At 47.4% G+C, this 144179-nt stretch overlaps 2 protein-coding genes across 8 annotated transcripts; one reads left to right on the top strand and one right to left on the bottom strand.

Annotated features, from left to right (window-relative positions):
* Nucleotides 1–4619: 4619 nt before the first annotated feature.
* On the top strand, nucleotides 4620–51600 carry SLC41A3 (solute carrier family 41 member 3). 7 transcript variants are annotated; one of them, XM_032784326.2, is made up of 13 exons: nucleotides 4620–4745; nucleotides 7150–7322; nucleotides 10139–10288; nucleotides 10606–10922; nucleotides 32165–32272; nucleotides 33735–33806; nucleotides 34749–34893; nucleotides 38418–38564; nucleotides 41624–41768; nucleotides 42363–42442; nucleotides 45956–46090; nucleotides 47067–47215; nucleotides 48894–51600. In XM_032784326.2, exons 4-13 carry the CDS (start codon nucleotides 10632–10634, stop codon nucleotides 49077–49079), a joined length of 1458 nt encoding a protein of 485 aa, XP_032640217.1. In that variant the 5' UTR covers nucleotides 4620–4745; nucleotides 7150–7322; nucleotides 10139–10288; nucleotides 10606–10631; the 3' UTR covers nucleotides 49080–51600. The 7 variants fall into 7 exon arrangements, with proteins under 7 accessions (XP_032640217.1, XP_032640216.1, XP_032640222.1 ...); XM_032784325.2 differs by lacking the exon at nucleotides 7150–7322; XM_032784324.2 differs by lacking the exons at nucleotides 4620–4745; nucleotides 7150–7322 and adding an exon at nucleotides 7632–7826.
* Nucleotides 51601–65758: 14158 nt separating this feature from the next.
* Nucleotides 65759–139993, bottom strand: CHST13 (carbohydrate sulfotransferase 13). Its single transcript, XM_032784333.2, has 3 exons — nucleotides 139819–139993; nucleotides 76109–76191; nucleotides 65759–68192 (listed from the first exon to the last, which is right to left on the bottom strand). Exons 1-3 carry the CDS (start codon nucleotides 139910–139912, stop codon nucleotides 67347–67349), a joined length of 1023 nt encoding a protein of 340 aa, XP_032640224.1. The 5' UTR covers nucleotides 139913–139993; the 3' UTR covers nucleotides 65759–67346.
* Nucleotides 139994–144179: the final 4186 nt, after the last annotated feature.

Raw genomic sequence — 144179 nt, 5'->3', positions numbered from 1 at the left:
ACAATATTGACAGGATTTTTTAACTAATATTCATGGAGCTTATCATCCTGTATTGGGCCTTAACTGTGTTAAAATTAATTTACAAATCTAAAGTAAAATCAGAAATGAGAAGTATAAAGCAATAAGCCAGATATATGTTGCTGCACATTCATGTGGCCTATGATGCCAATAATGATAAATATTTAAGTGCCTTGCTCACTGCAGTGTATTTTGTTTTTTTGCAATTTTTGGTGGGAGGGAGAATTTTCCAAGGGTACGTCTAGAAAAGTGAGCCAGCCAGCATGCCAGCTCCATTCAGTCACTAATACAAGTTAAGCAGGTGGAGCTGCCACATTGCTCTGAAGACAGCATACCTACATAATCCACATTTACCCGCTTCCTGTTTTGACCTTATTGGTGACTCAGACACAAACCTCAGTCTACACTTTCTCTGCAAACTTGGCTGTTCCTAGGGCTGTCCTTCAGGACGACCTCTGGCCCAGTCTCAAGTTCCATCTGTTCTAGTCCACATGCTAGTCATGATTTAGCAATAATTCCACTACTCCTTCTTGTAGGACTCAAGTACTGGATAACAAGATACCTCAACAGATGACCCTACACAGAGTCCTAGGGTCTGATACACCATTAAATACTGGGAACCTACTCAGTGATGGGTCTGGCCCTTTCTCTAATGAACCCTGATCAACCAAACAGCTCGCTAAGATGCAGACAGGGTTACCCAGATAAAAGCTTCCTTTCCAACTCTTCCAGTTTCTATGGTATATACAGAGTCCATTTCATAATCTCTCTTTCTTGTGAAAGTGACAGTGAGGTGACAAAACTTGTTGATGACGTACCGCCATTTGAGTCAGTCAAAAACAGAGACGGCTGTAAGGAACTTCAGAGCAGAGCTGGTGGAAAACTTTCCGCTGAAAAGCTTTACACTGGAAAATGCTGAAATGACAGAATTGAAACATTCCATGGAAATACAGGATCATAGAATTTAAGGCCAGATCATCTAGTCCAACTTCTTGTATATCACAGACCATCAACACCACCCAGCACCCATACACTAAACCCAACAACTGAAATTAGACCAAAGTATTACAGCCCACAGGAGACTAAACTATTATGTGCCACAGGCAGAGGACAGGAGAGCCCAAGGTGCACCAGTGCCCAAGGCCCCCATAAAGGCAGGGAAATAAGTGAGATATACCCAGATAATCCAGGCAAGTGACCCACACTCAAATGCTGCAGAGGAAGGGAAGAAAAAAAACCCCAAGGTCACTGCCAATCTGACCTGGGGAAAAATTCCTTCCCAACCCCACATATGGATATCAGTTAGACCCTGAGCATGTGAGCAAGAACCAGCCAACCAAGCACCTGAGACAGAAAAAGCTCAGTAACACTTCAAAGCCATAGCCTCCCTCATCCAATGTCCCATCATCATCTATACCCATCCCTGATGCTTCAGAAGAAGGCAATTTTAAAAAATGTTGATTTTATTGAAATTCTCACAGAAAGCAGGTAGGTTTCCTGCCAGCTCACTCAGCCACCTCCCCGGGCTCTTTCTCTTTAAACCTTTCAGAAGAATGAAAGGGTCCTCACACCTCCCAGGGTCTGCCTTCGCTGCAGAATTAACGTAAGCTCTGATTCGGGTGTTCCCCTAACCTCTCTCCTATCCACTCACAAACCTCACACTCGAGTTCCTGGTGCTTTAAACCCAGACTGGCTGGTGTGAGTGGGGTTAGATCTTAGATTCTGCTTTCACTTGGGCTGGTAACCCGCCCACTTCCCAGTGAGGATACAGGCTAATTACTTAAGTGCTGATAGTCCTCCAGTATGTTCCCACAAATTCCCCTGTGCTCCCAGAAGGACAGACCAATTCTCCCAAAATTCACTGGGAAAGAATCATAGCACAGCTCATCTTAGTGCAGCATAAAGAACCACAGGCTAGGCCCCCAGAAGTCCTAGTGACATACATGAGGAAGTGAGGCCCCAGTAACTCAGGTGTGGTTTTGTAGTGGCTGCTCAGATGCAAGCTAGGCTAACCTGGGTGCTCAGACCCAGGTGCTGATCACCTGAGTTAATTCTGCAGTGAAGACATATCTTATCTAAGTGCCTTTTGAGGTATCGCTTAAGTAGACTCCAGCTAGCTAGCTAACGCTGGCTTCACTTTTACTGCCTAGGGCAAAAGAGATTAATCAGAGAAATGTTTTTGATAATACGGGACCCTGAAGTGATCTTGGGAAGAAAATTATTTCACAGCAGAGCCGAAGGGGCCTCCTTTGTCAGGGTGGGAAATAATATAGAACAGAATAGAGGAAAGGGCTGATAGCTTCCTCCCCTCCTGGCCAAAGTAATAGCTGCCAGGAAAATTACTTTCCAGGAGAGGAGCAAAAGTGGAATATTATGAATGGGGGAATAAAGAGCTTATTAAGCACTAAGTGAAGGCTCTGTGGAGGGAGCAGGGAGAATAGAAAAGGTCAGAGAAGAGAGATGCTATGGGGTAGAATCCTAGCTGGAAACAATCCTCAAACTCCTTCATAACTCTCAAGGCTGCTACCCACACTCTGGTAGGATTATGGAAAAGCAGCATGCAGTAATTCTAGGTTGGTGGGGACAGAGAACAACTTCGCACAAATTGGCCTGCTATCTTTGCACAATTAGATGAACACTGCCCAGGCTCTGCTATGAGCAAATGATGTGCCATTCTTTCTGGAGAGCAGCTAGAACTCTGATTGCTCTCGCTCCCACAAGAGCCAGTCCAATAGATACGCTGTGCTGGATTGTGATAAACGCAGGGTTTCTATGACACTAAGTTTCAATCCAACCACTACCAGCCATTTTACATGAACCATGATATTCTTGGTCATGTGGGAGCTAGGAGGATGAACTTGGTTCTATCCCAAATGACTTCCTTTATTACCCTCCAAATGAGAGGCATCGGAGAGCAGGGCCACCCAGAGAATTCAAGGGGTCTGGGGTCTTCGGTGGCGGGTTCTGGAGCAGAAGGACCTCCAGCCGCTGAAGACCCGGAGCAGAAGAAGCTCCGGGGGCCCGGGCCCCGTGAGAGTTTTCCGGGGCCCCCAGAGTGAGTGAAGGACCCCGCTCCAGGCGCCCCGAAAAACTCTTGTGGAGGCCCCTACGGGGCCCGGGGAAAATTGCCCCACTTGCCCCCCCTTCTGGGCGGCCCTGTCGGAGAGGAGGCATAGACTGGAGGGAAGTTCCAATGCCTCCTGAAGGCATCCGAAACCACCTCTCTCACTTGTCTCTGTATCTGCTCCAGAATTTTTTGTGTTTTCAGTTTTCCATAGAAACTGATACCCAGTGTACCCTGCTTGTACTCTATCCTCTGAGAGTTTACTTACTGAGATCCTTGCATATATCAGTTTTCTGCTTAACCTTCAGGTTTTATTTCAGCTTGATGGAACTCCCTCTACTTGACCAGAAAGGTCTCCTTCAGCAGGGGTCTGCTCTTCGCTCCTTGATGATCTCTGTATACCAGCACAGCAGTGTTGTCTGCATTTAGAAGAATGCGCTGACTGTGGCAATGACTTTTTGAGACTGATCAGTGCAAGATGGACTGTTGTGAGCTCTAGCAGGCTGATGTGAAAAGCCTCTCTGAAACAGTCCATCTTTCTTGCTTTGGCTGCTTACATGCTCTCCTCCAACATGGCAAACTGGAGTCAATCACCTAGAGTCTTTCTAGGTCCTGCAGGGCATCTCTTTCAATGGGAAAACCTCTTGGATGCATAAACTGCCTTTGATATTATTAGCTGAAGGGTGTTGCTGATCAGCACACAAAAGACCTTGAAGAAGATGGTGCAGCAGTATGACAGCTCTGCTTATACTGCTCAGATTCCAGAGAGTCATAATTGGCAAATGCTTCTCTTCCCCAAGACCCACATTATAGACTCCTGTAGGAATCTATGTTGCCCGTTCCCCTTTTCAACATATACAAGAAACTCATTGGAGAGGTGGTGATATCATTGGCTCCTGATATCCAGCTCTGCACCTCTTTGTCGTCAGCTGCAGTCAACACCATCACACAGATGTCTGACTTTGGCACCTATAAAGTCCTCTGCCCGCCATCAAACAATATATTTCTTGTCCTTATGCACAGAATCTAAACTATCACACACAACTCCCTTACACAGAACACTAGTCTCCTATAGTATTGATTCATAATACTGTTGTAGCATTTCTGGAAGCTTACATGATTTGCACCAGTACCATGGAACACTGGAGTATTGATTTAATCTATGTGCTGAAACCAGTTCTGACTTTCCTAATAGTGAAACTTCTCAAGACACTTCCCACTTGCTCTGTAGATTCTTTAGGTTCAGCTGTAAATTGATAGCATAATAAAAGCTACGAATCTTAAAATGTCTTGTCAAGGCCACTATTTTTAACTGGCACTTCATCCCTCAGCCTTCCCCTGAGGAAAAAAAAACTCTTCTGACCACTGTAAGGGAGGCATCATTTATGAAGAAGATAAGACACACAATAATGCTCGGTGTGCTGAAATTTAAGCCTGATCATTTTAGAAATGACGTTCAGAAGTAATGCATGGTCCCAGCACAGAAGCAGCTGCAGGGTTTTGTTACTGTCACTTGCAAAGGCTCACAGAACTCAAGTTTATCCTGCTCAAACCATGGGCTCCCAGGCCAGGAGACACCATTCTGTCCTTATGAAACTTTTAGCATAACAACCTAATCTCCAGGACGGACTTTGTTCAGATACAACACAGTTCTGGCATTGAGGTAATGATTCTAAATTCTGAATTTTTTTGAAAATTTAAACTGCATGTTTCAATCAGTTTGCATGAGTGCAATGATTAAACATGCTTAATGGGATTTGCGTGCTTATATGCCAGGAGTAGTAAAAATATATCTCTAGCACATTGACTCTAGAGAGGGTTGAAACAAATATCAAGGAGAGAAAACCTGCTCTCACTGAAGTCAATGAAGTCGGGATTTCATCCAGGAAACTTTAAACATGAGGGATGTAAATACTTTTAAAAATGAGGAAATTTCTTTCTCCCCTTCACAACTGCAGCCTCTCATTCACTCAGGCCAGTGCTGAAAGTTTTAGCTTCTAACAGCATTTATTATAGAATCATGGAATTGTGGGAGAGAAAAGTTCTGTTAGATCCCATCTAGTTCTCCACCAAAGGGCTAAGCTACGTGATTGCTGCCTTCAGTATATTTTCCAGTGCTTTGTCCAGTCTAGTTTTAAATGCAAATGTGGCTTTGATTACTTCCTTTGAGAAGACTTTCACGATGTGATAGATCTCACTGTCGGAAAGTTTTTCTTGATATCCAACTGTTTTACTGTCCTAAGGAAAAAAAATTCCCTTTGAAGTAACAGACTGAAGAAATGTTCTTGGATGAAAGAAACTTCAGCAACTGCCACGTTCCATTTTTGATTGTACTTGGCCAAAGTCTATGTTTAATGGAGATTTTCTACTATCTATTTTTATTATCTATCTTAGGTACTTATATGATCCTCATTACCATAGTATCTGAGCAGCTCACAAAAGGCTATATTATCCTCACAGCACTCCTGTGAGGTAGGGAAGTGCTATTATCCTCATGCGACAGATAGAGAACTGAGTCACAGAGAGACTTGTCGTTCTTATTATGCTTATCAATTTGCAGCTGAGCTTCAGGAATCGACAGAGCACGTGGGTAGTCTCTTGAGAAGTGTTATTGGCGAGGAAAGACAGGCCTGGGTCCAACTCGTAAATGACTGGTGTGTGTGTGTGTGTGTGAACGTACTAGCACTTATATTAAAAGGTAACTAGGTAAACACTGTGTCTTGCTGTTTTGTAAATTATTGTCATTATTTTGCTGAGTTTTCCCATTTTGTGGATGGCTTTCTGGGGAGCTGGGAATTTGTGGTGAGTCTTTTAACCCTTACATGTTTCTCCATTTTTGTCTTATGCCTCTGTTTCCTTTGAAACTCATTCTGCATCCCTTACTCACCTCACGTAGGACTTTTTCATGCACATACATCTTTTTATGTTTAACTTTTTATTTTTCTTTTTGTCTTTATCTCTCATTAAAAAGGCCAGCAACAAGCATTTTGGGGGCAGGTTCACAGCAAAAAGGCCATAATATTTTTAACCCTTTCCAGTCCCTGATATACAGGGAAAAACCCCTTTTCCTTCAAATCCTCCTTAAAACTCACTTCTGGGAACACACTGTTAATCTGTCAAAAAGCTGTTGCACACCTATTGTAACCAATACAAATACTAACTGTGCTTTAAGCTGCAGAGCTTCTACAGATCAGTTAGTGTACCCTTTGCCTGGATTGTTTTGTCTGTGTAAACCCTAACCCTGCAAGTCAGTCTGTGAGTGGACCCTCTGCATCTGCACAGGCCTCTATTAACTTCAGGGAGGCATTGAAGGGTTCAGGGATCTACTGAACAACTTGCAGGATGAGTCTCTTCAACTGTAAATTCTTGAGGCAAGAATCATATCTCCTCCTCTGCGTTTTGTACAGGGCCTAGCACACTGTTAGTGATTAACAAACAATTAATAATAGCTGCCATACCAGAGCAGAAAAATAGATCATTTAGTCTGCTGTTCTCTCACCAACAGTGGCCAAGACAGAATGCTTCAAAGTAAGATAAAGCCCTCTCTTTTGTGATGCACCTAATAATGCTGATATATCAGAAGCAAAATCTCCTGGTGTGAGCGTAAGATTTTGAAAAAGAGAACTCCTGAGTCTTAATCATAGTTCTGAGGATGGACTCAGTCTATGGTTTTGAGTTACAATTAAGGCAAACATTTAAAGGCAATTTTTTTCAAATGTAGATGCCTAAAGGTAGGTACCAAACTCCACATTTAGATCAGGTCTACACTACAGACTTACATCAATATAACTATCTTGCTCAGGGTTGTGAAAAATCTACACTCCTGAGCAACATAGTTATACTGACCTAACCCTTGGTGTAAACAGCGCTATGTCAGTGGCAGTGTTGACATAGCTACTGCCTCTCCTGGAGATCGATTAACTACACTGACAGAAAAATCTCCGGAAGCCCTCTATCACCTAAATGAAAGCACCCTGACTTTGAAGTGCTGGGCACCTGCAGGTCCTATTGATATTAGTGGAAGTTAAGGGTACTGCATAACTGAAAAATAGGGTCTCTCTTTTCAGGTGTCCAGGCATGGTTTTTGGAGCGCTGACATTTATTCACCCAGCTTTGCGGGGACAGGGCCAGAGGCTGTGCACTGCAGACAAGGCATGCAGTAACGCCCGGCTGGGAGCTGCATTGCAGACAGTGGAAGAGGGGTCTGGGGACGATGTGCACTGCAGGGTAGCAGCAGTCAGTGAGGAAGTTGCAGAGCCGGCTGCAGAAGTTCGGGGTGGGGGCTCGTACTGGCTTGCAGACGCTACCCGTGCCATGGCTTGCCTTTATGGCTGCAGGCGGGCCAGCGGCACCACCGCAGCTTGCATCAGTTGTGGCAAACCAGAGACTATAATTGCAACGTGCAAGCTGCATGCAGGCCTGCCGGCAGCAGCGCTGAGACCGGGCCTCCCTTGCCCCGTGCTTGTCAGTCACCGGCCGCCGCTCGGCAGGGGAGGGACAGGCCTTTCGCAGCGGCTGCCGCTTTCTTTTCCGCTCTCCCCGCCGCGGCGCTTCCGGCTGTAACGCGCCCTTCGGCCGACGGCAGAGCCCGGGCTCCAGCTCCCGCCGCTGCTGCGAGCCCGGCTCCAGGATGTGGCGCCCTCGCCTCCTTCATTTGCATATTGTGCAGCTGCGCAATGCCCGCCTCTTGGCGGGGCGAGAGCTAGGTAGAGGCCTGCCCTGGTAGGGGAGGACAAAGAGCCTGGTGAGTGCCTGAAACTGGGGGGTGGGGCGTGCTGGGTCAGGGTGCTCCCTCCCCCAGCCGCTTGCTCCCGCGCACTGGAACTAGGGGTGCTGGCTCCCACACCCCCTGGCTTGAAGTGGTTTCCACCATATCCAGGGTTTACAGTTTAGTTCAATTGATCTCAGCACCCTCACTGTACAAGTTGTTCCAGTGTCCTGGCTCCAGCTGTTTTCCACAGCTGTATTTTCTATCCCTTAGCTGTGTGTACCCTCCTCCCACACTGTTTTCTCTGGGCTATAATGCTTTGGGCCAGTGGTTCTCAACCTATTTACCGTTGTGGGCCACGTACAATACTATCTGTATGGACCTGAGGATGTCAAATGGTCTGCAGCTGTGTGCTGACTGGGCCACAGGTTAAAAAACACTGCTTCGGTCTAATCTGATTTGATGGGTTCAGCGTGGGTTCTGGGCAGTGTTGGTGGCCACGGGGGATCAGACTAGAGTAGTCCCCAAACTGGGGGAGAAACATCTAGGGTGTGTGGCGGGGTCTGGATCAGCTCCCATGGGGGATGGGGAGGGAGCGCTACCCAGTCCTGCTCAGTCCTCAGCTCTGCTCCGGCCCCCAGCCCCAACCCCCAGCCTCAGTTCAAGCCCCCACGCCTGGTCCCTGCCCCCAGCCACAGCCCCGCTCCTGGCCATGGCTCTGCCCCTGGCCCGGGAGTTTAGGGGGGAAGCACGGACACATTCCATTACTGGTAAGGGGAAGTATGAGAGGAAAAGTTTGGGCACCACTGGACTAGATGGTCTGGTCTTCCACGGCATCTGGTCTTACACTCTGTGACTCTCCAGATGTTTGCTAAGCTGAGAGGAGAGTTGAGTGCTACCTGGACTAGAGGAATTGAGGGTTAGGATGCATCTGTCTGAGGCCTGCCTCTCACGCATTCGATCCACAGCTCTCTGAACTGCAGATCGCGAAACATCCGCCAGCCAGTGACAAGGTACTAGATCAGACCAGTGGGATTGGGAGTCAATTCTCTGTAGCCTCTGTAATGAGCCTGCCAACATGGGGGCCAGTTAGTGCCAATTGTGACATGGCCACGTGACCAAGGAGTAGGCTGAGACCACTCTATTTCATAGAGCCACCAAATAAATGTGACATTGCACTATTATCTGCTACTAATATGGCACCGTGGTTAGGCATGGTCGATGCTTTGCAGACAGATATGACCTTGAGCAGGGCTGTCCTTAGGTATACGCAGCTGTATTGGGCACCCTAAAATTGGGGCACCAAATTGCCCCAAATTTCACAGTGCCCTAGGCAGCTGCATGCTGAATACATGGAAGCCCTGGCGACCAGCCCTATCCGTCAGCTGGCCCTCCCGCAAGGGGCAGGGCCGTCCCTAGGGGGTTGTGGGGCCCCAGACAACTCCCTCCACCCTGCCTCTTACCCTTCCCTCCCCCCCGCCTCTGGCCTGCCCCAACCCCGCACTCACTGGCAGTGGCAGGAAGCAGAGCAACCCGGCCTCAGCCCACTCTACTCCTCCAGCTCCCATCCGCAGTGCTCTGCTTCCCATCGCCGGTGAGTGCGGGGAAAGGATCAACCCCTCCCCCTGCACTCACCAGCGGCGGGAAGCAGAGAGACGTGGCCCCAGCCTGCTCCGCTTCCCTTGCTCCGGCCCCCGCCATGTCGCTCAGGTTGGGGAAAGGACTGCCCCGGGCTCTCACCGGCGGCGGGAAGCAGAGCGCTGCGGCTGGGAGAGTAGAGCGGGTTGGGGCTAAGCTGCTCCGCTTCCTGCCACTTCTCCCAAGCCTCCTCCCCCCAGCCACACAGCTGGGGCTGGGGCGAGGGAAACAGAGCGGGCTGCTAATCCCTGTGCCACTCTGGGCCTGTGGGGCCCCCAAAAGTGGCCCCCACAGCTCCTGCCTCCCAGACCCTGGAGGGGAGGGAGAAGCTGCAGAGGGGCTGCATAGGGCACCCAGATGTCTAGGGATGACCCTGACCTTGAGGTCCTCATATTTGTATGTGTTAGGATAGGTGTGAAAGAATGGTATAATGGAGACCTGATACGTGGTCAAATAAAAATCAGCTAATCAGCTGGTGAGTGACTCCGTGCTGTAATATACGTTTGTACTGTACTGCCCCCCAGAGCTGGCGCTAGGTATAATCAGACTAAACAATTGCTTAGGGTCCTGAGCAGGTCAAGGGCCCCCATATTAATTATTAGTATATATTGTAGGGGGGACCTCAAAATACTCCTGCTTAGGGCCCCCAGTGGGCTAGCATTGGCACTGCTGCCCCCTACTGGATATAATATGTCTGTTTCCTATACCAGGTAAGGTCCTGAGCCTACAAATGGCTGAGTCTACCTCTGAGTCCCCCTCTCATAATCATTGGGGAAACTCACGGAGTGTGGGGAGCAGGCACATCCATGGCCACAGCACTGGATTGCAGTCTCCTTGGCGAGTACCTGGCCTTTTACTGAGTGAGTGCTGGAATGCATGGCTGCAGGTGTGGCATAACCCCATGCCAGTGCGGGGACATGGGATTATGGAGAGGAAAACCAGTGGCCTGGAATGAGAGGCAAAATGAAAGTCTAAGGACTGATACTTGGATCAACTAATAACCTGTGCCACTGCTTGGAGGAGGAGGTGGCATTTTGCCCTAAAGCTGATGGGAAGGAGGTAACTGGGGTTGAATACAAAGGGCTCCTCTCAAAAAAAAACAAACAAAAAAAAACCTAATGAGATTCTCCCTTTTATCACCTCTCACTTTGGCCTGTTTCTTGCCTTGCATCTTTAGAAAGCCATTGATTTGCGAGGATCAAGATGAAAGAGGAGGAACCTCGGCAGCGTAGGAAGGAAGGCAGGATGAAAAATGGAGAGCGATCCAAGCACAAAGCAAAGAGCAAGGGTAAACACAAAGACAGCAGACTTGGCAGCTGGGAAGCAGAGAATGTCCCTTTGGTCTCACAGCAGAAGCAGCCAGCCGAGGGGAAAGGGCCCATGGCAAAGCTGCAGGACGAATCAGCCATTGCAATTGGCCTGCAGGTGCTCCTGCCGTACCTGTTAGCAGGGCTTGGCATGGTCTTGGCTGGGATGGTTTTGGACTATGTTCAGGTAAGGGTAAAAAGCTCTTCTGTATGAGTGTGTGTGGTGTGCTGTTACCAGGCTTCAGAGGTCCTGCCTTTTCTCCCTTCCTGGATATGCACAAGTGAAAGGGTTACAGCAGGTTGGGTGGATATGGGAGAGAAGATCTCCCTTCATTTTGGATGTTCATTTCCTTTCCCACCCCCAGATTTAAACCAGCATTACACAGCTACTTCTGCAGAGTGCTCTGGCTATCTCTAGGTGAGGCCTGTCAAATGTCTTCTTCTGCAGCTCTGTTGGAGACTAAAAGCATCACTATGGTGCTTTCAAGCCCCAGAGCTCCCTAGTGCTGTTCTTAGTGCGAGATGCAACCTGCTGAGCACCAAGTTGCTCTTCCTGTTTGGCTTTCTAATGAATGACTTGGGTTGCTTTCCAGCCTGTGTAACATGTTTTCTGTGATAGGCATTACTTAAAGTCTAAGTTCTGATTAGGTTAGAACTGATTGTAGGCAATTTACATTTAGAGTTACAATTCACGTCCATAGTACAATTAAGAGGTCACAATGTGTTGTTACTAATGAGTAATGCTTTTTCAGCTTTGCATTCCTATTTTTCCTCCCTGTGTATTTGACTAGCAAGCTATCAGGTCAGTGTGCCCCTCCGTTATCTGATATGGTGACACTGAAAGCCCCGGGCTGGTATTGACAACTTTAAAAAAGTTGGAGTTATTTCTCTTCACCCCCTCGATTACTCTTGTGGCATAAGGAGATCAGCTAGGACCTATAGAAGCAAAGGAACTTGCCTCTTAAGACTGGCACGGTATCCTTAATTCACCAGTTGATACCAGATACTGCAGCACATGTTATTTACTCTTGTGAGAACCCTCCTAGAACGGAAGATGCTATGTGTCAGTAGCTCAGCAGAGGACCTCTTAATTTAGAATGTCCTTCCTGATCCTGGTTTTGTCTCCCCCTTAATGGATTTTTAACATATAGGGGGTTTGGTTTGGTTTTTAATTTTTAATCTCTCTATTTTGATTTTTTTTCCTTTTTTATTAATAACTGATGTTTGATATAAATTACCTTTTTATCTAATGTTCACACAACCGCTTTACAAATCATATATACAGTGGTGGGTGAAGTGTTTCCTGAAAAGCGGTCACTTCTGGGGAAGCACGTGCCAGTTGTTAAACAGTTGCACAGCAAGGTCACTCTGTAGTTTAGAACAGGGAAGTGAAATTACAGACAATTAATTACATAATACCCTTCCCTCTCATGCCAAGTTCCTAACCAGTCAGGGAAGAAATCAGCCCAGTGCAAGCTCACTTGTGGAAAGATAAGTGCTCCAGCTGCTAGCACTTGGAGTCCCTCTCCCTCCTCCCCACGGACAGACTCACTGCTGCTTGGATTCTTCTTCCCTTTTCTGCCTCCCCACCAGCCTAACCTATCCCAAACCACCTGTTGCTGCTTCTGCTGAATGAATAGGAACTCAGCATTTCCCTGGTGCTCCTGTCTGGCCTTCTTCCCTGTTCACCCATGGTCTTCCTGCTCCCAGCCCACCTGCATGTAAATGCTCCCTCCTCTCCTTTTTGTTGCTGCTCAAATAGAGAGAGAGTAGTACATTACAAATGAAATTGAAATGATTTGCCCCAGCTGGCAGTGAACTAGCAGTATCAGTACTGTTCTTATTCCTGGACCCCATTGGTACTTAACAGCCCTGCCCTCCAGTGATCTGAACATGGAGGACAGGAAGGTGCCCAGCCACAGTGGTATTAACAACACTGTTGGGGGACAGCTTGTGCTACCACATTCTGCCACCACGATAAGTTGCATCCAAACAAAATGTGTTTAAAATCTCGTTCTTTGGCATTTTGTGTCTTTCCCTGTGTTCCTCTTAGTGCTTCTGATTTTCTTTTGAAAGTTATTCATTAGAAGCCCTGGTCAGAGGTAAGAGCCCCACTGTGCTAGGTGCTGTCTAGGCATATAACCAGAAATAGTTTTCTGCTCCCAAAGAACTTTAGTGTAAACAAAATATTGCCTTGTGGGACAGTTTGTGGTGGAAGGGGTGAGGCTCTGGATATATGACTCTCTATCAGAGGTTCCTTAAGTGTACAATAAAAAAAGCCGGTGTGCAAACATGGGCCGCCTAAGTTAACTATGTTTTCTGCCTGGCGATTTGCCAGTTGAATGCTTTTCATTGTGTTTGCTTAGTAATGGAGCGTGACAGAGAGTGATAAACTCATTCACCCCAGCTTGCTGAAGCTTTAATATAGGAGATACTAGCTATTATGTCACTTTATGGCACCTGGGTCTTTCAGACAATCTGATACTTTCCTTATACTAACGCTTTTGCATATGAACGAGTGATTCACAATGTACAGTGACTTTTTAGGACGTGTATATTGATTATCTGCATCATGCATGCAAACCCCTGAAATCCTGAGGTTTCTGCCTAGAACCAGTCCTGCATTCATTACTCAGTTGACCTCAGACTTCTGCGTGGAACCAGAGCTTCATCTTATTACCTTGAAGTTGTTGGTGGGAAGAAGCAGACTGGGTCATAAAACCCATTTTGTAGGCACTGGAGAGAGCTTTTCTGTTCAGTCTCCCCTGTTCCCATCCCTTTGAGCTCTCCTCCAGCAGGGAGGATTGAAATGACTGCCCTTCTTTGCTTCCTGACAGCCACCATATGCTGCTATTGATGGAGTCCCAAATCTCACTGGCTTTGAGGATACTGCCTCCCTGCATTGCTCCTGGTCATCATCTCTGGGAACAGCAAAGGACTGAATCAAGAATCTGGAGCCAGGGCTCTTGCTTTGTGGCCTGTAACACTTACCTGGAGATCCTTGTGCAGCCAAACCCTATAGACTTGATAATTGTGTGTGTATGTGTGTTCGTGTGAATTTAGGGCTGGGGAAGGTATCTACACTCCCAGCCAGTGTGCTTAGCGCTGGGGACAAATACTAGTTCAGAGTCCGTGGCCCATGTGTCCTTAAATCTCCTTGCTGAGAATGCCTGTTCAGAGGCCAGCTAATGCCAAATATAGTAATGAGGGTTTTTCAATGTTGATTTTGAATGCTAGGAACTGGACTGAGACAAGCAAACTCTTTGCATTGGTCACCAAACAACTAGCAATTTCTATCACTACTGACTGTCTGGATTTAAACCAGCAACTGATCAGTGAAAGGCTCAGTATCCAATTTCTAATACCTCAGGCTGTCCAAACTCCCTTTCATTACAAATAACTTATATAGAACCTTTTGACTCCAAGACCCTAACATGTCATCCAAATTATTACAGAGAAAGATGAGTATAAAGTGAAGATTTAAAAAAGCAGACTTTTTAAATTGAAATCAGATTATTTAAATTAAATTGTATTTTTAAAAAAACGTTTAAAAATAATTTTGAAATTTAAATATTATCTATTAAAATCATTTAAATTAAATACAAAAAAGTACATTCAATAGCACATATTTGGTGCCAACTTTGAAAGAAAGAACGCCACTGAATTGGTGGCAGCCACTCACTAAGCACCTGGGAGTAGAGTTGTTACGTATTTAAGCCAGCTTTTGACTGCAGAGAGAATATTTTCTTCTTTTCAGTTTATTCAACTAGTTCAGTTCAGTGACTAGTTCATTCAAAATTAAGAAGCCAATTAGGAATTGAAAAAGCAGGAAAGCTTGTTGTTTTCTCTTCCAATTTATGAATAGAAACTAGGTGTTAGAGGATGAGATCTACTAGTTCTAAAATCTTGAAAGACACAGCGATCAGAAATAAATCGGTTCAATTCACTAACTGCAGATAATACTTCATTTAATAAACAGATTAGTTTTAAATGCAAAATATATTTTAATAAACTTTTTGGTATGCTTTTTCCCCTTGTGTTTCCAGCACATTTATTTAATTAAAACAAGTAAAATGCAGTTTTTTAGCATTTTGATTGAATTTGCATTTCCATCCAAATAGGACTTGACACAAATCACAAGTAAAATAAAGTTAATCACCAGACAGTGAATAAGAAATGAATCATTTGCCATTGTCAAAAATTATAAAAATGAAGAATCTGAATAATTGTACGTTAAGCTATATAATGTGTACAGCTATAGTGTACCCTCCTGGTTAGTAGAAAGAAGCACCAAATTTAGAGTGAAGGCTATATTTAATTGCAAATCAACATGGTTTAATAGTTATCAACCTGTGAGAATCAACTTTTCTTCAGGAAAATAACTGAAAAGTACAAATTCAAAACATGATTAAAATTGATGATTTAAATCAAGGTTTCCTATTTTGCTGATTTAAATTAATCCATCCTGTCACAGAGGATCCCTGACAAAACTCCTTCCAAGATCCATTAACGCCCTCCCCCCCCACCCCAAGTTTGGATAAGTTTGGATCTGGATTTGAGCTTTACAGTTTAGGCCCATCTCTACAAAGAATGATACAAATTTACTAGCATAAATGGGCACAACCACACTGAAGTCAATGGGCATATGCCAGTGACTTTGGCCATGTATCTTTAAGCAGGAAGCACTGAGGTGAAGCCACCTGTGGGGTGGAACGCAAGAGCTATTCAGCAGCATACAGCAATGCTGCACCAAGCTTTAGGACAGGAAGTGAAAGAGCATATAGTAACTACTGGAAACTTTTCCCTTCTTTCCCCATGGTCTAGTGAGATTATAGAGCTGCCTTAAATAAGCTCCTGCTGTGACTTTTATCTTGGTCTTTGCAAGGTAGCTGAAAGTTGACGTGATGACAGCAGATAAGGGTATTCATCTTTGAAGCTCATTGGTTGGTTCTGTGGAATTTTTTTAAGTCAGTCATTCAGAGATACAGCTGACATAAGCTGATTATTCCTTCCTGAGCTTGTACATCACAGACGAGACTGGAGAGGGGGGGGCCAAAAAAGGGGTCAGGCGGGGCAAACATTCTCTCACAGCCAGTGCAGATTTGCTGCCTTTCCCAATGGGAGCTGGGTAATAGCCGGGGTTGTAACAGGCGTGGACTCCTGCTCTCAGCGACCTTGAGGGAAACCAAATGAAAACCTGGATATTAATTGCCCCACCCCTTAGCCTTGGAACGGTGAGAAAAGTTCAATGCCCCACATGGTGGGGCTACTTCAGCACCAGCTTATATATTAAACCATTGTATCAAAGGCAAGCCATGTTCTGCGAAGAAATGTAACCAGAGGAGAAAGGACACTTGTGCCTTTGAGAACACTGAGAGATTCCTGTGTGGCCTGTCACTCTTTGCGCAGGGACTCTTATGCCATAGCCTGAGGAGCAGGTCTTTCTGGTTTTTGCTGAGCTGGGGGAAGCTGGAGCAGGGGTGGGATCATCAGTATTTATCCACAAACATCTCAGCAATCTTCGTTTCTTCTCTTTTAAATTCTTCTGGATGTAATATGGAGAAAGAGCTTCCATGAGGCTCCTCGCAGTCTGAGCTCAACCACGTCAAGCTGATTTTGGAAGATAAGCTTGCTTGGTTCTTTGGAAGGGAGAAGGAGAAGAGGAAACTAAAGGACTGTGGCTTCACTGCTAGGTTGGGGAGAAGCATCTTCAAACTGTGGAGCAAGCAGCTGGGCATGTGATGCGTGTGAATTCCTGGCTTTTTTTTTGTGCTCTGCCTGTTTGAATATGGGTTAACGGCATTTGATCATGGTGGTCACTCAGCTACAACTGGAGCTGTGCTTCCATGGGAAAAAACTGAGAGGTTTCACCTGCAAGCTGACCAGGTCGGCTAATGGATTTCTCCCAGAGACGTCCTTCTCCATTGCCTCCCAGATCTTCGTGCCATTCCTCTTGGCTGGTTTGGGCATGGTGGCTGCTGGCCTGTTGATGGATCTTGTTCAAGTACGTATGTGTGATTAAGCAGCTTGGTAGCAAGGGGCTGGTTTGCCTGAGTGACCTTGCAATATACATTTGTAATTTGTATGTCTAGTAAGCATGATTGCCATCGGATCCTGCCCAAGCTAAAGAGCATCCTCTTTGTGTCAATATCTAGGAACCACTCTTCTTAAGTCAGGGTGTTTGGCTTTGTATTTAGGGATGGACGGCTGGACAGACAGTACCCTAGGTACAGTAGACGAAGAGTTCCTCCCATTCTGTGTCCAGCCACACACTTTGGGGCAACTTGTATGAAACTGCACCAGGCCACATTACTGGGATCAAACAAATGCTGCAGCATATTCACCTATTGTACAATATTCATTCTGTCCCCCGGGAGATCACCAATGAGAGAGTTCCAGGTTAGAGCTGTGGTTCACATGTTCACGTTTGGAAGCAAGATTATCATTTCAGTTCTTCAGTACTAGGGGTTATTTTCATTGATTATTCTTCAATCTTGAAGGCACTCAGCTATCTTGGTGATAGGCACAGAATAAGAAATAACCAGACTAGAATCTAAACGTGTCTGGGCCAGATTCTCATCCCATTTTCTTGGGTGTAAATTCATCATAACTCCCTCTAACTTCAGTGGAGTTATGCTGGATTTACACTGCTGTGCCCGGGATCAGAATCTGGCCCATCTAGCTTTCCTTTATACTGGTGGCACAAATAGAAACTCAACATTTGATCTTGTTTGGGTACATTATGTGGGTGGATTTGCAAATCAAGATGTTGGTACAACTTCCACTGCTTTCCGACTGTGTCCCACTGTTATCTACGATGCTCAAAAGCAAGCTGGAGTTCATAGGATTCTCTGGCACTTGTACCCCAGCAGGAGCTAAGTATGGGTACTGCTTTATTTTGGGGGTGAGGGGTCTTGCTCTGTCATTTGGCCAAGGAAAATAATGGTGCAAAGAATGAATTGATTCAAGGGAATATGATGTGAGGAGCAGCAAAGGCAGAATGACTAACTGCTGCTGTACTGTGCCTAACAACCTGCCTGTGCTCAGCTCTAAGGCACAGACCTACCTTTTAGTCTTAGAGGAGCTCCTCTCCTTAACCGTCTCTCCTGTTCTATGTAATACTTAGAACTTGTCTGCAGCCTTATCTTTCAGAGCAGGATACAGACATTAAAATACTAATCCTCACCAAGCCCTTGTCAAGTAGGTAAATTGTAGGCTTTGTCTACGCTAGAAAATTGTCGGTTTAACTACGTTGGTCAGGGGTGTGAAAAATCCACACCCCTGATTGATGCATTTAAGCCAAACTAAGTCCATATATAAGCACTAGGGAAAATTCTTCTGCTGAACTACTTATCACCGCTCAAGGAGGTGGATTATGTGCACCGACAGGATAGCTTCTCCTGTCAGCGTAGGGAGTCTCTAAACAGAAGTGCTGCAGCTGAGCTGCTTCAGCATTTTAAGTGTAAACGTTCCCTTAACGTAGAATGTATCCTTTGGATTTGCTGGAAAGCAGGGCCATGTTCAAGAACATTGCTGTACCTTTCTCTAGGTAGAAAACATGAGACACGTATTTGAGGTACACATTCCAACATATTGTACATGTGATATAAATACCAGACTCTGTATTTAATATGTACTTAATTTACTTTACACATTAGGGTCTTGGAAACTTGCACAGGATGGTGTCGTGCATTAAGCAAAATAATGGGGGAACGTTTCTAAGTTAATAGGAAAAGGAACCATTGGACAGTGGAATTGACTCCCAGAGGAGGTGATTAAGGCATCATTGCTGCTAAGAATCAAAAATATTAGAGGAGACTGTTTCTGCAATAGATTGTTTTGGGTCAGAAATACTGCATTCAGAAATCATGAGTTGGACCCTAAACCATCATTAGATGACTTAAAAATCATGAGATTTCAAAAAATAATATGTTTGGGGTACTTTTTATTTGTGTTCTGGTCTTTGAGCCGGCAAGATTCATGTTTTCTAGCTTTTCTCCATAATCATGAGGACTAAATTTACTTCCTTTTTAAACAGGCTGAGATTTTGATGTATTCATGTAACACCAAGAGCTGTGGTCTTAAAGAAAATACCTCAAGACTTGCCATGAAATTGTGAGAGTTGATAACATTGAGATTCACGGACCCCAGTGGCCCTTTCTAGCTCTCATAAGTCTGACTCTGTGCCCCGCCCTTTAGCAAGAGACAGTCTGACATTCAGAAATCTGTTTTAAAGGATTTCCAGTTACTGCAACAAAGTACTTTCGAGCATCCCCTTATTTACCCTTGTTCGAGAGATGTGAACACACACAGACATTACCACCTCGATAATGGAAGTGGATGGTGTGTAGTGAGTGTATGTGACTTTACTTACACTGCTTTTGTTTTGCCAAAGAACAGCGGAGTGGCTCTGTGCTGGAAGCTGGGACTGGTTATATATAATTTTCAGGGCCCTACCTTGCTGTAAAGGGGCATGCAAAGGCATGTGCCTCCTTCTCTGGTCCTAGTGCCAAAAAACTGAGAGGTAAGTTGCCACTCCACTCCATGGATTATAAGTTTGCAGGGAACCCCCAAAAGCACAGGGGTTGCTTAACAGGGTGCATTCACACAGCAAGCGGTGGCTTGTGGCAGCAAGTCTCAGAGCCGCATCTAGTGTTACAGGGCTAAAAACAGCTGTGTAGACTTTGCAGTTCAGGCTGTGAAGCCTACCCCGCCCCTTGGCTTCGGAGCCCGTGCCTGACTGTGACACAGCTACTTTTAGTGCCATAGCATGAGCCCAAGACTGTAGACCTGGACTCTGAGACTTGCTGTTGCGAGCTGCCCCTTGCTGTGTAGACGTACCCAGGGAGTCTTGCCACTGATTGCGGTGGAGTAAGGATTTCACTGCCAATATTTTGCAAGCTGTGAATGAGTGAGGGGAAGAAGGAAGGCAGGTGGAAAGTAAATGCCTCCGTATTGTGGCTGCAAGCACCTCCGATTTATTTGGCTTCCTACAGAAGCCATGGGGATGGGAACTGCACCAAGCGATGCTTTCTATTTTTGGCTGCTCTTCAAGATAACTCCTTTATTCCACTTTGCAAGCTTAGCCAGGGAGAGAGGCCACACTGTTTCTTCTGAGCATCAGCTGATCCATGGTGATAACAGGTTGGGAGAGGAAGTTGCCAGATGCACTCCATGGGTCTTTTGAGATGATAGAAAAGCAGATACAGTCAAATGAACAGCTCCCAAATCAGAGGCTAATACACCAGCAAAAAAACTATAGTAAAAGCAACTGCTTTTTGAACAGCATCCCTTTTGCTTTACCAGGTTACCAGCTAAGTAATAGCAGCAGGACAGAGGAATTAAAACGTGTAGGCAAGGGAGAAATGAACTGTTCTCAGCTTGAATTTGAAATCGACTGTAGAGTCAATGAGACCTGTTTTGTACTCTGTCACTCCATTGTACATTTCCTGGAATTGTGCACCTGCTTATTTCAGGGCTGAAGTTGGCACAATGACGGGTTCCGAACGTTAAATGATAGCACATCTGAGATGTATGCAAATTAATCTATTTATACTTTAATTTAAACAGATAGAATTTGTACTGAGGGCCAAATCGTCAGCTGTGCTTGACACAACTAGAGGGGCTGGGAAGGTGGAGGTAAGTCAGCTTTATCCATCCCCAGTGAGTAGCCTCAAGGCTGCTCTAGGATGCCCTGACTGATAGCAGCCCCCTCAGAATCTGTTCTTTTCTCTGGGGATAACCAGAATGGCTTAGTGCTCTAGTCATGCCCATGATGTGCTCCCTGAACTGTGGCTGGAGTATGGCTTAGAACTGCTCTGGCTAGATACTTTCACCTACCCCACAGGAAAAGACGGTTACTCACCTTTGTAACTGTTGTTCTTCGAGATGTGTTGCTCATATCCATTCCAGTTAGGTGTGTGCGCGCCGCGTGCACGTTCGTCGGAAGATTTTTACCCTAGCAACACTCGGTGGGTCGGCAGGGCGCCCCCTGGAGTGGCGCCGCTATGGTGCCGGATATATACCCCTGCCGAGACCAGCTGACCCTTCAGTGCCTTTCTTGCCGCTACTCGACACGGACAGCGGGGAAGGAGGGCGGGTGTGGCATGGATCTGAGCCAACAACTATCTGAAAGAACAACAGTCACAAAGGTGAGTAACGCGTCTTTCTCTCTTGCGAGTGCTTTGCTCATATCGCATTCCCCAGGACGAGTTAGTGTGATTCCCAGCCTTATGTAGGCGGTGGAAGTTCGGGAGTGGAATATGCCAGAAGATGCAAACTGCCTGAGCCACAGAGCTGCGAGTATACCACGTTGGCTGTTGAACCAGGAGCATAATGCGATAGCACAGGGATGAACCGAGGACACAATGGAGTCTGCCGCGATAGATCTTCGTGGGTAGGTACACGAGTTAAGTAAGGCGGCAGATGAAGCCCTGAGCCCTGTGTAGAACGCATGGTGAGTGGCTTGGGGGAAATGTGAGCCAAATCATAACAAGTGCGCGGGTGCACGGCAGCACCCAAGATGAGAATTCCTCTGAGAGGAAACAAGTAGGTCTTTTCTTCGGCCGCTACTGGCGACCGAAGAGTTTGGGCGAGTTACAAAACGGTTTTTTGTCCGCTCGAACATAAAATGCGAGCGCCCACAGACGTTCCAGGGAGTGCAATGTGTTGTCCCATCGCGTTTGAGTGTGGTGAACATGAAAAGGCGAAAACCACCTTAGGGAGGAAAGCCAGTGTAGTTCTAACTGCAAACCTGGTTTTTGTGAACAGAATGTATGCAAACCACCATAAGAAGCCCTGAGCTCGAAGACTCGTCTGGCCGACGTTAACGGCTTACTAGAGAAGCTGTCTTCCAAGACAGGTCTATAACAGCGAGCAGGTCGCTAACAGGGTCGAAATGAAAGAGACATAAGTCTGGTTAAGACCCAGTTGAGTCCCAGGTTGGGGCTGGGCGTCGTTACGCTAAGGGTTGTATGCGCTGCAAGCCCTGGAGGAACCGTCAAAACCATAAGAGTATGAGAACACAGAAACAACACCCCTTAGCCTGGAAGGTAAGGTAGAAGATGGCTGCCGAAGTGTTACCCTTGGCGATGACACCGGCTAGGCCTGCACTGTTGCCCTGCAGACCCCCTAGTCGAAGTATAGAGCAGGACCCATGGACAGCCGATGAGCATGTCAAACGCTGGGAAGGCACATAATGTGAGGCGTATGGCCCTTGACACATGGCATAGCGACACAGCGTCACGAGGATCGGTAACCTGGAGAGACCACACCATCACTGTTCGAAGGATCACAGCACACCTCGGTCCAATGTCGATGTCTCGTGGTACAGCCGATGCTATGGCTGCCATATGTGGGAAGGCAAATGCTCCCACTAGCTGGCAACAGTCAACGTCGAGCCATGACATCCAGGCGAGGCGTCGACGGCACTCAAGGAGAGAGTGGGAAAGGCACGAGACTCGCAGTCATAAGCACGAGGAGCGAGAAAAGTATGCCTACACGAGACATTTTCGGAGTGTAAGAGTATGCAACACGTGTCTGCAGAAGGACGGATCGGCCCCTGACATTAGGAGGAGACGCATTAGTCCTGCAAGTGAGCAGCTCTCGTATTAATGTAGGACCATGTCCGTTGTGCCTATGCTGTAAAACACGAGACCGCAGCACTTGAACTCGTCAATGACTGACTGTCAAACCCAGTTACTGAGGTGAGCTTACCTGAGTCTCAGAGATTGACGTACCCGTCAGCTCAGGGATGTGAGGGCTGAAAGGTACGATATCAGAGCGGCATGCCTTACGTCAACACAGGGAGGGAGTTAGCTCAACCCTTATGTGTAGGAGCCTCAGAGTGCTCGAGGAGCGGGTCTGATCTCTCCGCTGACATTGGAACTAATCCTGATTACTCCTAGAGCCACGGTAACGGCTCAATTTGGAGCCAAACCTGGAGAAGAACGACGGGTACGGAAGCCTGCCACGTAGCATGAATTTGCGCAACTCACAACTGGGCAGGCTGTACGACGACGCGGATGTGGAACACCGGGAGCAACCCATGACAGAGAGATCAATGCCAAGGTTCGTCGGGATAACTCGTTATGGCGAGACCTACAGGATGAATCGGTGCCAAATCGCCTGATCACTTGTTGGCTGTGGTAAGCAGATCCGGCTAGCTAACGGAGTGGCAGTGACGCTCTTCCTAGGAGTCTAACACTCTGCACTGGGAATTGCATAAGTGGAATGATATATCCACTCACATGCTGGATCACAGGCGCAATAAACACATGACTGAGATAGGTCCCTGAGCATGCCACACGCTGGAGAAAATGACGAGCGGTCGTGGAGTTACCTCAGAGACCATTCTCAGACATCGTCCAGGATGCAGAAAATGCCACATCCAAGGTCTGTGCGAGGTACAAAAGCAAGAGTGAACGCAGACTACGAGCACACTTCACAGGTTCATATGCACTGACGTAGCGTTATTCATAGAATGCGATAGGTAAGGTACAGGCGTTAAGTTGTCTTTACAGTGATCATAAAGGGTATGAGACCGATAGGGACCATGTCCCTACAGGACCAAATGTCAGTAGAACTGGATTCGTTTACCCAGTCTAGGGGCAAGGAATTTGTATACTTCGGGTCTTGTGTTCTTAGCTACTGAGGACGTCAAGATAGCTTCTTCTAATTCTGCTCCTAATATTCTTCTACAACACTGTGAGATACACCTATGGAAGTCCTGCAGAAGTAATTCACGCTATGAATCCGTCTTTGAGGTGACAGATTACCTGAAAGAGTTAGATTTGTTGTGCTGTGGAAGTACTAGATTGGGAACGGATTCTTTTAGGATCGGCAGAAGGCTCTGTAAGTGAACTCTTATATTTTCTGGTGACAGTAAGCGAGTGTCAAGCCACAAGTGGATAGGGAGCATCCATGAGAGTTGTGCTTAGCGCGAAGATGCAATTGCTATCTGATCCATCGTTCTTTCTTTTTCTATAAAGTTTTCTACGTAACCAATTGTGAAGCACCGACTTCGAGCGCATAAGCGTGAAGAGGAAAAAAAGGTATAAAGCTTGCAGGCTGTAGGCGCTATTTTCCTATCTTAGCAGCGGCAGTCATGGAACCCTCCGGCAGCACTACAGGGATAAGAGACGAAGCCATATGCTCTCACGTTCTCTGGTGAAAGTATATCAAGAGGTTTTTCCCTCAGTTCTGCGAGTCAAGAATCGGGCGACGCAATACTAGAGCATGTGGCTTGTCACAGCATGAATATCCGGGTATTTGCGTTCTTGGAGATTGTCCACAGGGATAGCAGAAAAGCTCGCGTTTCTTGAAGGTCACCACAGGGTTAGCCTCGTGGCGAGGGCAAGCTTCTAGAGTAAGGAGGGGGAAGGGGTTTTTTCTCCTAGCTTTTAGCATCCAATGCAGACATGGGAATGATGGGTGTCCTCTGACCAAGGGAGGGTTGGGACCACAGAGGGAGAAAGGGGATTCACCGGCCCATAAGACTGTACTTGCCTGATCTGGTGGAGGAGAATATCCTACAGCTGGTAGTGGAGCCAATTGGGGAGTTTTCGAGAAAAGCATGAAGCCCCAAACTAAAATACGAGGAGTCGAAACGAGCCAGGTTTGGGAAGGACTCCGTAACATACGGTGCGACACTAGAGCGTGAAGCACATGGTCTTAGGACGCGGTATCGACGGCTAGCATGGTACCAAGCATGATCGAAGCCAAAGGGACCTTTCTTCTTCTTTTTCGTATACACAGTTAGGACCGTCAAAACTGAAAGTACCGATGTTGCTCCTAAGAAGTAGTGAGCGGACGTATCTTCCCTGTGTGGATGCGGAGATGGCAATGTGAGAAGTACGCAAGAGTAAATTCCTTTTTTTTTCCCCCCCCCCATTTAATCCCGGAAAAAAGGTATGGCCATAGGCATCCTGCCAGGATCTAATGGTACATGAGCCCATAATCGAGTTCCCAGGGATAACTGCCATGTGTGAAAACTTCGAACTCTTATAACACATAACTCGGATATGAGATCGTTCGTATGGGTCTAGAGGATAAGGTCCGAGATCCCTGCCGAGTACAATGTAAGGGGATTACGGAAAAAGAAAAGATAAGTGTCGCTGTTCATCCATCAGCGTGTGCCACCTCGTGTAAGAGGAATTGCGCCCCACTGAGAAGGAGTCCTGAAGAGAGGAACAGGGTTGGGAAAACAAAGTGGAGGTGGTACTCACCTCTCCACCATGTGGTAGGGAACAGCGAACTGAGTTAACTGGGACATCACATGCAAGAGGCAGTAGGCCATGGATCCCGCTTGTAACCAGTAAATCGCAAGCTCTCCTCGACGTCACCTTTGTAAGAGTTCTAGTCTGGTGCCTAGGTTCACGAGAGTTGGGTACTTTGTGTGGTCTGGGACGGAAAGTAGCCATGCAGTAGGGGATCGTCTTACTGTAGGCGTTCCACGCCCAGAGAGAGTACATTAGGAACCGGACCGGAGTCGTTTGAGCTTACCACTTCATGTGGCTTGAGCAGCCAGTGGTGTCAGGAAATTTCCCCGCAAAGACGGCCTTATACCAGACGAAATGGGTAAGTCCGTGAAAGGATCTCGTGTACAGGTTTGAATGACACAAGAAATGCCGCAGAGAGATGGCCTCCTCATGGTACGAGTGCCCCTGGAGAGAGAGTCTCTGGCCTGCCTTGGGCGGCCTATACTCTCCAAGAAGGGTCACTTGAATTCTATGAGATAGAGGGAACACTTGCATGGAGAAGCTCTCAATTAACTTATACCACCGTAATTCAGAGTAGTCTATGCGTACACATTTACGGCTTAAGAACTAGGGCTTATTGGATTTGCACCGCAGAGACTAATTATGAGGCGCGCTTGCACAGAATGCAGCCGTGCCGGCACGAGTAGGGTCATCTTGCCTAGCTCCCTAGTTCGATTTCGGCGCTAAGGCTGCCTGTTGGCCATGCCATTCCCCACTTTTTCTCAACCAAACTGAGATGACTAGTGAGCTATGGAGAGGAATGGACAGAGACTCCAGACAAGAGCTATTAGTAATCCTCCATAAGCATGCAGGTCCACTCGCATTTCGTACACTGGATGGCCCACGATATAAGAGCATGGTGCGTAGCCCCTCGCTAAGTTGGGGCAACTTGCCCGATGATAATGGTGGCCATGCATACGCGAGGCGAGCAAACCACGCAATATAAGCCCTCAGTTCCGCGCCGACTCTCTGCCTGCCCTAGAGGTCCCCAACATTGGAGTGTCTAAACTTTGTCCAATATTGAGGTCCCTGATGGGCTCTCTCAATTGTTGGGTATGAGTCAACAACTGAGATCGTCGGTCCAATCTAGCATGATAAGCAGCTTTGTATCCGCCCCGGTTTGCTGTGGCAGACTAACACTTGATTGCGCGCCTCCTTGCAATCCTTAAAGTAATGACGCAACAATATGGCACTGTGCTGGGACCAGACTCAATGGAGCCATGAGTCTGAGCCCTTCTAGCCAGAATCCTTGCACCGAACTCGGCACCTGGGCGAACCGTGCCAGCTCCGGTACCCTACCCTGCTGCCCAAAGAGGTAGAGGCAGGGAAAGGTCGTCCAGAAAGTGTAACACACTGAGCAACGAAATCCGGACCTGAGACGCAGATGAAGCTGTGTTTCCTGTGCTCACAGAATGGGAGGGAGGGTCAGATACAAGACTACTCGAGGTCTGGAACGAATGTAGGAGGCGTATCTTGCTAGCGGAGGCTCACAGTAGCCCATACGGTGAGATAGCTACGGGCATAAGATCAAGAGGACGGTGGCCAATAAGATATGAGAGAGCACAAACTTATCGAGGCTTCGGTGCACACTGCAGAGTGTGGACGAACCGACGACTGTGCGGTTCGGAGTGGTGCGCATCCACGCGGTGCAGGAGCGAGGTGGACAGAATCAGCATCGAGAGCGCACTTTGTAGGAGTGCCCGCCCGGCGACGTGGTGAAGCGCCCGACCGAGGTACCGTGTGGGCGCTCAAAGCGGGTGACCCTGATCATCGGGAATTCATGAACGGTGCCATCCGGCCACCTCATGCTAAGCGCTGAGCCAGAGATGGCATTCAAGTCGAATACCCATAAAAGCAGTAGTGGGCTTCGCCAACAGAAAAAATATTATTACCCAACGACCAAACACGACATGGCAGCCGCTATTGCGCGGGGTTCAGGCAGAAAACACTCTGTCCAGCGGGCAAATCTAGAAAGAATCCCACCGCTCGTGGGAAAATGTCTCACGAGCGACTGATGAGGGATACAGTTCACACTCGACCCACTCAAGCATAGACGTACGTCGGGGAGACTGTCACGGCACACCGGATCTCTCGAGGCCTATTGTGGTGACAGGAGATTACCGACGGTATCAGACTAGTCGCCGATCGCTCAGAGGTAGTCGGTGCCCTCCTGCACATCTGCTTCTGTATCTACCCATTTACCTGTTAACAACATATTAGCTATCAATGTAATGTAAACTTTGCAGACAAATTGGAGGGACCGGGCGATCGCGGGCTCGGAGACAAGAGAGCTCTCTGTATAGCGATGCTGGTGATGTTGCGCACGAATGGACGCTGACGGTCGCCAGTGCCTCAGCAGGTTCGTGTCCGGGCGATCCGCTTAACAGCTCTCGTCTCGTCGTGCTTCGCATGGTAATGGAAAAGGCAGGGGCTCGACACGGTGTGCGCCGGGGGAGCCAGACTGATTCCGGCCCTGTATGGCCGGATCGATTTTTCGTGCACTGACGTGTTTGCGTGCCGCGGCAGTGTCGTAGCCGGGCCATATCCAACTTTATGAGCTTCCCTGGCTGCAGTGTGTTTGTTGCGGGGGGTTTTGGGGGGGGTCAAACGGGGGTGGTAACCGCAGGCAGGAGCTCAACCACGCGCATCCCGGGGAGCGCCAGGCACGGATTCTATTGGCCCTTGCGATCCTGGATCCTTCGCCGGCGTTGTCGGTTGCTGCGCATGGTGTCTGGCTTGCCGGCGATCCGCATTAGACGATTTATCACTGGCTGCGGTGTCGTTGGCACGGAAGCAGAGGAGCAGGAGCTCAACATGTGTGCATTGCCAGGAGCGCAGCACTTGTGTCTGTTCGGCCTGCGCGGACCGATCGACGTCGCCGGCCGGTGTCTGGGCTGCCGCAGGGTGTCTGGGTGCTCTCGTGTATCTACTTATTCTTCGACTACTGCTTGCGTGCGGTGCTGTGTGGCACGAAGCAACAGGAAGCAGGAGGCTCAACCACGGCGAATGTTTGAGGCAGTATGGCACTGAATCAACGGCCCGGCCGGGACCGGCGATTATCTCTGTTCTCTCATGTGTCGTGCTGGCATTGTTGGTTCAGGCGATCTGACTGAAATGAGCTCTCTGGCGCTTATTGCACAGAGCGCACAGGAGGTTTTTTTTAGCTCTACCACGGCGCGTGCGGGGCGTGTCACTGGCTACTGCAGGAATGAGTCGTGGGCTTCCGCAACCTCAGAGAGAGGAGCCGGTGCGAGTCGACTTCGGTGCCAGTAATGGCCGGTGCCGGAGGGTCCGGTGTCCGAGAGGCATTCTGTCCTCCGAGTAGCCATGGCTCGGTGCAGAAGGAGGGGGAAATGACATTGCCGCTTCCGTTGTTCCGGCTAAAACGCCTGCAAGGTGGCGGCACTTAGCTGTGAATATGTCAGTCCCCCGAGGCACCGTAAACGGCATCGTGTTGGATCTCCAGTCAGCCAAACGGTCTTGAGTGTCAAGCACGAGTCTAAAAACCTGAGCGTATGTGGGCTCCGGCACTGGTTGCGAGAAGGCCTCCCCGAACCCTGCTAACTATTAAACTAAACTATGTAGTAAAGAAAAAAACGCAATAAGTATATACAAATAAAAGATTATAACTAATATACACAAGAAACTACGAGTAGCTTAGGGAGCGGAGAGGTCAGCTAAGCTGCGCTCCACTGTTCCAACGACCGACACGGGCGGTAAGAAGGAACTGAAGGGCGGCTGGGTCGGCAGGGGTATATATCCGGCACCATAGCAGCGCCACTCCAGGGGGCGCCCTGCTGACCCACCGAGTGTTGCTAGGGTAAAAATCTTCTGACGAACGTGCATGCGACGCGCGCACACACCTAACTGGAATGGATATGAGCAAGCACTCGAAGAAGAATTCCCAGTTCAACTTGTTGAACTGGCTTCCAGATAGCTTTGCACTGCTAAAGAAGCACAAACCTTGCAGACCACAGGTCGGTATCTGGCCCACTATGTTCCATTAATGTGAGGAATCAAGTTTGATCCAGGAGGATTACATTTCAAGCATGAAAATTCAGGAATAAAGCTTCCGTTTCATCCTCAATGAGATGCTGTCCAGATTATAGCCATATGCGTGAAGTATTTTTCATCTTTTGCTGCTTGTAGTACGTGAGATTGTTAGCACTGACGGGGATTTTTATAAAATTATTTGCTTTATGCAATGTATTATGTTTAAGTTTTTCTGCTTGGATTAGTTTGGACAGTGAAATGCGGGAGGTCAGTTTTATTTTGGGTTTTTCGTGAGTTTCACTTCCTAGTTTCGTGACATTAACACAGTGTAGGTTTGCGATACTGCAGGGCATGTTCATGTTCCTCCTAAACCTGTTTTCACTTCACTTGGAGTTGATGAGGAGGGAGGAATCATGAAGATGTTACTATTCTTAGACTCGTTCCTGAAGTCTTTATTCAGGCATCTCCCTTCCCCTCCTCCACACACACACACGCTTGGGCTGCAGTCCTGACCTGCTGCACCCATCTGTTGTTCCAGACCAGCTGCCCAATCCGGCTCTGCTAATGCACCTCAGTCCTGACCTGCTGCACCACCGAGTATTCCAGCACAGCACAGGCCAGCTCATTTCAGTTTTGATCTGTCCCCAGTGCAGATGTGAAGGGCCCCTGCCCTACTTTTGGTCCTGTACCCCTTTGTAACGCCACAGAATCTAGCTGGAGTATTTCACCTGGGAAGCTGTCGTCGCTGAGGACTGTTCCTCTATATCAGTGGTTTTTGATCTTTTTTCATTTGCGGACCCCTAAAAAATTTCAAGTGGAGGTGCAAACCCCTTTGGAAATCTTAGACATAGTCTGTGGATGCCCAGGGGTCTGCAGACCACAGGTTGAAAACCACTGCTCTGTGTTAAAACTGGCTTCGATCTTTGTGTTTCATTCAGTTTAGATTGTAAACTCTTTGTTCAGGTTATACAGCAACCTGCACAAGGGGGGCTAGCCCAGGATGGGGCTCCAGGCACTGCTGCAGTACAAATAATAATCATTAATACTGCCCTTGGATTCCTGGCACGTTACCAACAAGACTCTCTAATGGGGGGGAAATGAAGTGACTTGAATATTGTTTTCCTTTTTTCCATTTTTAATTAATTGTCCATGGACCCACAAAGTAATTCATATAAAAGATACAATATGTAAAACGAAGATTGCCAATCATACAAGGCACTCCATTAACTTAGCCTGCTGTGGCTTGAAGCCTGCAAGATCCATATAGGAATCTGAAGAATACAGTAGAAACTCAAGAACGTATTGGTATGACAAAACCATGCTCCTTAAAGTTGGCCTGCAAAAGAAATTAAACTCCTATGTTTCTGTCCTTTTTTGGCTTCTTTTTATGTATAAAACCTGGAAACTTGGTGGGGAGGAGGGTGGCGGGAGGTAAAGTTGTTCCTGTTTTTTTTTGTGTGTGTTTGTTTGTTTTTACAGTAAGAAGATCAAGTCTGGTCGTCTTGTTTTTTCTGGAAGACTCACTGAAAGGATCAAATGTGTACTGGAGGGAAGCTTTCTTAGCCCTTAAAGATTCAAACATCCCTCCACCTCTTTAAATAACAAAGATTTCTTTTTTTCCCAAATGTGTTCCAAGTGTTTGAGTTAGATATTGACAAAATCAAACAAAAGTTAAAGACTTTCAGTTACTATGACTAGTACGCCTTTCCCCTCTCATGTTAGCTCTGAACATCCTGAAGCTTATTTTTCCAGGTCATCACTGCAGAAGAATCAGAAGCAATGTTTTGCCCACCACTTTCTCACTTGTGGGTGTTTATTAAATTAGGTCTATCTGTGGTTTGATTTTTCTAAGATGCTGAACACCTGCAGCACCCAGTGTCTTCAGCTGGATTAACGTCTGCTGAGATGCCAGGCCACCGATGTCCATACAATGGTGTCAGTGGGAGATACATTCACTTATGCCAGGAGTAAATTTGATCCTTGTATTCCTTACTGGCTCCACTGGGCAACAGTGCACTTGGAAGCGACGTTAGGAGGCACTTCAATAGTCCACCTCACAGTTTATCCCAGAATCAAATGTTCCACAGTTATTGACAAGGGGTCTGCCTGCAGCGCTGGGATCAGTTTCAGAATAGCTCTGCAGACTTCAGAAACTTCTGATAAGCTTGTCTGGTGTGTCATTTCTTTCTGCTAGGATCTCCTCTGGGTATAGCATGACTCCTTACCACCTGAATATACAGTAGTTCAGTGCATGGCCAGACGTTATCTTTGAAGGTACCATGCAGTATATTCAAATAAGTCACACAGTATTTCTCCATTAGTCACTGAAGCCACAGTAGAATCTCAGAGTTATGAACACCTCGGGAATGGAGGCTTTTCATAACTCTGAACAAAACAAAACGTTCTGGTTACTGAATATTGACTTAATACAGCTTTGAAACTTTACTGTGCAGAAGAAAAATACTGCTTTCTCTTTTAATTTTTTTAGTACTTTATGTTTAACAGAGTACTGTATCTGCTTCTTTCTTTCTTTCTTGTCTCTGCTACTGCCTGATTGCATACTTCTGATTACAAATGCAGTGTATGGTTGACTGGTCAATTCAAAACACTGGCGTTCGTAACTCTGAGGATCTACTGTACTTGAGATTTCAGATCACATAGAACATCACAGTTTGAAACATCAGTTTCATGTAACTCAACTCCAAGGCAATCATCGGAATATAGGGATTGCCATACTGGATTAGACCTGCAGTCCATCGAGTTCAGTATCCAGAAACCCAGAGTGGGAAGATGCTTCCAGAAAGGTGTCATACTAATTCCTAATAGATAGAGATTGTCTTAAACTCTAAGGCACAAGTATTTTTTATACCCTGTTCAAAATCTCTCTTTGTTTTGACTGTTGTGACACTGGATGATAGTAGGTACTACATAAATATGAGATATTATTAATGACTATCTGCCCAAGAGATCCGAGAACACTTGTAAACTCAAAAATTGTTTCACCCACTGTCAAATTAGAGCTGCCTCTGGGGTTGAAGCATGCCAGTTGTTCACAGTGCATGTCCTATGTTTTAGGACGGGAAGTGGAGGGGAGGGGAACCCATATCTGATCAAAACAAGAAGTAGGCAGAATGGTGTTAGATGAGGTTGACGTTCTTCATGTTGCCTTCCTTTTTAGCACTGGGATGTGTTTCGGACAATTACAGAAGTTTTTATCTTGGTTCCTGCCCTGGTTGGCTTGAAGGGAAACCTTGAAATGACCCTGGCATCCAGACTCTCTACTGCTGTGAGTGTTAAGCTTGGGGCGGGAGGGGGGGCGCAGAGTTGAGCAGGAAGGAATCCTTTGACCGATAGGATTCTACTTTTGTTCGTGTGTGTGTGTGTGTGTGTGTGTGTGTGTGTGTGAGTGAGTGACCGACCAAGAAAGAGAAACAAAGACCTCATCCTCTTCTCTGTGTATGTGTGTGTGAAACAGAGACCCTTCCCTGCTAAGCTGAAACAAGGTGTTTCAGGTATGAGCGAGTGTTAAATAAGGTTCGTGCCCTGATTCTGGAGCTGGTTGGCTCTTAAAGGATGATTCATCCATATGTGTCCAGTTGCCAGTGTTGGAGGATGTTGCAAAAATTGAGAGACAAAAGAGAACATTGGCTGTACGCAAAGTGGCTACCAGTGGTGAGCTGTGAGCTGCATTACTGAGATGTCCCTCACTATGGCTGCTGACTGTTATGGATACTGAAGCTTTTCTTCCCATCCCTGGTAGTGAGCTGTCCCAGCAGACCAGCATGTGGATGTTCCTAAGTCTCTCCCCCCCCCCCCCGACTTCTTGGGACCTTCAGTAGCTTCTGCAACTCATGGCATGATCTAGCCCCTCTGGCAGCAGCGTAACCTGTCCTTTGGGAGCTCTTTTGTTGCTTTAGGGGATGCCTCTGAGACAGGTCAGGCCACAAAACTGCTTGTAAGGAATAAATACTAAAAAATGGCCCAGCTGTGCTCTGAATCTGACATGAGTTGAACTGGAATCTGAGTAGCCTGAAAATGGAAGAGACTATTTGGCATCTATAGCCGGTTCCTTCCATGAGTCCTATTCTGAAGGGTGTTTTTTTCCCTTGTGGGAAGAAGGCGGAGTTTGTTTGTTTTTTTTATTGTGTCATTTCTCTTCAGTTTGCACAGCACAGTCACCCCAGTGGTTTCCATTAGCAGCACCCATAGAGATGGTCCCAGACAGTTATGGGCTCTGTCAAAGGCCACAGTCAGCCTCCGGTATCTGGAAGAAGTGACTAAACTATGGGGCTTTTCTGAACGTATTCCCGTCCCTTGGCAGCCCTGGGCTCCTGACGCTGTACATTAGCGTTTAAAGGCAGGCGCCTGAGCTGCGAGCCTGGAATTTGCACGCTTATCTGTAGCGCCTGCAGAGCTTGCACTGGGATGTTGGGACTAGGTGGGCATGCACGCGTGGGATCGGCTCCTGCAGACACGGTGCACGCTGCTCAGGTACCTGCCTTTGAAAGTCTGGCCCAGCATGTCTGCTGATATTCTACCCCCACTGCGAGAGACAAGAGCTGAACTCTGGTGCCCTTCAGAGGCTAGGGCAGGGGGATTCTCATTAATGAGAAAGGGGGAAGTGAGGAAGACTGGGGACACTGGTTAGCATCTGTCATCACGCTGTCTCCTGGAGGGTCCCCGTGAAACCCTCTTGCTGCCAGTGCCACAGGAGCATCAGGACTTTCACTTTCTCTCTTGATTTCCAGGCTAACACTGGACAGATGGATGATACCCAGGAACAATGGAAAATGGCCACCTGCAATTTAGCCCTGATTCAGGTTAGCATCTCCAGCTGGAGCTAGAAAAGGCTCCTTTCTTTTGCTAAACTGCCCTCTCAGGCTGTTCAATCTCGGGAATTCGTACTGAGGGTGTAGTGTGGAGCTCACGTCTCCTGCCAGCTGTGTCAGAAATTTATTGTTAGTGGCACAGAATCTGTCCCTGTGAAAAACCTATTGATTCTAGGAGTGATGTGTTGAAATCCAGCAGTTAACCTAGAGGTTGCATGTGGTGGTATCAGGGGATGTGCTTCTGTGCTGGTGGCATTTGTACTACACCATGCCTCTGCAACCCTTCCTCATCTCCTCTCACAGTGATCAGCGGCACTTCTGCAGATGGGGATTCCACATTTTGGTGAGCCAGGATATCCCACAGCTGATGGGTAAACACCTCCTGCTGTATTGACATCTGGACTTTTCAGGCCTCTGTAAGGGTTTGAAATGCTTGGCTGGGATTTCTGAATCTGCATCCCATGGAGCCTTTACAGGAGGGCCCCTGAATATTGTAACAAATCTGGGGTCAACTATCACTTCATAATTATGCTGCCTACCCAAAACTTCATTGCAACAGCAGGGACAGAACTTGGAGCCTCCTGCTTCAAAAGCACAGGCTCTTTTTACTTAATCTAAAGGAGAATCTCCATTAACAATATAAGGCATGTGACACACCGTGGATCCAGTAGAGGGCAATGGAGCACATCCACTCTAACCAGCTCATTACATTCTCTAGTGAGTGTTCTGATGGAATTGGAATTTTCTCTTAGAGGAAGTCAGCTAGAGTTTGGCTTTCAGGAGTGCAGTTTCCTGAATGAGGGGTGGAATGATCCCCATGTCTTGTTAGTGCCATGCTGTTGGTGATGAATGAGATCGCAGTCTCCTGTGTATGTGTTTGGGGTCACTGACCCAACATGGAACACTGCCTACCAGCTGATTTTTGCCCAACAGGTACAGGCCACTGTAGTGGGGCTGCTGGCTGCCATAGCTGCTGTCATCCTGGGAGCGATCTCAAAGGGGCACGTGGAGCTGAATCAGGCTGCAGTGCTCTGTGCGAGCAGCGTGACTACAGCATTCATAGCTGCACTCTCCCTAGGTGAGTCTCGTTAACCCCACCACTCCTGGTAACTTGGGACATGAGAAACCACCCTTTCCATGCACACCTGCTCTCCATGAACTGTTTTCTCCTTTCCCATCTGGGACAATGTTCAGTAACTGACATGAAATGATTTTGGGGTCTTGGTGGAACTTCCAGTGGACAGGTAGCCACATCCCCAAAACATTACTGGATTATTGAAATCACCACCACAAACTGACACCTAGGGTGGCCAAGGACTGTTAGGGGACGAGGCATGCTGGTGTGATGGGGGAAGCTTGCCCTGCTTCATCCACGCTGTACCTGTGCTGTGGAGAGAAGACTTCAGTCTCCAGGAAAAGTCCAAAAACCTCCTCCTCAGCCTCCTCCTGGCACTGGCCAAGGTGGTGCCATCGGTCAGTCCAAGAGAAGGACGTTTGATGTGAGGGTTCGCTGTGACTTTGGGGCCTTTTTTGGGTTCCTCATTCATGCACACATCTGCGCAGAATTCTCATAGGTGGTGTCTACTGACTCCTTGAATGCCTTCTTGGAGCTGCAGGTGTTGTCTCTGCTCCTCCTCTCCATATCCCTTAAAATTCCAGTGCCTGTGTCCTGCACCCTGTCCCTGTTCATTCATTTTTGTCCCCCATGATCTGTTGATTTCTGGGTTCTGTGGCCTCTGCTGCATCCAAAGTGTGGGCCATTCATTTGCTCTGCCCCCAGTGCCAGTCCTCAGATATCTGGCACCATCCATCCACTCTAAACTCGCACACTCTTTTTTTTTTTTTAAAGAAAGGAAAGAAATTCATTGTGTTCCCAGTGCTCTGAAAGTTCAGACACTCCTCCCCCACTGGAATTCTCTTCAGACCAGTTAGGGCTCACTCCCACTGCAGGGCAGCACCAAGGGGGTGCTCTACGTTAAAAGCACCATCCTTCAGAGGAGTCCCTTCCTGTCTCTCCTTGGTGGCCAATCATATATCATTTTGAAGACCCCAGGGAAGATCTCTGAGCAGATCCAAAGCCCAGCGTTCCAGCCAATCAGTAATGCAATTCACTGATGGATATGTAAAAGTGGCCATCCAAAAGCTCTGGGTGCTCCATCCTGCAATAAGACAACCTGTAACACTCGGGACTGAGTGTGAGTGATGACTGAGTGCAGAGTGGGTGTTGTAATCACCTTGCTGCCAGGACGTGTGGTAAAATTGGTACCACACAGTGCAAAATGCCCTGGGTTCTCTGAAGTATAAAGAGTACTGCACGCATACACACTGCTCTTTCACAGCATCTCTCTCACATACACTTCTCTCTAGAGCATGCCGATCTAGGGAAACGTGGTATGCTTTTGACAAGTGATGGGGAATGGCTGTCAGAGCTGTCCCTTTCCTCATGGAAGGTCATGGGTAGATTAGTAGGATCGAGTGTTTAAAGCCTGGGGCTGGGAGTCAGCACTCTTGAGTTCTATTCCTGGCTGCATCTCTGACTCACTTTTTGAACTTGGACAAATCACTTCACGGCTCTATCTTCATGGCCCTCTCTGTGAGATGAAGATAATCAGAGCTGAGTTCTTGGCAGCCCATTCCACAGTGATGATATTGTAAGGAGGGTCTGTTTAAAGGGAAGAGTAGGAATTCACATGTCTGCCACAAGAGGGCACCATGACATCCTTATTAGTGAGTGAGTGGGCAGCAATGTGTTGTGTATCTAGGTTTACCAACCCTCCAGGATTGTCCTGGAGACTCCAGGAATTAAAGATTAGTTTTTAATTAATTAAAGATGATGTCATGTGATGAAACCTCCAGGAATATGTCCAACTAAAATTGGCAACCCTATGCAGCAGCCCTGCACACATAGTCTTCTAAGAAAAAGAGGACAAGTCCAAGATTACGGATGTACCTAGGCCAGAGTCTAAGAACGGTGGAGGTGCTTGTACTGAGGAGCACTAGACAATATCTCAGAAGTTTTTAAAAAACCTCACAGCTTTTATTAACCTCTGTTTCTCCCAAAGATCTGACTGGATGTAAAAAGAAAGGACTTTGCTGACATACCTTCAGCTAATGTTAGGGTCTTTCCTAGCTACGGTGACAAGTCACTGTTGTTCGCTTAAGGAAGCAGGTCATGTTTGTACGTGGAGCCAGGTGATTTGTTGTCATGGGGGCGAGGGGGAAGGCGTAGTGTGTGTGCTTTTTGGGGGGAGCATTGTGTGCGTGTATTAGAGGGGAGGGGCTAGCGCATGCATGTGTGTGAGCTGTTCTCTGGAGGTTTGGTGTTTGGAAGAGTGGAGTATGTTCCAGGCATGTGTGGAGACTCAGCACTCACAGGCCTTTATGAGCAGACACAGGTTTCTGAGCCAGAGTGTGTTATCTTTTCCTGGCCTGCGTCCTCAGCGCCATGCCATCAGTGGTCAGCATGGTGCCTGGAGGCAGTGGCAGAGGGCAGAATGCCATGGGAGGCACTCAGGACATTTCATCTGGGCTTGTTTTAGGGCTACTGCCCTAAACAGTCACAAAGCACTGGAGTCAGGCTGGTAGATGTGTCTGTCAGTTGACTTGCCCACGGATAAGAGTTTTGACTGATCTCTGCCAAGGTCTCATTTTCTCAGGTAAAGCGAAATGAGCTATTGTTGCTGCTGTGACTCTCCAAGGCGTTTTGCTGCACTCTGTTCTGGTTTGGGCTGCTAGAGCAGGGTGCTCTCTTGTTCTCTCAGTCTGTAACTCACCTGGCCTTTGGCGTTTAGCCTTGGTCTCACCAGCTTATATTAATAAGCCAAAATTCCACCCTCACTAACCAGCCTGACACTGTACCCTAGATCCTGAATTTTGCTTAACACACCTCAGGATGGGGATGTGTACATGGCTAGGAGCTGCTTTTATACCCCCTTGATCCTGAAGCTGCCCAGCTTCCAGGCCCATTGTAAATTAGAGCAGCCCAGAGAGCTGTGGTCCCCAAGTGACTGTTCTGGCAGCCAGGGATCGCTGGGGGAAATGGTTACCCAGCAAAGACCCTTATGCTGGGGACATGGAGCTTGGTTATGACCTGCAGTGGCAGCCCCATGCCACTTGGGGATTTAAAAGCAAGTAAAAAAAAAATCTGAATAATATTGAATACTGTTCTGGAAAATGCCTTTGTGCTGTGGAATCTAGATGTGATCCCAGAGAAAGGCTTCTGCTGCCTGGTCTTGAGTACTCACTGTGTGCATATCTATTAATGTGCTTTGTTCCCGGTCCCACTTCAAGCCAATAGAGACTCTCTGACAGGGATGAAAGCATCTACATTTGGGCCATTCAGTGGTATCTGCACTGAGCTGTGGTGTTTGCTTTGCTGTGTATGGGCCCGTGGAAGAGCCGTGTTCTTCAGTACAATGAGAACACTGGGCCCATTTCCTGAGGGTGACCAAACTCCACTTGGTGCAGCATCCAAGTATGGACAAAGCCACCAGGGGCCATCCCGGAACCAGGGCAGCCCTTGGCACAGTGTGGAGCAGTGGTGCCAGCACCAAAAACAGCATCATCCTCTGAGTCTGAACCCCGGGTCTGTGTCTCCCCTAGGTCTGGTGATGATTGGCGTGATCATCGGTGCGAGGAAGGTGGGGATAAACCCAGACAACGTCGCCACTCCCATAGCAGCTAGCCTTGGAGATTTGATAACCCTTTCTCTGCTAGCAGGAATCAGCAGCACCCTCTTTAAATATATAGGTAAGGTACATAGCAGAGGCCCTGCGGCTCTGCTCTCAGGGAAGCCTCCTGATAGGGAGTGCTGTTCAGTTGGAGGAGGGAAGCGTCCACATTCCTGGGAATGTTAAAGCTAGACTGGACACAGCATTACAACAGGGAGTGGTCTCGTAGGCCATGGAGGTAGAGATGGAAAAGGCTTTGTAGGTAAGTCCTATAACTGTCCAGTTTATTATAAGGGTTTGGGGACCATTCAGTGGATAATGTGGTTAGAGCAGAAGACTGGGATTCTGTCACTAACTCACTGCAACACTGGCCAAGTCACTTATGCTCTCGTTTGCCTTTGCACCCCCACGTATAAATGGGAATAATAATGCCCCCCACCTCATAAAATTATTGTGAGGCTTAGCTGATGTCTCAGATCCTGGGGGAGCACAAAGCATTATTATCATCTTGCAATGGGGAAGAGAGTATATTCTCCAAAGAGACCCACTCTAGGTTGGTGCTATGACTGCTGTGTTAGCCATGCCCTGGGGGTATGTCTACACAGCAGCAGACGCCCGTGGCTGATCCATGCCTGCCAACTCGGGCTCACGGAGCTCGGGCTGCGTAGCCTTTTCACTACTGTGTAAACGTCTGGTTTGCCCAGGCTCTAGGACCCTGCAAGGTGGGAGGGAGTCTACACAGCAATGAAACAGCCCCACAGCCTGAGCCCTGCAAGCCTGAGTCGGCTGGCCCAGGCTAGCCACAGGTTTTTCTTTGCTGTGCAGACACAATCCTAGAGGCGACAAATTGGCTAAAAAACTTGGCACCTGAACTACTTCTCCTCTATGAGCCTGGAAAATGCACAGTACGTTTTTAGAGCAAGGGAGAAATATGATTTATGCTTTAATTGATGTTTGAAAATTGCTAAGCAAAGTACCATGGGCCTGACCTAGAAAGAGAAAAGGTTCAGAGTTGTGTGTGTTTTGTTTTTTTTTAATCTGTTGAGGATCTTTTAAAAAATAAAAAGTTGGTAACAACTAAACCCAAAGTTTCACTGAAAACTGAGAGCAGAAATGGTGAGTGAGACAGCTGTTTCCTATTACAATAACTTATTCCACGTGCCTGCAAACAGGGGAACAATTGAATCCATATCCCAGAGAGAAAGAGGCTGGGGAAGGTCCAATAGTCATTTCGTTCTAGTTCTCCTATACTTCAGAAATGTATTCATTCAGTGTGCAGGTTCCCAAGATGCTGTGGCATCTGCCTACACAAAACGGGCGTGGCCTTCAGCATCTCCATCGCCAGTAATATCTCTCAGGGACTGCATTATGGAATAAGGTGATAGCATATACCATAGTGTACAAATACAGTAATGAGCAGCCATTAATTTAGGGGACTATCATTGCAGCCAAGTAGTTTGGCTGGAGAGGGCATAAATTCTGGTGGAGTTTTATTCAGCCGTGCTCTGGCAGGGGATTGGTTACATTGCGTCAGTCACTAATGTGACATCACCCGATTGGTGGGTTTTCATAATTCCCAGGTTTCCAAAGTCTTCTGTATTTCAGTGGAGGTGAGAGGGAAGTGGAACAGGGCATGTGACCCTGCCTTGGTCACAGGAAAAGATATTCCTCTTAAGGATATTGATGAATCCTAGAAGGCCCAAAATGTTACATGCCTTTGATAGTTACATTTTCCTCCTGAGGTATAATGCTCTCGTTCCAGTAGAGTATTTTATAATCTTAAAATCAACGTGTCTCCTTCCAGTTCTAAAAACTTCGGGGCTGATTACACCATCCTTCTTCGCACTGAGTAGTATTTCACTCAACAAGTAATAAGCAGTGGACTGCTTGCCGAGTAAGATACTGCTCCTGAGGAAGGGTGACAGAACTGGTTCCAAAGGCCTGACACTCAGATTCTAAAGGGAATCGTTACAGTGGGCATTGGATTGTACGTTATAGATGTGAACAGCCTGTATGTGTGGGGTTTAAAAATAAGCTAATTGCCAAATGCCCAAAAGAGCAAGGGGATATTGAGCATCTGACTCAGCTGGGTGTCCCATCATGCATCTTTGCTTCCTGCCCTGGCTGGCTTGAGGGGGTGCTGTGCACTGTTAAACAGCTGCCATTTGCACCCCAGAAGAGGCTGCATATCAGGGATGGGTGAAGTGCACAATGGTAAGTACCTCCCTGTGGAAAAAAGCTTTCATAATGATAAAATATTACTCTATGAGAGTTAATGCTCCTATCTTACCTTTCTAACCTAAGGCCTTGACAATATTTTTGGAAAAATGCACGTATCAAGCTTGCTTTATATCTCGGAATACCTGCAAAAATTGTGTTGCAGCAGGCTCAGCTTTGGACTTAATCAGAGAGCAGATGGAGAGCCCTGTAGACAAATTATTATCATATCAAAAGGCCTGGCACAATTTCCATCGCTTGAAGGTGTTTCTGGTGCTGAGTCATGTTTGTTTTCTTGTAGGGCAGCATTTTTTAAGTACCATTTGCTTCTGAAGATCGTTTCAAGGTTATGCTGCTGCCAAAGGGAAATGTAGCTAATAGAAATGCATGTAAACCAGCAAATAAAAACCTGCTCCTCAGCTGTCTGATGTGTGGAGAATCAGAAAACAGCAGTTGACCAACTAGTCTACTGCCCTGGCACCAACACTAGCCAGTGCCAGATGGTTCAGAGGAAGGGGTGAGATGCCCCCTCATATCTATTTATGGCATAACTTGCCCAGAGGAATAGTTTCTTCTTAGCCCCAGTGAGTTAGTGGTTGACTTATCCCTGAAATAAAAGGGTTTATATCCCATATACATTTCTATCCAATCTAATGAAACAGCATGGACATCCTGATTCATTTTGCTATCTAACTTGATTCAAATCCTCCTAATCTCCTGGTCTCTGTACTGTCCTGTGCTGGTGAGTTTCACAGGTGAATTATGGACGGTGGGGGAAAACATGAAGACTTCAGTTCCAAGCACTGCTTCCTTTCTTTTAGTCAGTCAGAATGTAATGGTGGTGTCCAGTCAGATTTTACAATCTTTTGGAGCTGGAGACATGTAAATCGCATATAACTTTGAATTTCTTTCCCGTGCCAGATGTGAAATACCTTTCACCTCTGATCTGCGCTGTGTTTGTTATCATGATTCCTCTTTGGGTTGCTGTTGCCAAGCAAAGTCTGTCTATTGCTGAAGTCCTGAAGTCTGGATGGCAGCCGGTGATTGTTGCAATGAGCATCAGCAGGTAAACCTAGGAGCCACCCTTCCCACTCTCCACCCTGTGAAGATCTTTCTTTCTCTTTCAGGGATTACAGTCAACCTAATCGAAGGTCCAGGACAGTGTCCCCCAAAAAAGAAAAATTCTGCCTGTCTGAGATTCCAGTGATAATTTATAGTGACATGGTTTTAAATTCTCTGGTCTCCAGACCTGTCATTGTTAGAGGCACTTTGCTAGACCAATGTCTTCCATAAAACAAACACATCTGCTGCATAGTCAAATGCAGCCTGTATAAGTGTCATTGTTGGTATTTTGGTAGCATTTAGGAATGCCAGTCATGGCTCAGGACCCCATTATGTTAGGTGCTGTACTAACACAGAACAAAAAGAACAGGAGTACTTGTGTCACCTTAGAGACTAACAAATTTATTTGAGCATAAGCTTTCGTGGGCTACAGCCCACTTCTTTGCCACAAGTACTCCTATTCTTTTTGCGGATACAGACTAACACGGCTGCTACTCTGAGAACAAAAAGGAAAGTTAGTCCTTGTCTCAGTCTCTGTATTCCGCATCTGGTAACAGATGATCGGTAATAAGCTTTCATTTTGTGTCATTTTTAACAGCATTGGTGGGCTGATCTTGGACAAAACTGTAACTGACCCGAACTTTGAAGGCATGGCGGTTTTTACACCTGTGATTAATGGTAGGTTGAGAATGGGTTATGTTTTTGTCCTTTCACCCCCAGAGGGCTGGGTTCACATGCCAGCTCGTGTTACCAGAGAACATGGTGGTCTCATCTGGGTTTTTCTTTATCCATATCACACATTGCAGCACAATTGGCAGTTTCAGGCTATGTCTGCAGTGCAGTCAGAGGTGTGATTGCAGCTTGTGTAGGCATAACCAGACTAGCTGTAATCATGCTAGTGTGGCTCAAAATAGCAGTGAAGACTCAGTGGCATGGCCTGTACAAGCCCAGAACCCTGGGTATATACTCACACTCCTAGCCTGCACTGGGGTCTGTGCCAGTCACTCCTATTTTGAGCCATGCTAGCTAGGTTAAAACTAGTGCGAGTATGCCAAACTGAGCTGCAGTCATACCTCTGATTGCAGTGTAGACATGCCCTCAGACTGGGAGAGGCTCTGGAGTGGAATAACAGGAGGTGCTGCAGGTCAGGACTGCAGGTGTGACTGAGGTGGCAGAGCTATGGGGAGGAAGCCTGCATAACCCCAGCCTATGACATCTGGGGGTTGCTGTTAGTCTGTCTACACCACAATTAGACACCTGCGACTGGCCATGGCAGCTGACTTGGGCTCTTGGGGTTCGACTAAGGGGCTGTTTGCAATGTAGACATTTGGGCTCAGGTTGGAGTCCAGGCTCTGGGTCCCTGTGAGGTGGGAAGGTCCCAGGGCTTGGGCTGCAGCCTTAGCCCGAATGTCTACACTGCAATTAAACAGCCCCTTAGCCCAAGCCTCGCGAGCCTGAATCAGCTGGCACAAGGGCAGCTGTGGGTTTTTAATTGCACTGTGTACATACCCTGAGTTTCATAAGCATTAAATCACTGCAAAAATATCACAATAAATCCCATTTCCTTCCAATCTCAAATCGACATTCTGAGCTGTGCAATCAGTCCAAGCTTCTGATACACATTGATGATCAAGATTAGCCCACTGTGGAAACAACCTGGGCTTTTGGATTGATACAATGTTTAGTGCAAGTCAGGCTCTTTCTAGAGGAAACCAACATTCATTAAGAAATTACAATGTTGTTCCATCTGCAAAGCATTTTGTCATCTAGCACCTCTTTAAGCTGTGGTGATTCTAACACCCACAAGATGTCTTGCTAAACCTGTCTATCTGCAGTGTAAGCCCAGGGTTCGAACTTAGGCTCAAGCCTAACCCCCCTTCTGACTACACACAAATTGCACTGACCCAGGGCCCAAGACCTCACGAGGGTGGCGGGTCCAAGCCTGAGTCAAGCTGGGACCCAGGGTTCAAACCCTGTTGCTTTGCAGTGCAGATGCTGCCCCACTGGACTTGTGCTCTGGGAGTCCACCAAAAGTATTCCACTGTCCCATGGGCCAACTTTCTTTGTCCTTTGGACAGTCAAGTTTGGTGGACAATCAGCTTTTCCCACACTACACAAAGAGCTAGAGCGGCTGTCTTTTGGGAGGGTGCTGGGAAGTCTGGAAGCTTGTCTACACTTACTTGGGAATCAACGCTGTGGTGATCGATGCAACGGTGGTCGATTTTAGTGGATCTAGTAAAGATAGGGTGACCAGACAGCAAATGTGAAAAATCGGGACGGGGTGGGGGGTAATAGGAGCCCATATAAGAAAAAGACCCAAAAATCGGGACTGTCCCTATAAAATCAGGACATCTGGTCACCCTAAGTAAAGACCCACTAAATTGACTGCAGATCACTCTTCCGTTGACTCCTGTACTCTACCAGAACGAGAAGAGTACACTATGTCGACGGTTAATGTGGACCCCGTGGTAAGTAGATTTAAGCTACGTGAACTTGAGTTATGCTACTAACTTAACTCAAATTGTGTAGCTTAGATCCACTTTCTCACATAGTGTAGACAAGGCCTGGGATATGGGTGGTTGGACTCAGGGCTGCATAATGCAGTGTAGATGTTGGAGCTCCAGACTGGGATCCAGGGTTCAGCAGTTCCTAACCTGGGGTTACAAATGAGTGTAGACATTCAAAACCTAGAATAACAAACCCAAGGTCTGCTAACTTAGGTTCCATTAACCCTGATCTTACTTTGTAGCGTAGATGCACCCTTTATGACAAACCTTTTCCAGTGCTGTCAGCCAAAAAGCTATACTAGGAAATCAAATCCGAGCCATTCCACTGATCAGAGTTCATAAAAGCTAACACAGACTGCTAATTCAGAGATAAAATGTAATGTCCCAAAATCATCTGCAGAATGAAGCATGCTGCTGTTTTTGTGCATTCCTTGTTTGCATGGGCAAAGATGCCCATGAACAGTTTGAGCATTCCCTTTCAGGGAGTCGGATTGCAAATATCACCCTTTCGGTCATATTATTGTTGGATCAAGTCCTGAAGACTTTACTTGGTTTTAATTCTGGCAAATTTCACCTTTCACCTTGTGGAACTCCTTGCTGGAGGAGGTTGTGAAGGCTAGGCCTATAATAGGGTTTAAAAGAGAACTGGATAAATTCATGGAGGTTTAGTCCATTAATGACTATTAGACCGGATGAGTAAGGAAGGGTGTCCCTAGCCTCTGTTTGTCAGAGGGTGTAGATGGACGGCAGGAGAGAGATCACTTGATCATTACCTGTTAGGTTCACTCCCTCTGGGGCACCTGGCATTGGCCACTGTCGGTAGACAGGATACTGGGCTAGATGGACCTTTGGTCTGACCCAGTACGGCCATTCTTATGTTCTTATGTTCAGAGAGAGAGTGCATAAGAAAAGAAACAAGTTAAAGGCTGCAGAATTTAGCTCATTATTATTTTATCCAGTGCATCACATTCCCTCCACCACACACGTGTACGTATAGACCCATAGGCAATGCAGGATTGCTCCCTAGAATATAGTCACTGGTCTAATGGAGAATGTAGCTGCTATTTCATATTTGCCAGAATTAAACAATTGGGAAGGAACTAATTGCCTTTTAATTAACCAACATGGTGAGGGCTGATTCATTCTCATCTGATGCTTTCTCACTTAATAAGTGTGTCGGGTGCCTCTATATGAACAGGATGATCACTGTCTGTTTCACTTGTGATTTAAACAATAAAGTTTCTCTAGCTGAGTCCCTCCGAGAAGCAGAAGTGAGAGCAGCAGCTGCCCGCCTTTGCACTGGCTGTTTGCACCAGGTGTTTCCCAGAGATCAGTTCATGCTGGCTGAACTTGCATCATCGCTGGAGATCATGCAACGTTCTACTTGTCATAGCAAGCAGAAGGTCCAGGGGAGATGTTTTATATAAAACCACCAAAATGAGACATTCATCTGAACTTTCCTCTTGCTGTGATTTTTGTGAGTGTTCCTAGCATGTGAATAAAACAGCACCACAATGACACATGGGTTTGGTTGATCTTTCCTTAACCACCACGTCCACTGCGCATCTGAGCAGATGCAGATTGGCCAACCTTCTGCTAAGTCCCTAGAGACCAATGTATCATGTGTGCTTCTTGCTGCCACTAGGGGAGAGGCTTATGGGATTGTTGCATTTTGCACTTGCAGGTGTTGGTGGGAATCTGGTAGCCATCCAAGCCAGCCGCATCTCCACGTTCCTGCACTTCTGGAGTATGCCTGGAGTCCTGCCCTACAAGATGAGGCAGAACTGGCCCAGTCCATGCACTACGTTCTTCATGTCAGGTAGACAATGAACTCCAGGTGTGCACATCACAAAACCCATCATCCCAACGAGAGCAGTTTTTGTCATCCTGGCTGGCTAAGGACCGAATGGGTTGTGGAGAGTGAGCTCCTGTTTCTTCCGTAGAGTGGAACCTCCAGGGCAGGGTTGAGGTACCTTGGCAAGAGGCAGGTTGAGGGAAGCTTGTTCCTATTGCCTGTGCTGTACTTGCTCCATGAATGGACCGGGAACATTGGTCTCCAGAGTATCTGTCACTGGCAACAGATCATTTGAAAAGAAACTTCAAATTCACTCTCATGGAGAGTGACCCATTGTAACTGAGGCCGTCCAAGATGCCCCAGTGCATGAATTAGTTGCAGACTGTAGCACACAGTGGGGCCGATTCTGATATCGCTGATGCTGGGAAAATCAGGGCAATGGAGATAGACTGGCACAAGCAAAGCGAATCTGGTCTGTTACTCTTAGATGAGTTGCTTTTCCCCTGGAAGTTTGTGCACTGATGATAGGGCAGAGCCAGAGCTAGGAAAGTGGATCACAGTGATTCATAGCAGGAGCTGAGTGGGGACCGGAGCTGCATAGGACATCTGAATGGAACAGCTATGGGAAGCTAAGCAAGAGGATCAAGAGAGAATCACTGAGCTGAGTATGTACGTAGAACGTGGTTTTATTATGAGGTTAATGCCAGAAAAAGCTGCTGGGGGCAGTCCCCAGAAATACTTCATATGGTGATAGGAGTGGGATCAAGAAGGATGAATAAAACAACTGATAGTTACTCATAATCCCTAATGTTATATTAAGGGGCTGAGTATCATTCAGAAATGAGTTGTCAACAGTCCATGTCTCTCTCCTACTCCCCTGGCAGTGGTATTTAACATCCACAGATATGTCTGTGGTCATTGAAAGATGTACAGCTTTATGCTGCTTTCCCCCTCAAGCAGTAACCACTCTGGTTTATTTTAATACATATGTTCTCTGCAGGGGTGAATTCCAAGTCAGCCCGTGTCCTGTTCCTGCTGGTTATCCCTGGACACCTGGTGTTCCTGTACACCATTCGCCTCCTGCAGGGTGGGCACACAGCCATCACCTTCACGTTTGTGATGTTTTATCTGACTGCTGCTTTGCTGCAGGTAATAAAAAGAGCCCGGCTGAGCTGAGGGTGAATCTGTCAGCCAGCAATGAAAATCCCAGTCGCTGTCCCTTAGTCCCTGTCATCTCCCACTGCCATCCTCACCCAGTCTCCATAATCCCAGGAATTATTAGTGGCAGGAGCATCCCTGTGCCAGATGTTGGATACGTCATACAGGCTCATGTAGTTCTTTGTCCCACTGCAGCAGTAATATTATATATTTAGTGGACAAATAACTATCTCTAGTTTGCTCCCCCTCTCCCCCATTATTGCTGGTCATCACAGCCAAAGGCAAGTGAGCAAGTTTTGTGCTAGGCTGGTTAAATATCCATGATAATTCGACAAGGCTGATTTCACATGCCAAAGTGGAAATCTGTGGAGTGGGGGAACTGGACTTTGTGGGTCAGAGCTACATTCAGCAAGGTGAAAACCCAGCACCAAGATGCCTGAGATGGCGAGAGATCCCACATTCAAAAATAACAGCCGCACGTAAAGCTCAGGCCACCAGTTCGATCAGTTCTGCCTTTGCCCCTTTATGCTTTCACTGTTCTGCCTTCCCCACCCCCACACTCCATTGTCCTCCTCACAGACACGGCGCTGTCACTTACACTCACTGATGCTCTTGGTTCATTCACGCTTTCAAATGAGCCATTCTACAAGTTCATTAGCTTGCAGGGTAAAAGATTTTGTTCCTCTTTTTGCTTCCTTTTACAATCAGGCTTGCAGCTGTGTGTGAATTCTTTGCACAGTTGGCTTGGCCTTGCCATCCTTAGCCTGTGTTTATATGACCCGCAACTCTGGCACCACAGTTGAAATTGTTTTTAAAAAAAAAAAAAAAAAAAGAAGGGTGCATATTCTGCATATGCACCATCGCAAAACCACTCCCACAGTCAGAGCCAAATATGAAAATACATGTAATACATTACAGCACCAGTAACAGAACCTGAGCAACATCATGGCTGATTTCTAGGGGACCCAGCAGAGAAGAAACACTAGGCTTGTGCTCTTTTTAGTTGCATTATGATCTATGAAGTCTAGGAAATGGTGCGGGCGGAGGGGAGTTGTGCTTGGTATTTTTTCTGCTTGGTTTATTCTCTTTAGAAATACGCAGTCTTGTGGTCCCTGATGTGCTGAGATGTCCCTTGGAGGGCTGAGAGATACGGAGTGGGAGAACTCTCACGATATTGAATTGAATTAAAAAGGCAGTCTTTAATCTTTAACACAAGTTTTTCCTCCAGCTGGTTATCAGGATCTTGAGTTAAATGTGAATGAAAAACAGAAAAAATCACACAGATTTTTAAGTAGTCTAGATAAAATATCACTTCTCTTTTCAATGGCTCAAAGTTCACTTGCTTTGTATCTTCAATGTGATAAAAACCTACTAGTTCTCCAGTTGACCAGGGAGACTGCCAAGAAAAATGAGGTAAACAAGACCTGAATCGCTAATAGAAAAGAGAAGCATAAAACCTCTGCCTACAGAAGTTACCTTCTAGGGGCTGGCTGATTGTTTTTCCCTAAAATTTTTTAGGCCCAATCCTGCTCATGGTTACGTCTCCCATTGTCTTAATTAGGGGCAGGCACTCCATCCCTCCATCACAATAACTGTATTCTTGCAATAGGTACCATATTCCTGATGCATGCCTGTCACTGACAGCTAGGTCTGTCTTCTCTCTGGGCAGGTGGGAATCCTGCTGTACATGGCTGATCTAATTGTGCGACTGGTATGGAGGAAGGCCCTGGATCCAGACAACTTCTCCATCCCCTACCTCACTGCCCTGGGCGACCTCCTGGGCACGGGATTCCTGGCACTTTGCTTCCGCTTGGTTTGGCTCGTCAATGGGACTGAGATGAAACTGGGAAACTAACAGAACGTCTGCTGCAGCATTGGCCCATTGCTGCTCCACCAAGCAAGTCATTCAGTATGGTGCTTTGACATGGTCCAACACGGTTGTTAGAGACTATGTCTCAGACTAAGTCTTTAAACTGAATGAGTCTGCTATCCTTGCCCTCCCCTATTGACCACTGCAGTGCCTTACAGCTGTCGAATTCAGATCAAAAGAAGCAGCATCCGTCTGGACTTACTCAGGTTTGAAAGCAACCTAGACATCCTAAAACAGTATACTCTGTCCATGTGTGCATCTAGAAAATCAGGGGTTAAGGAACACAGGTCATATCTTGGGAAATCTGCATTTTGATTGGCTTAAAAATGTATGATTGTAACCACCTGGTAAGTGGGAGAGTAATGCACACCCCATTGAAGTCAATGGAAGTCTTTCCATTGTCTTCAGTTAATCTTTAGATCAGATCCTAGATGAGGATGTTGCAATGTCTCTGATCAGGAATTAGAGCCCAAGTAATATTTTCTTGCCTCCTCCCTCCCCAACACATTCCCGGGGAGGGAGAATCAATAAGGGCCTTAAAATTCTCTCTCCATAATTTCTGTATTCAGGGTCTCAAAAAGCATGTTCCCCATTAGATTGCAATGCACTGAAAAATCATCCAGGGCAGGGCCTGCCTAAACAAGCATCTCTAACTGACAAGGTGGATTGTTCTTTGTTGACAGTTTAAGGAACATCTGTTCAGTAGTTTTTATGGTTTATTGAAACACACAAATAAAATGTAAAACCTTTCGTAGTTTGGAGCGGGTTATTGCCATTATTTTGTTGCTGCTAATCACTGTTATTGGCACTGGACTAAGGAACTATTAGATCACTAGCACCTAGACCTGCACGGTATGGACCCTTCACAGCTTGGGCCACATTTCAGCTAGGATACATAATCCAGCCACCCCTTTAAAAAAACACCATATAGCATAGAAACGTAGGACAGGGTGGGACCCTTAGAGGCCTGTAGTCCAGCCCCCCATGCTGAGGCAGGACTAAGTAAACCTAGACCATTCCTGGCAGATATTTGTCCAACCTATTTTAAAAGCGTCCAATAGGTCACACTGTTGACAGTGGTTGATTTCTGTAGAAATCTTTGGTTGGTCATGTTCCCCAGCCCTAGGAGAGGAAGCATGGAACAGTGGTTGAGGGCACTAGCTTTGTGAGTCTAAAAACCACAGTTCAGTTCCTTACTCTGCTACAGCGCTCCTCTGTGACCTTAGGCAAATTATGTAGGGCCAGATTTGTAAAGAAATGTAGGCACCCAAAGATGCAGGTAGGCAGCCAAGGGGATTTTCAGAAGTGCGTAGGTGCTTTGTCTGCGAGACGTTTAACAGATGCAGCAGCTGGAGAGATTGCAAACTGGAGTTTCAGTGGCTTAAAGATTGAATTGAACCCTAAACTTCTGGTCTGGCTTTTGAGCACCCTCAAGTTTTAGACTGAGATTTTTCAAAGGAGCTTATGAGAATTAGACAGCCAGCACCATTGAATATGAAAAGATTTGGGTGCCTAACTCTGTTAGGCCCTGTTGCACATGCCAGCCTTAGTGCTGCCTGGATCTTCCTATGACAGACCATTATAAAGAAAGCTATTTGCAAAATTCAGATTCCAGTTTAGCTTGTGAACACCCCTAAAATCCTGGGCAGTTCAGCTCTGCGGTACTGCTTGAGGCCGTGTTCTGTCTGAAAACATAGCTCCAGTGACCCTTTTTCCATTCACAACTGTTAAGTGCTGCAGCCCAGGCTGAATGGAGCGTTAGCTTCCTGGATGGTTGCATTTCAGCATTCACGTCACCTTGTCCTCTAATCACAGCCCTTTATGCATTATCTAACCATCTGCCGCCTGTGTGAAGTCAGCACAATTCAGTTTCAACCACGAGCGGACGTGTGGTAATTGCAGCAGCGTAGACAGGAAGACGGGTTACTTGCATTCAGATTGAAACATCATCATGAGCAATTACAGATGTGTGGGGAAGGGGGCGCCGTGCAGTCTAGGATTTGCAGATCTGAAGCCTATAACCAATTTTTTTTAAGAAGTGACTGTGATGCTGGCTTGAGAGCCCCTACAGAACAAAGTCCTCCCGCCACAGAACAGATACGGCATGGGCAGCAGCAGGGCAAACTTCCTGTGCAGACTTTCTAAGGACTCCTTTGTCTTTGCTATCTTCCCTACGAGGGGGGGGTCTAAGTGGCAAGCTTCCTCCTAGTGTATTAGCACAGTCCAACAGGGGCATAAAAGAACCTACAGGTGGGATCCTAATGAGAAATCTTTCCCTCTTTTCAGAAGAGCACTGAAGAGGTGGTTGCTCCCGTCATCCAACCCTACAGCAGTTTTTCCTACAGTCACCTGGAGAAATTCACGCTGGAGGAAAGGGCCAGCACAAGCCTAATGCACCCTTATTTGGTACTGGCCCTCTGCACGGGTTTGAATTTTACCCATAGTGACTGTGGGCCAGTCACTCTCCTGATTTAAGATTCCCAGTAAATGACACGTGGTTGCTCTTAGAATTAATTTTTTTTTAATAAACAATATTTCTTAATGACCAGCTTCTTCTGGTTGTAAATATTGACAGTGTCCTTGGGCTGGAACATGTAATCAGTCCCAGCTGTGTGCTATTTATGTAAAAAGGGCATGATTGTCAAGCAAATGTTATACCTTTTAGCTGATGTGTTTTTGTGCAGGAGGGTTTGGCAATCCCAGATGTGTCTCAGTGGTTGAGGCCATATGCCTGGCACATAAATGGCACTGACAGAGGGGCTGCTCGCTAAGGTCTGGCTGTATTGAAACGCTTGCTGTTTGGCCAAGCAGCAAAATAATTGTGTTGCTGTATTGGAAGGAACAGAGTTAGGACTTAAAAGTGGTTCTTTTCTATCCTCCAGAGATATGATATAACACAGTGGTTTTCAAACTGCAGGATGCCAAAGTGGGTTGTTACCCCATTTTAACGGAGTCGCCAGGGCCAGCGTTGGACTCAGTGGGGCCTAGGGCTGAAGCCGAAGTCCAAGGGCTGAAGCCCAGGGCAGCAGGGCTCTGGTTCTGGCTCTGCTCCTCCACGCCCCCGTCTGGAGTCATTTAGTCATTTTTATTGTCAGAAAGGGCAATGAAGTTTGAGAACCGCTGAAAACAGGAGAAAATGGTTTCTGTACAAGGGGCTTTTTAAAGTGCATATTAAAGGGACATTTATTTGTCTTCTAACCCTGTTCTCTCTCGATTGATTGATTGATATATCAGACCTTATTGCAAAGGAGCTTCCATAACAAGCTTCCTTAAGCTTTAGTGCTAAGGCAGCAGTAAGTAGGGTGATGTGCATGTGACCAAATTTGAAAAAGGGCCTCAATGCAGGGAAAATACAAGCAAGTCCCTTTGTGATATAGACCTGATCTTGGTGCTAAATTCTTAACTCATTTCTGGGATTTATTGCTGCCAGAGGTCCTGATTCTCTGTATCTTGCTCTTCGCGTTGTCAGTCATATCTGTGCAAAGTGGATTTTCTACCATTCTGCGGTGATGGTGTTTTTTGCACTTGCTTTGCAGAGATATTCTAATACAAAGCTTAGTGCAGTGGGGAAACAAACCCCAAAAATGCAGACCTGCAACTGTTCCAGGCATAAAAATCCTCTTGGCTTAAGTGGAAGTTCTTTGCCTAGAGCACTGGGACTTCTGGGTCCCAGAACTATGAGTAACTCCATGAAAAGCCACGTGAGCCTGTATTTAGATGTATCTAGTATCCAATTTTAAAAGGAGAAAGGGGCAGAGTCCACTTTTCTCTCAATTTTTAAGCCTTTCTTGTAAGAACAGTGAAAAACATGGATTGCTTCGGGCAGGGATAGAATGAGCTTTTTCCAATAAAGGAATGTGAAAGTCACTTGTCTCTTAGAGTATGTCTTCACTACTGGCCGGATCGTCAGGCAGCGATCGATCCAGCAGGGGTCGATTTATCACCTCCCAGTTCACTTTAGAGAGTCGTTCTTGCCATGATAGCAGCGTTTTTAAACCGACCAAAACTCAGCACTAAGAACTGTTCAAACCTTCAGCCATTACTAACAGTAATAATGATAGTTAGCCCATCACTCAGCCTCTAAACCCCACCTCTGGAAGCTAAGCATATAGTTGGCTGAGTGAAGAGAAGCTCTACATTCAACCTGAATCACATTTCTTCACCTGGCTGTCTGGATGTAAGGTTTGTCTGGTTGCCTCTGAGTCCCATTTCCAAGCAATTCCAAAGTTTCAGCAACTGGGCCAGGCACCTATGGGCTGAACCCAAGCAAACTTGATGAAAATCAGAAAAACCCATGGCACTTTGAAAGTTCCTCCTTGCTCTCCCTGCTGAGCGCTTCTTAGCAGCTCTGGGGTGCAGTCTCAAGCCTTCTCTACACTACGGTTTTGCTGGCAAAAGGCAGCTTTTGCCGACAGAACAATGGAGGTGCAAAATTCTGCTGTTTGCAGACAAAATAAAACCACCTCGCTGAGAGGCATAGGGTTATTTGCGGGAACTTAAAGTAACAATGTGTTAATGTAGATGTGTTCGTTATGTAGCCATAACTGGCCTACCCCACTATCCCACAATGCCCACCATGACCACATTGCTCCCTGTTTTGAATGCTGCTGCCCTGCATTCCAGCTACACAGGCACATGCCTAGGGTTGCCAGGTGTCTGGTTTTTGACGGGAACGCCCAGTCGAAAAGGGACCTGGCAGCTGCATTCAGCACTGCCAACCGGGCCCTTAAAAGTCCGGTCAGTGGTGCAGCGGCCACCAGGGCAAAGGCAGGCTCCCTGCCTGCCCTAACGCCATGCACACCCCGGAAGCAGTCGCTAGGTCCTTGCAGCCCCTAGGCACAAGGGCAGCCAGGGATGCACTGCGCACTGCCCCCACGCTGAGTGCTGGCTCTGCAACTCCCATTGGCCAGGAACCATAACCAATGGGAGCTGTAGGGGTGGTGCCTGTGGTGTGAGGGCAGCACACAGAGCCTCCCTGGCCACCCATCCACCTAGGGGCTGCAGGGACCTGGGGGGCCTCCTCCTTCACTCTACATGCCTCCTTCATCCATGGCCCCACCCTATAGCCTGAACATCTAGCCGGAGTCCACCTCCCGCTGCCTCAGCCCAGAGCCCTCTCCCGCAACCCAAGCCCCTAGCCCAGAGCCCGTTCATCCCTGTGCCCCCCATCCCCTACCCCAGAACTCCATCCTGCACCCAAACTCCCTCCCAGAGCCTGCACCCTCCAACCTCCTGCCGTAGCCTTGAGCCCCATCCCACACTCCAAACCCCTTGGTCCCAGCCTGGAGCTTCCCCCAAACCACTCAGCCCCTCCCCCGATCCTGCATCCCTGCTAGAGCCCTAACCCCCTTCTGCACCCCAAATGCCTCATCCTCAGCTCCACACTCTGACCACCCCCATGCCCCCAGCCAGGACCTGCATTCCCAACCCACAGCCCCAAGCCCAGATTTCCCCCCCCCAACCCCCTGCCAATTCCTCATCCTTGCCCCCCCACACCGAGCCCACCCCCCACACACCTGGAGCACTCATCCCTTGCCCTAGCTCACTGACGATGAGGGTGGGGGAGTGCACGCATGATGGAGGAAGGGGGGGGGATGGCGTGAGCAGGGATGAGGCCTCAGCGAAGGGGCAGGGGGCGGGTCAGAGGTGTTCGGTTCTCTGCAATTAGAAAGTTGGTAACACTATTCCCCCCCCCCCATACACCTCCCCACAGCCCCAAGATTGGCGATACCAGGGTTTTGCCAGGGAGTGAGTGTGCCTCCAGGCCAGGGCCCGAGCGTGGGTCCATGGGCTGAGGCTTCCCCTGCCCCTCCCTGCACTTCTGGGGGGGACCGTGGTTGGGGTGCTGGGGCATCTCCTGCTCACCCAGCCCATCTGCTGTGAATAGAGTTGGGTGCTGGGGGTTTCTCCTGCTGCCCCACAGCTTCTGCCAGGAATGGAGGGGGGGGGGGTGCAGTTGGTCTCCTGCTCCCCGCCTCATGCCATTCCGCAGCTTCTGCCAGGCTTCTTCCAGGGGGTGGGGTGGGAGCAGGGGTCTTCCCCTGTTCCGCCACTTCTGCTGGGGAGCAGAGTCCGGGGTGCCGAGTGGTGGATTTTTTTCCAGGGCTTCCCAGTTGGCCAGGGCCCCACTGGCCTAGTGACTACCGCCACCGGCGGCAGGTGCGGCTCATTGGTCTGTGGGAGACCTGGGAGGGAAGCCCAGACTCAGTGACGTGGAATCCTGCTCTTCCGTGCCCTGGAACACAGGGGCAGGCACAGCAGGCTGCTGCTGCCGCATGTGGGGGGAAACCTACTGCTGTGCTGAGCTGGGGAGGGAGCTTGGGGGGGGGATGTCCCCCTCCTCCTGCCTCCGGATTGATTTGTTCTGTCTGATCTTAGCAACAGCATGCCCCCCCCCCCACATATTCCCCCAGCAGAGACTGTCTCTCTCACATATACCCCCCCCCACACACACATACACATTGTCCCAGTTCACCCACTGTCTCTTCCTCCTCACCCCCCCCCTTCAGTTGAAAAGCAGTTGGCAGGCTATTAGGATGTCCATGGAATGATGGGATTGAAAAACCTGCATCCTGTGATGTTGTACCTACCCCATGAAGCATTGCAAACCCTTCCCGAAATGCCCTGCAGCCAGTTGCACAGTGGGATAGCTACACACAGTGCACTGCTCTCTGTGTGAATGCTCGAGCTGCTAGTGTGGCTGCGCTCTGCTGACACAAGGAGCGTAGTGTGGACATGCAACAGCGGTTTTAATTAAAACAGTTGCTGTATGTCACTGTAATACCGACAGATCCCAGTCATTGGCAGGTAGGATTGACTGTGCGACCTCTGGAGCTAAATGCATGATTTTCTATGCGGTGCCACTAGAAGGGCACAGAGCATCACGGCCAGGAGGTGTGTGGTTTATATCAGCATATCTTTTGTCAACAAAACTCTATAGTGTAGCCAAGCCCACAACCAACCAGCCTAGGTAGCCCGAGGGCGACGAGAGGCAAGGCAGCTTTATGGTTTCCTCCCTCCAGCACACTGCCTCCACAAAACCTGCTTCAGGGTGAGGGAAAGCAAGAGAGAGGGCACCAGCCAGCCAGGGGGCAGAAAGGGAGAGGCAAAAGGAGATACATAGAGTCCTGTAATAGGCATAGGAATAAGGTGATCATAGTTCCCAAAGTAAAAAAATGGGACACAGCACAGGGCTGGCCTGCCCCACCTGGCATCACTGCATGCCCAAACCCCAGCTGGGGGCCAACTCTCCAACACCTTGCCCCGCCCCCCAACCTGGGAACACACTCCACTTTTTGGCAAAGTGTACATTTGTTCCTTTTGCTCTTGGCAACTGATGATCAATTATGCCCAGTTTTGCCAAAAAAGACAGGCCATTCAGACCAGGGCTTAAAAGGGGGACTGGCCTGGCCAAAACAGGCTGTATGGACTCCCTACATAGGAGGCAATGTGCCGCACACAGAGCCCTTGCGAAGAATAGGATATTCTGGTATGGAGCAAGGCGTGGGGTAACTGGGGCCACACAGATCCTGGTGGAGGGCGGAACGGCAGAGGTACACAGAACCCCTTGAATGGGGGTGGGAAATGGGACACCCTGGTATGCAGGGGAGCACAGACTAGGCAACACACAGAATCCCTGGCATGAGGAAGGGAGGTAGGAGGGGTTTCTGGGAGCCCCTGAAATAGTGGGGGAGGGGAGGGTAGCACCCAGGTGGGGGTGGGCGAAATGAAGGGATGCAAGGAGTCAGAGGTGTGCGCAATGAGTGCAGAGTATAGCAGTAATCACCTGTGCATCCCTTTGGCATTAGCCACATTTTAGAGGTGAGGCAACAGGCACTGAGTAGTTAACACACAAGCTTCCACAGGTTACAGGCAGAATAGACCACAGACGTGTCTGCTGCTCTCCCATCTAAACCCTCACCCATGCCACCACTTCCACTGATTTACTACTCTGCGTTCATGGCCACCGCAGCCCAAAACACAATAGGCGCGATTCTGATTTGGGACTGATGTCATTGAAGTCAATGGAGTTATAGCAGTGTGAAGCCACTGTGAGCGGGTACTCCCCCTCGCCCCCGATTTCATGTTCAGGTGGCCCGAGCTGCCTGGTGAGATAGCACCTTGCCCCATTTAGCCTTATTTACTGAAAGCGTTTGGTTTAGAGGATTTAAACCCAAAAACCTCAAAGGGCTTTAGGTGCCTAATCCACAGGGAGTTAGGCACCTGCATCCTGTTGCAGATCTGGGCCTTCAGTGTAGTCCTCCTTTACCCGCATGTAAGAGAGCAGAAGTTGCCAGAGGTGGTGAGTTGTAGGGGCCTGTGGTGCCTGGACTCCAGGAATATACAGTGCCTGGGAGCCTGGCTCCACCAATGTTCAGAGGTGGGTCTCTCCCCCCAGTCTTGACTGCCACCCTTGCATGCCTCCTCTGGAGTGTCCCCCACCTGCTGGCACCATGTACCTCCCCCAGAGTGTCCCCCAGCCCCGCCTGCTGGCCCCACGTGCCTCCCCCGGAATGTCCCCCAGCCCCTGCTTGTTGGCCCTGTGCCACTCCCCCAGGGCCCAGAGCGTCCCTGCCTCAAGTAGGTGGCTGCCCTGCTGCTCTGCAATGTGGTCCCTTGCCACCGCCGGCAGCTGCTGCCTACAACACAAGAGTAGCAGCAGCAGGCTGCACGTCTGGAGGGAAGCGATGCTGAGGGGGCTTCTGGGAGATGGAGTCTGGCCAACCATATGATTCCTCCCACCCTGCCTGCAGCCACCACTCCTGCCCCATGGTGAGAAAGGGGCAGCCCCATCCCCCATGAGGCTATGGTGAGGAGCAGCAGGCTGCAGCAGGGAAGGAGGCTACATGTGATGGCAACCCCCCAGCATCCACTACAGGGGAAGTGAGGGGGCTTCCTGGACATGAGAGGGGCCCCGGCCCCTAGGAGCACATGCAGTGATAGTGCTCGGTGAGTTTACTGCTGGGGGGTGGGGAAGAGGGCTGGAGGACTGAGTCCTCCTTTCTGGCCCCAACCCCGGGGCAACCTGCCTGCACCCCAAACTCCTCATCCCCAGCCCCACCCCAGAGCCTACACTCCCAGCCAGAGCCCTCACCCCCCGCCCCGCAGCCCAACCCTCTGCCCACCCTGAGCCCCCTCCTGTACTGTAAACCCCTCATCCCAAGCCCCACCCGCAGCCCTCACTCCCACACTCCAACCCTCTGCCCTAGCCCTGAGCCCCTCCCACACCCCAAACCCCTCAGCCCCACCCCAGAGCCCACACCCCCAGTCACAGCCCTCATCCCCCCACATTGTGCAATAAAGGGAAACTGTGAAACACTTACCGTTTCCAGTCCATTTTTACATTATTTAAAATATATATATTGGCTTACAAGGCAGGTGTGTGTGTGTGGGGGGGGGGGGTGATGAACCTTTGACTCGTTCTGGGTACTACCAAAAATTCTACAAACCTGCTGCCCCTGGAAGTTGCCCCTTTCCCTTGATAAGACCCCCTCTTGTTCCATTATGCCTTCAACCAATGCAGCCAAAACTTGCTTTCAGGCAAAGGACGCGATGACTTCAGTCTCCTAACAGAGGAGGGTATGGGGTTGGTGTGTGGGGCGAGCAGTATTCCCTAGCATATAGCACCTCAGTAGCCTCACCAGCTACCTCCACAAGTGGCAGTCATAGCATAAGCCAGTGTTTTTCCAGAAGCAATACCTTGTAAGAAGTACAGCATTCTCCCAGGGTGCAAGAGCCAACAGGTAAACACAAGCAAATCTGGGGAGAGGAAAAAACCTTCACGACTAACACTGCCTCCAAAGACATACTTGACAACACAGCTGTATTTTTTCTCATTCACTGGAAGCCTGTTTATTCCTCCAGCTGGTAAATAAGCCAATCAGTGTCACCCAAGAAGCGCTGAAAGGAAACCTTGGTATCACTGAATCTCAGTTTTGTTTCACTGGCAGAAGAACCTTCACGTCATTAAATAAACCTCTGGGCGGGGGCCGGTGTTTAACATCAGGCAGTACAGGAAATATGGTTTATGGTCTGAAGAATGAAGAGCACAGTGTTGTTGAGACTGCTTAGAGGAAGGCTCTGTCTTTCCATTCGCCACTATGATGCCAGAAAAGTAGAGCATTCAAGCCAGCAGCTGGATGTCCCTTCTTTTTTTTAAGTTTATAATAGATACAGTAATTTGCATTTTTATGAATTTATATTTCAATAGCACCAAGAGATCCCAAATAGGATCAGACTTGGTTGTGGCAGATGGTGTATAAACACACAGGAGGTCCTGGCCCCTGCCTTAACATGTTTACAAGAAGCTTTTCCTCTATAGAGCTGAAACTATTTTTGTAAGTACCCGCACCCCCACTTTACAGTTGGAGCCACAGAGGTGCTGAAGGAGAGAAGGGCCAAAGTGGCCCCTAATTTTTGGATGCCCAACCGCAACTGCTCAGCAGTGTCAAGGAGCCACAATGCCAACTGACATCACTGGGTTGTGTGGTTGCCCCGCAGCGCTGAAAAATTAGGCCGTAGGCATTTAAGGTTGAGCATAAAAAAAAAAAAGAAAAAAAAACCTCAGAGCATACTGTTGCCAATATGGGCCTAACTGAGTTGGAGAGAGTCCCACAATGAATCAGTGGACTAAACCCCAAGTTTCCTCATATTGCTCAGGTTGTGAGGCCTGAGAGTTGATCTTTTGCCCATCATTTTGCACTTATACAGCACCTTTCATCCAGGAATCTCAAGCCACGTTGGTAAAGGCTGGCTGTTTGGCGGCAGTTTACTGATTAGTGAAGCGAGAAAGGAGGCAGATTATATCCTTTTATGCAATGCATTGTACTCTAAATTGACAAAGATTGAAACCACATGAAGTGCCTTGGACTCCTCAGCACAAGGGAATAATAAATGGTTTGCTGCAGCTGCTCCAAAGTGGGGGGTTTGGGGGGGAGGGGGAGAGAGAGAGAATAATGCAATTCCAATTAATGCACCAATCAGGTCAGGAGAAATAGGATTCTATCACATATGGTGACAAGACAGGCACACAGAAAACTGACTGTGTAAAAATGGCCCCAATTAGCTCCAAAGATCGATTTTTTGTTGTATCTTCAAGTCATATCTACAGAGCTTTCTGCAAAGACAGGTTTTCCTCCTGCTAGCTAGGGGAGAAGCAGCTGGATGCTATACTGCTACATACCTCAACAAACTCATCAGCCAACACCTTTGCTTCTCTAGGATTCATAAACACGTTGCCACCATGAATGTGAGGAAGTGGGAAAGTGGAGTACCATGATGTTCCTGGCAAACGTGGATCTCCTCAGAAGAGTAGGTCAGGCCTGGTCTACACTACATGTTTATACCGATTTTAGCAGAGTTAAACCGATTTAACGCTGCACCCGTCCACACAACAAGGCCCTTTATATTGATATAAAGGGCTCTTTAAACCGGATTCTGTACTCCTTCCTGACGAGAAGAGTAGCGCTGAAATTGGTATTACCATATCACATTACGGTTAGTGTGGCCGCAAATCGACGGTATTGGCCTCCAGGTGGTATCCCACAGTGCACCACTGTGCCCGCTCTGGACAGCAGTCTGAACTCGGATGCACTGGCCAGGTAGACAAGAAAAGCCCTGCAAACTTTTGAATTTCATTTCCTGTTTCGCCAGCATGGAGAGCTCACCAGCACAGGTGACCACGCAGAGCTCATCAGCACAGGTAACAATGCAGTCTCCTGAGAATTCCTGAGAATCGAAAAAGAGCTCCAGCATGGACCTATGAAACAGCTCCAGCATGGACCGCCCGGAGGGTAATCTGGATCTGCATTCGCTATATGCGGCGAGAGGATTCTGTGCTAACAGACTCTGTTCCAAAGATGAAATGACAAAATATTTGAAAACATATGCAAGGTTACTGATGGCAGAAAAGGTCACAGCAGGGACCCAGTGCAGTGCAGATGAATGAAAGTTAAGGAGCTCAGACAAGCCCTACCAGAAAACCAAAGAAGCAAGCAGAAGGTCTAGGGCAGGGCGAAACATCGCCGCTTCTTACGCTGAGCTGCATGCAATTTAGGTGATGTTGGCCCGTCACTACCCCACCCTGTCGTGGATTCCCGATGGTGGGATGGTATCTCAGCCATGGCTGAGGATTCTCGGACAGGAAGACCTAAGGAGCAGGAGAAGAGCGAGTACAAGCTTGTGCAGAGAGCACTACAGCATCCTGTTAGCCCCAACAGCTCGAAGCTTTTGTTGACCTCAGACGAATTACCCTTCCCAAGCCAGTAGCCCAGACAATGAAGCCATGGAAGCGACCCTCTGGTGAGCGTACCTTTGTAAATATAAAACACTGGTTTAAAAGCAAGTGTTTTTTAATGATTGATTTTTGCCCTGAGGACTTGGGATGCAGTCGCGGCCAGTACCAGTTACCTGGAAAGTTTGTTAACATGTCTGGGGATGGAGCGGAAATCCTCGAGGATCTCATGAAGCTGCTCCTTGGAGGTACTCAAAAGCCTTTGCAGAAGGTTTCTGGGCAAGGCGCCTTATTCGTCCACATGGGTAGGACCACTTGACCACGCCACGCATGTAGCAAGTAAATCTGGTATCATTGCATGACAAAGCCCTAGCTATGTATAGTCCAGTGATTGCTGGATTCAAGGAACATTTGTTTTTGTCTCGCTGTGTTTATCCTCAGGAGAGAATGTATTGTTTCATGGGTAAACCTGGTTGAAATTCAGTGAATTGTATTAAGGGGATAGAGATGGCATTCCTTACTGGCCTGTTTGCTGTTGCTTAAAAGAAATCCTTCTTGCAGGTAGCCATAGTGGCGCGGGGGGGGGGGGGGGCAGGGTGGAATGGTGCCTGAGCTTTTCCATGTTTGGCTAGCAGGGATCTTCCCTCTACCAGCCACGCGGTCAGGCGAGGAGGGGGGAAGAAGGGGGTGGATTACAGTGATCTATCCATGATACCAGCCACGCAGTGGGGGGACAGGGTAAAGAGCGATCATCCGAGAATTTGAGATCGCGGCAGGGTGGGGGTGGGTTCTGCTGCTGCATGTTAACGGGAACTGATGCCAGCGCAATCTGAATCGGGAATTTGTGATCAGCGTTAATGGTGAAGAGGAGATTTCACGGAGGGAGGGGTGAGGCTGTACCCAGAACCACCCGTGACAATGTTTTTTGCCCCATCAGGCACTGGGATCTCAACCCAGAATTCCAAGGGGCGGGGGAGACTGTGGGAACTATGGGATAGCTACGGGATAGCTACCCACAGTGCAACACTCTGGAAAACAAGGCTAGCCTCGGTACATGGACGCACACCGCCGAATTCATGTGCTTAGTGTGGCTGTGTGCACTCGACTTTATACAATCTGTTTTCCAAAACTGGTATATGTAAAATCGGAATAATCCCAAAGTGTAGACATACCCTCAGAGGCACTAAAAGAAAGGAACTAAGGAATAGAAAGCTGGGCCTTTGTGCCTATTGCAGAGGATTTGGAATGAAGAGACATGGGTCTATTCCTGGCTCTGTCACTGATTTGCTGGGTGACTTTGGGCTGCTTCTCAGCTTCCCACCTGTGGAATGGGAATAAGCCATGTCAATTTTGCAGGAACTTAAGTTATGAAGTTTAATTCACCCCTGCAAAACACATGCAGGTCCCTGGCTGGATGTTGCTAGAGAAGAGTGAGGCTCAGATACCATGGTGACAGGAGCTAAATAAAAATGAAGATAGATAATTAGTATATGACGTCCCAGCTCGACCTGATGCACAAGCTTTGAAGGTGCTGATGCTATTAGATCTGCTTTGAAAATCTGCAGTATACCAGAGCGATGGAACATCACTGCCCAGAGAGCAGAGTCTGGACGTGGTCAGAATTAAGGAGAACAGGGCTCACTCAAGAAAAGCCAGCCAGCTCCCCATGTGTGCCCAGTCAGCCACCCTGCCTAGAAGGAAGGGTAGGAACTTGTCTCAGCTGTGTTCCTGGAGCTCTCCTTGTCCTCCTGCATCTTCTCTTCTGCTGCCAGCAAACTTTCCTCAAAGTTTGTCACAAGACACCATGCTCACAGGTTGCTCTTGGGAGTGGGAGCCCCTAGAAACGGTGCTTCTTCTCTGGGTCCCAATATGCTTCTCTGGCCTGATCTACCTTCAGCCTCATCCTTACCAGACGAGCTCCTCTCTGCATACAAACAATCTGTGCCTCCATGTATAGTCAGAAGCATGTATGCTACAGGTAAATCACTTTGCTATGATAGGGTTCTAGCATCTGTTCTGTTTGGATGCATTCACATGCAGGCTACTAACTGCCCTGATTCAGAATCCTTTGGACAGCCCAGAACCACTGACTTCCCCAGAACCTGTTATCTCCATGTTCTCTATGGAGATGGCTGACACTCCATGTTTCTGATTCATTCTCTGGGTTTCTGTGGGCATGTCGTCCATCAACAGTCACTATCTCAGAGTCATGTTCCCGAGAGAAGGCAAAGTTTTGAATCGCATAAAGTCTTCTATGCAGTCTGAATTCCCCAGAAAATGTCTTAAGCCGTGGGAGAAGGGGCTTAGAGCTCCTAGGAAGATGGAGGAGAGTGGATACAGCTCAATTTTTAAATGCCATTCATAAATCAGGGGACATAGTGCCCAGAATCCCATAGAAAATTAAAAGGATTGCAATTTTCCTAGCTGGCCTCATGGTGTCTCCATAACTCCATTTGGATCTAACAGACACAAATCGGCTTTCCCACACTTACCTCTAACAGCAGGGACATGAGAAGGGGTGGACACCTTGTAGCTGTGGTAGGGGAAGGCACAAGGATGGAAATTTGTAACTTACTGTCCCTCTTCACCACTCAGCATGATACCAGTATGTTGTCTCCTCTTGATGGAATGGGTAGTCCTCACCGTTTTCTTTTGATAATGAGCCTGGACTCATGGGCCCTTGGGTCATGGGCTGAATTCGCTGGTTTGGCTTGGCAAATGCAAAGCATTTATAGTCCATGGAACTCTCCAACCCAGTGAGAGCTTACTTATCTTTGCAATAAAAAGAGGCCATTTTCCATGAGGGTATATAGATTTCACTTCACATCAGGGGGAATGCTAAAGGCATCGTTTTGGCAAGAGTAAAACCAAGAATTTAACAGCAACACCACACAGAACGATTGGTGAAAAAAAACCAATGAGAGTGATATTTTCAAAAGCACCTAGATTATTTGGAAGCACAAGTCCCACTGACTTCCAATGGACAGTTCAGCTTTGTATAGAAGAGTTATAAACTTCCTCCTTCTATTGTCCCATTCCTGAAGGGACCATGTCTAAGGGTGGTAGGGTATTTCTGTCTCTCAGGCCCTTTGGCCCTGGACTGTTGGCTAAGTAATGTCATTCAGGGGCCCAGTTTTGCTGATGTGGATATCTGTCTGCCAGGACAGGGACTGAGATCAAATGGTCATCATACTGGACAACTTAAAGATGAAAGGCAATGCAGGCCATTCCCCATCTCCTGAGCCACCCAGTCCCCAAATGCAATCACAGGGAGTCCATTATCACAGAGATGTGCCTTGTCAAAAAAGTGATTTAGGCACCTGCAAGTCTAAATCCCATTGACTGTCAATGGGACTTAGGCTCCTATCGGCCTAAATCACTTCTGAGAATGTTTTAAGCTCATAAATCACTTTGGCATTGCAACACTGAGCACAGCAATGCCTAAAATATCTTTACAATCTGGTCCTAGGTCACTACTGATCATTTTAGAAGAAATGGCCACCTACTCTGGTGCCGTGGGTGGAGGTTGGAATTGCGTGTGGTGTTTAAGTTGGGTATCAGCCTTTTGGTGTCCTAAGTCTGACCCATGACTACAATCCATTATCAAAAACATGACCATGTGTCACAGAAATATGAGCAAGGCAGGTTTTTAACGGGCATGGGTAAAAGATGGCCAGGTAACGTAAGACCTATGAGTAACCAAAACCTCCATGCAAAAATTCAATCCAAACCTCTGAGAAGTTCAAAATCCAAAATTTATAATATTTTTATGTTTCTGTGCTTCTGGGTTTCAGGAAAATAGAGAAGTGCCAAAATAGCCTAAGAAAGGCCATTTTCATGAGCGTTCAGATCCAGTCTGGCAGAGCAGTTCCGATACTTCAGATGATCATGAGAACTTTTCCAGCACTCATCCAAACCCAACTACCAAACTTGATCAGATTATCCCAGGCCTTGGCTACACTGGTGCTTTACAGCGCTGCAACTTTCTCGCTCAGTGGTGTGAAAAAAAACACACCCCTGAGCGCTGCAAGAGATAGCGCTGCAAAGTGCCAGTGTAAACAGTGCTCCAGCGCTGGGAGTGCGGTTCCCAGCGCTGTAAGCTAATCCCCTTGAGGAGGTGGAGTACCTGCAGCGCTGGGAGAGCTCTCTCCCAGCGCTGGCACCGCGACCACACTGCACTTCAAAGCGCTGCCGCAGGAGCACTCCCGTGGCAGTGCTTTGGAGTTTCGAGTGTAGCCAAGCCCCCAGAGTTGGATTTCACTTTGGCCTTACAGAGTGTGATAACCAAGGATGGAACTTCAGCATTTTAGGAACAGTTCAGAGGCAGAAGGCAAAGGAGGTTAAGAAATAACAAGCCGAAAAACACTCAGTGAAAACATTTGTTTTAAAAAGACTAAGTCTGAGCACAATGGAGTTTTATAAAAACCTTGCCACTGTATTGCACTAAGTCAAGTATTCACAATAGAATCAGCAGACACACTGTACAGTAATTCTGCTATTAGCACGTTTACTTACAGAGGAGATGCTCTATATGCAGAACCAAAGCTGAATTTAACAGAGTAAAGACTGAAGTGCTGTTTTGTCTAAGCAAATCCATCTATCTGGACTGGTTGGAAATTAAAATCCTAGGTTTTCTTATTTCTTCTTCAAGTAATGAATTGTCCAAAGCCAGCCAGCCAATAACTTTCCACTAGGTGACTCTGTTTATGTTTTGTTCTCATACACACCAACACAGACACTCTCTCTCTCTCTTCCCTCCACCCTTTCCAGAAGTCTGTCATCTTTTCATAACTATAATTATCTCCCATTTCTATAGTGCATCCCCTCCCAAAGTGCTTTACAAACAAACTGATATACAAACTATGCCTGGGAATTGTTTGGTCCAGCAGTGGAATGCAGCCACCTCTGGAGTGATAAGAAGCAGCTGTTTAACTGCATAAAGCTACATCATATGGCAGGAGGTGAAGAAGAATATTCGGTAGGCCACATTTAAGCAGCCAAACTGGAATTTGGCCAAGACACAAGGATTATTACTATTGAACATTTATATTGTGGTAGTCCTTAGAGGGCAACCAGATTGTACAGAACCTAACACAATGGGACCCCAAACAGAGGGAAAATAAAACAGTCCCTGTCCCAAAGAGCAGTCGATATCTACTCTTATACATAAGGGTCATGGGGACTTTCATTACCATATTTGGTCAGGACACACCCACACACACACCCACACACACTCCCACCCCCCCAAATCTTCTGCTGGTGTCAATCAGTGCAGTTTCACTGAAATCAATGCAGCTCCATCGATTTACAGTTATGAATCTGTCCTTCTCTTTCTATACCTACGTAAAACAAAGTATTTAAAATTCCAACTGAGCGGAGAAGCGATAAAAACAGGCTTTGCCACAGAGAAATATTAGATCACAAGAAGATATTGATGGCTCACATTCCCCCTTCCTCAATCAATGGGGAAGGGGGTGGCTTTGGGGAAGGAAGTAGAACAAAGAAAACAATACACATTAAATTATTGCTTTTCTCATCATCCTATGCAAAATTCTGACAGTCCTCTTCCCCAAGCCCATCAAAGGTTGAGATCCCTCTTGTGACAGGGCTGCAAACAACCCAGTTAGTGAGACAGGCTGTAAAGGGAGCCTACCCCAATAAGCAGCCTTCCCGAGATTCAGATCTGGAGTGAATTCTCTTAGCATCTACAGGAAACACAAAAGTTGAACGTTTAAACAATAGCAGCCTGCTTCTGTGAACAATCTACCGCAGGCACTGGAATGAGCTAAGGGTGCTTTGGCCCAAGCGTTCCATGTGCTAATCAACAAGGCAGCCTCTCGCCACATGATCAGTCCCAACGAGGGCGTCGGCAAGTGATGCACGTGCTTGAAGTGGAATGGAGAGGCAGAGAGGAAAGGAATTAACCAAAAAGCGAGGATGCGGGGGGAAAGTGGGAGGTGCTTTGAGTAGCTAAAAAAGGGGAGGCCCCCAGTTCTCTAGGGCCCCCCCTACCACCACCCTCAGCGGAGGTGTAGGTATGACGGGATGGAGTAGTTGAAGAGCAAGTAATCCATTTTGTATAAATTAAAGAGTCTCCTTTGGTAGAAGGGGCTGATATCCTCGAAAAACTGGGCTGTCATGTCATCTGTGGTCCTGGTGGTCTTGGAGGAAGAGGGGAACTTGACACTGCCATCAGCCCCTACCAGCTGCAGGACATAGTTGGCGTCCTCGGCCAGTGTCTCGTACTTGCCCACCACATCATAGTGAATGATGCAGGGGTGGCAGAGCGAGTGCACCCGCTCCCAGTGCTCATTGAAGGGCTCCTCGTGTTGTGTGCGTGGGTCCAGCAGGTAGTAGACGAACTCCTCAAAGCGCACGTCATCACCACGCTCCAGGGCCTCGTTGCTGGGCTCCTGCCGGTGCCGGCGGATGATCTTAGTGCCGTAGCGCTTGTGGAAGGCCGTGTTGTAGCGGCGGGTGAACTTGTTGCGGTAGGCCGAGACCAGGCGCTCGAAGGGTTCCCGCACAAAGATGAACTTGAGGTAGTTGCGCAGGCGATGGTTGATCTCGGGAGTGCTGTACTCGGACAGAGTGCGCAGGTTGGACGAGACATGGGCCTCATTGGCTGGGATTTCCAGAGGGTCCCGGTACTTGCCTTGTCCAGTCAGAACCATCATGACTCGCTTCCAGTTCGTGCAGGCCACCTTGGGCACGTAGCAGTAGAGCAGCCCATGCACGTCATCCACCACCAGGTGGCGCAGGTCATCAGGCGTCAAGAGGCGCCGCTTGCGGGTGTAGCGGTTGCAAACGCTGCTCAGCAGGTCCCGCCTCTGCTGGTGAGTGGCCTGCAGTGATGACTGCTCGAACTGGGGAGAAACAAGAGGGAAATCGTCATTGCCCGACAGAACTTAACATGGAGGTTGAGCTCCAGCCAGATGCACTGAGTTCAGACGTCAGAATCAGGGCATGAAGTCCATGTTCCCTCCCTGCTGTGGTGTAACACACTTTCCCCTCCCCAGCACTGGGCTCTTCTTTCAGGCTCCAGAGTTCACCTATGTGGGCTTTTTGCCTTAACTTTGATTGCTGCAAGGCACTTGACACTTAGATCCAATGGGGAAAAGGGAGGAGAGTGGAAGCAAATAGAGAGTGAGAGTGTGCGTGCACAGGCTTGTGAAAAATGGAGCAAAGAAATTCTACTTTAAAAATTGCTATAATACATACACACAGAGTATAGATTGACCACTTGTGCTAGCACAGATTATGGGGTCAGGAGGGAGTTTCCTAATACAAGAAATTGACTTCCCTTTGGCTAGGGAAAAATTAAATTGAACTGAGTCATCCATAGAGGAAAAACCATGACTGTAGAGGGGGGATTTGCAAATGCCCAAGGGGCAGCTTGATAGACATCCACTGAAAGTCAAAGGGAATTAGATACACAACCCTCACTCGCATCCTTGGAAATCTTTTCTTGATATTTGGGGGCAGAGAGTTTGGAGGAAGCTTCATGGATTCAAGCTACAATCCCTTTCACCAGCCTTGCTTAGGAGCCTGCTTATGAAGTCTCCTGGGGGATGGAGTCCAGGGATATTCTCAGGGCTGGGAGCAGGTGAGCAGCTGCGGTTCCCAGGGGCATCTCCAACACTTGGCTCAGCCTCCATGTTAGGAGAGTTCTAGCAGCTGGGACAGGAGTCAGATTCAAGGGTACGTTTTCGGAGTGGTGTGGGGAGTAGCAGGGAACTGGGAGGGAGAATGAGTAGTTTCCAAGTCCCATGCTTTCTGGATGGCAGAGTCAGGGAGCCCTGCATCACCAGGCTTTGCCAGCACTCCTTAGGCTGGAGCCTGTAGGGTCAGAACATCCTCGGGTTTCGTGGGAGGGACAGTTATGGCTCCGGGAGTGGACGAATGTTAAGTCTCCAGCACCCCTGGGATTGAATGTGCACGCCTTGCAGGGATGAGGGGCTGCACGGGCTGTGGCTGGAAGGGAGCATGACCTGTAGAGCAGCTCGACTAAAGGCCCAAACCATTCTGAGGCCTGCCCTATGCTTAGTACAGGAAGCGAAGAGGGGCCCTTTGGCACTTGCCCTGCAGAGGGGGAAGGCAAAGGAACAGCCCCCTTTGAGGGCCTCCTGCAGCACAGAGGGGAGTGAAGAAACCCCATACAGAGATGGGAAGGCAGGGGGTGAATGAGAGGCTGTTGTCACAGAGCCAGACAGCATCAACCTTGCTACTAAAGCCATTTGCTGGGCTGCCTGCTGAGCAGCCCCTCAGATATTGTCTTGGCAACACCCGCGACTCCCCCTGACCATGTGTGTGAGGGGATTAGACCTGCCTTGGCCTTAGTTCTCCCCTCTCACATTATTCTCCTGGGGTCAGCAGACGAGGAGAGCACATAGCCCTGAGTCGTTTCAACACCCCCCCACCCCTTTTCTATGAGGCCAGCTCAGCATCTGTAACTGGAATGGTCCCATTGGCAGCATGACATGACTGTGATCACACCTGTCTTGAGATGCCTCCTTGAATCCAAAACACCCTCCCCCAGTCCCCCCCCGCCCCCTTTCCATTCCTTTCTGCCTGAGCTGTCTGCAGAGCCAAGGCTTCGCAGCGGTGAGCTACGTGGCCCCAGGCTCGGCTGTGCAGGGTAAGTTCATTAACTGGAGGCTCAGATTCCTATTCGGATTCTTCCCCCACCATTGCACAAAGCAGTTGCCATGCATGGTAGGGACATCTCTCCTTCTCCTCCTCCTCCTCCAGTGCTACATTCCCCAACACAGCCCAGCTCTGCAGCATGATGCATGCAGAAGACTCAGGTTTCAGTCCAGGAGTGCTTCATTTATATTTTTTCTCATCCCTCAAGTCTTTGTAACCTCCTCTCCCACCAGCTCTACTGCTTTGCTAAAAGTTGAGCAGAGATGTCTCTGGACCGAAATCCCAGCTACAGACTCCCCGCAAAACTTTGAGTAAGATCAGATCCAACTTCAAACCAACCTCTAGATCTGTAAACTCTAGAGCTGGGGAAGTCTGGCTCTCTGAGCGCCGTAGCAGGAGCTCACCTCTCACTGTAATGTCTTAAACCACTAGAACCATGTGATTTCAAAGGTAAGCCACTGCCAGGAAGCTATCAGGAGGAGATCCCTTCCCATTCCTGCCCACCCGCTCCCATCAATGCTGGCAGAGAGGCAGAAGACAACTGATGTGGCTTCTCCTTGCTGCTCAGGGCTGGCTTTATAAGAGAAACTTCCAGGCTGGTCCCAGAGTGTTACCAACCCAGATTATGACGACAGTTAAGTCACTACCACTCTCTCCATTAAAAGAAACAAACCCTGCTTTTGTGCAGCTGTTGCTTTACCACGATGATGGCTCCCATGTTGCAAGCCAAGGGTGTCGTCCACTTCAGACTCCGCTCCTCAGACAGGCACCCCGCTGTCCGGGGGAAGAGCTGCTCCCTGTCCTATTTCTGTAGCCTGGGATTCACTTTGTTTCCCTTCATACCCATGTGTTCCTGAACCTTTCACCACTCAAACTACAGAGGGATGGATCTTCCGTGGGACTGGGAACAACTCCCATGGCTTGGCATATGAATTGGCCTCCCTCTGAGCATCCCCTACAGTTTAAACTGCTCAGCCTTGTCTACAAGGCCCTACAGAGCTCCTTGCTGGCCAACTTCTCTGGCCTGGTCGCTTATTGCACCAGCTGCCTCCCCTCCCCCTCCTCACCAATAATGCCTTAGAGTCTGTTAGTTCTTTTCTCCCATAACCATCTCCTGCCCTTTTCTCCATGCCCATTCTCCCCGGACTACAGTAACAGGAGCAACTGGAAGTCAGGCTTGAGGTGCTTCAGCTAAGATGAGGTGGCCCCCTGGACTGGACTAGGAGGGTACTGTAGGTCAGGACGGTGGTGCATTGGCAGAGTTGTGCAGGGAAAGCTTGTACAATGACCCTCCCATTTGATGAATATGCCCCATCTTCTTTTTGGGTTTCCAGGTGTTTTCCCCAATATTTGTGGACCTTCAAAACTCAAGAATTAATAAAAAAAGTTTGCCTTAAAATCATTCCATTCCTGTAATCAGGCTCTGGCTGGATGCTCCTTCAGTAGCCAGCAAGACTCGGATCATTATCCTGTCAGCCCAGCTCACCATGCATGGAGAGAGTTCCCGCCTCACAAAATAAGGTGCAGCCAGACCTTTGCCTTCCTCACATTCTTGCTCTTGAAGCTTCCTGACAGCTGTCAGCCACTGTTACATCACCCTCCCTCCCCCAGGAGCCCGTTTGCGTAGCCCAGGCTGCCTGCATGGACCCCCAGCCAGCCTGCCAGTCCCTGTAAGGCTCACTTCAAGCTCCTTCTTAGACCAGGCAGGCAAAGCTGTGGGTGCTTTGCTCGCTGGGAGCTTTCTAAACACACCACTTGGAACCCTGGGACCCAATACAAACCTTCCATCCCGCTGACACTTTGCATGCAGGCTCCTATATTGAAACCCACCGATTCATAGCTGTAAGTTGCGTTGTGCAGGAGGGAGCTCTTTCCAGTGAATGCTTACCACCACAGCAGGCCCATAACCTTTGTAGATGTTTATGTGAGTACCATTTAGGCAACTGAAACCACATACAACATCTCTGTTCAAAACCCATAGTCAGCAGGACCCATACTAATTGTAAATGGAAGCAAGGCTAAAATAAAGTATCCTTTGTCTGCTATTCATTCATTTTTTTCTCCTAACAGGGAAATAATGGGCCAGATCCTAAGCGAGGATAAACTGTCATAGCTCCATTGACACCAATGGAGCTATGACAATTTACACCAACTGAGGTTCTACCCATTGTACCCGGCTGCCTGCTTGGAAGTCACGCCATTAGCATCTTGCTCATGGTGTTACAAATATGGCTGAAGAGGCATTTTCATTCTTAGCTCTGGATTTCAGATACTGTAACTTCCTGAAAACAATCACCCCCTGGTTTGAAATTTCTCTTGTGTGGTCTCAGCTCAGAGGGTTTTTTGTTTTTCCCCCCACCTGTAGCCATTTCTGTGAGTGAAAACAGTACAGGGTGTTTCATGCTATCATACAGCTAGTCAAGTGCTTTTTCTGTACTTGCTCAAAACCATGGGGGATGGAGGGATGGCTAAAAGTATGCATGGATGGCCCCAAAGAAATGCAGCTGCATTTCACCAGTTACCCAATGAAGTAAGTGCACATCTTGTATTTATCTCCAATGACATTAAATATCAGTTTTTCAAAACCCCAACTACATTCCTGAAGAAGTAGGTCTGAGGCTTTGAATGCACCAGAGCCAAGACATTCCACATTTACCACTTCTCCAGAGCCATATTAAGGCATAAAAGCCATTTCATGGGCATAAGAGGGACTCATTACAATTGTTATGGGAACCATTAACTGCCTTTCCTGGAGCTGTGTCCACGTTCATTCTTAACAATAATGCTGCACAATGAATTTGATTTCAGAGGGATGAGTTTTAGGCTGCCCCACACACACCTCAGAGATCAACATGGTGAGGATAACATGGATAGTTCTTTCTAGATCTCTGATGCCTCCAGGCCTCTGGTCCCTCCATGGCTGCTAGCAGCTTGCCAGCCACGTGACAAGAGTATAACCTGTAGAGTCTGGAACTCGCCCAGAGCAGGGTTGTGAGGAGGGGCTGATATCCATGATATCCTGAGTGGCATTACTGCCCTGTTACGATGCATTTATGGGATGCTTGGCAGTTGGTGAGGTGAGCTGGTGTCATGCCATCACCACCCAGTGTCATGGTGATGCAGTGTCACTGAACCATAAACTCAGTTGGGGGAATGGTAACGGGCTCATTGGTTGGGCAGTTGGCAAACCTGGACTCTCCTAGAGAACCCGGGGTGAGTGGGGGCTGAGTGGAGACCCCCGCTGGGGATTCTGACAGTCAGGGGAAAGTGACATGTCATTGCCCCCTCTGACATTCAGAATGCTCTGCCTGGCATTATGGGGAGGAAGGTCAATGGAAAAAACACCACAGCAAGCAGCAAATCCCCACTTAGCAGTGCTGATGCAGAAGCTGGTTCCTCAGTTTCTGTGTCAGCATCTCCACAGACCCCCGAATGACACCCCCAAAAGTCAATGGCTGGGTAGCTGTGTCAGGCTCTGGAGAGAATTGTGGCCAGCCCTCCTCATTTATGGAAAAGTTCAGGGAACGCTTGAGGGTGTGGTAGATCCCACAGGAATTCCCTCAGGGCCTTCCCTCAGCCCCCTCCCCAAAACACTGTCTCTCTCTGCTCCGTGCTGTTGCTCCTGTCCCATGGGATGTGGGGGGAGGGTACTGTCCCCTAATTCTCAAGCCTTTTACCCGGATTGCTAACAAAAGATGAACACCTCAAAGCATGCAAGCCCCTGATAGTGACCATCAAGCACCCAAGCTGGGGGAGAATGGAGAAGCCTGTGCCTACCACTCCTGCTATCTTGGGCCACTGGGATTCTGTGCTGGCTGCTGGAGCCAGACCTGCATGTCAGAAGCCTGCCTGTGTCCTCTCCCTCCCCTTGCCAGCAGCCAAGAAACCTGTTCAGTGAAAGGACTGAGCTCCATTCATTCTCCCCCTCTGCGAACCATCTGTAAAGTCAACAGTGCTCAGACAGGAACCCAAAGGGGAGGCATGTCCTGAATGCTGAGCTGGTCTCTGGCAGCGTCTGCTACTGCTGTGCTTGCCGGTCACTCAGATGGCTGGGAGCCCAGAGCCCATCTCCAAGAGGGCAAGAAGCAGATCTAGAGTTCTGGGTCGGACAGATTAGCTTAACCCTTCCCTGGTGAGGAAGGTTGAGAGTGGCCCTGCATTTTCTAGCATTGTTGGGGAGATGGGTCCCGTCAAGGTTTCAGAAACAGCAGCTGGTGTCCACACGTCTTCTGTCATGACACATGGGTCTGGCTTTCCAGCCACATGGTTAAAGGCGGCAGCACATGCCTGGTTTCCAGTGACATGCTGGCCATCTGAATGGGAGGTCAGGTGGGGGCTTCCTTTTAAAGAATGCTCTGACTGCAACGGCCATAGTGTTAAGCAAGAGAAGGCTGTTATCCTGCATTTATTTTTCCTGTTCTAGCTCGTGAGGATCTCATATTACTTTACAAGCGTGAAAGAATTAAGGGCTGGAGCACCCACGGGAAAAAAAAAGGTAGGGGCTGAGCACCCACTGGCAACCCTCCAGCAGCTCCCGCCTACCAGCAGGCCCCACAGATCAGCACCTCCCCCTCCCCCTCCCCCTCCCCCCCACCATGATCAGCTGTTTTGCGGCATTCAGGAGGCTCTCCAGCAGAGGGGTCAGGAGTGAGGACACAACATTCTCTGGGGTGGGGGGGTTGGACTAGGCAGGAAGAGACAGGGTGGGGTGGAGAAAGGGCAGGGCCTTAGGGGAAGGGGTAGAGTGGGGGCGAGGCCTGGGGCAGAGCCGGAGGTTGAGCACTCCTCGTCACTTTGGAAAGTCAGCGCCTGTAAGATGTGGTATAGTTGATCATCTAATCTAGTGTCTTGCTGGGACTAGGGCTTGAGTGGAGATGAGACAGCTACAACACAATCCAAAAGATAACTGTGGTTTACTAAAGGCATGTCTACACATACAGTGCTGCAGCTCATCTGGTGAAGATGCTCTATGCCCCCAGGGGAGAACTCTCCCATGGGCATAATAAAACCACCCCCGCAAGCAACAGAAGCTACGGTGACAGGAGAAGCTCTCCCACCGACATAGGGCTATCCACACCGGCGCTTATGTCAGTGTAACTTGTGTCGTGCAGGGGGACGGTTTATTCACACCCCTGAGGGATATAAATTCTGCTGACATAAGCTGTAGTGTAGACGTAGCCTGAAGGTATGTTCTACACTACCTGCCACATCAGCGGGCAGCGATCAATCCAGTGGGGGTTGATTTATCGCATCTAATCTAGACACGATAAAATTGACCCCCAAATGCTCTCCCATCGACTCCTGTACTCCACCACCGCGAGAGGTGCAGGCAGAGTCGATGACGGAGCGGCAGCAGTCGACTCACCGCAGTGAAGACACTGTGGTGAGTAGGTCTAAGTACATGGACTTCAGCTAAGTTATTCATGTAGCTGAAGTTGCGTGACTTAGATTGATCCCACCCCCCATTGTAGACCAGGCCTTAGACTGTAGACTCTTCGAGGCAGGGACAATCTTTCCATTCTGTCTGTACAGCACCTAGCACAATGGTGCCCTGTTCAGTTATCTTGGAAGGCATGGCCAGGATGATCTCAAGATGGTCAGGGACTAAACCCCATACTTGGGGTGTCCAACTGGGAGTGGAGAACTGCGGATGGATCACTCAAAACTGCCCCGTCCTGTTCATTTCCTCTGATGCACCTGGTGCTGCAGGCTGTCAGAGATGGGATACGGGGCTAGATGGACCATTGGTCTGATCCAGCATGGCCATTCACTTGTTCAGCTGGGCAAGATTTTACCCATCTTCTGTGCTGCAGAATTTGCTTTGAAATCATCAGCTAGAGCACCATTATTGGATCCTCAACTACTGTACTTCAGCCTGGCAGTGCCAGGCCAAAGGCTAATGAAACTGCTTCACACAAGTAGCAGCAGGGGCCTGAAGTACTTTGTATCACTGATCATTATCCAGAAGATTGTGACCTTTTTCAGAAGCCACCCTTGACACCTCAAGGTCAGGTTATTGCTGCAATTTTAGGACACACAAAATGTCATTAAATAACAGGTCAATTCCCACCAAACCCGTCCAGATTCCCCACCACCACCTTCCAGATCCTTCATTTTCCTCTTCAAGATCACCCACCTGGTCACTGTCGTAAAGAGCCTGGAGTGGACTTCGGCCTGACTTCCCGTGCCAGCGGGTCCCCAGAATCCTATCCTCTGCAGCTGGAGAGAGAAGGATGGGGGAGAAGAAAGAGCATTTTACTTCCCTTGCTACTGCCTCTTGGGTGCTTTCTTGAGATGCTATGACGGAGAGAAAAGAGCTCCCAGGATGAGAGTCTAGGTTAAATATGAGTTGGTGTCATCCTCTATTTAGGCCCATTCGGCTTCCAGCACTGGACTAGCAACTTTTCCCCTTCCACCACTTGCCAAGCTGTCTGTCACCCTGGGTGTGACGCCGTGCGGAAGGTGGTCACCTCTGGGTTAGGATTTACTAGATTCAAGTCCCACATCATATACTCAAAGGTGTCAATGCGCTTCTTGCTGCTGCCCACATGTGGGATTTCTAAATGCAGATCTGAGTCTGTATATGGCCCTATACACCAGAAAGTTCTGGAGCCAGCTGATGGTTAAATACATTATACATGATGTCACAGCAGCCCTAGGGTGTCTTGGCAAAGTGTACTGAGCTCCTCATTGTACTAGACATCTTGCAGGCATTCATAAACTTCAGACCGATGTGTGATTTTTAAATTGTTGGTGTCCCATATAACACTTCGGGAAACTGAGGCAATAGGTTCTCAGGATTTAGGAAAAATCAAGCCACAAGTGACATGCCCACAATGAATCAGTGTGAGAGTAAGGAATAGTCCTAGAAGTCTGAGTTCAAACTCATGGCCTTATGAACACAAATCTCTCTCTCTCTCTCACACACACATACATACACCCTGCTCTTTATCCGAGATTTAAAAGAGATGGGTCAGGTTAATAAGTGTATTTGTAATACAAATTTCTTTATCCCTGTTCTTTGTAACATCTGAATTCCTGAAAGGTTTTCAGAACTAACATTCTCAAATTTACTTGTCATGACTAATGCTGTGTTGTGGTTTTTTGTTTGTTTTTATTTTCTGTATTTCATAGAATTTGGGCTGTAAGCCTAATCAGTTTCATTTTATTTTGTTTCTTCTCGTCAGTTTCATTTTCTGGCTCTCCATACTAGCAAATTGTGGCAATGTTTGAACTGCAAACAGTTCATGGGTCAAGTTTAAAATCAAAGAAAATACATGGAATGCAAGAAAAATGCATATATCTTCAAAATATTTCTGTCAATAAGCAAAACCTAAGTTCGGGGTACAAACATTTCATATATGTCCTTTTAAATAATAAAACCACAAACAACAGGCAATTGCACTTCACAACTTCAATTGCAACTGCCAAGTAACTTCACCCATGTGGACATGAGAAATGTCACTGCCTGCTGGGCTGGATCAATGAGGGAAATTACTCAACAGGAGGTAACAGAGAGCAATCCCAACCGTTTTATCTGACAAAAGGGTGTAATAGCATTTGTGCTAGGCAGTAACAAGAGGACAGAGTAACTATACATTTCCAGGCTCAGGTCACTTGCTAATTAATAGGGAAGTTGTCAAGATACTTCATTGTTATAAATCTGTTGTCTTACTTGGCTGTTTAAAAAAATTGCTCTAGTGTTTGAAACTAAAGAGCCTCCTGCTCAGTTTTTATTCCTCTCTATACTACATAGATACACTTATTCTGTACTGGAGGGGTGTTTAAACTGATGTCAGATTCCAGGATAGATCCTATCCATCTGCTGTGTTATTCCAGCTTCCAAGGCAAGTGGAGATACTGAGGAAAAGTTTTCATTTACGAGAACAATGAGGTTTCTAGCCCTTAGAGTTGTGAAAAACGTTCCAAATGTGACTTGATGCAGTGCTGTCTGCCTGAGTCTGCTGACAGCCTGAAACAATAGCTATCAAGGAAGAGTGAGATACCTTGTATATGTCAGATTATGTTAACTCTGGAGCCTAATGGAACAATTTAAACATGCACATGCATTTATCTACAGCCGATGGATGCAGGGCAGCTATGAGCTGCCCTCCTTCAGGCGCCGCCAGTTTAAAAAACTGCAGTGCTGTAAATGGTGGCACCTCAGAGTGCGGCCCTTTTCCCCTCCCTCATCTGGCTTCTAGGCTGCCCCACTCCCTGCCTAGGGGACAAAGGTTAAATGTAGGGAGCGGGGAAAGCTTCCCTTGGGTGTTCTACTCTCTGGTCACTAGGGGACATGGTAATTGCTGCTCATCCTCCCCCTCTCTGATCCCTGCTCAGTGCAGTAGGGAGGCAGAGATAGTGTTCAGAGAGAGGGGGCACAGGATGGAGCTGATCAGGAGCCTGGAGAGAAAGGAGAAAGTCTGCTCCACACAACAATGTTCCTGCTCAGGCCTGGGAAGGAAAGGAAGAAAGTGGATCAGGTCTAGGAGATCTCTCTTTTTAAATTCAAGTCACCCCCACCCCAGGACAGAAAAGGGGAGGAGGTAGAAGAGGCAGGGGAGGCCAAAAGGCAGATAAAAAGAGAGGGAAGTAAAGAAAGGAAGGGAGAGGGGGAAGGTAGCAAGAGGTGCATCTGGGCCAGGGGGTGCCCTGCATCACTGTATTCAGTGAGTGATGCTAATTGCTACAGCTAATTCTCCAAACACAGGAGCATATCTGGCCCTGGGTAACCCCTAATGATGTCAAGGGCAGCTGCTCTGGCTTATGTTGGAAATGAAAGTGGCATTTAAAAAAAGTTTAGTTACTGCTAGAGATGGATTCAAACCAGAATCAAGATTCCAAATCCTCTCAGATGTTTTGGTGGGGAGGGGAGATAAATGAGAGATAACAGTTCAAATTAGAATCCCACCCCTACCCCCTGCAAAAAAAAATATTCCAAACTGTCAGGGGCCTGTTTTCCACTTCTGGACGGGACATGTGAAAATCTCCCAGGCTCACCTGATGTGATGAGATTTCTGCCTCTTTTGGCAAAAATCTCCCAAGATTTGGATGCCACTGAATACCCCAGTGTTGATTTGGCCTGAATCCCAAACAGCCTGATATCAACTCTTGATGCAAGCTCAGTAAATGGGGCTGCGCACGTCAAAACGGGTGACAGGATCAAGCCTGAAAGGATATCACTGGGCACTCTGCTATGCACCGAGTCCTGCACGCGGGCTAGCCCTAGTTTTGTGACCTCCCACCACATAGCCCTTGGGAATACTGTAAGTTGGCCCTCTCCATAAGATGAGGACACCCCAAAAAGTTCAGCAGCCCAACACTGCAGGATGCAGGTTATAATTGCTGCAGGGACATTTTAAAATGTAAAGAGAACATGTCTTATGGAGGTTAAAGCATGAAAAGAATTCTGCTAATATTAGGGTCTGTAAATATACTTGTTTTCGGCAAGCTAATTTGGGGTCTAAGACACGCAACTGTAGCTCTTTTGAAATACAGCATAAAAAAAAAAAAAAAAAAAAAAATACCGACCACATTTTAAGATCTAAGCACAAACCACTGCTAAATCCACATACACACAGGAAATGACACTTCCGGCAGCATTAGATGATCAAAGTTACTCAACAGGAGGTAACGGACAGCGGTGCTAGGTTCCTCCATCCAATGTAACCGTTACCCCACAAGTGGGTGTAACAACATCTGTGGTGAGGAGAGCTGAGGAACAGGCCTGAGGCCTGCAGTACCATGCTGCGGCACTTGCCCAAAGGGCTAGGAGTCTGCATTGCCCGGCTGAGTCATTTGCAAACAATGGTCCTTTTAAAAATCCATCATTTAAAACCTTGTTGTTACAAAGAAGAAGAAATCATTTTTAAAAAGTGAAAATCTGAAACCGCATGTCTGTTTCCCAATGAGTTTTAAATCCCTGCTTTGTTATTGTGGGGATGCTTTGAGCACTGGGCCACTCACACTGGCTTGCTGCTAGCTGTGTTGCCAACTCGCATGATTTTGTCAGGAGCCTCATGATAATTGTTTTCCTTAAAGCCCCAGCTCCTGGAAACAACACAGACTGACATCACCATCACATATCCACTTCTTAAAGAGGAAGTAAGTTTCTAGCCCTCATGACTGTGGAGAAGGCTTCAAAATGTGACCCCAGTGCACCCTAAAGGCTTAAACGCAGAAGGCAAAGAAAAAATACCAAATCTATTATTTGTACATAATCTCCTGATTTTAAAGCCAATCACATGATTTTAGCTGAGCTGGACTCATGATTTTTGAGCATTTGGGGCTGGCAATACTGTTGTCAGGGTGCCTGCTGATTGTGGGGGATGCATGCTTGTGAGCACTGGGATGGCCAGCACTGCCTTTAATTCAAAACAGCATGGAGGGATTTGCTTTGGAAAAGAACACGCTCACAAATAGTCACATTTCTAACTGCAGGAAATAACTGTATCATCGAAGACTGACTGCTGAGGTTGACCTGGGGCCCTCGAGTACACAGGGCTCAGTTTAGTAAGCTGGAGACAAGGGGGCTTATTCACTGGGGTCCTTGTACCACTGCTAAACATTGGTACAGTGTCCGGTAGATCATATGAAGAGCCGGCTCTGGGGGCTATGTGCTCACCTGGCAAGAGCCCCCGCTCCAGCACGGGAGGCACTTTTGAGCAGAACAGCAGCATGTTGCAGGCTGGCCAGAGAGGTGCATGGAGAGTAGAAGGAGTTGCAGGCAGCGCAGATCTGCCCTCCAAGAATTCAGTGCTCCTGCGGTGGGGCCACTGGAGCATGAGAGGGGTTGATTTAAGTGCTACAGGTAAGTCTGAAGGCAACAGCAGCAAAGCCATTGAAGCGGAGGTGCAATTTAGACCAATGACTTCCCTGTCCTGCACTGTGTGCTGCAGTGCCCCCCGGGAAAGCCTCTGAATAGAGCAGCTGCAAGCTGTCTCCCCTTTGTCCCTGCACCAGAGCAAGATCTGGCCCAGAATACACCCCTTCCATTGTTGCAGGTATCTGCAACAGCCTGGTCAGCTTGGTCACAGGGCATGTACTGTGTACACTTAAAAACGGCTGTTGCAATGCTGATGGAGGGGCCTCAGAGATCTGAGCTGCCAACGGGCAGCAGCCAGGTTGCAACATTTCATAGCTCTCGGCTGGTTTAGTTTTCACAAGTGATTACGCCATCCCCTGGACTAGTCCCTTGCCAAACTTTCACGGTTGACATCTGGGCCAATTCAGGTTTTACAAGCACACGCACCACAGGAAGCATCCTAACTTAGAAAACTTCTGTTTGCTTTACACTCTAATTCCCTAGAAGAAAAGTAGATGGGCTTCCTGGCTGGGACAGTAATGCATCCGAATCCCAGCTCGCAGCAAAGTTTAAAGCAGAGTTTGAAACCCCCAGCAAATGGGGCCGAAACACTGACAACCACAGTGGCTCAGCTAGACCTCGCTCGCTGGCCCAGCAGTCCCCAGCAGGACAGAAGCTTTGAAGTAACATGGCTGCTGGACAGTAATAAGGGTGTGCATTCTCCTGGAGGCAGGATCAGAGCTGCAAAATCAGAGGCAGGTGGCAACGTTTAACTCCTCACACAGTGGCAGATGAAGACATGCTCAATGGGACATGGGCCTCGTAGTCGGAAGGAGCCTAGGTGCAGCAACGAGGCAGAGCAATAGGTGATGGCACCATGCATTGAAACTATGTGGAACACTCATTCTACTTGACAACAGAGGTTACTGAATCTAAGTTTACTCTACATGGGTTCCACTATGTATCTGTGTAACAAAGAATCCAGACCTGCAACACCCCCTGCTCCTCTGGCCTTGGGTCTGTTGCCCACACTCCCAGCCACTGCTCTGATGAAGCCCCTTGCTCCTGAGCTGTAGCACCCCTGGCTATCCTATTCTTGGAACCAATTCTCTCCAACAGCTCTGTTCATGTACTTCATTTTCGTCCTACAGCCCCCAGCCATTCCGGTCCTGAACCTCCTTACAGACAGCTCCCCCCACACAAGCCAAAGCAGACAATGGCTCAGATTGCAAAGGCAGTGCTATAAAGTGGCTTCCTATTGAACGCTGGTTAAACTGCATGGACTGAGCCTTGAACTGGAAACTAAGTATATGGCCAGAGGGGGAGAAAGTCTCAGGTTTTTATTCAAACCTGTTTCTTCCATTAGTTTGGGGATGAACCATGAATTAGAGGACAGGGAAGGTGGGGAATTATATTTCTGACCATTTATTGTTAGCGTGGCTTCACTTCAAGAGACTGAGTGGAAGAAAAGGCCCCCACGGTTCTGCTGGGTCTCTTACAGTAGCTAAGTTCCCGGGCAGGAGGTACCCTTGCTATGGTGGCCTCTGGGCTCTAGGAGGCTGAGGAAGGGGACAGAGCCAACAGGTAATGGAATAGCAGACAGTGGGGGAAAATAGGGTAGATTAATGGGATCCCTCTCCATTTTGGGATCACAGCCACAAAACAGCAGATGCTCCATCACGCAGGCTGTTCCAAGATCATAACATCTTGGCTCCAGTTCTGTCTTTACAGCCCGTTAGTGACTTTCCCAGATCCACATCCAGCTCCCTCTGCACATGGATATCCCAGAAAAGTTTCGCACAGCCACAGTTGTTTCCATATGCAGGGATGCAGTTTAGCCAGCTAGATCTAGTTCCTATAGGGAAGAAACCTCGCACATCTCCACCCCATTTCTCAGACAACTAAGAAAACAATGAGGATTAGGGTGACCGGTGAGGATGAGACCAAGATGCAAAGTTGGGATCTGGTGCCAAAGTTTTCTAAGGCGCAGGGGCAGGAGGGGGCGTTTGGCCTGGTTACAAAGTTCAAAGACTTATCTTTGCCATAGACTGGGAAAAAGGGACAGAAGAGACAGTGGGTGTGTGGTTGAGGGAGATGGGAAGGAGCAGAGAAACACTTGTCAAGAAACCAGAGGTAATCAGTACCCAACACGTGATCAGAGACTAGAAGGAAACAGGTACTTTTTAGAGTTTTCGGTGCTGCTGTTGCTTTCAATCTTCCCTGTGGAGCTTGAAAAACAAATCAACCAACCAACCCACACTCCAAATTCTACTAATATTCCACCGATCACAGAAGCTGCAGCAGTTTGATAACAATAATTGTTCTCGGTCTGGGGTTCAACTGTTTCACTTCACTCTCTTTGGAAAAGGAGAAGGAAATCAATTTAACAGCGAATTTCTAGGCTTATTAGTCAATAAAGTGGGCAGAAGTATTACAGGATGCTGATGTCCCAGGGAATGCTTTGAAAAACAAGGGGTGCTGCTATCAAATCCTATTTTCTGCACTGCAGAAGAGTGCGAGAGAGGGAAAGCCCTATTTCAGGCCTGTCTTGATTCTATTCCTCTGAATGCAGGAGAACCATAGGAGGTTCACTGCATCAAACAGTACAATGAGAAAACAGACTGTGGCACCCAAAGCACAGTGAACTGGTCAGATTCTGCTCTGAGTTACACTGGTGTCAACTTGGAGCAACTCTGATTAGCATGTTTATTATGATAGTGAGTAGGGGCCCACCAAGAGCAGGAGCCCTTTGCGCTTGGGACCACATGAACACAATAGCAGAGTCCCCCCTACCCCAAAGAGCTTACAATCTCGGCAAATAAGATAAACCTTATCCCCCACCCTGTGTCTAAACACACAAGCAGATAACTTCAGGGAAGTTATTCTGGGTTTACCTCAGTGTCACTCAGAGTGGAATTTGGCTCAGTGTCCCCTCGAGACTCCCAGGAGACATTTGGAGTCCTTCCACATTGCATTGAAAGACCTGATCCTGTCCACTGTGGCAATCTCTATGTTATTCTGATATACTAGAGAGCATTGCGTGTTTCTTAATAAAGAAAGTCACAGAAAAGACCGGCCTCTCCGAAGCTGCTGAGCAGAGCCCAGTATAGCATAAAACCTTGTTGACATCACTGTGAAATATTGCCAGTGCAAGAATGAGAGGGGGCCCTTGATCAATTTAAATATGAATCAAGAGGATAACTTATTTTTGTGGCATATAATTAACCCATGGAACTCACTGATGCAGGATGTAACGTAGTGAAATTATTCAGTAGGTTAAAAAATGGATTCAGTATTTATGTGAATAAGAGCAGCTTCCACAGTGAGACTAGCCAAGGAAAAAGAGTATTATCAACCCTCATGCTTCAGGGCAGAAGCTGATCACTAGCTTGGTCAGGAAGAAATCTTCCACCACACCATCCTTGATGCCCAGTCACATCATGGGAGCTGTACAACATCCTTTTGAAGCGGCAGGGGATTTTTTTTTCCTGCTGATCATGCTTGTTTACCACAGAGGAGGCATTACATAGGCTTTTATCTACGTATTTTTGCCTCTTCCAGCTCAGAAGTACAGAGAGCAGTCACTGCAGAAAGGGCAAACTGTTCCAGACACAAAGGATCTGCGAGGCTCTGATACCACCCCATAATTAGGTAACAATACCAGCCTGTGGAATATGTAGGAAGCAATGAGTGTTTACAAGCAATCAACATGAGAGGCTCCCTGGATTAACTGCCCAGGTCTAAGTGCTCTTCTTACAGTTAAAAGCGCCTGCCATTGCAGCCACATTCCATAGGCATTCTGGAACCGACACCTGGGCATGGAGTCAGTGACAAGGTTCCATGAGCAGACAGGGAATTTGGCCGCTTGCAAAGGAGGGAATGAATGTGCATGAGGGGCTGGGCTGTACATGAAGCATGAACTGCAGTCTGGAGTCAAGCACTGGGAATTTAAACAGCGAGTGCAATGCTGAAGTGAACACATGAGCTGGGGATTTAGATAGCTGTCCCCTATGTAGGAGCTAGAATCCCCTACCGCTCAGGGTAGTCCAGGGAGCACCCACACGAAATACTGGACCACAGGCAAGAGAAGAACAACATCCGCACCCTCTGTCTGATGTCAACGGGCAGCCGACACATAGCGAGCAGGGAAAAGCTGCTCCATGCGTTGATTGAGGGCCTGTAGCCAGGGCCTACTGTTCAGCTGAAGGAAGAGCTAGGAGCTTTCAGTGCTGAAACAAAGGCACGGCAAGCAGCCTTCCAATGGCGCCGTTTCCCCCTGTTCCCAGCATCTGTTTTACAGAGTGAATCCATGTGCTCCAGGGAAGCGATCCAAGGAGAGGGAAAGAGGTTGATGATTCTCCAGAACCCCAGGCCAAGACCACTGAGCAGCAGCAGATGACATCATGGCCATCGGCAGCAACAGGCTTTCCCTGCACTGCAGTGACAAGCCAGTACTGGCATCAGGGAGACAGATTTTATGGGTCCATGGGAATGGAAGTAATAATATCTAATGGGGGCACTGTGAGCATTTGCTAGCTAGTATTTGGAAGAGGAAGGACTAGATAAGATGATGGAGCACAGACACGATGAGGCACAGGGGATAAGCTCAGACGTGCAGATGGAAGCAGGACCAAAGAATTCTGAGGAGGGGCTGCAGGGTGAGGAAAGTGGACGGTGGAAGCATGTGACTAGGAGAACCAGGCAGAGGAAAAGACGGGCCAGCGACAGAGAAATAGAACTCAGGAACACAGTTTGCTGGGTGGAAAATGAAGATGGAGCACAGCAGGTGCTCGCTGAAGGAGAGAGGGCAAGGAAAAAGAGACGAGCAGCTAGTCCTAGAAGGAGGGGAGGAGTCAATGGAGGCAACACCAAGTATGAGCCCCAGGAGGATTGCAAGGGCGAATACGAATCGAGAGGACTTGCAGCCAGCGAGGTGCAGGGGATAGACCGGAGAATCACACTGTCACCAGGAAAAGGCAAGTCTACGTGATTGGAGACTCCTTACTGAGAAAATAGACAGGCCTGTAACATTAGAGCTGATCGGGAAACAGAAGGGTGTGCTGTCTGCCGGGTGCTAAGATACAGGATGTGGACCTGAGGCTGAAAAGGATCCTAGCGGGAGCGGGAAAGAATCCGTTGATTGTCCTTCATGTGGGAACGAATGATACGGCTAGTTTTACTCGCTGGACTGTATCAAGGAGGACTATGCCAGACTGGGGAAGACGCTCAAGGAAATCGAGGCTCAGGTGATCTTTCAGTGGGATTCTGCCGGTTCCTAGAGGGGGCGACGAAGGAGTGACACAGATTATGACGATTAACAGATGGCTCAGGCAGTGGGTGCTATAAGGAGGGCTTTGGGATGTACGGTCATTGGGAAGCATTTACGGACAGACGACTGTTCTCTCTGGGATGGACTTCACCTAAGTAAGGAGGGAAATAGACTTCTAGGATGGAGGCTCGCGACCTCATTAAGAGAGCTTTAAACTAGGAAGTTGGGGGAGATGGTTGGAGATGTCCAGGAGATCTCCACGCCAGAATTTAACCTGGAGAGGGAAGTAAACAAAGTGAGAGGGATACGCTTGTGGACCGAAGAATTGACCCAAGGAGGAAAGCGGTGAGTAGAACTAGACTAACAGTGATGCTGGTGGTAGGTCTGTGCACAACGGGTAAAGAATGTCACTGACGCCAAACGCCCAAAAAATTAAAATGTCTGTACACTAATGCGAGGAGCTAGGTAACAAGATGGAGGAACTGGAGCTACTGGTGCAGGAAGTGAAACCGGATATTATAGGGATAACAGAAACCTGGTTGGAATAGTACTCATGACTGGAGTACAGGTATTGAAGGCTATGTGCTGTTTAGAAAAGACAGGAAGAAAGGCAAAGGTGGTGGAGTAGCATTGTACATCAATGATGAGGTTAACTGTAATGAAATAAGAAGTGATGGAATGGATAAGACAGAGTCTGTCTGGGCAAAAATCACACTGGGTAAAAAAAGCTACTAGAGCCTCCCCTGAGATAGTGCTTGGGGTGTGCTACAGACCGCCGGGATCTGATTTTGGATATGGATAGAGACCTCTTTAATGTCTTTAATGAAGTAAACACTAAGGGGAAATGTGTGATCATGGGAGACTTCAACTTCCCAGATATATAGACTGGAGGACAAGTGCTTGCAAGAATAATAGGGGTCAGATTTTTCTGGATGTGATAGCGGATGGATTTCTTCACCAAGTAGTTGAAGTACCGACAAGAGGGGATGCCATTTTAGATTTGGTTTTGGTGAGCAGTGAGGACCTCGTAGAAGAAATGGTGGTAGGGGACAACCTTGGTTCGAGTGATCATGAGCTGATTCAGTTCAAACTAGATGGAAGGATAAACAAAGGTAGATCTGGGATTAGGGTTTTTGACTTCTCAAGGGCTAATTTTAAAGAGTTAAGGAAATTAGTTAGGGAAGTGGATTGGACGGAGGAACTTGTGATTTAAATGCGGAGGAGGCCTGGAATTACTTTAAGTCGCAGCTGCGGAAACTGTCGGAAGCCTGCATCCCAAGAAAGGGGAAAAAAAACCATGGGCAGGAGTTGTAGGCCAAGCTGGATGAGCAAGCATCTCAGAGAGGGGATTAGGAAAAAGCAGAAAGCTTACAGGGAGTGGAAGAAAGGCGGGATTAGCAAGGGAAGCTACCTTAGTGAGGTCAGAACATGTAGGGATAAAGTGAGGAAGGCTAAAAGCCATGTAGAACTGGACCTTGCAAAGGAATTAAAACCAATAGTAAAAGGTTCTACAGCCACATAAATAAGAAGAAAACAAAGAAAGAAGAAGTGGGGCCGCTATACACTGAGGATGGAATGGAGGTTAAGGATAACCTAGGCATGGCCCAATATCTAAATAAGTACTTTGCCTCAGTCTTTAATAAGACTAGTGAGGAGTTTAGGGATGATGGAGGGATGATAAACGGGAATGAGGATATGGAGGTGGATATTACCGCATCTGAGGTAGAGGCCAAACTTGAACAGCTTAATGGGACGAAAAAAAAATCGGAGGGCCCGGACAATCTCCATCCAAGGATATTAAAGGAACTGGCGCATGAAAAATTGCGAGCCCGTTAGCGAGAATTTTTAATCAATCGGTAAACTCGGGGGTTGTACCGTACGACTGGAGAATTGCTAACGTAGTTCCTATCTTCAAGAAAGGGAAAAAAAGTGATCCGGGTAACTATAGGCCTGTTAGCTTGACGTCTGTAGTATGTAAGGTCTTGGAAAAAATTTTAAAGGAGAAAGTAGTTAAGGACATTGAGGTCAATGGTAATTGGGACAAATTGCAACATGGATTTACTAAAAGGTAGATCGTGCCAAACCAACCTGATCTCCTTCTTGAGAAGGTGACGGATTACTTAGACAAAGGAAATGCGGTAGATCTAATTTACCTCGATTTCAGTAAGGCGTTTGACACGGTTCCACATGGGGAACTGTTAGTTAAATTGGAAAAGATGGGGATGAATATGAAGTTGTAAGGTGGATAAGGAACTGGTTAAAGGGGAGACTCCAGCGGGTCGTACTGAAGGGTGAACTGTCAGGCTGGAAGAGGTTACTAGTGGAGTCCCTCAAGGATCGGTTTTGGGACCGATCTTATTTAACCTTTTTATTACTGACCTTGGCACAAAGAGCGGGAATGTGCTAATAAAGTTTGCGGATGACACAAAGCTGGGGGTATTGCTAACACGGAGAAGGACCGGGATATATACAGGAAGATCTGGACCACCTTGTAAACTGGAGTAATAGTAATAGGATGAAATATAATAGTGAAAAGTGCAAGGTCATGCACTTAGGGATTAATAATAAGAATTTTAGATATACATTGGGGACGCATCAGTTGGAAGCAACAGAGGAGGAGAAGGACCTTGGGTATTGGTTGATAGCAGGATGTCTATGAGCCGCCAATGCGATATGGCCGTTAAAAAAGCAAATGCGGTTTTAGGGTGCATCAGGCGAGGTATTTCCAGCAAGGATAAGGAGTGTGTTAGTACCGTTATATAAGGCGCTGGTGAGACCCCACCTGGAATATTGTGTGCAGTTCTGGTGTCCCATGTTTAAGAAGGATGAATTCAAACTGGAACAGGTTCAGAGACGGGCTACTAGGATGATCCGAGGAATGGAAAACCTGCCTTATGAAAGGAGACTCAAAGAGCTTGGCTTGTTTAGCCTGGCCAAAAGAAGGCTGCGGGGGGATATGCTTGCTCTATATAAATATATCAGGGGGATTAACGTTAGGGAGGGAGAGGAATTATTTAAGCTTAGTACTAATGTAGGCACAAGGACAAATGGGTACAAACTGGATATTAGGAAGTTTAGACTTGAAATTAGACGAAGGTTCTAACCATTAGGGGAGTGAAGTTCTGGAACAGCCTTCCGAGGGAAGTAGTGGGGGCAAAAGACTTATCTGGCTTTAAGACTAAGCTTGATAAGTATATGGAGGGGATGATATGATGGGATAGTTTAATTTGGGCAATTGATCTTGGATTATCAGCAGATAAGTCTGCTCAATGGTCTGTGAGGGGATGTTGGATGGGATGGGATCTGAGTTACTGCAGAGAATTCTTTCCTGGGTGCTGGCTGGTGAGTCTTGCCCACATGCTCAGGGTTTAGCTGATCTGCAGCGTGGGGCATGGGTCACTTGCTGGTGGATTCTCTGCAGCTTGAGGTCTTCAAACCACAATTTTGAGGACTTCAATAACTCAGTCATGTGTTAGGGGTTGTTATAAAAATGGATGGGTAGGGTTCTGTGGTCTGCTTTGTGCAGGAGGTCAGACTAGATGATCATATTGGTCCCTTCTGACCTACGAGTCTATGAGTATTATCGTAATGAATTGGCTGGTGACCCACTACCCTGTACAGGACAGAAGCAGAACTACTCAGAACTCCCTAGGTACTATCCATATCATCAATGAGAACAAGAGCTTAGTACAATTCAGAATAAAGACTGGCCATTTACATGGGTAATAACATGCAGTTGTACTAGTGAGGATAAAAACACAAGGGATGTAAATCTTCATACTTCAGGGCAAGAGCCATTCATTGATGGGGGTTAAGAAGAAACCAATAGGAAGGAGGCACCATTGTCCACCATGGGGTTTCTTGCATCTCTCTCTGAAGCATTGGGCACTGACCTCTATTAAAGACAGGACAGTGAGCTAGACAGAGCTCGTGTCTGAGGCAGCAAGACCATGTCCAGGTGGTACCCAAGTTATGTGTGTACATGATACCTCTGGTAGAACCAGCTGAATTCTTATACTTGCTTCTATGAGTCTGTTGTCTGTGGTGAAGTTTGAGTAAAGAATATTGTAACCAGCACAGTCCACATGGGGCCATTCTATTAACTGAAGAAGAAGAACAAGACATCTAGCTGTCTGGAGACTGTATCTTCAATACCTATCCACACAACCTACTGGTCTCCTATTCATCTGCCTTGTCTATAACATTGTTAACATCTCTGCCAGCCTCAGACACCCATTTCCTACCCTTTCCTCTTCAGTCTACTGAAGTCTCAGTCTATTAAAAGCACGAAAAGGCCAGGAAATTGACCTACTTCTGCTGGCACCCAGCTCAACTTAATTTACCTCCTCTTGTTCTGCTACAGCAATTCACTAACGCTTCTGCACACCTACAGTGCCAGGCCACTGAGAAGGTAGGAAAAGACACAGGACAGAAAACACTGAAGACTTTTTCCACAGTAAACCCAGGACGAAGCCACACCACAAAATAGAGGGTTGCCAGAGTTCTGAAGATGCTGATGGTGTTTTTGGAAACCTAGATTGGAATCGGACCTATATAAAGCTAGACGTAGGCAGACAAGGCTGATATGGGCTGTGCAGAACCAACACCAGTGGTGATTCAGACCTAGATTCTGTTTTATCTCAGCAGCCAACATTCAGATTAAAGGTTTCAGTTTGGCTCCCAGGGGAGGAGATAGAGACTGGTGGTTAACAGAGGGGAAGTGTGACTCAGAGGCTAGCAAACCTGCCTAGGACCCAGGAGACCTGAGATCTATTCATGGCTCTGACCCTGGCTTGCGGGGTAACCTTGGGACAAGTCACTTCCCCCTTTCGTGCCCCAGTTTCCCCATCTGTAAACTTGCCTCCTTTGAAGAGCACTTAACGGCCTACAGGTGAAAAGCATGCTATCAGACCTAGAGGGTATTAATTATTATTATTATGCACAGGAGTAAGTATCTGGAAAGCTGGGTTCTGTTCCCAGCACTGTCACTGACATGCTGTATATCTCTGGGCAGGTCACTGAAGGCCTGATTTTCAAAAGATGCTGAGCACCTACTGTCCCCATAGAACTTGTGAGCCCTCAGCACCTCTGAATGCCAGGACCTTCAATGTCTGTCTGCCTCAGTTTCCCCATTAGTAAAATGGGAATAAATGATATTTACTTCCCATCCAAGGGTGTGCAGACTGGTTAATGTCTGAACAGTGCCAAGTGTTCTGCCACAGGAACCAATGCCTTCAGTGCTTAGAAAATGAGCTCGCTCTCACACACACACTCTCTCTCTCTCTAAAGGGTTAATCCTGGTAGAAGCACTGATCTCCATATTGTTGCCTAATACACACTCCCTTTATCCCTCATTTCCTGTTGTGTCTGTGCAAGACCTAAAAAGAGAAGAAATGATAGCTCTTCCTGGAAGTCAGAAATTATGGCCTTGGGCATTAATTACGGTCTATGACTCCTGGAGGCGGAGAGTCTGAAAGGTGATTGGGAGTAACTGCTTGTACTGTAGGAAGACACCACTTTTATGGCAAGCCTCAAGTCACCCTTCCTGGGGACAGCTTCTGTCTTTTCTTCATCAACATTTTGAACAAGATCCAAAAAAGAGACAAAGGAAAAACCACTGAAGAAAAACCACAGCAGGCCAGCCTTCATTCTGGAGACCTGCATTCCAAAGCATGTTTGGGTGCCAAATGAATTTACTGCTCGGTGCCTGGCCCTAACATGCAAATAAAAGCTACTGCCTAGAGTGATCAATGTTGGTCCAAGACTGGAACAGGAGGGGTCTGAAGGTCAGGATTGAGGTGCATCAGCAGAGCTGCGCTGAACAGGAACAGCAATGTGACACAGCTGTTTCCAAAGCAGCCCTCAAATTTTGTGAAATACACAAGAATTCTTAGCACTTTCCATTCACAGATCTCAATGTGTGTTATCAAGGTGAGCAAGCATTTTCACTTCATTTTTCAGACAGGAAAACCAAGGCACAAGGATTGACTTGCCTTAATTCACGCAGCAAATTAGGGGCACAAGTGGGACTAGAACCTAGACCAGTCATCCTTGATGGCCATTGGACCACACTGATTTGTTTCTCCAAATTTTGCTACTCCCCCCCCCCCCTTCCCTGAAATATAAGCAAGTTTGGGGAGGCGTGGTTTTGGTGGATAAGTAACTTCCAAATAGAATCCACCCCTGATTACAAGAATAAAAAGCACCAGAGCACTAAAAGCAGCAAAGAGTCCTGTGGCACCTTATAGACTAACAGACGTTTTGGAGCATGTTAGTCTATAAGGTGCCACAGGACTCTTTGCTGCTTTTACACATCCAGACTAACACGGCTACGTCTCTGATACAGGGCAGTAAAGCAACTTCCTTGTTAACAAAGTAACTGCACCAATAAAATGGAAATATAGAACCTGTGATCCAATTTAAAAAAACGAGACAGAGACCATATTATTCAATGGCGGGAGGGAGGGAAAAGATCTGCAGCTGTTGCTTAGTGATTGTCCCATTTTCTATTCTAAAATCCAAAAGGAATTAAAACTGGAAAAATATTTCTGCACAGCAGAGTGAAAAATCCAGACATTTTGCAGTTTAAGCTCAGTTTTCCATCTCGGTTTTTGAATGATGGCTACAGTACATGTTCCAGTTGATGTCTGGAAGCTGTGACGCTGTATGTGGAAAGAGCATGGCAGCAACAGCATCCTCCCAGGGTGATGGTCCATGCATGCATAATGGATATTATGTACAGCCATGATCTGCCTAGAGAGGTGGAGCATAGGCACTGGGGTGAGGATGGGGTGTAATTTAAATAGACAAAACGGGTCATCCAGGAAAAAAACGTTACACAGAGCCAGGACTAAAACCTTCAGAGGTCCTGGCCCAGCTTTGTGCTCTAATCGGTAGCTGTATATCTATCTATACCCAATGTCTTTTTGTTTGTTTAGAGATACTCTTAAGCAGCAGATAAATTGGGGAAGTGGAAGAGTGGCATTCATTGAAGCTCCACCTACAATACAAGCTCCTCCCCACTCAATGCATCAAAGCAAGACATCAATCACAGTACATTGTGCTGATCTTCATAATATAATTGACCCTTTCCTTTCTTGTGTGCTTTGATCAGCAGTGAAAAAGAGCAACATTTCTGGCATTTAAATTGCCATCATTAGTCTTCAGAGTTTAGGCCTCATTGGATTAATAAAAGCAGTTCACATACCTCTCAGAGATCTTGTACCAGGCTGTCTGCAAACTTGGGGACACTTCACTGCAGAGGTTCATATTGGGTTCACTCTTTGGAAGATTCTCCACAACCACAAGGACTAGAGATCTGGGCCTTGATTTTCAGAAGTGCTGAGCACCCTCATTCGCAGCTATAGTCAATGGGAGATGCAGTTGCTCAGCGCCTCAGCTGCATTTTTATTTTTAAATGAAAATTTAGATTTTGGAACGCAACATAGCCACCTTCAGAAAACTGATGTACTGGCCCATTTTGACTCCTGCTATTAAACTTCAGGTTGATAATTTAGTAATTCTATAGAGCCCATAATATAAAAGGCATTAGCTTATTAAATTAAAATTGTCCATAAATCCACTGTATCATGTGCTTGGGTTGTTAAATTCACACATTCCTTGCAACTTTATAAACACAAATACAACAGTCTTCCCCTGGTGTAGGAGACCCAGGAAGTGAAGTTGACTGGCTTTCATTGAAGGTTTTCCTGTAATAGGAAATGCATTTTTCTCCACATTAAACTGCAGGATGTCACTGACATGCAAGTGCTCATGTGCAACAATCTGAAATTAGCCGCTCTTCCTTCTTGCAAAATCCTGATTTGCATCCTTCCAAACTGGATTTTCTGTTTGCCAAGCCCTTGCTTGGCACAAATGCATAGAAGCTCCTGGGTGGTGAGCTACAGCTGTGAGATGTCTAAGGGCTGATGAGAGTTTCCAAACTTTGTTTACCTCCGAATCAGAACAGTTCAGCCCTTGCCGTCAAAATGTCTGGTGTCACTAAGTAGCCTCATGACAACAGATGCACTTGAGATAAGAGTCATATGCTGCAGCTGGATTTTACATACAGAGGAATCATTGTATGGCCAATGACATGTCAACATTTGTACTTGCACATGCTAAGGTAAGAGTAATCAACCCTCAGTCTTCAGGGTATAACTTAACACCCACAGGGAGCCTTCAAGGAGAGCACGGTCCAGCCAGCCAGGTGTGTTACTGAAGGGGGACTGGACATTGCTGCAGATGGGATATGCATGACTGTGAATGGACTGTGTACAGATAAATCTCCACTCACCAGTTGGGGAAAAGACTCAGTGCAATATCAGCCTGATTTTCCTCTCTCTAGAGCTGAGCACAAAGACTCACGATACAGCAAAACAGCAAAACCCCAGATCCAGACGTTCCTCAACACAGGAGAAGCACGGATCCGGACCCAAACTTTCCAGCTGGTCCCCATCTCAATAATGGGCTATGCCAAAATGCCAGATCCAACCCCCTCCAAACTTTAGGGGAGCTGGGAACAAAGTACAAACTCTGGCTCTGACACATCTCTAATATTTACAGTATGTATGTTAGTTGCTCCGAACTCACATCCTCCATGGCTATAGCTGGCAATCCGGAAATGCCAGTGTTTTAACTTCTAATAGAACTCCCCACCCTCTTCTCCCAGCATCCCCCCCCGTACTGTATTTTCCCAAACTCTGGCTGGATCAATCTGTCCCAAATGGGATCAGTTCATTAGAGCATCAAAGCCCTGTCACAGAGACTCAAGGCAAGACCTGAGTGTGATGAGCCCCATACAAAGGCCTGAATAGCTTAAAACAGGCTGTTTAACCTATAGGTTGCACCTGGAGGGGAGCCAAGGCTAAGGCCAAGGCCTAACAGCTGATGAAGCCCAGCTCAGGGAGCGGTATGATCGATGGTACCAAGAACATCTGCCATGGTACCAGGACTCCGACAATGAGGAAAGGTGCCGCCTCGAGCTACCACTGCTCGAGATGCTGTGACGCCTGGGTCCATGACAACGCAGAGCTGGCGATCCCTGCTGGGAGTCGTGGGCACGGTGCCTCGAGGCGAGAGAGCTGGAGCGTGAACAGCGACGGTGCTCATGTTGGGAGCGGCTACAGGAGCGCCGATGAGAAGAGGAGCATCCACGATGCGGGTGCCTGTGCCTGTCTCGACGATACTCTTTGCTTGGCGTGGAGTGGTGCCTGGGACTCTGCTCCGACAGCACCCAATCAGACAATCTGGTAGGTGACGAAAGTGGAGGCCTGTCCTGACAGGACACTGAGCAGCAAGCGGGCCCGAGAGCGATCCCCTGACTGGGATCTATGTCGGGTCGGCAGCGACTGTCGAGAGCCCAGCGGCAGCTTGCCCCTAGAGTGGGGTCCGGGTGCTGGCGGTGCCCCGGGTACCTGCAGAGTCATAATCTCTCTGGCTGCCTGCAGGGCCTCCGGCATCGAAGGCATCCAGAGAGGCCCGAGTCAATGGAACCAGGCTGCTTCGCTCTACCTGAGTCAGAGCTCTAGAGCCTAGGGTGGGGGGAATTGGGGCTGCCCAACGCAGGTCTAGCCTTACTCCCTGCTTTGTCTCGATGTCTCTGAGAAGACAAGTCCTTTCTCTGCTTCTTAGACAGGGAGCAGTGCCGGCCACCGGAAGGTGCCAGGAGATCACTGTGCGCCAAAGACAAAGTGCCTGGTGCCAGATCTGCTCAGCGCATCAGGGTTGGGGCCAGTGCCGACTCCATGAGAAGGGCCCGAAGTCTAATGTCTCTCTCTTTTTTGGTTCTAGGTTTAAAGGATCTGCAGATCTTACAGCGGTCAATGATGTGGGATTCACCCAAGCAGCGGAGGCAGTTAGCGTGCGGGTCACTTCTGGGCACTGAATACCTGCAAGACTCTCACGATTTAAACCTGGGGCCCAGGGCATGCTCCGACCTGAAGACAGACTAAACTGAAAACTTATTGAACACACACAGGTACTACTAACAATGAAACAAGTTCTGGAACGAGCTGCAGCAAAGCTGGAGCAAATAGTTCCGATGCACCTTCACTGGTGGCAAGAAGGAACTGAGGGGGAGCAGGACCGCGTGGCTCCCCTTATAGGGCTCTATAGAGGTGCCACTCCAAGGGTCACAGCAGCGCTCCCCCTATGGGTACTGCTAAGGGAAAAACTTCTGGCACTGGTGCACGTGGCGAGCATGCACACCTACTGTGGAATACACATGAGCAAGCACTCAAAGAACCTTCTGTCCGTCATGAGCCTGACTGGCAATCCTGCCATTTCCTGCAATGAGTGTGAAGGGACAAACCAGAGAGCAATGTGAAGCCAAATGCAGCCCTGATGCAAACAGATGCATTTCCCATTGACTTTAATGCAAGTTGCTCCTGCTTACTCCAGGGCAGAGTTTGGTCCTAGGTTACCAGGCTAACCTGTGCAGAGGATTCCAAAAGAATGAAGTATCCCTCCAGCATATCTCACATTATAATAAGCCAGCCCAACAGAGTAAGATGCCAGAATTGCATTGCTACAGACATGCACCACGGGATAGACGGGGCACAATTGAGGCCACGAAACCCAGAGCCACAGGAAGCACTTCAAGACTGGGACAAAATCCAAGCCCTGGTTACATGAGCCATCTGTATAGAGACAAACCCAGCTAGAGGCATGGGCCAGTGCACTTTTAACTGAAGGAAGGGGGAACAGAATGGTTTGGAATCTGAACCCAGCTATGGATCCAATTCTGCAGGTGATCTTATCTCCACAATGGATCAGATGTAAAACTCTGTATGCAACTCCTCTCCCCCGACCCCTAAAGCACCTCTCCAAATTCTGGGGCTGGTTTCCCTCTCTACTTTGGGGTGCTCTGAGGTCCACTGATGGCTTTGATGCAAATCCAGGTGAAAGCGCATTCATTTTGCCTGACATTTGCTGTGTGAACCTAACTCTCAAATTGAAGCTCAGAGTGGGTGGACATAGATAGTAGGACCGTGGACCCCTCCAAAGTGACCAGCTGAGTCATGAGTCCCAGGTTTTGGCATGGGGACCTAAAACCCTCAGACCTGACCTTCATCTTGTTCAGTGTCCTAGATGCATGAAGTCCACCCCCTGCCACATCTCATTCTCTCTCTGCATCAAACTCCTTTCTAATAAACATGGGTTCATGCCACAAAATTCCGAGGGGGTTTTAAACACATCCAGAGTCCATTCAACGCTTGGATGGGGGGGGGGGGGGCTGGTTCAGCACAATAGGGAAAAAAGCAGTTCGCAAAATTCAGATTTGCTTTGTAAACACTCCCAAATTCCCAGGTGTTTGGGCCATCTGAGGCCAGCAGACCTCTGGTTTCTGCTGCTTAAAGCACAGGAAATCCTGCAACTCCCCAGCCAGCTAGGCACTGACCTACATCACCCTTGAATAAAATCTTTCCTTTTAATCTCTACTGTTCCCTTCCTCCAGATGTATTTCTCTCCTTCTACCACAGGCTGTTTTCTTTGCTGCTAGCGAACTAGACGGCCCTGCATGTTTGTGGTCTGACAAAGCATGGAACAGGCACTTTGTTCTGAGGAGAGTCTGGAATGGGGGAGCCTGTCAGCTGGCACGAGCCTGCATCTGGCACAACTTTACCAAGGCGCCCTGCCAGTTGCATTGACAAGGGAAAAAAATACTGACACTGCAAGACAGTGCTTTAGTTCTGTGAACAGGACATGGGCAGTAGGGAATCTATTGGTTTGATTTTGTCAAGTGTTTTCAGGTGAGTTTGGCTTTCAGATCTCTCTGTGAATAGGCAACGCAGTGCTGCCGAGTCAGGCACTAGATGAGTTTCCCACCTGTAGCAAAAACAGTGCAGCTCAGTCCTGGCCTAAAGTCCTCCCCTCATCTCCTCCCTTGTCCTGGATCTCCTTACCAGCTCTGCTGGTGCATCTCAATACTGACCTGCAGTAAACCCTGCTATCCCAAGTCTACCCCCTTGACCCCCAGCTCTGCCACTCATTCCAATCCCGGAATGCTTCTCCTGCGTAGCAGGAAGGCTAGGAAGTCAGTAAGGGATGGTGTCTGTTGCTAGGGTGTGGCAGGAGGGTTAGGTAGACTGAAGAAGGCTCAGGGTTGGGCTGCAGGAAATCAAGATACAGTTTAGAAAGGGAAGTTCATAGCATCAGAGAATATCAGGGTTGGAAGAAACCTCAGGAGGTCATCTAGCCCAACCCCCTGCTCAAAGCAGGACCAAACACCAACTGAATCATCCCAGCCAGGGGTTTGTCAAGCTGGGCCTTAAAAACCTCTAAAGGATGGAGATTCCACCACCTCCCAAGGTAACTCAATTCAGTGAAATAGTTTTTCCCAATATCCAACCTAGACCTCCCCCGACTGCAACCGGAGACCATTGCTCCTTATTCTGTCATCTGCCACCACGGAGAACAGCTGAGCTCCATCCTCTTTGGACGATCAGGTAGTTGAAGGCTGCTATCAAATCCCCCTTCACTCTTCTCTTCTGCAGACTAAACAAGCCCAGTTCTCTCAGCCACTCCTCATAAGTCATGTGCCCCAGCCCTCTGATCATTTTTGCTGCCCTCTGCTGGACTCTCTCCAATTTGTACACATCCTTTCTGTAGTGGGGGGCCCAAAACTGGATGCAGTACTCCAGATGTGACCTCACCAGTGTTGAACAGAGGAGAATAATCACTTTTCTCAAACTGCTGGCAATGCTCCTCCTAATGCAGCCCACTATGCCATTAGCCTTCTTAGCAACAAGGGCCCACTGCTGACTCAAATCCAACTTCTCGTCCACTGTAATCCCCAGGTCCTTTTCTGCAGAACTGCTGAAGTTGTCTATGTACATAGTCATGTTCTTTGAAGCCCTGCAGGAATCAGAAGTTAGAGGATTTTTTTAAAGCATCCTCTAAAAAAAAAATAATAATAATATAACCTGATCATTTATAGCCTTACAAAAAGGAGGCACAGTGGGAAAGCCAAGGTGGTAGTTTATATTAGCTGATAACAGGCAGTCTTGCAACCAGTATCTAGAGGTACCTCTCTGCACAAAGTATTCACCACAAGATGGAGCAGAAGAAGCCTGGCCATTCACCACTAAAGGCTTTAAGGGCATCCAGGCTGCCCAGAGAGAATAGCAGAGTTCTCGGGCACAGGACCAGGGGCCTCATCAGAGGCAACAAAACAGTACCAAGAAGACTGGAGGGTGCTGAGCAGAGGAGTCCAAGACAAAGCAACAGACATTTAGGCATTTCAGATGGTGGTGCTGTGGAAGGGACACACATGGGCACTAGACTGAAAAACCCACTAATCCCATTCCCTGCTGTAATCCAGATTGGGAGCTGAAAGGCCCCACTGCACCTCCCCAGCCCCCCTCCTAACCAGTCCTTTAGAGTACCAATGGATTAGACATATGCTATTCAGGCCTCCTGCCCCAGATCACACCGCGGGGGTCCAGCAGCCTTGTCTAAATTCTCACCATCTTGCCTCTTCCACAGGAAAATGTGAGCAAGAGTCAAAGTGGTCTTGTCATCCAAAGCACTGAGCTCTGCCCTGATACAACAGCTTTCTGAGTAGCAGCTTCCAGCAACACTTCAGACGAAGTCCCTGCCAACCCTGGCTAGGGAACAAAGCTGGCACCTACCACCACCGTGGACACAAACACTCTTCTGAAAAAAAAAAAATTAATAAATAAAGGAGCCAGCGTCCCCATCTGACAGCATGTCTTGTCTGAACACTTCCCTGCCCTGTTAATCCATAGGTTGAGCCACCTCACTCAGCCCTGGGCTCCATTTCCCTCCCTCAGCCTAGCATGAGTTTGGAGTGACTCCACAGACCAGGAGCGTAACCATTGCATCAAACTAGCGAGGTCTGAATCCAGCCCCCTCTTGTCACCTTTCTGGGAGATGCCTTGGGCCTGGCAGTCTAGGCTGCTCAGCATCTCAGAAAAATCAAGCTATTATTGTTCTGTAGTCCACTAGCTAGAGGAGGAAGGTGGGGGTTAGGAGATCCGGGGTTTATTCCCTGCTCTGCTGCTGACTCCCTGGGAGACCTCAGACAAGTCACTTCCCTTCTCTAGGAGTTAGTTTGCTCACTTCTAAAAACCAGAGATCCCCGTCTTCAGCCACCCGCTGGAGATTTAAGGATGAAAGCTCTATATAACTGCAAAGCATTGTTTTTAAAAGCACATCAATCCACTTTGAAATGTTTTTGATGAAAACTGAAATATCCCCTGGGCTTTGGATATCTGCCACGTACTCCAGTGTGCTAAAACCATCTATTAAACTGCAGCCTTGACTCCGGAATCTACTTACTAGTGAAGCCTTGTCTGCACACTCAAGGTGTACTGGTTTCATCAGACAGTGTAGTTGAAGCGGTACAACACCCTAATGTGGATACAGTTACACTCGTATAAAGGGAATAATCTATTCTGGTATGAAGCACTTTTATACCCCTATAATGGCATCCACATGAGGAGGTTGTAACTGCGTATACTGGCCTAGCTTATTCCCCTTTCCAGTATCGCTATGTTGGTTAGGGCTGTGAAGAGGTGTGATCCTTGACTGACAGAGCTGTGCTGACAAAGGCCCCTAGTGTAGACAATGATACCAGTAGGGTGACCAGATGTCCCGATTTTATAGGGACAGTCCCGGTTTTTGGGTCTTTTTCTTATATAGGCTCCTATTACTCCCCACCCCATATCCTGATTTTTCACATTTGCTGTCTGGTCACCCTAGATACTATCAAACCTGTGCTTTTATCGGACTGGCTTGTTTCATTTGTGGTGGGTGGCTTTACGAGAGTGGTACAAAGTGCAGCTGGGCCCGCACTGATGTAGTACACTTGTCAGTATCGAACACTAGTGTAGCTACACTGGAAGAGTGCTCCTAGCAGAGACATAGCCTAGTATCACTATTTCCACAGGGGAAGGGGAATAAGCAGGGTACAAGGCACTTCTATATGGACATGCTGGTGTCCACAGTAGGGGGTTGTACTGGTATAATTATGTTGGGAAAAGAAAATCATCCCCCTGTCTGACACAGTTCTACTCGTACAACCATCTGTCTGTAGGCCTCAGTCACACAGGCCTCAATCTTCACCAAAGGGGAAATTTTGATAACGATCCAGCCAGAGGCTTGTGTGTTCCGAGGGTGACCAGATCACAAGAGTGAAATATCAGGACACATTGGGGGCAGCGGGTGGGGAGGCAGCCCCAGGCACACAGCCCTGACTAGAACCTTGAGAGAAGGCAGTGCACAGCCCTAGGAAGCTGCAAGAGAGGTGTACGGCCCCTGCTGCGGCCCATGGCATAGGGCAGGGCCCCAGCTCCAGCCCCCAGCAGAAGCCACGGGGCCAGGGACACAGGGCTCCAGCTCCAGCAGAACCTGCAGGACAGAGGCACAGGATCCTGGTTGCAAAGTCAGACCCAGTTGCAGGACAGGGGAGCGAAGGGTCCCAGCTCTAGCCCTGGCTCCAGCCCCAGCTGCAGTCAGTCAAAGGGGAGGCCCCCAGTTCTGCCTTCAGCCCCAGCTTCAGTGACTGACAGCTGAAGCAAATTAAGCCACAGAGGTCTGAAATCAATGAGTGTCACGGCCCTCCCGACTAAAAATTATAAACTTAGTTGTAATCCACATTTAAACATACAGATTTATTTCTACAGTAAAACAGGGGTAAAGGGCAGGGTTTTTTATTCAGTCAATAAATCAACCTCACAATTTGCAGATCTCTCAGACGTGCCAGAAGCCAAGTACTTCTTGGATGACTTTGCTGTAGTCATGACTTGCTTCTGGGCAATCACAAAGCTGTAGAGGTCCTTGCAACTCACCTGGAAATTCATTTTGACAAGGGTTTCACACCGCACCAAGTCTGTGTTGCTGTGATTCCGGACATCAGTCCATGCACATTTCATGATTGAAAATACATGCTCTGTGTATGCATTGCTTACTGGTATACTGAGCACATATGACACCACGTTCAGGAATTCAGTGCTACCATCCTTGTTTCTCTGCACTTGAGACCAGAGTTCCCCAACTGAGTATTTTCCAGGCTGCAACTTGGAGTCGATGTCTTTGATGATACAGTACTCATCATAGAGCTGATTTTCTGTAGGTTTACAGTTGTCATGGATGCAGACAGATCCTTGTATTCTAATGCCCTATTAACTTTGATGTTCAAGCACTGGATAGTGAACATTTGACAGTTGTTGAAGAACCATTTCTCCAAATATAGGATCGACACATCGTAAAATTTCATGAAGTCTTTTTGGAGACATGCAGCAGTGACAGGCAGCATCTCAGTTAATGCATTTTCAACTTTGGAGCCAAAGAATGTGTCATTCTTCCGTTGCTGAAGTTTACGTCTCAGAGTATTCATTATGGCATACACTTTGCATGTTGTCACACTCATTTTCCAAACAAAGCACAGTATCATTGAAGATTTTCAGCACATTCTGGAGGAAAAACAGGTGAACCTCAAATTTTGCTAAGCCCCTCACCTTGTTCACCATTTTCCATGTCCGAGAACAGCATCCATAGAGATTCTGGGCACTCGTTGCTGCCCAGGGAAACAAAGTAGCACTTAACAGCCTGCCACGCATTTTCAACCAGTGGGTCGGAACGTGGCACAGTAAAGTGGCATACTCCATATTCACAAAGTCCAACGTATCCTTTGGTGGTGCTACTCTCTTAGCAGAACTGCTGAAATGACAATGTCTTACTTACCAGAGTCTCAATGTCAACTTGCAGGGTATTGCTAGCACATTTTGTTTGTTTTAATCCTGGTACACTGATTCTCGCTTTCCATAATTCACGTTTGCATTATCAGCACAGCAGGAAAACACTTTGTTCAGGTCTAGTTTGTGTGTCGCAAGTTTTTCAAGTAACATGTTGCTTATTGTCTCTGCAGTTTCTTCACTTTGCTAATAGAAGTCAAACAGTTTATCTTGGACCCCATGTTCGGGTGTCCAGTATCTCAGCAATAAGGGGAAAGTTTTCACATTGCCCTTGTTAGATGCACCTGTAGCAACTGAGAAATAGGGACCGTCTGTGCTGAGGTCTTTTGAAAATTCTGTTGAGAGCGGGTTTGGATTGGGTGCAATGCTAAGCCTGGTCACAAAGAGCTGGCAGGTGACAGCTGATTTGAAGTGTGACTTTTATTCCCAGCCTCCGTGGCACCAGGCCCACACTCAGAAGGGGCCCTGGCATGGCCTGCTCTGCTTCTGCTGCTCCCCCAGGCACCACCAAGCCCGCTGGCTCCTCTCCGCCCCCTTCCCCCTCTGCTTGATGAGCAGGGGCCAAGACACTGAGCACAGAGCCCACTCCTGTCCCTGCAGCAGCAGCAGCAGCTTGAGCATGCTCCACTACATTCCCAATGCGCACTCCCAGGTGCTGGCATGAGGCCCTTGGTGGCAGTGTGGGGGTGAGCACCAAGGATGGGACAAGTTTCAAATGTGCACACAGCAGGCAGCCTCCCCACTCCTGGAGCACATGAGCAGGCAGCAGTGGCATGAGCCTGGAAACTTTGCACCCAGCAGCAGTTCATGTTGCGGGAAGGGCTGCCCCTCTCCCCAGCTGCATCACACAGCCAGTGCCCCTCGAACCGTGCACGGGCTCTGTCCCCTGCTTCATGGGCTCCAGTGACCTCCACACCAATGGGTCCCAACCCCCCAGGCAGTGCTCGCTGTAGGCCCCACATTTTCGCAGGCTGCAGCCCCCTACATTCACGGGCTCTAGCGGTCCCCTCCCAGGGCTCCTCTCTTGAGTCCCATTCCTCGCTTGGGAATCCCCTCCCTGGTTCAGGAGATCTGTGCTTTTTACACTGCCCCCTCTTGGAGCTCTATCCCCTCCCCTCCCTGCCCCCCTCCCTCAGATTTATTCCTCCTGACCTATTTCTTCCCTTGGACATAGGCTGGTGTCATTGTGAGGCCAGTGGAGTGGGCTGGGGCTCCTTCCCGGAGCTGTCCATCTGTCCCAGCACGTCAGGGCACGCGTGAGAGTCAGTCAGGCGTGGTGGTCGCTGTGTGTCCCCCCAGAGAGGTGGTGAATCCGGATCCATACAGAACAACCTGCCTCCTGCGTGGCATGCAGTGCATGGTGGTTTGGTTTGGCTTGGCTCCTCTCTGCCCCCTGCCCTGGCCGAACCCCAGTGCAGCTCCAGCTCTGGACAGTCTCGTGCCCGCTACCTCTAGTGCCCCGCCTGTCTCCTCAGAGCTGAGCCGCCTGGAACCGATGCAGAAGTGGGGACCCTCTCAGCCAGTGGGGGAAGGTGAGTTGGGGGGGGCGGCTTGGCTGGGCCCCTCCAAGCAAGTGGGTCCTGAAAAAGCCAGGCAGGGGCAGGCCCTAGCCTGGCTGATCACGCTGCTCCCAAGAGTGATTCCCTGCCCCGGGCCATGCTGCTGGCTGCTTCCCTGGTTGGAGCTGCCCCACGTATGCACCACCAGCCTGGGACCCCAGGTATGTGCAAACCAGTACACAGAGGGGCCGCACCAAAAGGCGTCCTGACCGATGTGCAGTCGGGACACGGGACAAAGAACTTAATATTGGGACATCTGGTCACCCTACATGTTCCCGATTTAAAGTTGTTCTGTATGGTTAAAATAAAATAAATAAATAAATAAAGCCAGCTGCTTCCCGAGAGCCGCCCAAGGTAAGTGTTGCCGAGACCCACCCCTGTACCGCCTCCCCAGCCCTCATTTGAGAAGGTGAGCAAGGGGCTGGGCAGGGCCAGCCAGGGGTAATGAAGCATGCATGGCATGGCCTGGCCTGGCCAGAGGCACACTGGTCCACCTGGCCCTGTGCTACCAGCAGTCTCCTTCCTTTTGGGGGTGAGCCCAAGCTATGCCACACAGCTCCCTTGCCCAGCGCCCCGTGGATCCACTATGCCCAGAACCCCCTCCACAACTGTTCCACCACAAAAAACGCACAGTGCTGTGCACACCACCACCTCTGCCCAGCGCCACCCTGCCCACAGCCCCACCACCGCTGCCTAGCACCCCACACAGAACCCCCCACTCGCTAGTTTCCCAATGCAGACAGGATTTCTCCTCCCTCTACCGGTGCCCTTCCCCACAGCCCCCCCACAACTACACAATGCCCCACACAGATCTCCCCCACTGCCCAGCGCCCACCACAGACCTCCAAGACACTCCCATCACACCCTGCCCCCTCCCCTGGCCACACTCACTGGCTCTACTGGGAGGTCTCTGGCTTCTAGGGTGAGTGCCGTCTCCAGACTCTCCACATGATTCGCCCGCCACAAGCGGGAGCTCTGTGGCTCCCATTGGGTGGGAAAAGCGCCTATGGGAGCTCCCAGAGCAGGGCTTGCAGGTGGGAGCAGCGTGCAGAGCCTTCTGCCCCTCCCCCCCCCAATCCTAAGAGCCAGAGGGACCTGCCAGGGATGGAGGTAGGGGGTCCCAGTGGTGCTCCCAGGAAGCATCCAGCATTTCCCTGTGGCTCCTAGGGTAGAGTTGGGGGTGGGAGGGGGAAGGGAGGCGCAGAAGCTCTCTGCATGCAGCCCATGCCTGCAAGCTCCGCCCCCACAGCTCCTATTGGCCACGATTGAGTGCTCATGGCAGGGGCAGCACGTGGAGATCCCCCTCACTGCCTCTGTGCCTAGGGCCACAGGCTCCTGCCAGCTGCTTCCCTGGTTGGAGCTGCCCCACGTATGCACCACCAGCCTGGGACCCCAGGTATGTGCAAACCAGTACACAGAGGGGCCGCACCAAAAGGCGTCCTGACCGATGTGCAGTCGGGACACGGGACAAAGAACTTAATATTGGGACATCTGGTCACCCTACATGTTCCCGATTTAAAGTTGTTCTGTATGGTTAAAATAAAATAAATGCAGAAATTAAACCAACAGAGTGACTTGGACTTGGCAGAGTCAGACACAGCCAATAGCACACGGGTGCTGGAAGGGCTAGATCTGGTACATTTTCCAAGGCTACACAACCCAGCGCCTTTCCCTAGCCCAGTTGAAAAGGCCAAGCACAGCACCACCCCTTCTTAGCATTTACACACCGTTCAGTTGACAAAAGAAATGCAATTTCAGGGAAGTCGCCCACACAAGTGAAAATAAGGCAGCCTGTGCGATCAGACCCAAGCTTGGAGGATAACAGAACAGTGCACAATGGGGCTTCTGCTCGAGTGATCTACGCCAGTGAAATACACTGCACCTGTGTGAGCTCTGTACTACACTATCTCTAATGGGCACAGTCTAGCCACAATGGTGTAAAACCTCCTAGATACAGACAGGGACAGACACACACACACACACACACACACTTTAACACCAGAGACATTGGTGGTTTTTAAACATCTGTTTCCTGACTAAGCTTCTACCCTTTCCCAATCTCTGCACCCCTGTGACACTAGAGCAGACAGCCCCAGATACAGAGGCAGATTAAGGTTTTGTGGGGTCCCAGGCAAACGGGGCCCCTCCCCCCCTTCCACCTGCCGTCCCCACAGCGCTCTTGCCAGGGAAATGGGGTCAGGGCATGGGGACCTGCCCACTTTGCCCAGCGTTCCTGTCAGGAAGAGGGGTCAGGGCGTGGGCAGATGGAGTGGGTCAGGGGGCACCCATTTTTCCAGAGCCCCTGGGCATGGGCCCTATTGGCTCAGTGGCTAATCCACCACTGCCCAGATACACAGTGCTGCCTAAAAGAGTATTTAAAACATCTTTCACCACAATCACAGGATATGATTCTTCCCCCCCCCCCCTTCTTCAAAAGACCTTCAGGAAGCTTTTTTAGTCACCAGGTGGCCAATGACATTGGAGATGCTTTTCAGAGGAGAACTCTCTAAGCCCTGGAACTATAGGTACTGGAACTAGGGGTGCTGGCTCCTGCACCCCCTGGCTTGAAGTGGTTTCCATCATATCCAGGGCTTACAGTTTTGTTCAATGGCTCCCAGCTGCACAAACTGTTCCAGCGCCCCTGCCTGGAACTCCAGCAATACTCACACTGCCACCCACATTCAGCTGCTTCTACTCTGGACCTCTTACCAAGAGGCATCCCAGAAGATCTTTCCTCACTCATTAACATGGGCTTGTCAGAAGAATTGCCATGGGAACTGGTTTAGTTTTACCCCTCCAGTGAACCTGCTTCCCCTTGGAAGAAAGGAAAGGGAGAAATTCTTCCCCCTGGGATAGGCCCATCTGTAGTATTTTGGGCTGGGCCTGTGTAACAAAAGTTCACTCTAAGCTTAAACAATTCTTAAGACACTGTAGCTGCAATGGCCACCTTGACTGCTCCACTGCAGATAGGACCTGCCTTAGAATCCTGGGCAGGGCCCTTGAGATGAACTTTAGGGCGACTAGGCAGTTGCCATTCCACCCTGAACACCCCGGATCACTGGAGAGGGGAGGACAGCAGAACAATCTCCCTATGCGTTTCTAGAAGGGGCCTCTCCAGCCACCTAGTCAGTCCACCTGTATTGAGCAGGATTTTCCACTGCACTAGAAACCAAGCAGGGGGATTTCACATCAGACTGAGTCTTCCCACCATGACTTGATTGCACAAGAGGTTCACAACTGATTGGATCTTGCGTGTCTGCCATTTGCATGCTATCTTGTGTACCAACAGCAGCATCTCTCAGGTGAGAGAGGCCAGAGAGCCTCCCCTCTCTGAGAACTGACCCTATCAGTTCTCAGCTGAAAGTTGCTCCCAGCAGTTTTTACAAGATCCTTATTTACTGCACCAAGGCATAAAGGGCACTTGAAACATGGGATAATGTTTGATTTTAAAGCCAAAGCAAACTCCAGCTCGGCTGCCCCCTGGAACCTACGGTAAAATAAGACAGTTGCCTGGAAACACGTTGTGACATTGCACTTTATATAGTTTGATAAAAATATGCTAATAAGTGTAAATAGAATGCAACGCAAATATGCTTTCTGAAAAACCGGTTTTGTAAGGTATTACAAAGCTTATAATTTACTAAGTGTGGTTATTTTATTTGTATAAATGTATTATTTTTGTATTAAAAACTAAAAATACAGAATATAACTTTAAGGGCCTATTATGCAAAGTGTGGGCCATTAATGGTGGTTTAAAATTCTGACGACTTATTAACCAGAACAATTACAAGTAAAACAAAGCCATCTACAGTTAAGTTTTTTTGTAGATGTGTGTGCTGGCAAGTGGGTAATGAAGTTTTACAGTGACATGTGATTATGTTACCTAAAACTAAAATTTATTGTTAACCTAGTGCCTTTTTACTGAGGAGGAGGGGGTGGGAACCCAGAGAGGGACAACAAATTTTTGCCTTATGCAAAAAAGTATATAAGTGGGTAAAACAAAGCAAAGCAAAGAAGGCAGCCATTATAAAAAATTCCCTAGCTAGCACCCAAGCTAAAACAAGGGCTGTACCAGGGCAAAGGAGTGTGTCAGACTAGAAACACATTTAGTCTGTTAAAAAAAAATTAAAACATTTTTAAGAGTAAGATTTTCATCTGTGTTTAGTTTTATTACCGTATTAGGCTTAAACTGGCATGTTTTATTTTGTTTTATTTGGTATTTTACTTTGTTTTGTTACTACTTGAAACCACTTTAATTTTACTTTTTGTATTTAATAAAGTTATTTTACATATTAACCAACCCAAAGTATGCATTAAACCTAGGGGGAGGGGGGGGCACACACAACTGTGCATCTCTCTCTATCAGTGTTATAGAGGGCAAACAATTTATAAGTTTACCCTGTATAAGCTTTATCCAGGGTAAAATGGATTTACTTGGGGTTTGAACCCCATTGGGAGCTGGGCATCTAAGTGTTAAAAACAAAAACATTTCTTAAGTTGCTTTCAGTTAAGTCTGCAGCTTTGGGGCACGTGGTTCAGACCCTGGGTCTGTGCTGAAGCAGAATGGCATGTCTAGCTCAACAAAATGGGATGTTAAAATCCCAAACTGGCAGGGGAAAAAAAATTCAGGGGCAGTAGTAGTCCTGGCACATCAGTTGGCAGTCCCCAAGGGGGTTTCTGTAATCCAACCCATCACACTTATGCTCTTGGGCCAGAGAGCAGAAAGAGGTTTGTGGTAGTTTTCTTTCCCTTTATGTCATATTAAGGGGCACAGTAGTGCACAGGCCCTACTAAAGCAGCAGCACTCGCCTCGGTGTATCTCCCAAATACTAATTACCACACCAAGCTTTCCTTGAGTTCCAGGGCTGTGTGAACAGCTTTAGAGTAATGTGAAGTGCCTGGGTTCCCCTGCGGATAATGAAAGTCTTTCTAGCCAAAAAGCACACTTTAAAGGTTGGATGAGTCATTGGTTGGATAATCCCATGTAAAACAATTGCACTGAGTTGATCAGGAAAAAGTACTAACTCCTCCAAGGATGTGCATTTTTGCCTGGAAGAGGAGAAAGCAGCAGTTCTAGGAGAGCAGGGCTGCCTAGGAGGATGGGGAGAAAAGGGAATATGCATAGGACAGGCTAATCTACAACCTCCTAAGGGTTTGTCTAGAAAACACTGATAGGAACGGCTGCCTGCATGGGTGCATGCACATTGGGGTGACTTGACAGCAAGTGTGAAAAACTGGGACGGGGGTAGGGTGTAATAGACATCTATATAAGACAAAGCCCTGACTATCAGGACTGTCCCTATAAAATCGGGACATCTGGTCACCAAAGCACACATCCTGGAACTGGCTGGGTTCCAGCCAGCCAGACAGCAGATTCTGCCAGAAGCAGAAGCAGCACCACCAGCGAACATCCAGGGAAGGAAGTGCAAAACTTTTGGAGATTGGAATTATCTACCCCAAAATACCAGCAGATCCACCTGTATCTAGAATGTTGTCCCATGACTTCAACCAGCTTTTTGGATAGAATGTAAAAGTCACCGAAGACTTGACTTGCCACAGTTAATGGTCCCGACGCATTGTTTGAAAGATCCAGAATCCAGGCCAAATTCCTCTAGGAGTTATGTCTGTTTAACTTCCTCTGCAGATGTGGTGGGAGAAGACAGTCTTCACTTCCCCTCCCCAAATCCCTGGTGCACATAGATACACAGCTCCCACTTTCCACCCAAGAGATAGCTGCATTCCAGCAGCGAACAAACAAACTCTATACATACAGTGGTCTCGATTTACCCCTGAATCCCGAGAGGGGATGGCTGAGCTTTCGGGAAGATTCACAGTTGGGAGGCCAGGGAGTGTATGTGCTCCACTGTGCTTCCCTGGGATGGGAGGAGGGTGGGGGGATTGCCAGCTTTTAACTGAGTTTGGGCTCCAAAAGGCATTTGGAAGAGGAATCTGCTAAATCAGCACATCTCTCAGAGACTCTGGCTATACCCTATTCCCAGGCAGAACCACCCACTTTTGTGGATCTGGACATAATCATGGTACTGTACGCTTTGCAGGCTAGCGCATACAGAAGGTTCACACCAGGGAACTGCTGTGAGCTATAAAGTCAGAAATCAGACACTGAGACAGAAGGACATTAAATACCCAAGCCCACAGTTAAGTCATCTCAGGGCTGTGGGTTAAAGTGGAAAAAAACCAAAACAAACCCAAGCTAGTTAAGGAAGTTGCTCCATCCTTCTCTTGCATCTGCTATAAGAGAAAATAGAGTGGATGAGGCAGGTTGCACCACAAAGCGTCTGCCCTTGCCTGTGAATTTCTTTCCCATTGAGTGCATTTTTGGAACCTGCCTCTATTCTATTTTACCAGGGCACCACCAATTTTAAAAACATCACTGCTGTCTGAAGGTTAATGCCCATCTATGTTAAAAAGTATTACCAAAGGAGGAGGAGAATGGAGAGCCACCAAAGGATTACAAAAGGTGTTTGCCTCTGTATTTTCCTGTTAGTTTACTCTGGGCCGGATCCAACACCCTTCAAAGTCCCCCACTGACTTCAATGGGCATTGGATCAAGCCTGCTGTGCATCTGGCAGTGCTCTGGAAACGGTCAGTTTCAGTGTGTCCCTTGCAGAGACAGTTTGCTCATTTGTCCCTGAGTGAAGGGGGGAACTGACTGGTATTTGGGGCCTAAGGAGAGGGCACTGAGGATCTGCAACTCCATTGGTAACAATTAAAACTGCCGCTCCTGTCTGGATCAGGCCCCTCCTGAACAGAATTCGCATTTAGGCGCCAGGTAAATGCCCCAGAGTTTAAGAGAGCAGTCTTAAAAACACAGCCCATGGCCTGTCTGGGAAGCGTGGCCGTTTAAGCTTGATACTTGATCTGATGGTTCCCCTCCCCTCCAGCCTGGTTAATACCCTTGTCACCCAGACTGTGAATTTTCCGGCTAATGCCAGACACAATAAAACTGCAGACAAGGTGCATTCACTCCAACATTCACTGCCACCAGCTCTGGGTTTCTCTGCCTGGAGTCAGCTCAATACAAACATATAGACTTGAACAGGAAAATGCCTTTCCCAGGTGCCCAGATGCTGTGGCAACCTTTGTGAGGGAGGGACAGCAGCCCTGCCCAGCCAGGACACAGTGACAGGAGCCTGCTGAACAGCACAGATGTGAAAGGCTAAGGGAGGATGCCACTGTGAATGCAGGGCCTGTGGTCCCCTTCCCCCCTTCCCGCCCCCCGGAGCCACCTGACACTTTGGACAGGCCTCTCCTCTCCCTCCCACTACTCCCATAGGCAGAACGCTTCAGCTGGAGGTCAGTTCAGATCCTTCACCCTCATTATCTAACATTGTGTCCACTACAACTGCCTCCTCTCCGATCTTCCTGAAGCCCACCTTACCTCCGCATCTCCGCTCCAAATGCTGCGACTAAGGCCAGGTCTACACGAAGCGCGAAAATCGATTTTAGATACGCAATTTCAGCTACGAGAATAGCGTAGCTGAAATCGATTATCTAAAATCGATGTACTCACCCGTCTTCACCGCGCGGGATCGATGTGCGCGGCTCGCCATGTCGATTCTGGAACTCCGTTGGTTTTGGTGGAGTTCCGGAATCAATGTAAGCGCGCTCAGGGATCGATATATCGCATCTAGATGAGACGCGATATATCGATCCCCGAGCAATCGATTGTAACGCGCCGATACGGCGCATCGTATAGACGTGGCCTTAGATGCTGGCCACTGCCTCCTGTACTAGCCTCTCCCTACCTTGTTAGGTTCAGACTTCCAAGTCCACCGTTCAGGCTCATCACAACTTCCCTCTGTGCCATTGTATCTGATCACATCACCTCTGTCCCCTTCCCTCCACCCCCCAAGGCCAGCCTCTAACCCCCGATTGCCTGCTTCTTCCAGGAGTGCCTCCAGGCTTCCTTTCCATGCTGCCTCTCATGTTTCCCAAACGAAGTCACTGCCCTGTCTATCCTCACATCCCTCCTCCGGGCTCATCTCTACCACAGTGGTGCCGACCGATAACAGCAATAAAGATCGTCGCTAGAGATTGTCTAATATTTCTCTGGCCTATGCAAGAACAGGGCCTCTCTTTCCCCTCCTCCTGATTGATCGTTACGTTCACTTTGCAGCATCTTGTCTTAATTAGACTGCAAGATCTTTGGAGCACATTTATTCTGTGTCTGTGCCATGAAGGCCCCCCAGTGACCGGGGCATCTAGTTGCTAATATAAATAAATCTAATAATATTGAAATAATGAGATAGCAGTGTATACGTGTTGGGTGGGGCTAATGAACTGCTATTGCCAACTCTGGGCTGGCCACCGTCCCTTCATAGTGAAATACAGTGAGAGCTCCGAATTGTTCCACAGCAGTGCAGTGGACAGAGGATACCAGCGATGCCAAGAGCTTGATGGGAATCAAAACAGAACTGGATATTTATATGGATAAAGAATAAAGTCAGAGTTTTGCAATAATAAAAAATAAAAAAAAAAAGTCTTTCATGCTTCAGGGCATGACCCTAAGAGCAAGGGGCTCACTGGTTTGAAGTAATGAGTTTCCGCTGGCCTGACCAGTTCAGACCAGTACCCCAATTCACTGATGTCATGATCTGCATGTAAAAGGTGTCATTAATAGCTCACTTTTCCAATGACACACTGGATATTAATATCACTGTGACTTGCATGTATTAATGATATACATGGCCTTATGGAGGTTCTTTGATATTATGTTTTAAAGTCTGTATTTGAGCAAAGTAGAAAACAGGTCTGCCCAGATCTTGAATACAAATAAGTAGGGATGACCAGTGTCGACCGGACTGAAGTTTGCATATGTTGCAAATAGAACCATCAAAGCTCCCAAGGGGAGTCAGCATTTCCAGATCTCAAGGACTGTGTATTTGCTTGTCTGGCCTGCCTGGTTGTCAGGCAAAGATAAAGAAAAGGACATTTACATGCAAGGTAAACAAAGTGACCAGGAGAGCAAGTGTGGAAAGAGGACCACTTAATCTCGATGGGGGTTGGACAGGAGACTCCACGAAGCCTTCCTGCTTCTTGAAGCAAGGTCAATGAACTTTGAGATATGCTTTTCAAAGGTTCACTGGACTATAAAGGGAAGCGCAGAGAAAGCCTAAGTTATCCATCTCTAGAGATGCGCAAGGGACCAGAGCTCTTGCAAGCTGAGAAAGATGGATCTTTCAACTAAGGAGGGGCTGAAGTCTCTGAAAACTGAACATAGGTGAGAAGCCTGCTGAAACAAAGATCTTTCACCCAGGAAGACACGGGACACCAGCACCTTGTCCTTCTGTGGAAAGTCCTGAATGAGGAAAAAAGTCAGCCATGGCTGGAAAGAAGAATGACCGAGGAGAGAAACCATCTTGAACAAAGCCTGTATCTTGCTAGATAAAGTTTTAGACTTCTAGAGGAGCGTTTTGCCTTTTGTTTGCTTGTAACTCTTCCTAACTTTATCCCTTAACTTGGCATCACTTACACTATGTCCTGCTGACAAATGATTTATAATAAAACACAACTCAGTGCTGTGTTTGCATGGAAAGGTGTGTTTACCCCAGTTAAGTTTATAACTGTGAGGTGCTTTTGTCTCTTTAAAATGAATAAATGAACTTTATTCTTTCTCTGAAATGTCCAGCAGAGGGCTGGACACTTCAAGGCACATGCTTTGGGGAAAACTGGGAACTGGGAGTGTGTTCGGGTGATCCTGCTGGTTGTAACCAAGGCTGTTAGGGCTGTAGAGAGGCTGCTGGGGTCAGAGCTGGCTGCATATCACAGACACTTAGGGTGTGACTTGCATGCTTGTTGCTGACTGAGAGCATCCCAGGCTGGGAGCTACAGTAGCACAGCACTGAGAGGCACCCAGGGTTGCAGGGCAAGCAGTGACACAACCCTTTAATGGTCTGGATTGCACCCCTCAAACTCCATGATACTGTCCTCTTGGGATTTCCTGGATTTTCCATTGATGCATGTGCTGCAGTGCAGGCCACTGTTTGAGACAGCATGCTGGAGTAGCTGGAACACTAATCGGAATTGGTCAGGCTGCTCCTAATTCTCCTTACAGTGAAAACTCTACTTCAAGTAAAGTTCTGGAGGGTGGGAAGGGAGAAAATGACTTCACCAGAAGAGAGTCCCAACCTTCAGAGTTATTTGAGTTTTTATTCCAAATCAAAACACTAATAAACTAGGGAAAGTCTGTCTCGACCAGAGATGGCCTTGTTCCAAAAACACACACGCCTGAAAACTAGGCATCGTTTTGGCCGACAGGTCTTAGGCATCATACAATAGAGGAAGAGGTGCCTCACCAACCCAAGTTCCTACCTTTTGCTTGCACCTTTTAGTGGGAACCTGTGGTAGCATGTCCTCATCTCATGAGCACCTCTGGTCTCTAGCCACAGTATTGCACAGGGTTCTTTTCTCTAGTGCCCCCCTGCGAGGCTCTTCCTGGCCTGCAAAGGCTCTTCTCAGTCTGCATCTTCTCCCGACTCCCTTTGTGAGTGTTCTGTGGCTTGGCCATTCAGCCAACCACCCAGAAGCTTCCAGGGTAGCACGAGCAAGTCCAAATAAAAGTAGGAACAAATTTTCAAACTAACAGCCCTTCCTCACCTCAGGCTTCACTGCCCTTCCCTGGCTAGCCCAATCTCAGGGCTCCACTGCAGTTTCTCTTCAACTGAGCTCCCTCAATCTACTTAGCTCCAGCTTTGCCAGTTAATCACTCCCAGCTGTGGAGCATGATTAACTGGGGTTCATTCCCTTGCCTTGCAGGTGCTGGGGATTAAGCCCCATCACAGAGCCAGAAATACAGACCATGTTTTTTAGACAAGTTAGTTGTGCAACTGCTCACATGGTAATCACCATGAGCCATCTGACCATGCAATTACCAGATGTGCAGTTGTAATAACTGTGTGCGCAAATCAGATATTTGTGTGTGCATTTTGCCTACCAAACTGATATAAACATCTGGCTTGCAGCTCCTCGTGCATTCTCTGATGGCTTGGCAGCTAATAGTTAACACTGGAGCAAATGCTGTTCCTAAAGCTTGGACACTAACTATCACTGATAGTTTTGCAGCCAATTCTTTCTACACATAGCACATACAATCACTAACCCTCAGACTGCCTGCTAAGGCTTCACTAACTTGAACTGCTGTGAGTTTTAAGGGCTGTCATTAAGATTTTTTCAAAATGTGGTGTTACTAATATACACCTTTAGACTCTTGATACTGAATGAGGTTTGTACCTTTAAAATGTGCTTGTTTATTTCTGCTGCTTGTTTGCAGGTCATTCACCTTGGACAATGAAACTGGCCTTACTTTTATATTTGTCAATTTCACTCCTCAGCCTTCCCTCCTGCCCAACCTCTGACAGAGTGGACCTCTGAGAGCCCCAGTCAAACCAGCCAATTTTCAGGCTTTAACCAGATTTCTAAGGGTTAAGCAATAAGTACCCCGAGTCAGTCCAGCTACTAACAGCCACTAGCCCCAGAAGGAGCTGTGACTTAAGATCTAGCTGCCAGAAGACATTACATAACAGCATTTAAATTCTACACTGCTGGAGATCCCATGGTCTTTTTTAGCCTTTCCATTAACAAGGAGAAGAGGAGATTAAAGCCAGGAACCAAGAACTTCCACATGTTCTGTAAAACAGAGTTTCTCAAACAGGGGTCACTGCTTGTGCAGGGAAAGCCCCTGGTGGGCCGGGTCGGTGTGTTTACCTGCCCCGTCCACAGGTCCGGCCAATCGCAGATCCCAGTGGGTGCAATTTGCTGCTCTGGGCCAATGGGAGCTGCTGGAAGCGGCGGCCAGTAGGTCCCTCAGCCTGCGCCACTTCCACCAGCTCCCATTGGCCCAGAGCAGTGATCCGCAGCCAGTGGGAGCCGTGATCGGCCAGACCTGTGGACGGAGTAGGTAAACACACCAGCCCGGCCCGCCAGGGTCTTTCCCTACACAAGCAGTGACCCCTGTTTGAGAAACCCTGTTGTAAAACCTTCTCAAGAAAGGTTTATCCCACCTTAACTCCTACCTGTTTGCAAACAGTAGCTTGAGTTTAATTTTCCTACTGGTAACTTATATTCAGATTCCAACTCGTTAACTCTCGCACCATTTCAGTGCTGTATGCACCTGGCCCTGGGATCTAGTGCACCTGGCCCCAGTTTGGTGGCCCTCTCCCTTCCTATGGATGAGCAGTGCTGAGTCAGGGTTCTTAAAGTGAGAACATTGTTTTCCTCCATTTTCTCAAAACAATTCAAGAATCAGCCAAAGAATCTCCAGCCAAAGACCTAAAAGGACCACAGCTCAAGCTTTAGCTCACAATAACTTGTGCAAAGAAGGAGAATGAGTCCTTGTCAGGGACGCTGGATCCTATATGTCCACAGCCCAGGGTCATTCCTGTGGCTGAAGACAGGAACCAAAGCTAATGGAGACTGATCTGAACAGAGGCAAATGCTGGCTGGCTCTTTCACCTACCCAGTACCTACCTGGACGTTTTCAATGCAGCGTCAGAAGCCCAGATCCCTTAGTGCTGTGTTGAAGAGGGATTTAACATTGAACCCGGGCATATGGGGGAGCTGTACTTCATTAGGGTCCCCATCCCCATTCTCTGTCGCACGGATTTGACTGCGTTAACAGGACACAGATTACCTTGGGAATACCACACTTGCCAAATGGTTAATTTCTCCCACAAACCCAGAAAGAGGCCTTCTAAGAGTGGTGTCCCCAACACTACCACCCTAGTCATTCTCCTGTCCCTGGATCGCTGCTGCAGCATATGGATCAGCGCTGTGATGCAAGTCTAAACGACGAGCGTTCCCATTCACTGTCAATAAACCTTTTCCAGGCCACTGCTTTGCAGGAACTGTACTGGCAGTGCTCAGCCTGTCAATGCTGAGGGTGAGACAGACTGGCAGAGCGAGATCTGTCTAGCAGCACCCAGCCTGGATGCCAGAAAGCAGATTTTCAAATGAGGTGGCTAGCATCACACTCACAGGCCAAGATTCTTCTGTGCATATGCAGAATGTTTAGGCGATCCAATCATATGGACTCACAATCACTGTGGCTTGTGTATGCAGGCACACAGCTGCACTAAGACCTTGGGCCCAGACTTTTCAGGCAACTGCGCCAACCTGTCAGATTAAGAGCCCAGTTGTACCAGCCAGTGGCTGCTGCGTCCTGTTCCACTGTGCTCCAAGCCCTAACCTTGGGATTGCTGTGTGGGAGCCCAGGATAGTGGAGGGTGCTGAGAGTTGGGATCAGGCATTCTTGCAGAATGCTGCCCAGGGAGCTTGCACAGTGCCTGCTTGTACTTAGATTTGGCTCAGAGCAGTGCTTTTGGTCGTTCGTTTTCAGGCACACCACATTAACGCTCAAAAAATGCAAGCAAGAAAGAAACATCCCAGATGATGTATTGCTCAGAGACCCAGCCTCTCTCAGAGGGATGTATATGCCTGGCTGGTATGTTTCTAGCAGCCAGGCCAGCTCCACATCTGGGACTGATAAAATCACAACGCAGGATACAGGAACCAGATCTTGGAAAAGGTAGACTCAGCAAATCCTTTGATAGCAAAAGTTTACTAGTGATTACTCCTGCTTTCCCTTTGTTCATCTCTGGTATTCTCAGTGCTTCATCAGCTAGAGGCCCAGTTCAGATGTCTGATTAGATTATTTCCTTTTAACCTACGACATAGTTAACCTGTGGAACCCTTTGCCACTAGACACAGAGCTAAAAAGCTTAGTTTTAAAAAAGGATTGAAGATTTATATGAATAGCCAGAGTTGTATTAGCTGGGATAAAAATTAAAGACTATTAGGGCATAAACCAATCATGAACTGCCTGGTGAAAGTCGGAATTCCCCCTCGTGAGAATGTTATTGCATACTTATCCATCACTGAGTTTCATGCGCCTTCCTCTGAAGCAGGTGGCATGAGATGCTGTCTGAGACAAGGTACCAGGCAAGATGGAGCACTGGCCTGATCCAGTATGACCAAGTTCCCACTTCACTTATCATGAAGCAGCACAGATATCCCAGACTTCCCAGCCAGCATTTCCTCAGAATATCGGAGCATGGGTCTGGGCAGAGTTCAAGCATTTCCAAGGTGATGCCTGTCACTGAGACATTGTGTACGTACATATCAATTCCAGTTGGCTGTCTGAACAGCTGTAATATTTGCCTCCACAGCTACTGCACTATCAGCATTAAGAACACTGTCCTGTTCAGCTCTCTGGGACACTTGGTCTACAAGAGGTGCTACAAAAGGTCAGTTTCGTTTTGCAGGGAGGGAGAGCAGGTTAATGGCTAGGTCAGGGGCCTGGGAGTCAGGAACCATGGATTCTCTTCCGAGTTGACTCTGGGTATCTAGACCTGCACCTGTTGAAGTTGTTGGCAAGACTCCTACCAATTCCTACTGACTTCCAAGTGTTGTGTCACAGATCTAGTCAAGCTCCCCATTCTCAACTCTATTTACCAGAGTGCTATGAGGAGATCCAAATACTGAATCCCACGTGCCCTCCGCCTGCTGGGGCGAGGCAGAATTTAAGCCTTGTTCCTGGCTTTGAGTCTCTAGGCCAGTGGTCCCCAACGCAGTGCCCGCGGGTGCCATGGCACCCGCTGGGGCATTTATATGTGCCCATCTAGTGCCCAGCAGGGGAGAGAAGCCGCAGCCCTGCACCTGCCGGGGACAGAGAACTCCGGAGCTGCAGGCTGCCAGTGTTCTCTGTCCCCGGCAGGCGCGGGGCCCCGGCTTCTCTCCCTTGCTGGGCACTAGGTGGGCCCTGCACCTGCCGGGGACAGAGAACACTAGTGCCTGCAGCCCCGGAGAAGCCACAGCCCCGTGCCTGCTGGGGATAGAGAACACTAGCACCCGCAGCTGCAGGCACCAGCATTCTCTGTACCCAGCAGGCGCGGAGCTGCGGCTTCTCTCCAGCTTCGAAGCCGGAGAGAAACCGCAGCCCCATGCCTGCTGGAGACAGAGAACACCAGGGTTGCAGGCTTCATTCTATGTTAAAGTAAGAATAATAAATATATTTGGACGAGCAGTTCAACAGTGTTTTACTTTGTTAAAATAAATAAGATGAAAACTGTTTATGATATTTTGTAAAAACTCAATTTTTCTTACAGGTAGATAGAAAGAGCAAATTCACACGGTAAGGTGAAAGAGTAATTGCTGAATAATTTAATACATACCTTTTATTTGTAAAATTACCCTTTTATCTTATGTATTCATATATTATATAATATTAAATATGATGTTTTTCATATTATTTAATGTACAAATAATAAAAAAGCCTTGAAAAAGCTCACCACACTCTTCTGAAACCATGAATGTGCTACTGGCCACAAAATGGTTGAGGACCACAGCTCTAGGCACTCACTCCAGGCGTGGGCCTCTTGTCTGACACCCTTCATGGCAGAGGGAACTCCAGAGTCCATTTGCCTAGGCCCTGAAACTAAAGCTGTCTCCTCACAAGCCTCCCAGCAGTGCTTCCACGTTCCCCAGAATCCGACTGAAGGGGTGCGCCTTCTGGTTTACAGTTCACCTCTTCGGGGGTATGTGATAGTGAAAGCCAACAGACTCACTGACAGACTTTGCACAGGCTTCTAAACACCTTTCTTCTTCAGTAGCCTGAGAAATACACCGATCTATACAAAACAACGAACACACCTATACACATTTCCCTGTCTCAGGTTCCTCACCATTCTGGAGAGTTCTTTGGGATTGGGCAGAGCCCTCTGGGGCATCTAAGATCCTTCCTCTACAGCTCATGACTTCTCTCCCAAATCATGGAGTCTTTCCAGCTCTGCTAGTTTTCTCTGACCTTAACTGGCCTGTATTTAAATAAGGCCCCCTGCTGTGAAAGCATGCTCATTTCTTCCCTTCTCCTGCCCCAAGCTTCCTGTCCTGTCTCCATGAGACTCTCTGTTTAAATGTCCCCCTGCCAGAAACGGGTTCCTTTGTTCTGCTGCTGCTGTTTTTCTACTCTTTACTTCATCAGCATCCAGCAGAGAAGCAGGAGGATGGAGCTTCTTCCAGCTCTAGCCAACCTCCTTAGCATACCAATTGTTTAACAACTGTGCTCTGGACCAGAATTGGCAACTCTCCATTGCATTTGCTAGGGGAGAAACTACTTACCGTCTTGACAGCAAATGGTGGAGTCTACATCCACCTAGATGCATTCCATGAGGTAACAATTTTCATAACATCAACCATAGTCTCTAAATAGTACAGTCAGATCCCCCAAATTGTCACACCCTTCAACCTCCCTGAAGTCCAAGGGAGATAAGTATGTTCAGTACCTCCCAAAGCCAGGAGTGATCGTAGGCAAAATACATCAGACCCTAGTCTTCAGAGATGCTACTACCATGCATAGTTGCTTACTACCATAAATAGACCCATTAGCTTCTATAGGACTCCACCTAGCAAGTACTATGCTTGGGAGCAGGTATGTGCAAGACTGGGTCCTTAATCTTTTTGTGCCTCTGTTTTCTCATCTGCATCGGGGCATACTATGCAGGTGTCACTGCTACCCATAGAGAGGTGTTCACAATTTCATGCACTTCAACTGCTGATTTAGAGGAAAGGACAATGAGCATGGGGGAAAAGGGGTGTTATTGAAAATCTGCTGAGCACTAATTAGTTCAAGCTAATTTCCTGAAACCCTGCCTTGCAGAAAGTCCACCTTGATACAGGGCCTAGACAAAGAAACACCCACCATGAACAGTTCCACATAAATATCTTGATCCTAATGTCAGTGTCACCCGGCTTCCTGTAGGGTCAATAATTCATCAAACAGGAAAGCTAAGTATCATCTGGTCAGAGACCAGAGCGGGATCATGTTTCATACTTGTGGTGGGGCTGCAAATCCAGGCAGTTTGCCGAGCACTGAGAGAGAGACAAATTCACTTGGAGCTGCCTGCAAGGGACAGGCACGGAGACAAGGGAACGCAGCAATCCCTTTCAGACCCGACGAGCCCAAGTCCCTCTGCAAGAGCAGAATTAGGAAAGAGCCCAGGAAGCATCCAGAAGAAGCAAGCAAATTAGTCAAGTGGCACCATTCACAAAGTGAAGAACAAACCACAACAGCCAGCGCCTGCATTTCTGTCACTTTGCACTAGTGTAAATGACCATAGAAATAACTGCAAAGGACCTGTAAAATGCTACCAAATCAAACCAGTAACATTTCACACGTGCTTTGCACTCACTTTGCCCTGGAGCAGATGACAACATAAGGGACAGGACAATGGAGATTCTGACCTTCAGAAGAGGAGGAGGAGGATCTTTAGATTTTTAATTCTACCAAACTATTTATCCTGGTCTATCCAGGGAAAAGAATTCCAGCATAAAAGAACAAGGGATGTGTGAAAGCACCTTAGTGTGGAATGTGTGTATGATTGGGATGGATACAGGACTAAGATCCTGGCTAATACACAGATTGTAAGAAGTCTGTGAATATCAGGTCCCATCAGTATGAGCGTACTAATCATTTTAATCTGTCATATCAGCCCCAAAACGTTGAACACAATTTGCATTTCCAAGCACAGTCAGAACACAGAGTAACTAATGTTGCCCCTTTTTAACCAGAGCAGCTTGTCAAAATTCAGCACCCTGGGGATGTCCCAGTTGGGAGTAAAAAAAATTGATGACGGAGATGGAGTCTAGTATCATCTTTGATGAAGACTTCTTTATTTACAGATTTATTTGGGCATAAGCTTTCGTGGGTAAATAAAAAATAAAATAAAAATCACTTCTTCAGATGCCTGGAGTGAAAATTTCAGATACAGGCATAAATATACTGACACACGAAGAGAAGGAAGTTACCTTACAAGTGGAGAACCAATGTTGACAAGGCCAATTCAATCAGGTAACTCTTCTCTTCATGTGTCAGTACATTTATGCCTGCATCTGTAATTTTCACTCCATGCATCTGAAGAAGAAGTGGGTTTTTTACTCACAAAAGCTTATGCCAAAATAAATGTTAGTCTTTAAGGTGGCACCGGTCTCCTCGTTGTTTTTGTGGCTAGAGACTAACACGGCTACCCCTCTGAATCTCAAAGAGGTCTGTGATGGATGCAGTCTCCAGTATCTCTCAGCATATGATAGTTTATCCACGCAAGCACAAGACCGGAACTTGTCGTTGGCAGCGTGGTTTTCAGTGGTTTCAAAGGTAGCTTGAGGAAGCAGCTACACAAAGCACAAAACAGATAACATAGTGAGCGATTTCCAAGCTCACTGTGTGCTACAGCACAGCTTTGCTAGGTACAGAAAAGCATCATCAGGACATGCTAAAAGGCCTTGTGGGGAGCTAAATTAAACAGGTGCAATGAAACTAAAAATAGCAGCACAGGGGGAGTGATTACAAGGCGGAGCACTACATCTTCAGTGGGGATCTGTCAAGTCGATGAGTCAAAGAGATACAGAGATGGATCAGCTAGTAAGAAAGAGAGGGGCTATTCCAGGTCATCAGAGCAGAAGGACAGCAAGGTTCTTGCACTGAGGGGCGACACTGTGTGAAAAGGCTGGTATTAGGGGAGGGGTAGGAGCAATAGGGGAGCAGAGAGAGAGACACACAAGGGAGTAGACAGCTGGGAACTAGAACTGTTTTAAAAATAAGCAGGAAGAAGGCACTTTTTTCATCTTAGATATGATCTGAGCCAGGGAACCAATGTAGCTACGTCAAGATGTGGGCGTTGTGGTTGTGCTTCTTTGCACGGATAAGGTGGCGGCAGTAGCATATCCCAGATCAGCAATAAATGCAGTGGTAAAAGCCATCAGAAAAGAACCTTTCTTGTTGAAGACAAATTAACCATATAACCATATCAAATGCCAAAGCACTGGAGAGCTATAGGACAGGGATCGGCAACCTTTGGCCCTCAGCCCGCGCCACTTCCCGCAGCCCCCAAAGGCCTGGAGCAGCGAACCGTGGCCAGTGGGAGCCGTGATCGACCGAACCTGCATATGTGGCAGGTAAACAAACTGGCCTGGCCCACCAGGGTGCTTACCCTGGCAGGCCACGTGCCAAAGGTTGCTGATCCCTGCTATAGGAAATATAAGTGGCTTCTAGGCCAATGACGGGCAGTCAGTGCAATACTACAGGAACTGCTTTTATGGCTTAGGCTGCCAGTGGTTTTCCTACATAAACAAAAATCCCAAAAGGTTTCGTGTACATATTCTAGGGCCTCCTGTAACAAGCCTGTGGGCCACAAACAGGCGATACCAACTAGTCTCCGACATCAGTTCTTTTGGGTCCACATACACAGGCCTTCATCCTTTGAGCTAAGACAAACCTCTGTTCCCTATAGTAACCGTTAAGGGTTTTTTATCCTCAGTGAAATCCCAGTAACTAGAGGGCAACAGAGCTGCATATCGTGAGCAGGGCCGGCATTCTATTCAACGGAGGGAAAGCAAGGCAGCTCTTCAGCACATAGAACCAAGTTCGGAATTCGGCAGATCTTAGCCTTATTCCAAGAGTCAGCTGGCCAGCAAGCCTTCAAAATGCCTGAGTTGAAAATGATTGCCAAGGCAGGGTGAGCACAGAAAAGCCTTAATCGCCCCCAAACCCTACACCAAAGCACTAGTGTAAAAGCCACGGCCAACAGAACCTGTGGCAAGAGCACTGGTAGAGTGAAAAACTATAATATTTGCGATGCTAAGAAAGAAATGGTGACAGAAAGTTGAGGGTTCACTCTGGTCAACCTACTGGTCAGCAAGTACAAAGACATACCTTGTACCAGAGACCGTGGTTCTGTCAGTTTGCACTAGCCTAGGAGAGCTGGGCTGCTGAAGTACGTAGACTGGAGGCCTCCAAGGAAAAGGCAAGTTGTTGGTTATTCAATAGAGCTACAGTGCTTCAGCACACTGCTAGATGGTGCTGTGCTTCAGGAACTCCAGTCTGCAGAGGAGTGCAAAACAGAGGCCCCTCTCATTTGTGGTCATTCTGGGGTAGAGGTGTCAACCTCAGCATCTTGACTAAACGCCACTTTGGGTAATCACATACTGTCAGTCAGAACTCCCACTGCTGGCATGCAGTATTCTTTAGCACTTCCCTCTCCTCAACTGCTCTGTAGGGAAGAAGGAACTGTTCTAATGGCTGCTGCTCCCTAGCCCAGAAGTGGCTGCATTCCAGGGGTAGATTATACGAGTTGAGCTGCTTTATGTAAAGTCTGTAAATACCTCAATACTTGCAAAAGGGGCCGCTTCACTCATTAGGTTATGATCATATTCATACCAACTCTTAATGGTGGTCTCCAAGGAACGGGAGAGTCAGCACATGTCATTTATGACACCAATGAACTGAAGTTTTGATTCAGGGTTTTGGTTTTTCTTTTTTTCATCAAACATATTTAGATGGGGCCCTGACTCTTCTCAGACATGCTAGACAACCTCCTCATTGCATTCAGCTGCCTTCCCAAAATCATATAAAAGTTGCATTAGCTTTGTTCTCTAGGTTGTTAATAATTATTTTAGAGCAATGTATCAATATTATTCCACAGGCTGATAGATTTCAAATAAATCACAGGGAAGATGAGCTCAGCTGACCAATGGCCACCCAGGACTTTCATTAGCTCCCAGCAGACAGGCTCTCAGCTCTCTCGCATACCTGCTTAACCTCAGGCTTTAGGCCGAAACTGAAGTTTTGGCTGTATGGAGGGGATTTTGTTGAAGGCTATAGGATCACTACCAGGAAAGTGATATTAGACAGAAGACAGAGAGTCCAGGCAGGCCATAAAGGAGACAATGCTAGATGTCTTGGATTTCCACCACTGGCCTTTTTCCCCTAGAGCACAACGTAGGCTATTCTCCCCATTAGAAATAGATTTGATGAGTATTTGCTCTTTCAAGTGGCACAGAGAAAACTGGGCAAGCAAGAAGCAAATGTCAAGCAAATGTGGTCCACTTCAGGCACCTATGTGGCGTACCCCCCAGGACTTCGGTGAAAGCAGGTATTTAGAAGGAGGTGAAGAAACAACAAGATTCCTCAATAGGCTCGCCGTGGGATCATCTCCAGCCTAGTGAAAGTTCTACACAGAGTGTTCCACAAGCAGAGCAGACAGGGCACGGACAAACCAGCCAATATAAAGAATGGAGGTGAGAGAAGTAAACAGTTTAAAGCCCTGCAACTTTCCCAAGATGCTCTCTCCCAAGAGGCAACGGGGATATCTACTGTCAGAGCTAGCTGCACTTATACACCGGAACTTGGAAAACGGGGGGGGGCTCCCACTTTCNTTAACATATCGAATTATGGTTAGTGTGGGGGGAGGAGGGGCGTGGGGGGAACATTGCAGAATGGAGAGGAAAATACATCAGTATGAAGTTATCCTAACTACACATGGGATCAAACCAAAACCTCTTATCCAGACAGGTATCTGGACCTCAGTTTCATTGCAATATACTCGCTAAAGATAACGGATTATGATGCCCACAGTCAGCCTCCCTTTCCAGGGTGGGAGAATGTGCTAGAGGCTAGATCAGAGGTTTGGGAGTCAAGAACCTTGGGTTTTATTTCCAGCTGACTCCAAACCCTCTCCTGTACCCACTGAAGTCAATGGCAATGATTTCAATGCAAGTGGACTTGGCCTTGATTCTGCAAAGTGTTGAATGTCCTCAACTCCTAAGGAAGTCAGTGGGAAATAAATTGGGCAAATCCCTCCATGCCTTGCGGAGATAATACTTCCCTATCTGCAGGGTCGTAGTAACAATTAACATTGGCATGGCGCTTTCTCCATCAAAAGGCCCTGTCCAAAATAAGTTAAATCATTACTACTGATTAGTTTCTGGTTCTGTGCCATAGTACAGCAAACTGAAACCAAGGTTCACCTCTCCAGGGTCAACTGCAAATGAGAGACACTGGTTAAGGGACCCTCCAGGCACCACATAAAGGTATTATTAAGCTGTGATATATCAAATAAGAAGTTTAGACTCTCCCTTTCCATGCACAAGAGCACATTGGCAGTGCAAAGGTTGGCAACACAGAGCACAGGTAATCTCCTACAGCCCTGACTGTGCCAATTCTCATGCCTTCTGGATTAAATGTGTGTATTGTACCCAGAGTAGACTGTAAGATACTTAGTAGAGAGACCACATCACAGAGGGTGCATATCACTTTGCAAACATAGGAAGGAGCAGCAGAAGTAATAAAATGAATCTGGCACTAAACTGCATTTTAAAGAGAATTTTTCACATCTACAAGTGTGCGCACCCCCAACTTGCACACACGACTGTTGATACATGTGTGCAGGCTGGGGCTGCAAATCTCAATTCACCCATGCATCCAGGGTTGGGTACACACAAAATCTCTCCCATTGGTGTGCCATGACTATTATTGTGCACACAAACCAAGCCAATTTTGTGTATCAGCCCTTTCTATGTGCAAACGATAGCAATTGCACGCACAAATCACACCAATAACTGTTTGCCTATATTATCTGAAAATCTGGTCTAATATTTTATTTAAATTTTTTAAAAATTCCAACAACAAGAAAAATGTCATTCCTGCCTTGGTGTGTGTTTAAAATGCACAAACTGATGGCTGTCAGGGGACAACTAAAGACAGCTACTGTAGTTCACAACATGTGGCATCTTTTGCTGCTAGGAATGGAAGAGCTGGACCCCAGACAAAGTTCAAGGATCCAGTTTTTCCTGCCTTGCTTGGTATGTAGTCATCTACACCTGGGCAAAATGAGAGGCTAACCCTGCCATTCTGATCTATAAGAATTTCTCACCCACTTTCCACCGCTGAATACGCTTACACAGGGTGCATAGCATGGGCAAATCAGGCTGCCGATGCAGATCTGAATTTCAGCTCTGGGCTTGTCTAGACTAAGAAACAAACAACAAGTGAAGATGTGTAGCCCTGTTGCTCAATGCAGTACCGGAAGGCACTCGGAATATGCCTACGCTGCAATAAAAAACCCACAGCAGCAAGGCTGAAAACCTGGGTAACTGCTCGAGCTGAAAGCCTAAGTAACTGCTTGGGCTGGAACCTGGGCTCCAAGAACCTCCCCCCTCACGAAGTTACAGCCCAGGCTCCAGCCCAAGCCTGAAACAGCTACACTGCTATTTTTTGCCCTACAACACAAGCCCCGTGTGAGCCTGCGACAGTTGCCCCAGACTCTCTGTCGTGGGTCTGTTATTGCAGTGTAGATAGAACCTCAGATACTACAGTGACGGGCACGGTATAAGAACTTATATAGAATAGAAATTTGCACTGATGTAACTGCATTGATATAGATACGCTGGTGCAAATCCCAAATGTAGACACTGCACCAGTGACTTACCCTGCATTTGGGCAAGTATGTTGGTGCAAGCCCGGTCCTACACTGCTGCAGCACATCTAAACAGCACAGCTCTGACCATGCTCCACGAGGACACATATTTGGTGGCGGTTCACAGCTGACCTTGTGATTTGGGCTGATCTCTAACTGCAGATGTTCAGTGAGACCTACCATCGGATTGGCTGATGGTCTGTAAGTGCATTTGAGTGAGAGGAGTATGGGCATCTGTCCAGATGTGTCTAATAAACAGAGTCAAGCAAATAAAAGCCACCATTATAAACAGTTTGATAACAAGTTCTGGGGAGCGTTGTGCTTGCAGTGGAGTTAAAACAAGAGTTGTAATGCTTAAAATATTCATGACAAATAGCAGCCAAGTAAGACAATTCAATCACATGATAAATTCCAGCTCCCATAACAGGTTCTGGGAATTCCTTCAGGGGAATTCTGCAAGCAGCAGCTGATGGAAAAGTGGTTTTAGTAATTTGGTTTTACAAATGAGACTCAGATTATTTGTTCATCAGGAGAGTATTCAGTTGCCAGCTTCAGACTGGCTGGCAGGACTGTGTTCAGGCAGAAGCATGCACCTGTCCAGAACTGGCCCAGCCTGTTGTCCTCACTGGATTATTCAGAAGCTCTTTCAAAAGCTGTGTTCAGTGCTGCCCCTGCTTGGGGTGTATTTCAGAGTCTGGTCTTTGTCAAATGAAAGTGATGCGGGGGGAGGAGGGCATGAAGCTCAGCCTTCTCTGCAGGGAGGGTGGCTTGAAAATTTTCCATCACACCTGGTTTTTGACAGAAAATTGGTTGTTTTACTAAATGAAACTTTTCACTAGAGAGTCTCTGCCTGCTGCAGAAAATGTTGACTTTTCATCGAAAAACCAAAAATAAAAAAAAACCTCTTCAGTTTGGGGGGTTTTCTTTCTTATGTCACAAAAATGATTTTTCCCCCCTTTCTTTTGAATTTAAAAAAAAAATTCAAAAAAATGCTGATGTTGAAAAAAAAAAAGTTTCCACTAACAGAACTCCATTTTCCAAGCAGCTCTGCTATTAGGGCCCATCGTCTACCTTGCATGCTACAAACTCCCACTGACTTCATGGGTGGGACTGACCCCATCCTGCTACCAAGACATAAGCAGGAATTACAGAATCAGTGCCCAGATCTGTCCACCAAGAAGGTTCCTTTTCTCTGGTTGAGCTTCCTGCTGTGTGGCTGGTAGGACAGCCGTTTTCTCAAGACTCCCCAACTATGTGAAACTCCACAGATGTAAAGGTCATCAGAGACCATTTATGATCACTTAGTCTGGCCTCCGGCAAAGTTTCAGTTGTGTTAGAAGTGAAGGCTGGAAGTGGTATGCCAGGGAGGGTTCTGCCCTTCTGTTTGTTTAATGTACCTCGCTCATCAGCATAGCCTTGGGGAACATCATCAAATTAAAGACACACAGTGACAAATTTTCCATACTGGATCCATAGAGTGGCCAAATGATGACTGATGCCCAGGTGGTATACTGATGGCCAGGCATGGCTCTCCTCACTACAACTCTTACCATTTAGCCCAAAGACTACTTCAATCCTTGTGATCTGGGCACATGTCCCAGCTATTAGAGCTGCATTATCACACACATGACCACATCATCCAAAATAGGACTCTCCTACTTTGCTGCCCCGAATAGAGAGCTCTCTCCCCAACCACCTCCTCAGCTCCACCCAGGGGTTAAGGTAGATTAGAACAGTGCTTTTCAAGGAGGAGGGAGAGCAAAGTTCCCTCTGCTTTTAGCCACAGGATAGAAATTTGTGTTGTCCTCATTCTCCCTTACTCTAACCCTTGCCCTCATCAGAAAACAGCTGGGAGAAGGTACTGTCTGACTTGCAGGTCAGTAAATTTGGGCTCTGGCCAATCAAAACCAGAAGTGAAACAGTCACAGGCCCCACGCTGGGAATGTCCTGCCTCCAGCCCCCCTCACCATTAGACATGAAGACTGCTAGCTTGCTGGATCTCCAGAGATCCAGTAATACGTGAGGGATGAGGCTGTTTCAGAGAGACCCAGGGGCCCAACCTGAGTAAAAAGAGTGAACTAGCCAGCAGACATCATTCATGGGATGTAGCCCCACACAGGGTGCACTGAATGAACCAAACCCTGGGATGAAAAAGGCCTGGACCAATATGGCAAAGTCCTCAGGATCACCATCTTCGGTCTCTTTTCTGCAGATTCAGAATAAACTTCTAGACAAGCGAAGTCTCACTCTTGCCCTCTCTCAAATCTCTTGCAATTATCAGAGACTGACAGGAAACTGCACAAAGCCAGGAGGGACTAGAAAGATTCCACATGAAAGGACTGGCCCTCGAGAACATATGGACTTCAATATGGATCCATGTTCGAGCGCAGAGCCAGCCAGTGAGTCCACAAGAGTAGGTCACAGATTCTACATTACACACTTTCCTTTCAACAAAAGCAAACGCAAGCAGTGTGTGGGAACTGGCATTCCAGACAGTGCTGTCTAATGCCTCTGCTGACATACTGAACTACTGTTTTAATAGTTCACTAGTATACTGCCTCTTACAGATCAGTTAGTGCCTCTCGGATTTTGTACAGCTGAAAACCAGAAAGTGAGCTGAAAAAACTCACGCAGCTCATCTGTAACAAAAGCAAATGGATAAAAGCCCTGGAGGGTCCCTTATATTTTCACACTGGTGCCTGTCATGTTGCACAAACCAGAGGGAAATCAGGAGCACTGTTATCTGGCAGATTTAGAATTGGGTCCGTCAGCTGCTAACAAGCTCTGATCAAGCAAGCCCTCTGTGCACAGAATCCCAGTTAGCTCCAATGGGACTTCCAAGCACAGAGAGTTTGCAGGACCAGGTTCAGGTACCCAGGTGAGTAGCCAACCAGGGAAGAGAAGGCACAGCATGCGTCTTTTGATGCTGCTTGGGATTTTACTTGCATTCATTTGCTAGTGGATAGCAAAGACAAGAAAAGTTCAGCACTGCATTTTTTTAAAACAGAAGACAAAGATGCAACCCCAAGTGGACATTTGGGGTAGTTACAGCACAATGGTTTGAGTAGTACTGGGTCATTATGAGGTATTCATTTCCCTGAATTATTATAATTAAAAACTAGGACAGAAACTCAGATCTTATTGAAGGCAATGGGAGTTTTACCATTATTTCAACAGCATCAGGATTTCACCCTAAATCTTGGAATGAAAAATAAACTTTTTTTAAAAAAAAAATTAGCAGGGACATCTCATTTCTTCATCTCTGTACAATAAGATCTGAGTTCTGCAAAAAGCCCTAAGAAATACCCCTGGCGAATGTAGGTGAGTTCTGCTCATTATTAATAAAATAAATAAATAATAATAATAATATCGGGAGACGGGGTGAGGTGGGGTCAACAGTCCTTTATTTTTGAAATACAACATTGGCAACCCTAGTCTAGTGGTTTGAGCAGACTGGGAAGGGGTGGGGGTTGGGAATGGGACCCATAAATCCTATTCTTAGCTCTGCAAAGGCCCCACTCCTGCAAATACTTAGGACTGGTCTACACTACTCGTTTAAATCGATTTAAAGAGCGTTAAATTGATTTAATGCTGTACCCATCCACACTACAACGCTCTTTATATCGATATAAAGGGCTCTTTAAATCGATTTCTGTACTCCACCCCGACGAGAGGAGTAGCGCTAAATTCGATATTAACATATCGAAGTCTAAATTCGATATCATCACAGCGAATTAATGGTTAGTGTGGGACGGAAATCGACAGTTATTGGCCTAACTGGCGGTATCCCACAGTGCACCAACTGCCGTCTCTGGACAGCAATCTGACTCGGATGCAGCGCGGCAGTGCAGGTAAAACAGAAAAAGCCCCGCAAACTTTTTGAAATTACATTTCCTGTTTGTCCCAGCGTGGAGCTCTGATCAGCACGGGATGGCGATGCAGTCTCAAATCCAAAAAGAGCTCCAGCATGGACCGTACGGAGATACTAGATCTGATCCACTGTATGGGGAGACAAAATCTGTTGTATCAGAGCTCCGTTACAGAACACGAAATGCCAAAGCGTTCTGAAAAAAATCTCCAGGATTACACAGCGGGTCTTGCGTGACAAGCGTAACGGAAAGCAGAGACTCAAATGGACGCTCATGGATGGAGGTGTGCGTACCTGAGGACTTCTCCAGCTATCCCACAGTCCACAGCAGTCTCTAAAAGTATTTGCATTCTTGGCTGAGCTCCCAATGTCTGTAGGTTCAAACACAGTGTCCTGGTATGGTTCAGGGAAAGCTCCTCAGTCCCCCACCCCACGTGAAAGAAAAGGGAAAGAAATCATTTCTTGACTTCTTTCAGTGTCACCCTATGTGTTACTGAATGCTGCTGGTAGACGCGAATGCTGCAGCAGTGAAGAGCAGTATCCGCTCCTCTCCCTCCCCCTCCTCGGTGGTAAGACGGTGCAATAGGACTAGTAACCGTCCTCATGAATACTCTAACATGTTGACATCGAGGCCAACATTGCTGGTTACTCCCAGTAGATAGGGTACAGAACGGCTAATAACCCAGCTTCATCATAGCAACTGGGGGCTTTCAGCCCCCTCCCTTTCCTGTTTAAAGAAAAGATTCTGTACTGCCTGGACTGTCATAGCAGCAGCATGCTGGGCTCCTCTCCCCCACACCGCTTAATGTCCTGCCTGGGACTAAATCATCATGCCGGGAGGCTGCCCTCCCCCTCATTTTATGTCACTAAACACTCAGTGTTTCTTATTCCTGCATTCTTTATTACTTCATGACACAAATGGGCAGGAACACTGCCACGGTATCCCAGGAAGGTTGGGGGAGGAGGGAAGCAACAGGTGGGATTGTTGCAGGGGCACCCCCTGTGAATACTGACACGGAGCAGCTGTGCTCTGTGATACACTGGTCCTCTAATACCCTTGCCCCTTATTCTAGGCAGGACTGACTCTATTTTTAGAAAACCATAAGGAAGGATTGACTCAGTCCCAAGTAAGTCAATCCCAATTTTGCTTTTGCGTTGCGCCCCGGCCGATTCAGCCAGGGGCACTCATGATAGCAGCAGACAGTACAGAGGGGGAGAGATAACCGTCATCTCACTGCCAGTTTTCTCCGGCAGTAGACGGTACAGAACGACCGGTAACCATCTCTGCTATCATTGCAAAAGCAAGTGAATGCTGCTGTGTAGCGCTGGAATATCGCCTTCTCTGTCCGCGCATCCAGTACACATACGGTGCCGGAAAAAAAAAAGGCTGAAACAGGCTCCATGGTTGCCATGCTATGGCGTCTGCCAGGGCAATCCAGGGAAAAACGGCGCGAAAGGATTGTCGGCTGATGTTTTCCCGGAGGAAGGAATGACTGATGACATTTACCCAGAACCACCCGCGACAATAATGATTCAACCAGAATTCCAAGGGGTGGGGAGACTGCGGGAACTATGGGATAGCTATGGAAGAGCTACCCACAATGCAACGCTTCAGAAATCGACGTTAGCCTCGGACCATGGACGCACAACGCCGAATTGCTGTGCCTAGTGTGGCCGCATGAAATCGAATTTATAATATCAGTTTTATAAAACCGATTTTAGCTAATTCGATATTATCCCGTAGTGTAGACGTGGCCTTACACACATGCTTAACTTTAAGTACAAATAGCCCCATCTAAACCTAATCCCAGGTGTAGTTGCAGATTTTAGGCCCAACTCTGTGTGGTCTTGGACAAGTCACTTAACAGCTCTGTGCCTCAATTTCCCCCCAGCTGCAAGACTGGTGTAATAATATTTACTTATGTCACAGGGATGATGTAAAATATTATGTAAATAATCATCATGAAGCACTTTGAGCACCTCACCTGAAAAGCACTGGAGAAGAGCACAGTATTAATTTTTCATTGAGAAATTTTTAATAATATAATTAAAACATTGTCCCCCACTCCCACAGTCTTAGTGGCCAGGCCTGCAGTAAGGAATTTTAGGGGGGAAATTCCCACTGGTACAGCTAAACTGCTAGGCATTTTCCCACTGGGGACAAATCCAGAGTTGACTATGACAGCTCACTCTGGTCAAGATTTTCAAAAGTTACTACCAATTTTGGGTGCCTAACTTGAGACACCTTAAAATGGCCTGGTTTTCAGAGGGCAGCTGCTCAGTACTCTTTAAAAATTAGCCCCTTTTAAGGCACCTCAAGTTGAGGACCCAAAAATAGCTGCCCCAAACATCACTAGTCACCGTTGAAAATCTGGGCTTGAGTGACCTAGACAGCATACTGTCCTTTAGAGCCACTTTGCTCAAAGGAGATTGTAGGTTTATTAACTATGTACAAGGTAGGGGTGGGCTTGAACCAAGTCTCCCCTGGATCCAAACTCTCCTGAATTTTGAGATCCTCCGCATCGAGATCCAAATTTGGTGGCTTGGGCTGATATCTCACACAGTGTAAACACTACACTCACAAGGAGTCACAGCTGGTGTGAACAGCACTGGTAATTAGTTCTAAAGTCACACACCTCCCATGCCTTGAAAGCAGAAAACAAAAACTGAGCTCTTCTGTGATGAAAAACACAAACAGGTATGAGCAGGAAATAGGCTCATCTTATAGCTCCTGTGTCTTGAGGAATCATTGAGTCCATAGGATTGATTGAATCTTGAGGAATCATTGAATCCATAGGATTTCAATATTTTCCAGAATGGAATTCCTCTCCAGCCTCTTTTCCCACAAAATCTGCTTCCCATCAAGCTAGGATGCCCCTTACAGTTGGTAATATAGGAAGGGAAAAGTGGTTGCATCTCCCTGACACTGAGCTGGAGTGGGGATCGTGATCAACTTACCACACCGGGACTGCTTCTGCAGGTCTAACATGAGTAAAAAGTAGCAAAAAACCCCACACCGTTTTAATGGCTGCAATGTCAACAGCTGAGGCCAGGTGAATGCAGGGAGCAAGACAGGGCCCTTTTTCATGTGCACGTTTCAGAACAGAAGCTTTAAAGGAATGTCAGCTACCCTGTAAGTTGCATTTTCCCTTTCTTTTCTTAGGCATTATTTCACAACCAGCTGTAAATGTTTATGGCCTATACAGTGTCAGAGTGTGTACGACATCACAGCCCCTTCTGCCATTCCTTTCATTAACATTCAAGTCATTAGGAGATGTAATTTTGAATGCAATTCAAGGCTTTATAGGAGATGCAGTACCTAGGACACCAGACATAGAACTTAGTTGCTATTCTAGTGGAAAGAAATAGCTTTCCCTGAGCTTGCTGGGTGCCAAAACAAGTCGTGAGCTATATGCTGGCGTGCATGGGCAGCAAAAGTCCTAGTAAGGTCAGCAGGACCTGTGCGCATGGATCAAGGGTGGTAAAAGGCCCTGGTGTTGGCCCTCAAAGGCATCTTTGGGGGTTCAACAACTCACACCAACAGCTGGACTGAAAAGAACGCTAGAAAATGCAGGATCCTCTGCAGCTTTGGGTACTAAAGGGCTGATCTAGAACAGAAAGACATAAGAACTAATGGCAAATTCAAATTAGAAATAAGGTCTCAATTTTGCAACAGCAAGGGAGATTAACCACGGGAAGAAACTCCCACAGGAAGTGTTGATTCTCTACCTCTGGATGTCTTCAGATCAAGGTTGGATGCCTTTCTGGTTTCATCAGACAAAGGTATTGGTCTCAATATGAGGGAAAGTGGATGAAGTTTAGTGGCCTGTGATATACAGGAGCTCGGAATAGATGCTAACACTCCCTTCTGGCATTAAATGCTATAACTGTATGAATATAGCACTTTAAATACATTAGCTGAAGCAAACCCCAATCCTGCAAGGCACCAAGCACCCTGAACCACGACTGGAGTCTAGTAAACAAGCGTGCAAGAGTCAAATGCACAGAGGAAAATCCTGACTGTTTTGCAGCCAGAGGGGGTTAGTAGCAGCTACATATGCATTTCACTATGACTCCATAGCCCAGTGGCCTTCACCACTCGACAGATACCAAAGGCAAAAATTGAAATGCCTTATGCACAAGGGGCCTGCTGGTTTCTCCACTCACTTATATCAGTGTAACCGCATTGGCTTCAATGGAGCTATTCCTGATTTACAACAGTTAGAGGAGAATCAGGCCCCGCAGAGTCATATGTCCCTTACAAAGCTTTCTTCAGAGACTTGTCTCTTTTACATAGGAAATATTCAAATTTATGTGGGATGGAGTGGCCATTTGTTTAACCACTTTGGAGACTGCAGATGTCACACAAAACCTAAAACATTCCTCAGTGTGGAAAATGTCAACACAATGCAAATTACAAACCCATAAATTCCCTTGCAGGACTATTTGATCAGCTGGCCTCACTCCTCCCCTGGTTTTACTGAAGTTTCAGTCCTCATAGAGACAGAGGCCACCACAATGCACCGTGCACTCCTCGTTTCTTCCTCTGTTCAAGCAACCCGAGCTCTCTGTACTGCATTAAATGGCCTGGTATAGCCTAGTATTCCCCTCCTCCCATTTCCCCAAATTTCCCACCGGTGGTAGCAATGGCTGGATGTTCAGTGTACACAGGGTGCCTGCAGCCACCAGCCATTCAGCACTGTGTCCTTTAGACTTGCTCTGAGTGGAGTTAATAGCACAACGGTAAAAACCCAAGCACCTGCTGGAGCCTACTCCACACTAGCACTCCCACTGTTGCTATCACCGGGAAAGCTGCAGTAGGGTTAGCTCTGAAGGGAAATGTTGAGTGGACAAAGCTCATGGGGACACAGCCAATGAGGCACAAGCTCAGCAAAAGCTGGAAGAGAAAAATAGAGGATCAGATTCTGATGTTGGTTATACCAGGGTCAATCCAAGACCTCACTGGACAGACACCAACATAACTAAGATCAGAATCTAGCTCAGAGAATGAGATAGATTCCCGCACTAAACGTTTATTTAAAGATGTTTTACAAAGAGTTTGGTCTGCAGTTTTGTAATTCTGGCTAATGACAAATGTGTTACCAAGTTTAATATCGGATGCATCCTCTCCCCATGACAAAAGACTAAGGTCCAGATCCTGCCCTCAGTCAGACACATAAATCTGGAGTGGTTCCGCTGAAGTTAGTGAGTTATGCTGGCTTTACACTGATATAACTGCAAGAAGGATTCGGCCATACAAGCCTGCTTCTGCTTCCACTGAAGATAACGGGAATTTTGCCTTTGACTTCAACAGAAACAAGTCTGATCCCTGTATCCTGCGCTAGCAAGGGGGATGGATTGTGGTCAAAGGCCTTGTCTACATGGAAACTGGAAATGAAATAACCAAATCAATGGTAATGCAGCAAGACAGACAAAAAAAGCAAATACAGTACAGTACTGTGTTAAATGTAAGCTATGAAAAAAATAAAAGGGAAAGCAGCATTTTTCTTCTGCATAGTAAAGTTTCAAAGCTGTGGTAATTTAGTGTTCAGTTGTAAAACTTTTGAAAGAACCATAATGTTTTGTTCAGAGTTAGGAACATTTCAGAGTTACGAACAACCTCTATTCCCGAGGTGTTGGTAACTCGGAGGTTCTATATATTTTAGTGTAAGTGTGTGCGTCACACTCTGACTTTGAAATAAGAGGGCCCTATTTCAATATGACTTGCTATTTCAGTGAAAGCTGCTCCACACAGAGGCATATTTAAACCTGGGAATTTTACTGATTTAGTTATTTCTCTTCCGTGCAGATCAAGCCCTTTAAGGGCTTTTCTATATCTAATAAGATGATCGTTTGTCTCCCTCAGCCTCTCACAATTTTAAGACTTGATTCTGGCTCAAACTTCAGATTTTATTTCATATGAAACCTAAAGAACCTAGCTTCGCAACAATGGGCAAAGCAGTTGATTGCTCCAAGAGAACTTGTGGGACTACTTGCTCTGCAATGCTTTTTTGTAATACTAAAAACAACTTAAAGAGACATTAAAAAAAAAAACCCACTCATCACACTTCTGTCTGAAATTCTTTACCTACTATTGCTACAAACAACACCTAAAATCTAGGTGATAATCTCAATTTTATCTCAACTAAGAGAAAACGGTATTTTTCAGCTTGTTTGCTTTCTCCATTTGACAGCACTCACTCTACACAGGGAAAGGGAGCTGCAAAACCACAAGAACTGAGGAAGGACATGGAGGGGAAGCTGTAATACTGGAAACTACCTTTAACTCTCATGATTTCAGATGACGCATGTGTCCCTGGGATTCAGGCAATAGTCAGGAGCGATGACCATTTATGCCAGCTGAGGATTTGCCCCTAAATCTTTACCTGCAAAGAAACCCCATTTTATATGAAATATGCTCATCTAGGAGGCCTCTCACCAATGATACTTTTTCTGAATTAAGGGCATGTTCCTTGCATTGAGGGTACTTAATTTCCAGTAAACTCAGCAGGAGGCACTCAGCACCTCACCAGCTTGGGTTCCAGATATGTAATTTAATTATCTCATTCCAATGCAGCTGAAGTGATTCTGTCACTGAGTTTGATTGCCCGAACCAGCAAATGCTTTTGCTCATGTTTAACTTTAACCCTGTAAGCAATCCCATTCAGATCAATACTGAGACTACTCATAGGATTAAAGTTAAGCATATGCATAAGTATCTTCAGGATCAGGGCCCATGAAGGCATCCTCCTATTTTAAAACTACAGTAAAATCATGTAACAAACCAGATTCTCCTCTCAATTACACCAGTGCAATTCCAGTGAAATAAATATAAAATTTGGCCCTCTGTTGGATGCATAGATACTTAACAGATCCATTGCAGCATTTTTCTACTGAAATGTTCCAAATATGAAAAACATACCACAGATATTAACATATATTTTAAAGCTAATAATAGAAAACTGAACCCAGTTTTCTAGGACTGCACAGCTCATTCAGCAAACTTCTAAAAGTAAGCATAACACACACAAGTCTAATACATTTTCAAATCAGACATTATTTGGCTAACAAGTTCTGTATTTTTATTTTCAATAAAAGACTATTAAAGTGATGGAATAACTACTATAACATGGAAGTTACATCTCATTTAGTCCAGAGTGGTAAAAATCTACTAATTTCTTTCCAACAATTTTTGAATTTGAGGAAACAACTTTAAAAGCACCATTGATTAATCGCTGTTAATCAAAAGACATCCGTCCATTGTTAAACTATGGGAATTACCTAAAAATCTCTCTTTGGAAATAGGAAACAATTCCTTTTTCATGAAAAGAGCAGAAAGCAGGCAGTGAAACTTCTCACCATTTTAGTACAACACTGTTTATTTTCTAGTTCTGCTAGTATAGAATCTTCTCCCCAAGCACAGGTATTACTGACAGTAGACATTAAAGATATTCCTTTCCATAGTGGGACAATAATTTAACTGGATTTTTTGATGCACTTCAACGGGTCTAGGGGTGACATATGACACCTGTCTGAGACCTGTTCCATTCTTTCACCTTTGTTAGTCTGTATCACAGCATTAAGCACATTTTAATTCAAATACGAGTGCAGATTTTAGATTGGTCCGTTCCTTGACTTCATCAAATCTACTCTACTACAGGCAACTATCCGGGGACAGATCCAAAAAAAGTTTGTTTGTTTTTAAATGGACATTTGAATACGTGAAATTCATATATAACAACACTCATTGCATTTTACTTCCCCTTACAAACAAGATACAAAGTGAAGGTAAATGATTTCAGCTGAAAAATACATAAACGCCAAGTGTATTCACCAGGGAGTTTTCATTGATTCAACATAAGCAGGACTTTCTGGTAAGCTGGCATTTGCTAACTGCACAAACCATCTCTATACATCTGGCCCTCGGTACACAACGAAGTGCATAAACCTAACTGCACCTAGCTGAGCGTCTGAACCAAAGGGCTCGGTTCCGACTTCAGAGCCCGCGGGTACTTTCGCTGATCTCGAGGGAGTTGCTCCGGATTTAGGGTCCCACTCTCCTTGAAGTCGGGGGAGTCTCCCCATTGATTTCAGCGAGAGTCGGATCAGCCCGTTTACGGCTGTAACCCCCAAAGCTGCCTATGGCCCCAGCGGTCTCGGAGCCGGGAACTTTGCCCCCTTTAATATGCAGATGGCTCTTGGCAACAGAGCAGCTGAAACTTGGGCAAATCCAGCCCCGCGCACACACCTTTGCAGGGCACGGGTCCGATCGTCCCCCGGGCGGGGGCAAGGGGGGCACACCCGCAGGAGCGGCGGTGCCGGGAGAGCGGGCAGGCTGGGGTCTGTGCCCGTGTCACTCACCTGGGTTCAGGCTGCTTTGGAAGTAGAAAATCACCAGGAGGAAAGAGCCCAGACAAGTGGCCAGGACCATGCGCTGCACCCGGGTTTTCCTCATCCTTGCGCCGGGCAAAGCCCGCTGCGGGGGTCCCCTCGGGGCAGCGGGCGGCCAGCGAGCTGCTCTTGCTGCCGCGGCGGCAGCAGGGCATGGCCCAGCCCGGGGTGCGCTGGAACCCGACCCCCGCCTGCCTCTGCGCAGCGGCCACCGCTGCCCCGGGGCAAAGGGAAACCTCTCTCCACACACCGGGCTCTACTAATCCGGCCGGGGGGGGGGGCGCACACACCTAGGAAAGCCCCGCTCCTTACGAGCCCCCGCCCCGCTCCCTTCCCACCAGCCGCTTTGGGCAAAAGCCCTGCCCGCAGTCCGGCGTTTCCCAGCCCGGGAGGCGCGCTTGTCCGGCTCGGTTAGGGAGGCCGCTAGCAGCGCGTCCCCCCCGCGCGCTGCATGGACCAGTCCGGCTGAGTTACAGACCCGCCAGCGCTTGCGGCTGGGTCCCGAAGTTGCAGGGCTGGGACTGGCCGCGCTCCAGCTGGAGGCTCTGCGGGGGAAGCGGCACGTGGAAGGGAAAGGACCCCCCGGCCCACGCCCGTCACTGGCCTGACTCTGTGCAATGATCGCCCCGGCCGGGGAGTGAATTTGGCGCCACGTGTGTTTTGTTCAGAAAGATCCGTTCGCAGTTCTCAGCGCGGGGTCCTGGCACAGACCTCAGCTCGCTGTCCACTTTTGGAGGCGGTTCAGCGTTTCATTCAGCTCAGAAATCTCGCCCGCTTGCCGGGCTTGTCTCACTGCGTTATACAACTCCAGCAGCCCGGCCAAACGCCCCCGTGCTTGTCTAGAGCATCTAGTGCAATGGGCCCCGAATCTCAGTTTGTGCCTAAAAGGGCCGTTGTAACACAGATAACAATCAGACTATTGAAGGCTGGTCAGTTTTACCTACTAGGCACCTGGGAGTGGAAACAAGGCTGTAGTTTCTGAGCTGTAAACGATGCAGAGGCAAGTCCTGATCAGCCCTCCAGCACCTTCCCTCCCGCCACCCCAAATTGCTATTGTCATTAAATCACAGTTGTTTCCAATAACATTACACATTTAAACCATTCCCCACCTCCGTACGTGGGCCTGAAATACCTGGGGGGCAAAGAGCTATGAATAATTCCAGCCACGTAAGAGTTTTCTAATTGCATTCCTCAACATGTGAAATACCCATAAGAAGGGACATACTGCATCAGACCAAAGGTCCGTCTAGCCCAGTATCCTGTCTTTCGATAGTGGTCAATGCCAGGTGCCCCAGAGGGAATGAATAGAACAGATAATCCTTAAGTGATCCAACCCCTGTTGACCTGGCTTTCAGATTTTGTGTCTTCATATTTTCTAGTTTAAGGCTGGCCTTATGGAAATATCCTGTAGAATTTAACAGAGAATGAGCCCCTTTTCTGTGGAGTCACTAAATCAGCCTATGGAATTCTATAGAAAAGACATAACTCTCTATTAAATTCTGTATGTTTTTAGAAAAATTTCTATAATAATCTATTGCTCTCACCTGTATTAAATAAGAGGGGAATACCCAGAGAACTTTTTCCTTTCTCCTTTTCGTTAAGATTTCTGATCAAAGTAATATTACAAACACAGCTGTATGCAGTGATGATGTAGCCTTGTCAGTACCAGGGTATTAGAGAGACAAGGTGAGTGAGGTAATATCTTTTATTGGACCAACTTCTGCTGGTGAGAGAGAGAAGCTTTTGAGCTTACACAGAGCTCAGAAGCTTGTCTCTTTCACGGACAGAAGTTGGTCCAATAAAAGATATTACCTCACCCATACTGTCTTTCTAAACATGGATACTAAAATAAAATGCAGGATTTTTCTTTCCCAACAGGGGGCAAATGAGAACAAATTAAAGAACAAAAGGCTTAGAATAATATATTTTTCTGTTGGAAGCATGAAAAACAGCACTTGAGCAGGTTTCAGAGTAGCAGCCATGTTAGTCTGTATCCGCAAAAAGAACAGGAGTACTTGTGGCACCTTAGAGACTAACAAATTTATTTCAGCATGAGCTTTCGTGAGCTACAGCTCACTTCTTCGGATGCATAGAATGGAACACACAGACAGGAGATATTTATACATACAGAGAACATGAAAAGGTGGAAGTATGCATACCAACAGGAAGAGTCTAATCAATTGAGATGAGCTATCATCAGCAGGAGAAAAAAAAACCTTTGGAACTGATAATTAAGATGACCCATAGAAGGTGTGAGGAGAACTTAACATAGGGAAATAGATTCAATTAGTGTAATGACCCAACCATTCCCAGTCTCTGTTTAAGCCTGAGTTAATTGTATCTAATTTGCATATTAATTCGAGTTCAGCAGTCTCTCTTTGGAGTCTGTTTTTGAAGTTTTTTTGTTGCCAAATTGCCACCTTCAAGTCTGTCACTGAGTGGTTAGAGAGGTTCAAGTGTTCTCCCACTGGTTTTTGAATGTTATGATTCCTGATGATTTGTTAGGAGTAATAATAGGTGATTTCAGAACCAGGCAAACTGGTTGAAACTATAGTAAAGAACAAAATTGTCAGACACATAGATGAACATTATTTGTTGGGGAAGAGTCAACATGGTTTTAGTAGAGGGAAATCATGCCTCACCAATCTACTAGAATTCTTTGAGGGGGTCAACAAGCATGTGGACAAAGGTGATACAGTGCATATAGTGTACTTAGATTTTCAGAAAGACCTCAGAAAGAGCAAAGTAAGTTGTCATGGGATAAGAGGGAAGGTCCTCTCATGGATTGGTAACAGGCTAAAAGATAGGAAACAAAGAGTAGGAATAAATGGTCAGTTTTCAGAATGGAGAGAGGTAAATAGTGGTGTTCCCCAGGGGTCTGTACTGGGACCAGTCCTATTCATCATATTCATAAATGATTTGGGAAAAGGGTTGAGCATTCTTTAAAGCAACCAAACAGCAACCTTACTTCTCCATTTCATTAAAGAGACGTACTGACAAGCTCTGAATGGGAGACTTGTCCAGTTCTTGGGCTGAAGGAAGATGCAGAGTCTGTGGAATCAGGGCAAGAAAGAAAATTACTGAACAGCTGATCTTGATTTATTACCTGAAGAACACTTACCTATGACAGACTGAAATTCTAGGTTCTAACTGAAAAGCCCCATTATACACCCTGGAGTCAGTGGGCCAAATCTTGTTCACTCTTTTCACATGACTGCACTCATTGGGATCAATGGGATTACTCATGTAAGCAAGCAGAGCAGGATTTGGTCGATCATCAGTGTTCAAAGCTCCAATATCATCATCAATCAAATGCCATGAGTGGTTTATTTTTAAACTCTGCTAGTTCATTTTGGGGCATTCCTTTGAAATATGTCATTTCAATATGAATGACCAGCTAGATAGACTGAAAAAAAGTGTTAAACACACATTTTTTCTTAAGATTATTTTCCTGCTCCCCTGCAAGAATATAAATCCTTTCTTGTGTCTCTGGTTACTAAATATTTACTATTAAAAACTAGGGTACAGCTATACCATCTGTCAAACTAATGCTGTTTTGTAAACTGATCTGTGTACAAAGTGGGCCTGATTCTGCTTTCACTTATACCACCATAATTCAGGAGTAACATCACTAAGTAAATGGGTTTATATTGGCACAAAACTGGGGTAAAACAGAGCAGAATCTGGCTCCAGAACTGAACTAGTTGCATAGTGACTTGTGCTAGCACTTTTCAGTGCAAGTGTCAGGCAGGCGAGAGAGGCACAACGCAAATAATACGATTGTGACCCCAGATTTTGTTTTCCAAACTGAATTTAAAAAAAAAAAGTTGTGGATCTAGCAAAACATTTTGTTTAATTATTGAAGGTTTTTAAATCTTCTCAAAATTGAAATGAAATCTAAGAAAAATAATTTTGAATCTGAAAATTAAAACATTTTCTTTCAAAAATGTCTAAAGCAAAACATTTTGGGGTGTGTGGTTTTGATGGGTTGGGTTTTGGTTTTTTTTTGTGGAGGCTGGGATGGGGTTACCAAAACAACACAGCAAATTAGACACAAATCCACAAAATGTTTCAGTTAACCAAAATTTTAATTTTTCAGCAAAAAAAAAGTTGAGGCCAACACACTTTGCTTATCCTTACTCAAGATGCAAGTAGGTGCCTCATGGCATTTTCAAAAGTCTGAGATACTTCTGAAAATTCCATGAGACAGCCTAAACAACTTTGTAAAGCTAGGGCTCAGGCTAAAAATGTTGGGTATGGACCGAATTTTCAAACCCCACCTCTTTTCCCTTGCAAGTTTAAGGATCTCGAGGAGTTTGGTTTGATTGCTT

This window comes from Chelonoidis abingdonii, chromosome 17, assembly GCF_003597395.2.
Source record: "Chelonoidis abingdonii isolate Lonesome George chromosome 17, CheloAbing_2.0, whole genome shotgun sequence".
NCBI classification, from domain to species: domain Eukaryota; kingdom Metazoa; phylum Chordata; order Testudines; family Testudinidae; genus Chelonoidis; species Chelonoidis abingdonii.
Note: the sequence above shows the minus strand (reverse complement) of the source record. Positions and strands in the feature narration are given on the sequence as shown.

Excerpts from the sequence above, each read along its gene's own strand:
- CHST13 (XM_032784333.2), bottom strand. The coding sequence starts at position 139,912 with ATGAGGAAAACCCGGGTGCAGCGCATGGTCCTGGCCACTTGTCTGGGC. Across the intron at positions 76,192-139,818 it reads CCAAAGCAGCCTGAACCCAG|CTGCAGAGGATAGGATTCTG; the intron begins GTGAGTGACACG and ends TTCTCTCTCCAG. Across the intron at positions 68,193-76,108 it reads CTCTTTACGACAGTGACCAG|TTCGAGCAGTCATCACTGCA; the intron begins GTGGGTGATCTT and ends GTTTCTCCCCAG.
- SLC41A3 (XM_032784331.2), top strand. The coding sequence starts at position 10,632 with ATGAAAGAGGAGGAACCTCGGCAGCGTAGGAAGGAAGGCAGGATGAAA. Across the intron at positions 32,273-33,734 it reads CATCCAGACTCTCTACTGCT|GCTAACACTGGACAGATGGA; the intron begins GTGAGTGTTAAG and ends CTTGATTTCCAG. Across the intron at positions 46,091-47,066 it reads CACTACGTTCTTCATGTCAG|GGGTGAATTCCAAGTCAGCC; the intron begins GTAGACAATGAA and ends TGTTCTCTGCAG.